This window comes from Spinacia oleracea, chromosome 3 (genome assembly GCF_020520425.1).
Source record: "Spinacia oleracea cultivar Varoflay chromosome 3, BTI_SOV_V1, whole genome shotgun sequence".
In the NCBI taxonomy this organism is placed as follows: domain Eukaryota; kingdom Viridiplantae; phylum Streptophyta; class Magnoliopsida; order Caryophyllales; family Amaranthaceae; genus Spinacia; species Spinacia oleracea.
In genome coordinates, this window is record NC_079489.1 from 137,916,745 (window position 1) to 138,060,923 (window position 144,179).

At 38.1% G+C, this 144,179-nt stretch overlaps 7 protein-coding genes and 1 long non-coding RNA gene across 15 annotated transcripts; 2 read left to right on the forward strand and 6 right to left on the reverse strand.

Moving 5' to 3' along the window:
• Positions 1–25,722: 25,722 nt before the first annotated feature.
• Positions 25,723–26,744, forward strand: LOC130469436 (uncharacterized). Its single transcript, XR_008929972.1, has 3 exons — positions 25,723–25,765; positions 25,915–26,016; positions 26,126–26,744. It is a non-coding gene; the product is annotated as an uncharacterized lncRNA (long non-coding RNA).
• Positions 26,745–36,743: 9,999 nt separating this feature from the next.
• Positions 36,744–41,066, reverse strand: LOC110778057 (L-ascorbate oxidase homolog). 2 transcript variants are annotated; one of them, XM_021982617.2, is made up of 8 exons: positions 40,732–41,066; positions 40,265–40,447; positions 40,042–40,151; positions 39,666–39,936; positions 38,420–38,874; positions 37,579–37,944; positions 37,308–37,386; positions 36,744–37,109 (listed from the first exon to the last, which is right to left on the reverse strand). In XM_021982617.2, the coding sequence occupies exons 2-8, from the start codon at positions 40,409–40,411 to the stop codon at positions 36,915–36,917; spliced, it is 1,623 nt and encodes a 540-aa protein (XP_021838309.1). In that variant the 5' UTR covers positions 40,412–40,447; positions 40,732–41,066; the 3' UTR covers positions 36,744–36,914. The 2 variants fall into 2 exon arrangements, with proteins under 2 accessions (XP_021838309.1, XP_021838308.1); XM_021982616.2 differs by having other exon boundaries at positions 40,265–40,452.
• Positions 41,067–56,415: 15,349 nt separating this feature from the next.
• Positions 56,416–92,753, forward strand: LOC110778055 (uncharacterized). Its single transcript, XM_056839707.1, has 4 exons — positions 56,416–57,444; positions 57,489–57,853; positions 92,483–92,574; positions 92,683–92,753. Exons 1-4 carry the CDS (start codon positions 56,416–56,418, stop codon positions 92,751–92,753), a joined length of 1,557 nt encoding a protein of 518 aa, XP_056695685.1.
• A 1,136-nt stretch (positions 92,754–93,889) lies between these two features.
• Positions 93,890–98,526, reverse strand: LOC110793977 (L-ascorbate oxidase homolog). Its single transcript, XM_021998924.2, has 9 exons — positions 98,371–98,526; positions 98,114–98,289; positions 97,860–97,969; positions 96,643–96,913; positions 96,231–96,327; positions 95,794–96,139; positions 94,805–95,170; positions 94,633–94,711; positions 93,890–94,304 (listed from the first exon to the last, which is right to left on the reverse strand). The coding sequence occupies exons 2-9, from the start codon at positions 98,258–98,260 to the stop codon at positions 94,101–94,103; spliced, it is 1,620 nt and encodes a 539-aa protein (XP_021854616.1). The 5' UTR covers positions 98,261–98,289; positions 98,371–98,526; the 3' UTR covers positions 93,890–94,100.
• A 6,149-nt stretch (positions 98,527–104,675) lies between these two features.
• Positions 104,676–109,496, reverse strand: LOC110793975 (mitochondrial import inner membrane translocase subunit TIM14-1-like). Of its 4 annotated transcripts, none has more exons than XM_021998920.2 (3): positions 109,334–109,485; positions 105,961–106,133; positions 104,676–105,229 (listed from the first exon to the last, which is right to left on the reverse strand). In XM_021998920.2, exons 1-3 carry the CDS (start codon positions 109,334–109,336, stop codon positions 105,073–105,075), a joined length of 333 nt encoding a protein of 110 aa, XP_021854612.1. In that variant the 5' UTR covers positions 109,337–109,485; the 3' UTR covers positions 104,676–105,072. The 4 variants fall into 4 exon arrangements, with proteins under 4 accessions (XP_021854612.1, XP_021854613.1, XP_056696819.1 ...); XM_021998921.2 differs by lacking the exon at positions 109,334–109,485 and adding an exon at positions 107,749–108,135; XM_056840841.1 differs by lacking the exons at positions 104,676–105,229; positions 105,961–106,133 and adding exons at positions 107,749–108,005; positions 108,549–108,607 and having other exon boundaries at positions 109,334–109,496.
• An 8,943-nt stretch (positions 109,497–118,439) lies between these two features.
• LOC130470116 (uncharacterized) lies at positions 118,440–119,144 on the reverse strand. The gene is made up of 2 exons (XM_056839708.1): positions 119,085–119,144; positions 118,440–118,823 (listed from the first exon to the last, which is right to left on the reverse strand). Exons 1-2 carry the CDS (start codon positions 119,142–119,144, stop codon positions 118,440–118,442), a joined length of 444 nt encoding a protein of 147 aa, XP_056695686.1.
• Positions 119,145–129,779: 10,635 nt separating this feature from the next.
• Positions 129,780–136,318, reverse strand: LOC110793974 (bifunctional riboflavin biosynthesis protein RIBA 1, chloroplastic). 4 transcript variants are annotated; one of them, XM_021998914.2, is made up of 8 exons: positions 136,179–136,318; positions 133,768–134,018; positions 133,106–133,273; positions 132,292–132,611; positions 131,795–131,924; positions 131,405–131,485; positions 130,565–130,778; positions 129,780–130,163 (listed from the first exon to the last, which is right to left on the reverse strand). In XM_021998914.2, the coding sequence occupies exons 2-8, from the start codon at positions 133,945–133,947 to the stop codon at positions 130,156–130,158; spliced, it is 1,101 nt and encodes a 366-aa protein (XP_021854606.1). In that variant the 5' UTR covers positions 133,948–134,018; positions 136,179–136,318; the 3' UTR covers positions 129,780–130,155. The 4 variants fall into 4 exon arrangements, with proteins under 4 accessions (XP_021854606.1, XP_021854603.1, XP_021854605.1 ...); XM_021998911.2 differs by having other exon boundaries at positions 129,782–130,163; positions 131,405–131,701; XM_021998913.2 differs by having other exon boundaries at positions 129,783–130,163; positions 130,625–130,778; positions 131,405–131,701.
• A 187-nt stretch (positions 136,319–136,505) lies between these two features.
• Positions 136,506–138,659, reverse strand: LOC110793973 (pentatricopeptide repeat-containing protein At4g37170-like). Its single transcript, XM_021998910.2, has one exon. It carries the CDS (start codon positions 138,567–138,569, stop codon positions 136,506–136,508), a length of 2,064 nt encoding a protein of 687 aa, XP_021854602.1. The 5' UTR covers positions 138,570–138,659.
• Positions 138,660–144,179: the final 5,520 nt, after the last annotated feature.

Consider the following 144,179-nt stretch of genomic DNA (forward strand, 5'->3'; position numbering starts at 1 on the left):
AAAGTGTAATTGGGCCTGGCCAAGCCCAATCACGAGGTAAAAATGTTTTTAAAGATTCTCATTTTCAGGGCTAGCTAAACGAGAAAACCCCCTTGTTTTTATGGGACGTAAAACGAAGGAAAATCCAGCACATCGCTCTTTTTTTGGAAAAAACGGAAAACCAATCCTTTTAATTTTTGGAAAAGGGAAAACCAGAAAAAGTTATCGCTGCAGCGACGAAGGACCTGCACGGTTAGTGATGCAGACCCCGCCGGCTAAAGATGGCGAGCCTGTCCGCTAAGGGTGGACACCCCGTCCGATAGAAGTGGACGAATCTGTTTTTGAAATTTGAAAATAAGGACCTACGCGGCTTGTGACGTAGACCCCGCCGGCTAAGGGTGGGCGAACATGTCCGCTAAGGGTGGACACCCCGTCCGATAGAAGTGGACGAATCTATTTTGAAATTTGTTTGTGTTTTTTGAAAATAAGGACCTACGTGGTTTGCGACGTAGACCCCGCCGGCTGAAGATGGCGAACCTATTTTTTGTTTTAAAGATTTTATTTTTCGAAAACTGAGGACCTGCGCGGCTAGTGACGCAGACCCCGTCCGCTGAAGGTGGGCGAGCCCTGTCCGCTAAGGGTGGACGCCCCGCTCGCTGGAGGTGAGCGAACCTGAATTCGTCTTTTTTTATTTGGGATTCGCGTGCCGCGGTCTAGCCAACTGAAGATGGGCAAGTTCATATTTCTTTGGTTTTTTGTTATTTCTTTTGAGAATTTCTTTTTATCCATTCTTGCAAGAGCGAATTCTTTCGAGGGATGCTCGAATTTAGTTGTAACCTGAACGTGGGCTAACAACGTGTTCAGACGGACCTTTGTCTTGCGACCGTCTGGTTTCGTGGTTTGAGCTAGTCTTTTCGGCTCAATTTTGCCACTACTTGGTCTTTGATCAGAGGACTGTTCACAAGTGTCAATGACGACCTTTCCTGAGGTCGAACCTGTTTTTTTTTTTGAGATATCCAAACATGATATGGTGTATGGCGCAGTCCGAGAATGTGATTTCGATTGTGCGCTCCTTGTTGGAGTCTATTTTCCGCGAGCCCCCAAGCACTGGGGCTCGTCGGTCGTTTTTCGCATCTTGTAATCATGTTTGGGGTCATGCTCGTATGTGCGAGCGACCTTTTATAGTAGTGTGCTACTTTAGCGAAGCCGTGGAGTGCGACTTTAGTTTTCGGGCGACATCCAATTTTAGCTTGGCCCGGATTAATCCTTTGACAGACAATCATTTTTATTTGGAAAACCAATGACTTAACGATATACATTTTTGGTGTTTCGAAGAATGACCATGATATTTAACTTGTTTTTTTTTTTAAAAGTGTACATAAGCATTTTCTGAGACGAGTCTAAGTTTCGACCAAGTTTTAATGTTATATTTTTGTTTGCTTATTTGGGAGCTAAAGGTGCTTTGGGCTTGATCCTACTTGCAATAGAACCTCGTGTTTAACAACACGGTCTTAAGTCCTTTCCTGTTCCGTGTTTTGTGAAATCTGGGCCTTGGGCTGCATTTTCAGCGCCCAAGGCCAGGCGTTAAACATTTCGGCGCCCAGCCGTGGGCGCTGAAAGTCTTTTCCTGGTGATATTTGACTTTCGGATTTCCTAACACGTCTCTGAATGGGATCAGGATGTTACTGGGTGCGTCCAGCTATATATAGGGGCTAGATACGTCCCTATTTTCCACCACTCTCAAATTCTTTCTCTCTTTTTGCTGCGTTTTAATTACTCATTGCTTTTGCCATGTCGACCCCTATTTTCTCACTCCAACAGACTGTTAGGTGTTGGCTACGAGCCCTTACTCCCACAGAAAAGGCATTGTTAAAAGAATACCACGTACAGACACTTTTAGGCTTACAACAAATTAATATTGATTATAACTTTCTGCATGCTGCCCTAAACTTTTGGGACTCCGATCATCATGTTTTGGCCTTTCGGGGCAACGAAATATGTCCTTCGCCCGATGAATTTGCTGCGATCCTTGGTTATCCTACCAATGCTACTCCTGTTACCCCTGGCACTATTGAAGAGGGTAAAACAACCATAAGGGCTTTCCTAGGACTAGATGATAACATGTTTGATGAAATTGTTGTAGATGATAATGTTAACTTGGCAAAACTTGTAAAACATCACTTTAGGCCTAGTAAGAATATGACCGAACAGAAATTGAATATCCGAGCCCTTGTATTTTGCTTGTTGAATCATTATTTGCTGTCGAATAACAATGGTGAGTTCGGTGACATAAGGTTGATCCCCTTGATTAGCCAGATGGAAAGTTGCTATTCTATTATGCCGTTGGTTGTTGCCGAGACTTTGCTGAGTGCGGATGAGCTGAAGAAGGATGCCAAATCTGAACATTTTAAGGGAAGCCCCCTATTACTGCAGGTAATCGATTTTTCCTTGCGCACGTATACGTCCCTTTTGCATATATATTTTTTTGCCTGGGGCTGAGTTTCAGCGCCCAGGGCTGGGCGCTGGAATTTTCGGCGCCTGGTCCGGGGCGTTGAAACTGCGCCCCAGGAGCCTATTTTTTTTCTTTCTTTTCATTCTTTTGATTCGATCGTACCTATTTCTGCAGATTTGGCTTGCGGAACGGCTTAGACCTTTGGAAGCTCCTGCCGATCCTAAACATTATCGCCCTATAGCCTTGGGTAACCGAAAATACTTGCACCAAGTCCAGGACGAGGCCGAATGGACCTCCTTTTTTACTTATGGCATTTGTTCTATTAAGTGGGTGGTACCATGGTGGGGTTTGACTACTATGACAGGGGGTTCGGATGTATCGGTTTATGTTTCTTTGTTGGGGCTATCTCGTCCCATTTATATTTTCCCTTACCGAGTCATGCGTCAATATGGTTTAAGGCAGACTATCCCTTTTTCTGATACGGTACCACCTAAGGTAGCGGCCTTTTCACAAACACGGGTTCTAGCGTGGGCTAAGTATTATGATGGTCTCCCGCGTTGGGCCGTAGCTACAAATGGTTTTGTGGGTCTTTCTGAAAACTACAAGTTGTGGATGAGCTCCGATGATAAAGATGTGAGGGCCGAGGCTCGTAATGGGGAGCCAGCTGAGCTTTTGATACCTCGTATTCGTGTTAAGTATGAGGATCCTGATTCTGCCAGACCTCGTACCTATAGTATTAAGACTGTGAAAGCTCGTCCTGATCGAAAGCAAAAGGAAGTTCCTCCCTGTTCCAGTTTTAGGCCTAAAAAGATGCCTAACATGAAGGGGCCTGCTGTTGTTAAAAGAAATGCAAGCTCTCGCGGAGATCGTCGCCGGAACAATGTATGGGTCAGGAAGGCTCAGCCGCCTGTAGAAACAGTGGCTAGTCTAGCTGATGATAATAATCCTTCTCCCACCATTGTCTGTGCCCTTGAGGCTGAGCGGGCTATAACTGAGAATGTTTCTGAAGCCTTGGCATCTTTGGAAGTTAGTGTCCAGGAGCCGGTTCTTATGGAGATTGATATTGGGGCAGCGCAAAAGACTGTGGGGGTGGATCCTGCGAACATTGCCCTCTACAAGACTTTATTTGATGATCCGGAAGAACTAGAGTAGTGTAGTTCTTGCTAGGGTGTAGGTGCCCTTTATTTATTTCAGTTGTGTTTGTTTTTATTACTAGCACTTTGTTTTCCTTCTTATTATTTCTCAATAAAGGCGTATTTTTCATTTTCATTTTCATTTATTTTTGTTTCTCCTCTTTTTTATGTATTTTATATGTCTAACACTTTTTGCACAAAGAATATTTGTGTTTTTATTGGACCGAATCCTTGGTAAGGATTGCCTACGTATCTTGTCAGAATCAGGTCGCGCGTAGTTCTAGCTTTAGAATAAGTTCTAGTATGCCGGATTTCGGTAGATATGCCCTGAGGTGGAAACATATTACTTAATCGGTCAAATGAGTGAAATATTATCATTATTTTCATCTGCCTTTTCATCTGCCTTTTTTTTGCCATAAGTTGCGTAAAATATGAAATTCAAAATTCGACTAATTTGTATGGCTATATTCTTGGTTGGTAAGCTTATTTGGATACGTACTGTACCCCCCAAGTGTTCGTTATTTTTTCGTTGTGTGCGGATAAAATGACGAGCACTTTCTGAAAAGAAAATTTTTGTCAGGCAGAGAGTTTCAACGCCCAGGCTGGGGCGTCAGAAATTTCGGCGCCCAGCCCTGGGCGCTGAAAATGACTTAGGCGGTCAATTTTTGACGCTTTGCTTCACATGTTCTTGCATTTATTTCTTTTTTGTGCCTTGATATTTTGCTCGTATTTGAAGCCAATTTTGAGGCTATTTTGGAGGCTTTTTTTACTGTTAGCGTGAAATGTGTTTTTGTCCGGATTAATTTTTTCTATTCGTGACTCGAAACAGTTTTGAAAATGGGGTTAGGGTACAGAAGTTATGAAGATCTTTGTGTAGGCTTTTGAGGTGGGTTGAAGTGCGTGTTGTTAGTGAAGGGTATGATGGAATCTATGTTTTATGAATCTGTTTTTTCGGCAACATTTGCATTGTTTTGGATTTTGATTTCCTTTGATTCTGGGTTGCATGGATTGACTCTCATGATGACACTGGTTTGGCTTTTTAGGTTTTGTGGATATGAATGGGATAGTGTGGTTTATTTTGGGTTTCGGGAATTGGTTCCCATGGCACTATTTCAAAACCGAGTTGGCTTTGTTTGTTGGGCCTGGAGTGGGCCGCCTCTTTATTTTTGTATTTTGCAAGTACATTTGGTGTTTATTTAGTGTTAGAATAAAAATTTTAGGAGAAATATTACGCCTTTATTGATTCGGAAAGTAAGGAAAACACACTGAAATAAAACTAACCCATATTCTAAGGGGCCTTAGGTCCATCTAAAGTCTCTATTATTATTTTTTTTATCAATCTAAAGAACTATTAGGCGCTTTTTACTAATGGTGCTCTATGTGGCTCAAGCCTGGGGTTTAGTCTCATAAAACTTTTGTCTTTCACCGGTACTCATCTTGAATTCCATTCCTTTTGCATTGACCCACTGATATGTCTTCACCCATCCGTTCTCGACCTCTTCTAGTGTTGATGCAGGAGAGATTAACCGGGTTGGATCGAAACCTTCATCTTGTAAAGCTAGGGTAGTCATCACAGTCTCGTTCTCCATAGGCCTCGATTCGTTAAACAATGTCCATAGGGCCTGGTTGTCCAATATTTCAGCTGTTTTAGTCTTGGTGAGGTGGGGTGCCTCATCCAAGGTGTGGCAGTCATGGAAAATTTCAAATCCGGGTTTTAGCAAGTCATCCTGAACGAAGGGTTCAGGGAAATCACAGCATGGGTGTTCTTCTCCTTCCCGAACGAACATCCCGTTAAGGGTCCTTTAATACGGGGGAAGGAGGGTGGTTTGTTTGGCTTTGTTAAGGCGTAGCCTAGACAGGCGGTCAGCAATATCTTCCTCCGTTGGTTCATAGCCTAAGCCAAAGGGAGTAGATTTGTCGCGAAAAGGATGGAATGTGTATTCCTTCTTCCTTATGCCCAATGGGGTTCCTAGGAAATAACCTTGAGCTAACAGCATTCTAGGGATGACTCGGGATGCATGCGGGTCTAGGAATGCTGGATCATAATCTTCGATGAACTGGATTGCTTCTTCCATTTGAAACCCATAAAGGTCGTCCGCAGTTTCGGCCGTTCCAACCATAGTACAACTGACGTCGAGGGGAGGGGCGCGGATTTCTAGTATTACCCCATTATGGTTAAGTTTAACCATTTGGTGCAAGGTAGAAGCCACACCTCCTAAGTCATGGAGCCAAGGTCGCCCCAAGAGGAGGTTGAAAGTGGGCTTGATGTCGATTATTTGAAACTCCGTGGTGCGTGCCACAGGCCCGGTTTGTATGGTAAGGTTGATTTTTCCCAATACAGGCCTTCGGGAGTTATCATAAGCTCGTATCCCTTGCGTGGAGGTTTGGAAGTCATCGTTTCCTAGCCCCAAGCAATGGGCGGTTCGCAATGAGCAGACATTAACCGCCGAACCATTATCTACGAGCGCTAGGGGGATGTTTTGTCCTTTGCATCCAACCACTAGGTAAAGGGCTTTATTATGAGCACCCCCCTCTTTGGGTAAGTCTTTATCAGTGAAAACTATGGCCTTTTCTCCGGCATCTCTCGTGACATGGCTAACCAATGAGTCAGGTGTGATATCTGTAGGTACTGAGATGAGGTCAAGTGAGCGAATAAGCTTTTCGCGATGTTCCTTTGAAGTACACATGAGATCCCAGATGGTAATCTCGGCCTTGGTTCTTTTTAGTTGTTTCAGGAGAGGATTTTCAATGACTTCTGCGACGGTGGCGTGCCGTCCATTCTCAGGAGTTTGCCTAACCGGGATGTCGTCCATAGGAGGCGGGTGAATATCCGGTTGGTATATTCTTCCGGATCGGGTGAGGTTGTCGACCTCGGGCTCCTGAAGGGTGGTGTCAATGAGAGTATACCCGGGCCAAGTTTCAGTGAAGAGGTCCTGGTCCGAAACTTGAGATAGGTAAATATCTTCAGCATCATCATTCCACACACCGCACACTTCTCTCTCGATTCGATCCATAGGGACCACAGCGAGTGGTACACCTTGAGGTGTAATATACACCGTGGGGTCGAAATTCTCTGGTTGGTCGAGAGAGATGTGACAAGATCCGAGTGGGCTCTTGTTGTTATTGGGTTTGCCAACGTTAGGGAGAGGTATCACTTCATCCTCTATCATGTCCTGGATCGTATGTTTTAGATTCTAGCAGTTTTCAGTGTCATGCCCATTTCCTTGATGGAAATTGCAGTAAGTACCTTCGACCCAATATTTTCTTTTGACAGGAGGGTCACGGGTGGGGCCTATGGGTCTCAACTTTCCTTGATTGGTTAGTCATTCAAAGGCTTGTACTAAAGTCGACCCGAGTGGGGCAAACTTTCGGTCTCGGACCCATCTTCCAGGGCTTCTTCGGGCGGGAGTCTCTTCTACAACATGGACTTCTTGGGCTTGGGATGTGTTACCCCGATTATAGGTGTTGTTCTTATATGTGGGTTTGCTTTGTATGGTTTTGGCGAGGTCGTCCTCGATCTTTATTCCCACATCATAAACTCTTTTGAAAGTGTCAAGTCCCAGGTACCTAAGGTGTTGTCTGTAAGCCGGGTCCAGGTTGTCAATGAATTTTTGGACCAATTCTGTTTCGGGAGGCCTATTGATTAGCTGGGCCGCCTGGTCCCTCCATCTAGCAAAGTAGGTCGTGAAACCCTCATTTTTCTTTTGGAAGAGAACTTCCAGCTCGCGCATGGTGACTTGGAAATCCATGTTCGACGAGTATTGCTTGATGAAGACATTGACCAAGTCTTCCCAAGTGGGGAAGAGCTTAGGGTCCTGGTGATAGTACCATTTGAGCGGCACGGGTTCCAAGGACAAAGGAAAGGCAGGTAAATACATGGATTTGTCCACGCCTTTCAAGTTCATGGCATTCACAAAGCTCAGTAGATGATCACGGGGGTTGTCCGTGGCCTTGAACTTTGGTAAGTCAGACGACCTGAACTTGTCTGGTAGTTTGCCAAGAAAAGGTTCAGGATCGAGGGAGAAGTATTTGCTCCCCATGGTTTTCTGTAGGACCATTTTTTCAATCCTCTTCTCGTTATCGAGGTCATTTTTGGCTTGCGCAGCCGCTAAAGCTTCATTTTCCATTTTCAATTGGCCCATAAGTTGGGTCATTTGGACCATCTGGTCTCGCAAATCTTCGATGGACATGTTTGAAGGTGCGAATCGAGGTTGGGGAAGCGGAGATCCTTCAAATGAGGGACGACGGACGGAGCTTGGAGTCACTAAACCTGCTGTTGGTGATGTATCTTCGAGACGCACTAACCGTTGATTCCCTGATCGGCACCAAGTGGCAGGACCAGTCCTAGGCATAAGATAAGCTAAAGTTTAGGTTCCCAAAGTTTCAAGCATTACTTAGTCTAGACTTCGACTCTCTAAATTGGTTTTTCACTCTTTCTTTTGTCGGTACACTTTTTGGTTTTTTTTATTTTGGTCATTCTTTGGATTTTCGAAACACTTGCCCGTGTGACATTCATGGTTATTAGCATGTTCGGTTTTGGTGCCGAGAATTTTCGTCGTAGGAGGCCTAACAACGACACAAAGAGTTATTAATTTTTTCACGAGTCGCTTTTGAAATCGAGTGCTTTTCTTACGCCCTCGTAGCAATTCTTTTTATGGGAATTTTTTTTGCGCTACGTATTTTCCTTTCGCGCGGGCACCGAGGCTGTTGCGCCTGACCAGAAGGCCAAGCAGCAACTTCAGCGCCCAGCGAGGGGCGTGAGAAATTCTGGCGCCCAGCCAGGGGCGTTGAAAATGCGTCCCTGGCTGGTTCTCGTTTTCCGTCTGCGACTTCGATTTGCGTGCTTGCCTAATAACGTCCTTTACGCGTAGCAGCGTTTGTGGGATTTGTTACAGGCCATCCCGAGCGTCGCTTATTTTTGTGGCGATCATTCGGGTTTGCGGAACACGTGTTTCGGTATAACTCTTTGGCAAATTAGTCTATGAATGTTTGGCCAATTTTTTTAAGGTCGTTGGTTTTCTAGGATAGTTTGTCACACACAATCACATATTTCGCTACACATAACTACATTACAAACATGGATTTGAAAATTAAATATGTCACGTAGTTTATGATAGGCTTCTATGGGTAGTTTATTTGCGCCTGGCTTGGTACCGCTTCTATCGTAGATCCAACACATGCCCCGTTCGAGGTAGTGTCTTCAACAGACGAATTTCGCTTAAGAGGCCAACCCGCAAGTGCAAGCTAAGGGGGCATGCAGGCGAGAGGGACCTAATGAGCGAGCGATTGGGTTCGGGATAGGTGTACTACCTGCACAAGTACCGAGTGGGCAACATGCGCGGCGTATGCACCCCCCTATTGGCGGAAAAAGGTATCCTTAGTCCCAACTCCTGAGGGAGCCGAGATTCGTTATGCGGTTCTGCCCGTTCACATTAATATGCTGATTTTCAGGTCGTCCCAAGTTGATGGGGAAATAAACGCGGGGTAGGATCGTTTCACCCTTCGGCTATTTTGATTACCTACAAGCACGAGTATTTCCTTCACTATCCCCAGTGGAGTCGCCACTGTGAGGGGGTCGAAAAAGCACGAGGCTAATGCGTGACCTCGTCCCTTGTGGGTGTGACGATTCTTTTATTCAATCAAGTGTAATTGGATTTCCTGTGAGTATACACCCAATTGACTAGTAATATAGGAGTCGCCATTCAGTTTTTAACGACAATGAGAAAAACTGACAAAACCCGATTATCGTGACATAAAGGGAGTGCAATTATGTTTGACCACGACGGCTGTAGGTTCCCTTGTGATCCCTGGTGTGGGGATCTCTCAACATACACCCGCAAGGTAGAGATTGAGGGTTCGGGGGACTGTAACTACCGAGAGGACTACTTCGCTCGTTGATAACTCCAGAGGCAGGATATCCTTACTAGCTCAGCATAAATAATTGAAGGGACATGCGTTAACTATTAAACTAATCTGAGTTGATTTTAGCAATATGCAACATATAATACTAGATCGATCGTGATTATCTGATTTAGATTGCATTAAGGGACCTAGCATGATAATCCAATTTCCCAAAAATATCATATTTGTTAGGTGTGATAGAACAATCGGATTTAGTTAGTTTAACAGTTCATAAAAAGGGCGTGGAAAGAAATTAAATCATCAAGAAGGGGCACATTACGACGCACCGTTGAGAGGTGCGTCACGGTTCTCAGAAAACTAACCACTTTGACTTTGCTATTTCTCCTTTTTATTTAACGAATCTCAAATTATGGGACAGGATACGTTCTGTTCGATTTATGGATCGATTGCGACAGAACGCGTGAACAATTTCGCAGCGTGAGGCTTAGGCTAAGGGTTGGAGTCAATACTCAGAATATAATTGTGTTGTGTGTGTTCTTTTCACATCGAATTTAGGGCTGTATTTATAGGGAAGAGTTCGTGGAAAGATAGAATTGCAGAGTTCTAATCCATAAAGAATTAGGAAAAAAACATGTACCCAGGTACTTTCAGCGCCCAGGCCTGGGCGCCGAAGATTTCGGCGCCCAGAGCCAGTCGTTGAAAATAGGGTCTGGGCTGTTTTCTTAGTCAGATTCGGATTCCTGAAATCCGTAGAGTTTGAGACTTAATCGAGTCTTTTAGTGCGTATTAATCTTGTGACGGGATGCGTCTGGGCCCGTTACGAACTCTAGGCTCGTTAGGATTTTAATTAACACGTAACTCTTATTTCCGAATCATATTAGGAATAGGATTCTCGCAGTTTTCTATCTCATTTAGGATTTACGTTGGAATGCAACACCTAATTCTGACAGGTTTCTATCCTTTATGATTTGCCACTTTTAGAAGCTACCTTTTACGACAGTTACTATTTTTAGCAGGTTTCCATAAATATCAGTTTTCTATAAATATCAGGTTTCGGGTGAAATGAAAAGGGGAATTGAGATTCGTTTATTTTATAGGAGATGCGTTGTCAAGTGGAGATTTTATGCTTTCATCATCGAACCTTTCCCTTTCGGGAATGGGGGACAAAAGTAGGTGTCTACAATTACCATCATTCCTCCTTTGATTTCCCTGGTAACTTTGGTTAGGCTTCTTTGCTCCTCCTTGGCTTTGGTTATCATTTCTCCTTTTATACCCAACATTCTTCGCTTCTCGAAGTAGTACCACTCGCTCTACATTAGCTGCAATATCAACCATACCCTGGTATGAAGTAAACCTCTGAGTGGACAACCTATCCTGGTACTTAAGGTGCAGACCTCGCTCAAAACAGTTCATCCTGGACTGCTCTGTCGACACCAAGTTTGGTGCAAACCTTGACAACTCCATAAACTTATTTGCGTATTCCAACACGCTCATTGTTCCTTGTTGCAAGTGTAGAAATTCATCTTCTTTTTGTTTCCTCAAGGATGGTGGATAAAACTTGTCTCTCATTAACTTCTGTAGTTCGTTCCAACCAAATCCAGGCCCATTCTTTCGTTCCTTGTTAACTTTCCACCATAATCCTGCTTGACCCGACAAGTAAAACACTGCGAAGTCAACTCTCCATCTCTCAGGGAATTGCAGGGTTTCAAACAACTGATCAATGCGACTTATCCAATCCTCGAACTCAACTGGATCGGGCTTGCCATCATAGGATGGTGGGTTGAGTGACGAAAAGTTCTTGAACATCGTTGCGCTCTCGTTCCCACTAACATCTTTCTTTTTCCGAGAATCATGGACTAATTCGGCCAACATTGCACTCACATTTTCCAATCGTTCCATCCTTTCCTCGTGGCCATTAACATGGACATACTCTTCATGAGTGATGTCGTTATCATCGTGAACATGATGCTCGTTGCGAGCTCCGTTGGTAACATCGTTGATAGCATCGATGGTCGACATTCTGCATAACATATCTTATCAAGTTGAAGTGAAATAATAATATTAAATAAACCCTTTGATCCCGTTCCTACACTCACACTCATATTCATTTTAACTTAGCAAGATTTTAGAACATTCTTTTTAACTCATTCCTTAAAATTCTTTACTTAAAGCCTAATGAATTCTATTCGTGCGAAAACCCGTAAGGTTTAGCACTTATGGTCCAGAACCTTTGCTCTTGATACCAAACTGTAACACCCCGACCTCTAATTCAATTATTAAAGCATAATTAGCAGCGGAATTAACCTAATTGGTCGGGACATTACCTGTCGTAACTTCCTTTTTGGAAATTACAAGGCAAACATCAATCATAAGCTATTAATTACTCCAAAAAGTATATATATATAATCCTTTATAATACCAAAATTAAAGTACATAACTTACTAAAAGTCTTTAAATTAAAACTATTAAACTATTAAAACTGTAAGCATAAACTAGGTGGATAATATTAAAGTGAAATTCCTCGCCACTACTCGCGTCCATCGTCCCCATCAGTACCTAAAACAGAAAACAAAAACGGTGAGCCGAAGACTCAGTGACGAACTATTCTAGCAACGTAAATTCATTTCAATTCATTTTATTTAATAAGACAGGGAGAATAGAATATAGTAAAACATTTTATAAAGTCCTTTATTTAATTCATTCATAACTTTAGGGTGCACATGCTAGCCGTGGCAAGTATGACATGGTGGAACGTCTTCCACGATGGACCGCTGTCCATAAAACATGGGGCTTTGGCCCGAAAACATGAGAGCCTTGGCTCAATGGGCGGATGCCCCGTGGGTACATGCATGACCGAGAATAGTAACCTGTGAGCATATACTGCCAAACGGACTAGGTCTTTCACTTTCATTTATCATGTTTCGTTTAATTTTACATTTTAGTCTTTTTACTTCGATTGAAGTAACATATTTCCTTTAGATCATGAGATCATAATAAAACATCCTTTCTTTCATGGTTTCTTATAAACATTATTTTATAAGAATTTCAATCAATCATATTATAAGAAATAATTCCATCAAATCATATTATAATAAATAATTCAATCAAATCACATTTCATTTCCCGCAATTCATAAAACATGTTAAAACATTCAGTTCATAAATCAATCATAATGTTGTGATTTCATAATCGCATTTATAAGGGAATTGCGGGTACTAGCAATAGCCGTTACCTAACTCCGCGATTTGCTAGGGATTTGCCTGGGTTCGTTCGTCCTGAGCTCCGAGTCCAATTTCTTTCAAAATATTAAATCATTGAATTAGTATTAAACGATAAATTATCTAAAATTGATATTTTATAATAAATAAATTTTATAAGTAACGAATTTATAAATAACGGATTTTTAATAAAATATAATTTCGAAATTTAATGAAAATATTATTAATCGAATTTCAATCGAAATATATATTTATATTCATAAACCGATTTTCATGAAAATATTATTTAAATTCTGTTTTTAATAAATAAAGTTAGTAACTTTATTTTATGAAAATCGATAATTAAACCTGAAAAATAAATACAATTTTATTAGTCAATAATTATATCACAAAAATACCATAGAAATTCTGAAATCTTAAATATGACTTACCAAAGCCCAATAATTAGAGTTGGGCCATATGGGTTTGGGAAAATAAATCCAAGTTTTAAAATTAAAACTGAATATTTGTTCTCTTTGGTTTCTGGGAAAAGGGGACGCGAGAAGGACAAAGGGAGGAGGCACGAGAAGCAGGGCACGAAGAAGAGGGAGGCGATTGGGCTGGGTTCGGTGGCGACGGGTGTTGACGGTGAAGGCGAAGGTGGTGGTGGTTTGTGCGGTGGTGGTACAGGCGAGAGAAGGAGGAGGGAGTGCGAAGGAGGCGAGAAAACAGGGGAGTTTGGGAGTGGGTTTTTCGATCGGGATTTTGGGAAGGGGAAGGGTGGTTCGCCGGAGTTTTAGTGGCGGAGGTTGGTTGGAGAGATGATGAGGGTGGCTGGAGGTGGTGGTGGTTGTGGGAGGTGGTGCGACGAGAGAAAGAGAGAACGAGACAGGGGAGGCGAGAAGAGAGGAGGGAGCAGGGGAAGAAGGTTGTGCGTGCGGTGGTGCTGTAGGGTGACGGTGGTCTGGGTGGCTAGGGATGTTGCGACTGGTGGTAGGTGATGGTGGTGAGGGTGGGAGGTGTGTGTGGCGTGGGTTGTGCAGCGTGGCAGAGAGGGGAAGGGAGACAGGGGAACGGGGCAGGGAAGGTGAGGCACAGTGGAGTGGTGGTGCTCGGTGGTGAGTGTGGTTAGGTGGTGTTTGGTGATGGTGAGAATGGTGGTGGACGGTGGTGGCTGCAGTGGTGGCAGACGGTGGTTGATGGTGGTTGGTTGGATTGAATCACAGAAAATAAGGAGTGAGATTGAAATTGAAATTGTGTTTTGTTGTTGAAATTCCATCCAAAATTCTGAATTTGTACATGAGAAGTGTGATGAACAAGGAATTGTGCTTGGGGTCCAAGTATCTGCACTTGGACTGAATTTTGGGAAGGAAGGAAGTTTTTGACTTCCTGGTTTGAGCGTGGGGAGCAAGGAAATAAAGCAGAAAAAATGAATTTTCCTTTTTTTAAAAAAAAAATTAATTCACAATTTTGGCAAAATTCAGTAATTGTTTGTAATTTTCAGAAATTGCTAAAAATAGAAATGTTCGAAAAATAAATAATTTCAGTTTATAATTTATCGTTTAAAATAAATTGTAAAAACGATCAAAATAACGAAATTCGATTATTCGTAATTTATTTAAAACGAAATCAAGTTAATAAATATTTTTAATTTTAATAAATCGAATTTAAAATTTCGTGGTATTACACGACCGCATTCTGTTTTACTGTAAAGGGTGGTAACGCGGAATCGTCTTTTAGGATAATGGGTGCCCACGATGCAACAATAGTTCATCAATCAGATAAGGTTGTTCTGATTTGGTATTATCGTAACAATCTAAAAGACGATTATTATGGCTTCGAATTCGAAATTCTTGATTCCTGATATGTCTAAGTTAGAACCTCTTGATGACAAGAATTATAAACATTGGGCTGTTAGGATGTAATTTTATTTGAAATAATATCTTATGTGATTGGTGATGTTGTGAAACCTATTGATGAAACCAAATTGCATGATTTTGAGTTGAAATTTACTAAGGATGATAGGACATGTAAGAGGATGTTGTTGCATCATATATCGAATGCATTGCTTGATATCTATATAGGTTATGGTCATGCTAGAAATATTTGGGATGCATCAGATAGGAAGTATGGATCTGATGATGTTGGTACTAAAACGCTATTGGGGTTAAACATTCATGATGAGGATGATAAACCGATTATATATCAGATTCATGCTTATGAAAATATGTGCACTGCTATGGCTTCCGAAGGGCTTTCACTAGTGGAAAAAACCCCTGTTGTAGCCCCCTTGTTGAGGGGGGCATACATAAGCGCGCCTCAATATCCCCTTAGTCAACGCGGGTCAAATATTTTACTAACAGGTTGGGGCGGGCTTTTGTGGTGTTCGCTTCTACAGAAGCTGTTGAAGGGGGCTTTTATTGCTCGCCTCAATAGGCAGAATCTGTTGAAGGGGGCTTTTAAAAGCCCGCCTCAATAGACCATAGCTGTTGAAGGGGGCTTTTAATTGCCCGCCTCAATAGGCACATTAAATTTTAAAACAATTAAAACACCGCCAAACAATTAAGATCTCTCTATCCTCACCGACAATCCCTTCACATCGTCTCTGCGAGTCCGCACCTATCCTCACCGCGTGGCTCCACCATCACCACCACCACCTTCCTCACCGCGCGGCTCCACCACCACCATCTGAAGGCGAGTTGCCCCCGACCGTCGTCTTTCCTACCTCCGCGTGACTCTGTTTCACACAATCGATCTGTCAAGCTAGGTTAGTTTGATTTCCCTTGTTCATCGATCTGTCAATATTATTTATTGCTAAAATTAGGTCTTTCAATTGTAAACTGTAAAAGAGGATTGAATTATTTATCGGGTCATTGTAATCGAGTTTAGTGTTTATTCAGTTTTTTTGGTTGATGTTGTATGACAGAAATGGTTGCGACATTTTGAGTCTCATAAACAAGATTGCCTTTCCATTAAGCAGCCTTCTGTGAGGAAGGGTTTCCTGTTATTGAGGTAATTTCAATTTTCACCTACCACCATTTTTATCCTAAATCTTGTTAACTTGTATGATTTTGTTCCTCTTAATTTCTTTAATTTGGGGTTATTGTTTTTGTTGCAAAATTGACTGTGAATCTCCTATTGAAATTTATTTTAATAATTTTTTTGTTATAACCGACTTTTTCACGCCAGTTCAAACGATTAATTTGCTGTATTTTATTTGATTTATTTCCGTGTAAAAATTACTTGAGCAGATTGTAATGTTTGGGTTTTTCTTTGTAATGTAAGGGTTTTGTCAGTGGAATAGATGATCATTTTCGATGTATATTTTAATCTGTTTGCCTTTTATTTTTGGTCCTATGCTGTTGAAGTTATTGAGCAGATTTTTTTCGTGGGTATGCTGCCTGTTGGGACTATACTCTGGCCGATTTTATTTCTTTCATTACACTAATGTGCAAATGGGTTTATTTACACTGAATGCGGATTTCGTAACTAATTTAAAACCTAAACATGAGCATCGCTGGGATCTATTGATTGAGTTCTGGAGGATGGTTTTTACAGATATTTTATCTTTGGATAAGATTGCATCATTAGAGAACAAAGATCTTATGCCAAGCTAGTTTATACTTAAATCGAATTTAGTTTATTCCTATGAAATCTTATGTGAAGCTAATAAATGTTAATGTTGACACATATTCCTGTTTTGTTTGTTTTTAAAATTGAGATGAGGTCTTACCATTTTTCTGATGTATTGTTCTTGTGTCAAAATTAAGAATTTGTGGCTTAATTTATTTAATTTTGTGTAAAACCTTGTGTTATTAGAAATGAGTCGTCGTTGGATGTACGGTGACCATACTACGGTAGAATACTTGAGTGGGGTTGAGGAGTTCCTTAGATGTGCTTTAGCACACCAACGGAGTACGAAAGCCGCAAAGATCTATTGTCCTTGCCGTGATTGTAACAATGTAAGGCGGTTAGCTGATATTGATGAAATTGAGGATCACTTATTTCGTCGTGGGTTTAAGAAAGATTACCATGTCTGGTTTTGGCATGGTGAGAAAATACTTGATCGTCCAAGTTCTAGTGTGAATGAATTTGATGTTCTGGCAGAGAGTGATGAGAGTGATGAGAGTGATTCTGATATTTCTGAGAATAATGAGATGGATGATGATGAGCAAGAAGATAATGAAATAAATGAAATGATGGATGCGATGAAAGATCACTTGAATGAACGACCTCACATACTCGAGCAGGTATTAAAGGCTGCTGAGACGCCTTTGTACCCTGGGTGTACAAAATTCAAATTGTTAGAATGTGTGGCATCACTTTCCAACTTGAAAGCGGAGAGTGGTTGGACCGAAGAAAGTTTCACGAAATTATTGAAACGACTAGGTCTTTGGTTTCCCGATGGCAATGACATTCCCACCTCTGCCTATTATGCCAACAAATTGACGAATCCCTTAGGCTTAGAGGCCGTCAAGATAGATGCTTGCCCAAATGATTGTATTCTTTACAGAAAAGAGTATGAAAATTTGGATAAGTGTCCAACGTGTTCTATGTCGCGTTACAAGCGTAAAGGGGCCAATTCAGCTAAGAAGGGACCGCCCGCCAAGGTATTGTGGTATCTTCCGATCGTACCTAGGTTTGAGCGCTTGTTCTCCGTAAAGAAGAATGCTAAGTATCTGAGGTGGCATGCGGAAGAGAGGAAGAAAGATGAATTCCTTAGACATCCGGCTGATTCTCCTCAATGGAGAACTATTGATAAGAAGTATCCTGAATTTGGCAAGGAGGTTAGAAATCTGAGACTTGCTCTATGTACAGATGGGATGAATCCATACGGCTCTCTAAGTAGCCAGCATAGCACTTGGCCGGTTCTTCTTGCAATTTACAATCTTCCTCCATGGTTGTGTATGAAACGCAAGTATATCATGTTGTCACTCCTCATCTCAGGGCCTAAGCAGCCAGGACATGACATAGATGTGTATCTCGCTCCACTCATAGATGATTTGAAATTGTTGTGGAATGAAGGTGTTCCAATGTTCGATGCTTACACCAACTCAAACTTTACATTGCGGGCAATGGTTTTCTGTACCATAAATGATTTTCCGGCCTATGGAAACTTGTCTGGGTACAAAACCGAAGGACAACAAGCATGCCCTATATGTGAAGAGGACATGAAGCCCACACGGTTGGATCATTTCAGGAAAAATATCTACCCAGATTTCAGGAAGCACCTTAGTCGATATCATCCTTATCGTAAGAAGAAGAAGGAATTCAATGGGTTCACCGAGGAAGGAGTAGCTCGTACACCTTTGACAGGATCACAAGTTTATGAACGTATCAAAAATATTGAAACCAAATACGGTAAGTGCTTCAAGTCCAAGTCTATAAAGGGTGTTTTATGGAAGAAAGTGTCTCCATTATGGGATCTTCCCTACTGGAAAGATTTGTCGGTTAGGCATTGTCTCGATGTAATGCACATTGAGAAAAATGTGTGCGATGCTATCATCGGGACTTTGCTAAACATACCAGGAAAGACCAAGGACAATGAGAATGTGCGGAAAGATATGAAAAAGAAGAATATTCGACCAGATTTGTGGCCTGTTAAAAAAAAGGATGGTACAAAGACCTTTCTGCCTCCAACGTGTTACACAATGTCGAGAAAGGAGAAGAAGAAGTTTTGTGAGTGCTTACATGGCATTAAGGTTCCCTCGGGATATTCGTCGAATGTTAAGCGCCTAGTGTCTCTCTCGGACCTTAGGTTGATTGGTATGAAGTCTCATGATTGTCATGCACTGATTAATGTATTTTTGCCGATTGCACTTCGTGGGATATTGCCGAAACACGTGAGACATGTTATAACAAAACTTTGTTTGTTTTTCAATTCCATATGTGCTAAGGTGATTGATCCGGAGACTTTGGATGCTTTGCAAAATGATGTTGTTGAAACTCTATGTCGATTTGAAATGTATTTTCCGCCTTCTTTCTTTGATATAATGGTGCATTTGATTGTCCATTTAGTTCGCGAAGTCAAGTTATGTGGTCCGGTGTTCTTAAGATGGATGTATCCTTTTGAGAGATTTTTTAAGACTTTAAAGGACAAAGCAAGGAATCCGGCTAATCCAGAGGGTAGTATCATTCGGGGAGTCCTTAAAGAAGAGATTTCTGGATATCTAGCTGAGTTTTTGTCAAGGCTTGAACCAATAGGACTTCCAAAATCTCGACATATTGGTAGGCTCGCAGGGGAGGGAGTAATTGGTAAAAATGTGATATCTCCTCCATCGGAGAGGAAGAAGAAGGCACATCTTTGTGTGTTGCAGCATCTTACAGAGGTTCATCCTTATTTAGAAAAACATCTGCTTGAATTGCAACATTGTAATCCTAAGTTGAAGGATGCGGGAACATAATCGCACATTTGTTGAATGGTTTAAGAAAGAAGTTGGCAAGAAACAAGACCATGATGTTTCTGATACGATCAAGTGGTTATCTCGAGGTCCTCGACTATGTGTTCGATCTTTTGAAGGATATGATATCAATGGGTTCACATTCCACACTAGAAGGCAAGATTAAAAGAGTGTAGTGCAAAATAGTGGAGTAAAGGTTGTTGCATCATCTAGGGTCTATGCAAGCGCTAAGGATAAAAGGCCGGTTGATTCAACACAATCATATTATGGTGTTATCGACGAAATATGGGAGCTTGATTATACCTATTTTGTGATCCCTGTTTTTCGGTGTCAGTGGGCTAACAACCACAATGGTGTGAAGCAAGATGAAATTTTCCCGGGTTTAACCTTGGTGAACTTTGATCGACTAAGTGACAATGACGAGCCATTCATTCTAGCATCACTAGCTAAGCAAGTTTTTTATGTGGTTGACAATATTGATCCTAGATGGCGTGTTGTTGCCCAAGGAAAAAGACATATTTTGGGTATTGATGATGTTGTAGATGAAGATGCGTATGATGAGTATGATGACACACCTCCGTTACCAATGGTTGTTCAACCATTGCCAGAAGAGGAGGATGCAAATAATACTAATCATATGCGTACAGATCATACGGAAGGAATATGGGTTACAAATCGTAATTGAAACATACATGTGTAAGTTCGGGCTTCACTTCTGATGCATTGTTGAAGTTTTCGACTTTGTTCTTTCTATTCATAGCTGACAGCCTGTGCGCCTTGGAATTTGATTTGAACTCTAGTTGTTCTTTGATTTCATATTGTTTTGGTAAATTGGTCTTTTTTTGGCAAATAAAAACTGTTATTAGGATAAACATTACAAACAAACAACATTGTCATTGGATAACAAAATCTAGTATGCTATTTCTTTTGCCCTCACATATGGATACATGGTAGGTGTCAGTTATATGTCAGATTATGATTTCACTCCCAACTGACAATAAATTCTGTCATATGATGCAGATCCTGCAGAACTTTCCACTACTGTTTTAGGGATTGGTAATAACTATTAGTTGGGACAAGTTTTCTTCTTCACACTCAAGTTGTGCTTTCTTCGCAAACCTGGAGGACTATACAGTGTAAATAAATCTGTTACCCCACCTTTTACACAAGGTAATCCTTCTTTTACTTTTACCTATTATAGTGTGATCACTTTTACTGAATCATGGGTGCAGTGACATTTGATGTGGATTTTGGATATGGATTTGTTGTTACTTCTGTGAAAGCATTTTTTTTATTATATGATTTAATTGCTGTTAGTATTTAGGTTGCGAAACCCCCACCTCAAAGATAAATGAAACAACATTACTCCGTATTATGTTTTTTAGCAATAATTTTTCAGATACATTCTGAAAACTTTGATTTGAAACCATTTACTCTATACAAATATATCGTCTTTTCCTGAATTCCAAGGTAAAGAAATTTGATAGTGTTTAATATGGCCTGCAGTTTTGCTTTGCTTTGAGAAATCTTCTTGATTGAAGCAAAGTGTTTTCATGAATACAGAGTATTTCTTAAGCTGATAGCCGTATCGCCTTCATAGTAGCTTGATCAAGCTTCAGAGTAACTCTTAGTCCTTTATCTTCTTTTCTTTTGAGTAAGGATGGGTTTAAATATTTAAATACCACGATAAACACAGAGTAGCAACGGTAATGAATTAACTCGTATGTGATTTATAAACAAAGTATCATGCCACTGTCTATGATCATGATCATGGTAGTATTAGTTAGTTACTTAGTTGGTGTTATTCATTGAACTTTTAAGCTCAAACAAGCTGTAATCTGTTAGTTTGTATAACTATTATTTCAGTACTAACAATGCTTTAATTTCTGTTAGATAATTTAGTGGCTGATGGTAACAAAGTGATAGTGGCAGATGGTTCAGTACTAACATACGCCATACCATCTGCCACTATCTGTCAGCGTATTGCTGTATGGCGTGTTCAGTCTTACTTTAGACCAACTTCTTTTGCTTGTTGCCATTAGGTACTGGTAGTGTCTGGAGTTGCGTCTATCATTTGGCCTAGAGAATAGTTTGTGATAGATCGTTTCTGTTTGGTCGCATTTAAAATGCCCTAGTCTAAGGATGGAATGCAGCTTTTGCAACCTAGAAGTTGGAAAAAATCCTATTAAGTTCTTCAGATAGTCATGATTTCCATTACTTGAAGTTGATCTCAAGATGTATTAGCTATTCCAAAAATGGCCAAGTTGGAAATGCTGGTTCCCTTGGTATGGGGAAGGGAAGGAGTTGGCTGAATTTGATGAATATGGCTCTCTTAGGAAAATATAATGTTTTCAAGTCTCAACTCTGGAGGTTTTCCTGTCAGTGGAGGCAATCCTTTCTTCATTCTGTGGAGCTATCATATGAGATTAATACCTCATAATTTTGTCATGGGTTCATGGTTGTAGTTGATATTCATGTTGTAATAGAAATCACCTGCTCGGGATAAATCAATTGTAGTTAGGCTCAGCTGGGATTTTGGGGGCAATTGACCTAAATCAAATCAAATACTTGTAAGGCAATTGGTACTAGTCTACAACAGCTTGAGGTAGCTGCTTGGATCTCAGCTGCTTGGAACGTATGTTTTACTTACGAGTTACAATTACAACTACTACCTGAAATTTTGAGTTCTTCTCTGAAACCCTATTTTATTTTTTGGAAATAGTTCTAACTACTTTAGCAGTGTTAAGTTCTGTTACTTGATATTCAGCTCCCGTTTTTCATGAGGAGACCAGCGAGATAGATTGTGGCAATCTTGTTTGATCTTTAAAAAGTACAAATAGCTATAAGTACTTCTGTTATTTTATTTTGAATTATCTGTTACTAGAGAATGGAAGCAGTTGAGTTGGGTTAGAGCTTTTGTTTCTTTTACCTCCTTTCTCACTTATCCTCTGAGGTATATAAATGGGTAGTGAACCAGTTTGCTGCAGGGTCAGGTGTTCAGGCTGGGGCTGTTGTTTTTAAAAGTCCAAATCATGGATTACTAGTTGTTGTTTTCCTAACCAACCAGTGGGTTATGCTTATATGAAGTTGACTAGCTGGCAATAATAACACTGAGAACACAGCATTTGCTTACTTCTAATCAGTTCTGTGCACTAAACTCGATTACTTTTCAACGGAGCTGTGCAGATCAGTGCGCAGAACTGGTCTGTTCTGATCAGTTCTGTGCACTGATCTGCACAGCTCAGATCAGTTCTGTGCATATAGTGCACAGTTTTGTTTTATTAAAACTGAAAACTGATTTCAGTTTTGATTTTATTTTTTAAAAAAATGTTTCACTTTTACGTACAGTCGTACACTCTATCCATATGGAGAGTCTTAAGCTCTATAAGTTGTAATCATGCATTAAATTTCTACTAAGTATTGTTCCCTTTACTAAGTATTGCTCTCTTTTCTTTGTTGCAGGACCGTAGCTAGCATGGATGATCATCGTGATAATGAAATACAGGGAATTGATGGAGCTAGTCATCCTACGGGGGAATCACAAGGTACCAACACTAGTAAAAAGACCAAATTCCGTGGTCCGTCAAAAGGAGTTCAAGCCAAAAAGCCTATGCATCTTCAGTATAATCAATATGGAATCCCCGATGGAGAATGGTCAGGAGAATACGGGAAGCAAGTTGGGTCTTGTGCTGCTAGAATTAACATTAATGTGAAAGAATATTCAACGTTAGATGAACACACAACGAAGGGGTTTTGGGAGGAGACCAAGGTAAACATTGAATAAAAACTTGATTTGTATTCTCCTAGATTATCTATTTGTGTAGCATACGTTTCTAACAATCTCTTATCCATAAAATTAACAGCTTATGTTCCACATTATTGATGACCCGGCTAAAAGGAGAGAAAAATATTTTCATATGTGTGTGGCGAAACGCTTTGGAGCTTTCAAGTCCAAGTTAACGCGGCGTTGGATAACTAAGAAAGAAAAAATGCCGAAACATCAGACAAATGACATGCCTTGGGACATCTACCATCAAATCACATAGGATGATTGGAAAACATTTGTGATGGAACGAAACAAGCCGGAGATGTTGGTAATAATGAATTTACTTTGCTAGATATTTTTTTTTATAATTATATGATTAGTTTGTTGTTGCCATCTTTAAATGTTCGACATGTTCTTTATGTGTTTTTTGACAGGTTCGTAGAGAAAAAGCAAGTAAAAGTGCATTACAAAACAAGCACCCACATCGCACAGGCCAAAAGGGTTATGTTAGAAAGAGACCAGAGTGGATAAATGATGGGCGACTACCGCCAGAGGCAGCTTTAACCCTCTCAAGTGGCTCCTCCTCAGTGACCTCATCACTCACCACAGCGCCAGATAGATTTAAGAAGTTTAGATCAGTAGAGTGGATCTTGGCTCATCAAGTTAAAAACAAAGAGGGAAAGTGGGAAGTTGACCCGAATGATAAGGAAGCCGTAAATATTGCTAAGATGGCTGTAAGTGCATATGAAATTTTACGTTCTATATCCTTTTCTTTGCTTCTCCTTTCCATCATGTATACCATCTAATTTTTACTTTCCTAATTCTTATAGTTGGAGTACATAGAAGAAGAGGGAAAAGGAAATATTTCTTTCACCCAGGGAGAAGATGCCCTCACCAAGGCTATGGGAAAAAAGGATCACCGTGGGCGTGTCAAGGCAACAGGTGGAGTTAATGTCGGTTACAAAGTTGCTTTCGGTCCAATAGACCGAAGTAGTAGATGTGGCCATATTGAACCATCACCGGAGGCTATCGAATCAATCAGAGCTTCGGTGAGAAGGGAGTTTGAAGATCAATTAGAGAGAAAGGTGGCGGAGGCCCTCCAAAACCAACTAGCCACATTGAAAGCAACCGGTCAACTAAACACCCTCTCTACCCCCGCACTTGATTCTGCTCTTGTAAGTGATGAGTTTGATGTTAACCGTGCACTCGTAACCTGTTGTCCGAGTTCATGGCAGCAACCACGCGAGCTGAAGGTATATATTCTCTATAGTGCATACACTCAAAACACCCCTAGCTAGGTTTTTAATATTGTACTTTGTAGTGATTTCTGAAATTTTGTAAATTTATTTGTGAAGGCCATGACTCCATGTCGTCTTGCCCTTGAGGATAAAGTTTTGGGTAACAAAGTGATAGTGGCAGATGGTATGGCGTACCCATTGGATGGTTCGTTGCACCAACACTTTAGATCGATGAAGCCTAGTCATTATAAGGTCCAAGTTGATTGTATTTACGACGGACATGATGATGACACTCTTCCGGTACCTACTGGAGATGGATTCAATAACTTAGGCAGGGCTCTTGCTAGTTTTGTGCAATGGCCAATTCACTTGGTGATTTTCGAAGATGACGAGGTACAAATTTTTTATTATTAATTGTCATTCATTGCGTTATGCATCTTTTTATTTATTATTGCTATTTGCCTACCTCTGTTTAGAATTAGATTTAGAGCCTTGAACTCCTTTGGTTTCTACCTCTGTTTAGGACTCTACTCCACGCCCAACAAAGAAGTCCAGGAGTCAAATTTGTGAAGAGGTGGTTGGTAGCTCCAAAGAGAAGAAAAACGAATTAATTGTCAAAGAGAAGACAACAGAATTAGTTGTCAAAGATAAGACAACAACATTAGCGGCCAAAGAGAAGGCAACACTTGATTTAGGGTCCAAAGAGAAGACAACACTGAAGTTAACGGCCAAGGTAAACCGTATGCTTCCCTCTCCCCTGTGCTTCAACACTGAAATTTTCATGCTAGCTTAACATTATTAATTGTTACAGGAAAATTCATGCTCAAATAAGTTGGAGTCGAAATCGAAGTCTAAGAACTCTAAGAAATCCAAAGAGATGGTAGGTAGTTGTGATCGTAAAACTGAAGAATCGGCGGCCAAAAGTAAGAAGCAAACTTTGGCAGACGACACAATTCAAGGTCTTGGCCCATCATGCAATTATTTGAAGTTTATCATCACTACGGCGCCCGGTGATGTATATAAAAATACTTCAATCTCATTGCCCGCTTCGGTTTGGCATTATGACGAAGATCGACAAACTTATGTACATGAGGTTGACGTTGAAGAGTTCCTTAGAGGGGCCTGTCTCAACATTTCAGTGATCCAAGTCTATATGATGTAAACTTTTCCGTCGACCTTTTTATTTTTGGTTTTGTCAACTATAATAGTTTTTGAAATTTTTGCATTATACATTTACTTTGTAGGTGTTTACTCCACGAGCACACCTTTGCATTTGACAACTCTCAGATTGGGTTTGTTTGTCCCGAGGCGATGTCAAACTCCAGATGCAAGGCCAACCCTCATGCTGTATCAATGTATTTGAAAGTAGTTTTCGATGCTGAAATTGAAAAGGAGAAGAAGGGTGATTCTAACATTACCAAGTGGTTTTTGATCCCATACCATCAAGAGTAAGTGTTAGAGATTGATCGATATTTGGTAAATAGCTATGTTATTGTTATTTTCATGCGTAAGGTTGCAATAACATTTATATATGATGCAGAAATCATTGGATTTTGTACGTGTTAGACCTACGTAGAGGTTGTGCATATATTTTCGACTCTGCGAAAGGTTCCAAACAAGAAAATAATGCATGGGGAATCTTGTGTTTGTAAGTTACTTTCATTTCTTTTTAAGTTATTTCTTTTCGTGCCGAATCAGATTCATGAAGTTTTACTCAACTTCCAGGGCATACCAAGTGTACAAGTTTAATAATGGAATTTGTCCGAATAGAACGACTACGCAGGGGTTGAAAGGCTACCCTATAAAGGTATCATGCTTACTAATTAGCTTTACTTTTTTTTGGGTAACTACTTGGATATATAATTTATGATTTGTTTCCAAATCAGTGTGCTCAACAAGTCGGCGCCCGCGAGTGTGGCTATTACGTTATGAAGTTCATGCATGAAATAGTCACGTTACACCATAACTCTGATGAGCGGTTAGATAATGTTCGTTCTTTTACCATATGTTAGTTGAACTACTAATACTAGTACTTGTACGTAGTAGAATTCTTAATTTACAAGTAGCATTACTTATCATGTTACTTAATTATTTCAGGCTTACACTCCAAGAAATGCGCCTTATACCGATGAGGAAATAGATGTGGTTCGTGAGCAATGGGCTAAGTTTTTTACAACCGAGTATTTATTTACTTAGGTTGTTTAGACACAAAGATGGAAGCGTTTATATCTTCATGGATTTGGTAAAGTTCTTTAATTTTTCCATAATTACAAGTCTGCTGGATTTGCTAATTTATTGCTTTGAATACTAATATGCTGGTCTTGCTGCTGCTGTGAATCTATTGATGTGTATGAATATTATGCTATTAATGACTGCTGCAATTCTGCTTGCTGCTGTGTGTTTCTCCTATGTTTGCTTCTGTTGCTGCTCTGTATGTAATCATTTGGCCTATTTGGGAAATTCTTCAAAGCTTGAACCAGTTTGCTGCTGCCCGTTTTAACAACTATGTTATCCACCTGATGTTGCCTAGCATAAGTTAAGCCCTTCAATACTGCTAATGCCTCAGTTTGCAGTTTACTATGAGTGTAAATACATTCACTTCCTTCATGGGTGGTCCCTTGTTCACGAACAAGAAGCCAACCAACAGCAGCTCTATCATTCTTTATTCTCTTGCTTGCTTTCCATGCACCATCAACTAGAAGTATATCTGATTGTATATTGCTTTGACCTGTCAAACAGACTCGTTGATTTCCCACTCTATGATTCTGGTCTTCTTGTCTTGTGCTGCTTCCCTGTGTATACTTTTTCCTTACAGTATTATCTGCATATAGTTTGCTATCCTGAGTTGTTCACCAATTAATGATTTGGTCTTGAAGTTACTAAAGAAAGAAAAGAAGCAACAACTGAACAAATGACCTGAATCTATATTGTATAAAGCAGTTCAGTTCATGTGTACCTGTAGGTTCAAAATTCGCAGAAGCAACAACTGAACAAATGACCTGTATACCTGTAGGTTCAAAATTCGCAAAGCTGAACAAATGATCCTGAATCTATATTGTATAAAGCTAGATTACTTAGACTGTATACATGTAGCTTCAAAATATCTTTCATTGCCTACTCCAACTCCATCTTAAACAAAATCCTCATACAAACTGATGATAAAGATAGTGCTAATAGAAGTGGAGAAAATTAATGTGTGTCCTGGTTAATATTTGGAATTGTTTCACTTAAACGTCTGTCACTTTCTAGGAATCAGCAGATCGACAATATGTTTATTTAACCTGGCGGTGTTAGTTCCTGAGACATGGATGATTATCAGGAATTTCCATGAAATCCAAGCATACATCTGTGCATCTAAAAATATAGACACTTATTCTGATTTTAGCATTAAGAACTAAGTGAAAGAACACAATTTAGAGCTAAAATGACATTTTCGCTCCCAACTTTGAACTAAACAACCTAAGGATTCATTTGATTCTTATTACATGACTAATATGCATTATTTTAACTTTCTAAAACTCATTCGAATCTATTTATGCACATTTAAGGCTCATTGGGTCGTTATAGGTCATGTTTAGAGCTAAAATGACATTTCCGCTCTCAACTTTGAAGTAAAGAACCTAAGGACTCATTTGATTCTTATTACATGACTAATATGCATATTGTTAACTTTCTAAAACTCATTCTAATCTACGTATGCACATTTAAGGCTCATTGGGTCGTTATAAGTCATATTTAGAGCTAAAATGACATTTCCGCTCCCAACTTTGAACTAAAGAACCTAAGGACTCATTTGATTCTTATTACATGACTAATTTGCATAGTTTTAACTTTCTAAAACTCATTCGAATCTATTTATGCACATTTAAGGCTCATTAGGTCGTTATAGGTCATGTTTAGAGCTAAAATGACATTTCCGCTCCCAACTTTGAACTAAAGAACCTAAGGACTCATTTGATTCTTATTACATGACTAATATGCATAGTTTTAACTTTCTAAAACTCATTCGAATCTATTTATGCACATTTAAGGCTCATTAGGTCGTTATAGGTCATGTTTAGAGCTAAAATGACATTTCCGCTCTCAACTTTGAACTAAAGAACCTAAGGACTCATTTGATTCTTATTACATGACTAATATTCATATTGTTAACTTTCTAAAACTCATTCTAATCTACGTATGCACATTTAAGGCTCATTGGGTCGTTATAGGTCATATTTAGAGCTAAAATGACATTTCCGCTCCCAACTTTGAACTAAAGAACCTAAGGACTCATTTGATTCTTATTACATGACTAATATGCATAGTTTTAACTTTCTAAAACTCATTCAAATCTATTTATACACATTTAAGGCTCATTGGGTCGTTATAGGTCATGTTTAGAGCTAAAATGACATTTCCGCTCTCAACTTTGAACTAAAGAACCTAAGGACTCATTTGATTGTTATTACATGACTAATATGCATATTGTTAACTTTCTAAAACTCATTCTAATCTACGTATGCACATTTAAGGCTCATTGGGTCGTTATAGGTCATATTTAGAGCTAAAATGACATTTCCGCTCCCAACTTTGAACTAAAGAACCTAAGGATTCATATGATTCTTATTACATGACTAATATGCATTATTTTAACTTTCTAAAACTCATTCGAATCTATTTATGCACATTTAAGACTCATTAGGTCGTTATAGGTCATGTTTATAACTAAAGAACCTAAGGACTCATTTGATTCTTATTACATGATTAATATGCATTAGATCTGTCTAAATTAGAGTTGTTTCACCAACTAATCTTGGTTTGACAGGCATCAGCTTTCCCGGACACTTGAATGCTCACAGAGCAATTAGAATTACACGTTTATTTGCATGGTTCTCAACAACGTACTTAATTATCTCTATAGTCTGCAACTATATCTTTTAATTTTATGCTTCAATGGAATGTAAAGACAATATCGTGAGTGTAAACTTTGGTACTCATATATATTTTCCTTCCATGCAACTTGCAGGCTAGGGATCGAGTCGATTGGAAGAAATTCAACACGACCTTAATTAAGGTTTGTAATGCATGATCTAAAGGGACCTAAGTGGCTGGATTAGAGACATTTGTTAGATTAGCTCTCTAGCCTTTTGTCTTTAGTTGTTAATATTAGTTGTAATTTGTTAGACTAGCTAGGTGTTCAAAAATTGTAAACGTACGTACTATATATACGCTTTGCTCTGTTGGGTTAATATAAATGAAGTTAATGTAATGATTTATTTATCAAAGATAAGCAGATTCATACCTTTGCTATTTTGGTGTTGATTGGGTACAGGTTTCAATACTCAATGGAGTATATATCTAGTTGTGGTTATTGCCGCCTATTTTATATTTTAAAAGAATTTGGAAAAAAAAAATTAATGTTGTTGAAGGGGGCTTTTAATGTACGCCTCAACAACATATGAATTTATGGCGCCAATGTACAGGTATTGGCGCAAAAATACAGGTCTTTTGAGGGGGGCATTTAAGAAGTGAGCCTCAACAGAGGAGGCTGTTGAGGCGGGCTTCTGTAAAGCCCCCCACAACAGGTCCTTATTTTTCGCTTATCTATAGAGGTTGTTGAGGCGGGCTTTTGAAAGCCCCCCACAACAGATCACCTGTTGAGGCGAACAAAGCCCGCCTCAACAGATCACTGAGCTGTTGAAGCTACGTCTGTCGCAGCGGGCCTTGTTCGCCTCAATAAACCCAAAATGCCCCCCTCAACAGGTATTTTTTCCACTAGTGTAATTTGCATCTATGATATTACTCTTGCTATTGTGTTAATTGATTGAGAAACTTCTCCCTTTAGGGAAAGATTTTCGTAATCAGTTAATGCAAAAAAAGAAAGACCTTAGCTTAGAAGAGCTTGTAGGTCACCTGAAAATTGAGGAGGAGAACCGTATTAAGGATAACGGTCAATCTATGTTTTATGGTTCCGCTAAGGCTAACCTTGTAGAATCCAAGCATTATACCAATTTTGATTAGTTTAAGGGAAAGGGTAACCCTTTCAAGCCTCAAAGGAAAATTCAGAAGTATAAGTTTAAGGGGAATTGTTTTGAATGTGGGAAGGCTGGTCGCAAACAAGTCTAAGGTGCAGGTCCAAGAAGAAGTCGGATCAGAATCAAGCTAATCTTGCTGAAGCTACTAGTGCTTCTGATCCTAACCATTTTGTTGCTATTGTTTCATAAGCTAACTTGACAGGTAATGTTGTTGAATGGATCGTTGAGACATAGGTAAGTGTAACAGCCCAGATTTTTAAGCAACTCTTAATATGATATTAAGAGTAATTATCGTCTTAAACATGTTATTAGAAGTATTCTTAAACCTAATTTGATATTAAGATATTTAAATAATTGGTGAATAAATTTGAATTTTTAATGTTATCTCTTAAGTTAGTTTTCAAGTTTACTTGAAGATAAATTTTGGAACTTGACTCGTTTAAAGATCTGAAATTTTGTTATTCTCAGGAAAATGGTTGAACTCCGAGGATTATTTATGAAATTTAAGTTCTTTGACAATTCAAATATTTTTCTTAAATTGTTTTTTTCCTAATATTTAAAAATTAGTTTGATAAGGAAACTTATTTAAATAATTAAAATTATTTATATTCAAGCTAATATACTTTCTAGCTTAATTATTGTTAATTTTGTTTCTAAATATGATTATTGTTAATAAATTCCAATTTTCTCATTTCTACATTTGCCAAGTGTCCCACATAAGTTCCCTTAGTGTTAAAATACCTAGAAGCTTCCATTTTCTTTTGACTAAGAAACAATACTCATAAATTAAGAGGAACCCCCCCCCCCAAGCTTTCTCTCTCCTCCTCATTCACGATCCCCCTCTCTCTTTCCACCTTCCCTCTACTTGTTCCTCTGCTCTACAATGCCGCACCACCACTGTACCACGTCACTGCTCCCCTACCTCCTATTCTCGTCGGTCAGCGCTAATACGGTTGTTGTCGGTGATTTGTGGTGTTGATTCGCGACTGTTCTTCCCTCTCGTCTCCTTCCCTCTCTCGTCCAAGCTGCGTGACGCCGCCGCCGGTGGTAGCTGCAAAAACCACCCATCTTGATTCTCTCTTCAATTTGTAAATATAGTTGAACTCTTTTGTCAATTGTATTTAATTAAAACCCCCAAATTGAAGAAATCCTAACCCTCTTCTTTGATTTTTCCTCTCTTATTGTGGCGCATCGGCCCTTCTACCGCCGCCTTCCCTTCGCTGCAGCGTGCGGCGACTCTGCTCCCCAGCCGCCGTTGCTGCTGTTGTTGTTGTTGTTCCCGATCTTGTTTTTGCTGAATTCCTTTCTGGCTCTTCCATTTAAATTTAAGGCTATACTTCAACTCCTTTCTGGTTTATTTTAGTTTAGCCCAATTAGATTGAAATGGTTATTGAAAATCAATTTGTCATTAGTTAATTATTTTGATTTTATGAAAATAATTTCAGTAGTTTAATTAAGTGATTTCGATTATGTAATTGATCAATTCAAGATATTATTTTGATGTTGAAAGGGTTCTCTAAATCCTAACACTTATAAAGCTTCACACTTTAATTACTATTCACACAATAGTGAATTACCTGTATTGCCCCCAATTTCCTTCATATTTTTTTTTGTCTTTTCCTTAATAATAGTGTACTTACGTTTATAACCTTTGGCTTATTGATGTTGACACGTTTTCTCTTTCTTTGGGATGACTAGATGAGATATTCACCTCCTCAACCCCTTTCATTTTTGAACCAAGCCCTCATCTATTGCATTTCACAAATTATATTTTTTTTTTAATTCTAGGGGTAACAACATAAATTGTGTTTATTATATTTGACTTTTCTAAAATGTGTTAAGACTTTTAGAAAACATGATTATAAAGTGTGGATACGATTTGCAGGCCTGATTCTTTGTTTGGCTCAGGTCTCGGGATATGTTTATGGCATGGACTTGTTATCAAATTTCAGAAAACATGGGCATTGTTTTTCTCGCGCTTATGCTCTGTATTACAATGATATTTTCATAAAATGATTCAGGAGTTTTTTTTTTTATTCAATGATGGTTAATGTTTGGGACATAGAAATAAATGATAACTGATGTGGAATAAAATACAGTGTGTATACAATATCAAGGTAATGTGAACACATTTGCCAAAAAAAAAAGGTAATGTGAACACTATTCAAATTACTTTTCCATTGATTGTTAAAACTTTGTTAATATTTAGGTTTCTTGACCAAAATATTTTAGCAGAAGGTAGCATTAGCACAATCTGTGGATGGCAGCAAGATTCAAATGCAATCCTTGGATTTTGAGATTGCTGATGCCCGTGAAGAAAATAATTCCCATGCTAAAGCAAGACCATGGACCTCTTCTCAAAGGCATGCTCGTACAAACAATGGTGTTTTACCTCCATCTTCTCAGAGCTATAGTATTTCCACTTCCTTTTGAGAAATGGTAGACGCTTAAATTTTGGTATACCACACTCAAGGACGCGACCTTATTACTATAATCACATGCTTTTTCGACTTATTGTTAGTTTTCATTTGACCAGTTGTAAAATTTATGGCCTTTCTCATTGAATAGTTTGATTAACACAATGTACTCATAAATTTTTCCTTAGAAACACGTTGCTAATGTTTATTGTAAACATATTATGATTTTGTATTATCAATTATATGCAAATCGAACTTTTTTTATTTTGAATTTACCATAATTTTTTAAATATCGATCTTTTACGCAATATTTCTACAAAATAATTTTGTATACCTTGGGGGATCGTGCGCGCTAGCGCACGGTCCAACAACTAGTAGAAAACAAAATTAAGAACTCCAATATTGATTTATGATTTAAACAAACATTTTAATTATGATTTCAAACACTTACTATGTTAGGAAATCCATCCAATTTTATTAAAAGAAAATCAAGTTTTATGGATAATTTTAAAATGAATTTCAAAATATCATTAAAAATAATTCTCAAAGAATTGAATTAGGTTTAGTGTTATTTGAAGTGAAATAAGAAGGATTTATTTGAAAAAGTTCCAAGAAGGGTTCAAAACTTCAAATTAGTCATAATTCGATTTAAGTGAATGTTTTATTGATTAATGTCTTTATTATCGAGGCCAATTATTGGAAGATGAATAAGGAGAATAGAGTTAAGAAGTCTAAGTGGAGATCAATGATAGAATATGTATCTCTTGCCGTTTATATGTGCTAGTCATTCAAGGTACACATTGTCCAACTTTTTTCAATGTTTGAAATTATATTTTGTGTTTAATTTCTATATGTATATGTATGAATTCTAAATTGTGATTTGAAAATTGAATCGTTTTTTGCAAACTGAATTTTGTTTTCCGAATTGAATGGTGCTTGCAAATTTAAATCTTTCTTTGAAAATGAATTGTAATGCTAATAAGAATCTTGATTTGATTAAATGAATGTTAATAGCATTTTCTAAATTCAAGTGAGAAATAGTTTGAGTTTGAAATATTTAGAAGAGAGCTAAGAATGTTGGTTCTAGGTATTGAATCTATCAAGAGTACTTTGGGTTGAATAATGGAAATAGATAACGACAAGGTTAATCATGAAGTATGAAAATGAGTTAAAATTGTCTAAGAAGAGGTATGTAAATAAGAGGATTATAAATGAGTATGCTAGTGGTAATTCATCAAGAGGTCACGAGGTTGCATCGAGTATTAATAATGAATAAATCAAAAGGTTAGAACTAAGGAATTAAACTATATTGAGTATGTAACTAGAAAGCGTGTTTTAACTTATTTCTTAAAGGCGATATTTCTTTTAGAAGATATTTTACAAATTCTTTATAAAACCACTTCTAATTGAGTTTTCTAAAAAGTCAAACATATTTTTTAAATCGTGAATTACAAATTAAGAATAGTTTTAAATGTCGATAAGGATCTCTAAAGAGCATATTTATTTGAACAACGATTATTAAAATGTATCTTAGCGTGATCATTTTTTATTAAATGATAATGATTTTATAAAGAAAAATAGTTTTTCAATTAAGTTTCACAAAAGGATTTTGATTTAAAGAATGACGGAATAATTTTTACGAATTTAAATAATTTGAAAATGTGTCTAAATTAAGGTGTATTTGAAACTAGTAATTTTAAAAGAAACCTATAGTTATTTCCTTATACAACAAAGATTTTTTTGATATAAAGAATTGTTCAAATGTTTTCTAAAATACATTTCAGGCACACTAAGTTATAAAAGAATGAATTCGGATTTGAGAAAAGTATAAGCTATTAATAACTTTAGGTCTTAAATGAATGTCACTCACTAACAGTCAATTGTCAGCCAATGGTTTAAGAGTATGTCCAAGGATGAAGAGTGACATATGCTAAGTTAATGAGAATAGTTGAGAAGAGTTTTCATGTCTTAACTAGATCATTACGGTTTGAGTAAGTATAAGTGCAAAGTGTCAAACAAGTCGTGAGTTTGATATTAAAATTGGGTTAAGAAGTCATATGAGAAAGAATTTGAGTTGAACTATAATGAGGAAGAAGCTAATACATGAATAAGGGAATGCGAATAAGTTTTTCAACGAATTAAAATAAATTTGGTAATAAAATGCCTAAGTAGGGGAAAGTAGCTGTGTATGTGTTGCGTGGTGCTCACATTCATCAGTGATAAACAACATTTGAATCGAGCGTGGTGCCCTTAGGACGCGTCCTGAAAGTCTTGCAAGTATATGGTAAACAAGAGGGTGACGACCCCCACCGTATAGAGACAGTTGGTTATGGTGACCCCTCTCTATTTGTGTTCACTTTCCCCAAATGCTAAAACTATATTGCTGAGATTGAATTGTATATTTTTTGCATTGAATTATGAATTTTCCTATGAATATCTATATTTTCATTTTGAATCATGTTAAAGAGAATTTTATGAAGAAAATTATATGTCTTTGGCAATGTTGTGTCAATGAGTTTTCCATTGAGTTATGAAATTATGTCGAATATGCATTGTGAGTTTGAATTGTGTTATGAGAATTTTATGTAGAAAGTTATAAGACTTTGGCATATTGAGTTGTGAAAATATATATAACGAGTTTCAACTTGTGGCATCAATTACGGTTTGGGGGAAGTTACATTTGGAAAAAAATATTGGGTTATGGTTAAGAGTAGTTGTTGAATAAGGTTATGATTAAAAGTGACTAAGAGTATGAGAATACTTAGATGAATCTAAGTTGTGAGCTTAATTATTGGTATTATGGTGAATTTAGAAACTTCGTGTGGCGGTAAGTAAAGTATGAAGCTTTTGCGAGTAATGTTATTGTATTGTTTTCCAAATTTTTGTTTGAATAATAAGGATTCGTGGAATAAATTTCAAAGAAGTTGTAACGTTTTATCAAGTAATTCTTTCCAAGTGTGTTTAATAAGTTAAATTGAATTTCAAACTAAAACATTAAAACTAAAACCTAAAACTATTTTGAGCCACCTATCAAATGCATTTCAGGTTAGATGTGTGTACTCAGATTTCCGCTAATTTTGTTCTATGAACCTGTCCCGGTGGGGGCAAAGTTAAAATGTTTTGCAGGTAGCAAGAGTCGAGTCTCAGTTTAGGTTCCAGGTTCATAGAGTCCTCCGATCCAGGGGCCTTACATGTCCAAGGTTGGATTATGGATTCGCCAAATGCAATTAAGTTTTCTAGAGTTTATTAATGGGATGTATAATTTCTTCTTAAAGCTTTGGGTTTATAATTTGTACGTGGATTGTGTATCCGTATTAGAGTTGTAGTTAAGTTAAGTTGTTTGGGTTAAGTTTAAGTGTGCTTAGAAGTAGCTCATTAAGTGTGAGGTGTTACAGTGACACCCTAGTGATGTTTTGGGAAATGTTATATGTTGGAATGATGTAATTGAAGCAGGTGAAAGAAAATCTGACGTAATTTCCTAAACTATATTTTTAGGTTGTCCATATTAAGGGGAAGTGTTGCCGAAATTTTTAATAACTTAATTGGTGTCGTTAAGATAGGCTAAGCCTGTGGTTAAAACTTTAAAGTTGTTTGAGGAGTTAAGTTTGTTTAGCAGGGTTAATTGTATTTTGCAAGCAGCTCGTTAAGGGCGGGTTGTTACAGTAAGAGTTATTCATAATACAAGTTCAAAGTGGCGTCGCACAAAAGGAGGCTTCAGAGAGAGCTGAAGTTGGCGAAGAGACATGCCCTAGGCTTCTTAAAGCTCTTGAACTAAGCCGATGCCTTTTTTTGAAGTATGCCCCCTTTTTTGTGTGTGTGTGTGTGTTTAGACATAGATTGTAGTGTTGGAAGCATAAATTTTATGCACTAAATTTTCAATTCATTTAATTCCTTCAAAAGTCTGCTTATGGCAACTTTAAAATGTTCAAATATCAAGGGTGGAGAGAGAGTTTGTCTAGGCTACTGTATCTATTGTATCTATTCTGGACTTAGATGATTTTCCGTGTAATAAGACTGAATATGCCCTATCAAGCAGGATATAATATGTAGAGACTATAACATGATTATGGAATTATGTTAGCACCTGCAAATCCTTTATTCTATGTAATGAAATTTTGATTTTTCGTTGTGATATATTAGTTGTAACACAATTTTAAGTTTTTTAATAATTTTGCACGCATTAATTGCTTGCATATAAAACTAGTAATACTATGTAATATGATATAGCTTTGTGGCAAAAACTTCAATTTTTAAACTTGGGGTCGTATGAGGTTAGAGAGTGACACGTAACACATAAGTGTGCTTATGAACGTTTTTTAAGATATAGTATAGATAGATGTTGTGACATTTTAACAATGGTGCAATCAGTCTATGGAGTTCCCCAAGGATTAACACTATATATGGTTATATTCTAGCTTAATTTAAGAGTGATACAAAAACTAAAAATAAAAACTAAATAGCAGCGTTCCCACATTTGAGAGCATTTGGAGGGATGTCATACTCTGTGGTGAGGCTGGTTTCATCATTCCACACCCTCAGATAAACTTGCTGCCCTAAGTACTGTCTATGCCATATTGCTGATCTCAAATTCCACATTCCCTTGTTATCAAGTGATCCTAACACTGCTGTCCATGAGTTTCTAAACACCTGGTGTCGCGGTTAATCAAATAAAATCAAGTCATTTGAAATTCAGAGTAACATATACAAATCAGAAATAACAATATTTTACATGATAACATTTTGGTGAAGTATATAATAGTGAGAATTTACTGTTAAATTTTCATACTTTGGACACATATTCCAAGGCGTAAAGAACTTTCAGAAAACGGAGGTAGTATATTTTACCTGGACGGTACTTCTTGAGACAGCGTCAACCAAATTGTATTCTGATCTTCTTTTCGGAGTCCATTCACTTGATCCAAACCTGAAAGATTTGTATTAGACTCATGCTATGCAGAGTTTAGAGTTTAGGTCATGTTCTGTTGAGCTGAATTTTACTGAACTAAACTAAACTGAAAAGTCTTGAAATTCACCAAAAAGAACAAGACTTATATCCCATGAGTTGTAGTGAGATCTTGTACCAAATTGTTAAGAACAGAGAGATATAGTAGCTTACCCGACCACAAAAACGTTATAGCCATCAAGATGCCAAGATTGGGTGGTGGCCTCGTTGTTTTGGAAGATGATTTCTACAAAATCATGAAGAGCCAAGCCATAAACTATGGTGCCTTGGGTCATAGGACCAGGTGTGGGTTTATCCCTACTCGTGTTAAGGTCGAACACACCAGGAATGTTATAATAGTCTGCAAGCTTCAATGGTGTGGTTGGGTTCACGTACGAAACATTGTTTACTCCGTACTGCAACTTTCCATTGATCTTCTCAGCTGAATTTCCCAAAACAAGTGTTCTTGTTATGTTTATTTCCCCATATCGGAATGATCCCTGGGGGTTCGGCCTTGCAGCATTGGCGGTAAGATTCCTTCTGTTAAGTTAGGAAAAAAATCATGGTTAGTTTATATTGTACTTCATACGTGGTCCGGTCTGGTCTGATATTTTCTGTGATTACTTTTTTGTTTTTTCTGGTCTAGTCTAATGTGACCTGATTTTTCTTGTCTAATCTAATACTAACTCCGTTTTAAAATGATCTTTACGGTTACTATTTGCACAAATATTAAGATACAATAGTAAAAGTGTGCAAAAATATGGGTGGATATAATAAAATATGAAAAAAGTATGCTATATGGGTAAAAATGTGGGTGAGTGTAAAGAAAAAATAAATAAAGTATGGCGTTATAGGGTTAAAATAGTAAATTTTCATGTCCAAAAATAGAATAAAGCAAAGTGTACATAACATTATAAAACGGACTAAAACTGAAAGTACAAAAATCATTTTGAAACGGAGATAGTAAGTCATAAAAATAAGAATAAGGTGAAGAAAACAAAGTAGTACGTGATACCTGAAAGTTCTAGCTTGTTTCATGGAGCCGTGCACCTCAAAAGCAGGGGCGCTAGGCAAAGGACCGGTAGCAGTAATAATCGAACCATCATAATGGAGGGTTGCAGTGGTACTGAGAATTGGCCTCGTGAAACGAGTGGATGCAACAATGTAATAGTCTTTGATTACACCATTAAGAGTTACCAAGAAAGTTAAGGATTGGCCTGGATGAACATCAAGTGATTCGTATGTTTCTTGTAGGACATGAGAACCCTCAACCTCGACAAGCTTCATTGTATGATCCTGAATCCTAACGTTGATTGAAGTCATGATCCCTACATTCGCAACACGAAACAAGTAGGTTTTTCCTGCTTGACCAGTGTAGACTCTATCAGTACTGAAGTTTTGTAGGCCGTTAATAAGTAGGCCATCAGGCATTGGCATTCCATATCCATTGTCTAGCCTCTTTTGGAGTACCTGTGTGATAAGTGATAACATTCAAATAAGTATTCGTTCTATTCGACTTATTTTATCTGAACTTATATAAGTACTTATCTAAATTGGGAAAAAATTATTTGAAACAAAGTTATTTGTAAAGATGACCGTGGGCCGGGCCGGGTCGTGCTTCGGGTCGTGGGCCTAACCGGGCCGGGGCCACGCCAGGCCCACGTTGTTTCGTGTCATGCCGTGCCGGGCCGGGCCGAAAGGTTAAAAAAAGGGCCCGGCCCAAGCCCACGGGCTTTCGTGCCGTGTCGGGTCGGCCCGTCGTGCCTAAGACTAATTTTGCTAAATTTAGCGTGCTTTGTCGAGTTGTGTCGTGCTTTTTCCAAAAAATTAAGACCCATGACCCACGACTTCGTGCCCGTGTCGGACCGTGCTTTTTTCATGGCCGGTCGGGTCGGACTTCGGGCCGGCCCGGCCCACAGCCATCTTTAGTTATTTGTTTGTGAAAATATAGTAAAAAAAATTGTCTAAAGTAACTTATTTGTGTGTAAAAATGTATGAAAAATCTTATTTTTTTTGAAATTATCATTAACTTAACTTAACTTATCTGAACTTATAAGTCAAACAGAATAGAGGCCTAAATAAATTAGGGTCGGTTTGTTTCAAAGGAAAATGATTTTCCGTAGAAAAGATGGAAAAAAAGTTTTCGTTTGTTTGTTTCCTTACGAGAAAAGTTGTAAAGAAAAATATCATAGGCAGATCTTAATGTTGCACATTTTAGATTTGGGAGTTTGGGATGGTTCAAAAAAATTTAGGAATCGAACCTTGTGGTCAGTTTTGTACCAGTCTCCAATAAGTAGAGTGTGTTCACCAGCTGGTTCAGGATAAGGAAGAGCAATGACAGATCTTCTGTAAACATTGATGGAACCAAAACCACCGGAAACACGGTGCATCAATGTGAAAGGAAAGTACATGTATGTACCAATTTGATCCTTGACTTGCATCGTGTACGTGTAGTTACTCCTTGGAGGAATAGGACAGTTGGTTCCGAGTACCCCATCTTGCCACGAGTTCTTCCTCTGCCAAATTCCGTTCCTATAGATTGAATAAATAACATAATACATAATTGATTTTTAGAGTCGGGTGATTGGATAAATAATGTATGTACGTACTAAAAGAAATTAAGGGAATTAAACTAACCATGTCATTAGAAATGGGTCGTCCAAATCATTAATAATAGTGATGATGAGATTGTCATTGGTGTTGACACCAATTGTTGGACCCGGAAATTGCCCATTTATAAGAATTCCCTGCAATGAAGGCAAAGAAGGAGACAAATATTAATATATATTTTGCATACGTATAGTTGTAAACGCGTATAAATGAAATTGGAGGTGCGTGTATGTTATTTAAGCAACCGTACCCTTTGAGGAGGGAAATTCCCCGGATATATTGTTGCGTATGTAATTCTCCAAGTGAGATATACATACGGACTTTCTGCTTGAATTCCGAAAATACTCGACAAAGCTAAACTTCCGAGGAATAAAGACAGGACCGATACATGTCCCATTTGATGAGGCGGGATTGATCAATTGTTCTAATAAATCTAAGCTAGTAAGAACAAGAAGAAGCAAACAATTAATCAAGAATTGTATTAGAAATAATCAAGTAACAACATTCATGTCTAAAAGTGTGTTGAAATAAGCATCAAATGCAATGTACATTGTCGTCCTGACAACTATAGTACTTTGTACACACTTACACGAAGCCATGCCTAGTCTATGTGACATGTTTACACCGCCAAAACTCTTATATCTTAATGTAACATGTACATTAATATGATAGTAATGACTACTTAACTAAAATGTAAAAGCATAAGTAGTTAAGTACCTTATTATTATAGGAGAATAGTTGGATCAATCTCCTTGTTTGTAAAGGAGGGAGGAGATTATATATGGGAATACAAATGAAGATACAAGTATGTAGTTACCGGGAACTCTCCTAGACAAATTTAATGGCCAGCAATCCATAGAGTCGATCAAAAGCCGTACTTCATGGTTTTGATAAAGTCGGCAATGCTTAAAAAATTATAAAAACTTTGTTGCTTGTAGTGTTGTTTACTCACTAAAAATATGTGCGCATCGATCAACTTGGGTTAAAGTCGTAGTTTGAAGCTTGCCAAATTTACATTTTTTTAACATTTGTTGTGGCTTTGTGCGAAGCGAGAGCAGCGGATCGAGTTGAGGACGGATCTTTAAAGAAATTAAAACCCATATATATCAATCCTTTATTTTATATCTCAGCAGCATTAATGTCTCACATGGTAGTCGTCAACTATAGAGAAAGGACGCAGGAAAGAATGGAAGGCAATTGGGTTGAGTATTTTTTGTGCTAGATTCATTGGAGGTGTGATGGTTAGTTGGTTACTGATAGAGATTGCCAACGAGGCGGATTGGGTGGGTCGTGCGTCGGAGATAGTTGACACACGACCCGCCTCAGTGAAAGTTGGGATGGGTCAAGTCGTGGGTTGTTTCGAGAAAAATTGAACACAATACGTGATGGGTTGGGGGGCGTGCGAGCCAAGTGTGTCCGATAGGTTTGGTGGGTTATGACAAGTTTAGTGGCATGATGCGAGCTTTAGGAGCTGGTGTGGGTCAGGTACGTTTGGACGATTATTTAAGCGTTAAAAATTTACAAATTTAAATGAACTTAAATTAATTTTATGTTATTGACGTACTCACATGTAGCTAATGCATATTTAAACAATAAAATTAACATTTGTTAGCTTTTTAGATATACAAAATATTTTAATTAGGATGGCGATTCATGGTGGGTCACAAGGCTAGATTGGTTGGGTTCGTGTGTAGGGTGGTTGTGTTTTGTGGGTTGGGTTGGGTTGAGTGGATCGGGTGTACCGTGGTGGGTTTTTTCGGATCAAGTGGGTGGATCGGAATGGTCTGTGTTTGAAAAACTTGATCCACGACACATCAAAAAGATATACGAAGCGTGAATTAGGAGGTTTGTGTCATGTGTCATAAGTGGGTCTGACCCACTATAGGTTGTGTCAGGGTGGGTTGGATCAGACCTTGCCCAATGGCCATCTGCCCATCTCTAGTTATTGAGATATCAAGCCTTTTTTTGGGGATGTCATACCCCGGCCCTACATATATTGACACAAAGAATATGAACATGCAACGATTTTAGGGGATGACAGGTGGATACAATCGTAAAGTTCGCATATTTCATATTGCATCCATTTTATTTTGAGCGTGCATGGTGTATATACCTACTTTTGTCCCCATTCCCGGAAGGGAAGGTTCGATGATGAAAGCATAAATCTCCACTTGACAACGCATCTCCTATAAAATAACGAATCTCAATTCCCCTTTTCATTTCACCCGAAACCTGCTATTTATAGAAACCTGCTATTTATGGAAACCTGCTAAAAATAGTAACTGCGTAATGGGTAGTTGTTAAAAGTGGCAAGTCATAAAAGATAGAAACCTGTCAGAATTAGGTGTTGCACTCCAACATAAATCCTAAATGAGATAGAAATTGCGAGAGAATCCTATTCCTAATATGATTCGAAAGTAAGAGTTACGTATTAATTAAAATCCTAACGAGCCAAGAGTTTGTAACGGGCCCAGACGCATCCCGTCACAAGGTTAATACGCACTAAAAGACTCAATTAAATCTCAAATACTCTGGATTCTAGGAATCCGAATCTGACTAAGAAAACAGCCCAGATCCTATTTTCAACGCCTGGTTCTGGGCGCCGAAATCTTCGGCGCCCAGGCCTGGGCGCTGAAAATACCTGGTACGTGTTTTTTCCTAATTTCTCGTGGATTAGAGTTCTACAATTCTATCTTTCCAAGAACTCTTTTCTATAAATAGGGCCTTAAGTTCGACGTGAAAAGGACACAACACATAATTATTATTCTGAGTATTGACTCTAAACCCCTAAGCCTAAGCCTCACGCTGCAAAACTGATCACGCGTTCTGTCGCAATCGATCCATAAATCGAACAGAACGTATCTTGTCCCATAATTTGAGATTCGTTAAATAAAAGGAGAAATAGCAAAGTCAAAGTGGTTAGTTGTCTGAGAACCGTGACGCACCTCTCAAGGGTGCGTCGTAATGTGTCCCTTTTCTATGCTTTCCTCGCCCTTTTATGAACTGTTAAACTAACTAAATCTGATTGTTCGATCACGCCTAATAAATATGATATTCTTGGGAAATTGGATTATCATGCTAGGTCCCTTAAAACAATCTAAATCAGATAATCGCGTTCGATCTAGTACTATATGTTGCATATTGTTAAAATCGACTCAGATTAGTTTAATAGTTAACGCATGTCCCTTCAATTATTTATGCTGAGCTAGTAAGGATATCCTGCCTCTGGAGTTATCGAAGACCGAGTACTCCTCTCGGTAGTTACAGTCCCCCGAACCCTGAATCTCTACCCTGCGGGTGTACGTTGAGCAATCCCCACCACCAGGGATCACAAGGGAACCTACGGCCATCGTGGTCAAACATAATTGCACTCCCTTTATGTCACGATAACCGGGTTTTGTCAGTTTTTCTCATTGTCGTTAAAAACTGAATGGCGACTCCTATATTACTAGTCAATTGGGTGTAAACTCACAGGAAATCCAATTACACTTGATTTGACAAAAAGAAGCGTCACACCCACGAGGGACGAGGTCACGCATTAGCCTCGTGCTTTTTCGACCCCCTCACAGTGGCGACTCCACTGGGGATAGTGAAGGAAATACTCGTGCTTGTAGGTAATCAAAATAGCCGAAGGGTGAAACGATCCTACCCCGCGTTTATTTCCCCATCAAGTTGGGACGAACTGAAAATCAGCATATTAATGTGAACGGACAGAACCGCATAACGAATCTTGGCTCCCTTGGTGTTTCATCTCGGGAGTTGGGACTAAGGATACCCATCGCCAACCGGGGGGTGCATACGCTTCGAATGCTGTCCACTCGGCACTTTCGCTAGTAGTACACCCGTCCCAAACCCAATCGCTCGCCCACTAGGTCCCTCTCGCCTGCATGCCCCCTTGGCTTGCACTTGCGGGTTGGCCTTCTGGGACGAAATTCGTCTCTTGAAAGCACTACCCCGACCGGGGCATGTGGTGGATATGCGATAGAAGCGGTACCAAGCCAGGCGCAAATAACTACCCATAGAAGCCTATCATAAACTACATGACATATTACTATTGCCTCATGATGGAATGTTAGTTATGTGTCGCAAAATATATGATTGCGTGTGAGAAACTATCCTAGAAAAACCAACGAGCTTAAAAATTGCCCAAACATTCATAAACCAATTTGCCAAAGAGTTATACCGAAATACGTGTTCCGCAAACCCGAACGATCGCCACAAAAATAAGCGACGCTCGGGATGGCCTGTAACGAATCCCACAAACGCTGCACAACGCGTAAAGGACGTTATTAGGCAAGCACGCAAAATCAAAGTCGCATAAAAAAGTAGACGCAAACAGAAAACGAGAACCGGCCAGGGACGCATTTTCAACGCCCCTGGCTGGGCGCCAGAATTTCTCACGCCCTACGCTGGGCGCTGAAGTTGCTGCTTGGCCTTCTGGTCAAGCGCAGCAGCCTCGGTGCCCGCGCAAAAGGAAAATACGTAGCAAAAAAAAAACGTTCGTAAAAAAAAATTGCTGCGAGGGCGTAAGAAAAGCACTCGATTCTAAAAGCGACTCATAAAAAAGAATAACTCTTTGCGTCGTTATTAGGCCTCCTACGACGACAAATGCTCGGCACCAAAACCGAACATGCTAATAATTATGAATGTCACACGGGCAAGTGTTTCGAAAATCCAAAGAATGACCAAAAGAAAGAACCAAAAAGTGTACCAACAAAAGAAAGAGTGAAAAACCAATAGAGAGAGTCGGAGTCTAGACTAAGTAATACTTGAAACTTTGGGACCTAAACTTTAGCTTATCTTATGCATAGGACTGGTCCTGCCACTTGGTGCCGATCAGGAAATCAACGGTTAGTGCGCCTCGAAGATACATCGCCAACACCAGGTTTAGTGACTCCAAGCTCCGTCCGTCGTCCCTCATTTCAAGAATCTCCGCTTCCCCAACCTCGATTCGCACCCTCAAACATGTCCATCGAAGAATTGCGAGACCAGATGGCTCAAATGACCCAACTCATGGGCCAACTGAAAATGAAAACGAAGCCTTAGCGGCTGCACAAGCCAAAAATGACCTCAATAACGAAAAGAGGATTGAAAAAATGGTCCTACAGCAAACCATGGGGAGCAAGTACTTCTCCCTCGATCCTGAACCTTTTCCTGGCAAACTACCAGAAAAGTTTAGTTCATCTGACTTACCAAAGTTTAAAGCCACGGACAATCCCTGTGATCATCTATTGAGCTTTGTGAATGCCATGAACTTGAAAGGCGTGGACAAGTCCATGTATTTACCTGCCTTTCCTTTGTCCTTGGAACCTGTGCCGCTCAAATGGTACTATCACCAGGACCCTAAGCTCTTCCCCACTTGGGAAGACTTTGTCAATGTCTTCATCAAGCAATACTCGTCGAACATGGATTTTCAAGTCACCATGCGCGAGCTGGAAGTTCTCTTCCAAAAGAAAAATGAGGGTTTCACAACCTACTTTGCTAGATGGAGGGACCAGGCGGCCCAACTAATCAATAGGCCTCCCGAAACAGATTGGTCCAAAAATTCATTGACAACCTAGATCCGGCTTACAGACAACACCTTAGGTACCTGGGACTTGACACTTTCAAAAGAGTTTATGATGTGGGAATAAAGATCGAGGATGATCTCGCAAAAACAATACAAAGTAAACCCGCATATAAAAGCAATACTTATAACAGGGGCAACACATCCCAAGCCCAAGAAGTCCATGCCGTAGAGGAGACTCCCGCCCGAAGAAGCCCTGGAAGATGAGTCCGAGACCGAAAGTTTGCCCCACTCGGGTCGACTTTGGTACAAGCCTTCGAAAGACTAACCAATCAAGGAAAGTTGAGACCTATAGGCCCCACCCGTGACCCTCCTGTCAAGAGAAAATATTGGGTCGAAGGTACTTATTGCAAATTCCATCAAGGAAATGGACATGACACTGAACACTGCTGGAACCTAAAAAATACAATCCAGGACATGATAGAGGATGAAGTGATACCTCTCCCTAACGTTGGCAAACCCAACAACAACAAGAGCCCACTCGGCTCTTGTCACATCTCTCTCGACCAACCAGAAAATGAGAACTTCGACCCTACGGTGTATATTACACCTCAAGGTGCACCACTCGCTGTGGTCCCTATGGATCGAATCGAGAGAGAAGTGTGCGGTGTGTGGGATGATGATGCTGAAGATATCTACCTATCTCAAGTATCGGGTCAGGACCTCTTTACTGAAACTTGGCCCGGGTATGCTCTCATTGACACCACCCCTCAGGAACCCGAAGTCGACAATCTCACCCGATCCGGAAGGATATACCAACCAGATATTCGCCCACCTCCTATGGACGGTATCCCAGTCAGACAAACTCCTGAGAATGGACGGCACACCACCGTCGCGGAAGCCATTGAAAATCCTCTCTTGAAGTAACTAAAAAGAACCAAAGCCGAAATTACCATCTGGGATCTCATGTGTACTTCAAATGAACATCGCAAAAAGCTTATTCGCTCATTCGACCTCATCTCAGTACCTACGGATATCACACCTGACTCATTGGTTAACCACGTCACGAGAGATGCCGGAGAAAAGGCCATAGTTTTCACTGACCAAGACTTGCCCAAAGAGGGGGGCGCTCACAATAAAGCCCTCTATCTAGTAGTTGGATGCACAGGACAAAACATCCCCCTAGCGCTCGTAGATAACGGTTCGGCGGTTAATGTTTGCCCATTGCGAACCGCCCATTGCTTGGGGCTAGGAAACGATGACTTCCAAACCTCCACGCAAGGGGTACGAGCTTATGATAACTCCCGAAGGCCTGTATTGGGAAAAATCAACCTTACCATACAAACCGGGCCTGTGGCACGCACCACGGAGTTTCAAATAATCGACATCAAGCCCACTTTCAACCTCCTTTTGGGGCGACCTTGGCTCCATGACTTAGGAGGTGTGGCTTCTACCTTGCACCAAATGGTTAAACTTAACCATAACGGGGTAATACTAGAAATCCGCGCCCCTCCTCTCGACGTCAGTTGTACTATGGTTGGAACGGCCGAAACTGCAGACGACCTTTACGGGTTTCAAATGGAAGAAACAATCCAGTTCATCGAAGATTATGATCCAGCATTCCGAGACCCGCACGCATCCCGAGTCATCCCTAGAATGCTGTTAGCTCAAGGTTATTTCCCTGGAACCCCATTGGGCATAAGGAAGAAGGAATGCACATTCCATCCTTTACCCAACAAATCTACTCCCTTTGGCTTAGGCTATGAATCAACGGAGGAAGATATTGCTGACCGCCTGTCTGGGCTACGCCTTAACAAGGCTAAACAAACCACCCTCCTTCCCCCATATCAAAGAACCCTTAACGGGATGTTCGTTCGGGAAGGAGAAGGACACCCATGTTATGATTTCCCTGAACCCTTCGTTCAGGATGGCTTGCTAAAACCAGGATTTGAAATCTTCCATGACCGCCACACCTTGGATGAGGCACCCCACCTCACCAAGACTAAAACAGCTGAAATATTGGACGACCAGGCTCTATGGACATTGTTTAACGAATCGAGGCCTATGGAGGACGAGACTGTGATGACTACCCTAGCTTTACAAGATGAAGGTTTCGATCCAACCCGGTTAATCGCTCCTGCATCAACGCTAGAAGAGATCGAGAATGGATGGGTGAAGAGATATCAGTGGGTCAATGCAAAAGGAATAGAATTCAAGATGAGTACCGGTGAAAGACCAAAGTTTTACGACACTAAACCCAAGGCTTGAGCCACATAGAGCACCTTAATAAAAAGCGCCTAGTAGTTCTTTAGATTGGTTGAAAAATAATAAAGACTTTAAATGGTCCTAAGACCCCTTAGAATATAGGTCAAGTTTATTTCAGTGTGTTTTCCTTACTTTCCAAATTAATAAAGGCGTAATATTTCTCCTAAAATTTTATTCCAACACTAAGTAAGCACCAAATGTACTTGCAAAATACAAAAATAAAGAGGCGGCCCACTCTAGGCCCAACAAACGAGGCCCACTCGGTCTTGAAATAGTGCCATGGGAACCAATTCCCGAAACCCACAAAATAAACCGCACCATCCCCTTCATATCCCCAAAACCTAAAAAGTCAACCAGTGTCATCATAAAAGTCAATCCATGCAACCCAAAGAAATCAAAGGAAATCAAAATCCAAAACAAATGCAAATGTTGCTTAAAAACGGAATTAATAAAATGTAATCCCATCATATCCTTCAAAAGCGACACGCACCTTAACCCACCCAAAAGCCTACACAAAGATCTTCATATCTTCCACACCCTAACTCCATTTTCAAAGCCGTTTCGTGTCACGGATAGAAAAAATTAATCCGGACAAAAATGCATCTCACGCTAACAGTCAAAAAAGCCTCCGAAATAGCCTCAAAATTAATTTTAAATACGAGCAAAAATCAAAGCACTAAAACGAAAAAAAAAGAGAAGAAAAAAGAAATGCAAGAACACGTGAAGCAAAGCGTCAAAAACGACCGCCCAAATCATTTTCAGCGCCCAGGGCTGGGCGCCAAAATCTTTGACGCCCCAGCCTGGGCGTTGAAACTCTCTGCCTGCCAAATTTTTAGAAGTGCTCGTCATTTTATCCGCACATAACGGAAAAATAACGAACACTTGGGGGGTACAGCACGTATCCAAACAGGCTTACCAAAAAAATATAGCCATACAAAAATAGTCGAATTTCGTTTTTACGTAATACTTACGGCAAAAACAACGGCCAAAACGGTAGACGAGGCGAAAATAATGATATACTTCACTCATTTGACCAATTAAGTAATATGCTACCACCTCAGGGCATATCTATTAAAATCCGGTATCCTAGAACTTATTCTAGCTAGAACTATGCGCGACCTGATTCTGACAAGATACGTAGGCAATCCTTACCAAGGATTCGGTCCAATAAAAAAAACATATATAAATTGTGCAAAAAGTGTTAGACATATAAAAATATAAAAAAAGAGGAGAAACAAAAAAATGAAAAATAAAATATGCCTTTATTGAAAAATAATAAGAAGGAAAACAAAGTGCTAAGGAATGAAAAACAAACACAACTGAAATAAATAAAGGGCACCTACACCCTAGCAAGAACTACACTACTCTAGTTCTTCCGGATCATCAAATAAAGTCTTGTAGAGGGCAATGTTCGCAGGATCCACCCCCACAGTCTTCTGCGCTGCCCCTATATCAATCTCCATATGAACCGGCTCCTGGACACTAACTTCCAAAGATGCCAAGGCTTCAAAAACATTCTCAGTTATAGCCCGCTCAGCCTCAAGGGCACAGACAATGGTGGGAGAAGGATTATTATCATCAACTGGACTAGTCACTGTTTCTACAGGCGGCTGAGCCTTCCTAACCCATACATTGTTCCGGCGACGATCTCCGCGAGTGCTTGCATTTCTTTTAACAACAGCAGGCCCCTTCATGTTAGGCATCTTTTTAGGCCTGGAACTGGAACGGGGAGGAACTTCATTTCGCTTTCGATCATGACGAGCTTTCACAGTCTTAATACCATGGGTACGAGGTTTGGCAGAATCAGGACCCTCATACTTAACACAAATACGAGGTATCAAAAGCTCATCCGGCTCCCCATTTCGAGCCTCGATCCTCACAGCTTTATCATCGGAGCTCATCCACAACTTGTAGTTTTCAGAAAGACCCACAAAGCCATTTGTAGCTACGGCCCAACGCGGGAGACCATCATAATACTTAGCCCACGCTAGAACCCGTGCTTGTGAAAAGGCCGCTACTTTAGGTGGTACCGTATCAGAAAAGGGGATAGTCTGCCTTAAACCGTATTGACGCATGACTCGGTAAGGGAAAATATAAGTGGGCCGAGATAGCCCCGACAAAGAAACATAAACCGATACATCAGAACCCCCCGTCATAGTAGTCAAACCCCACCATGGTACCACCCACTTAATAGAACAGATGCCATAAGTAAAAAAGGAGGCCCATTCGGTCTCGTCCTGGCCTCGGTGCAAATATTTTCGGTTACCCAAGGCTATAGGGCGATAACGTTTAGGATCGGCAGGAGCTTCCAAGAGCCTAAGCCGTTCCACGAGCCAAATCTGCAAAAAACGGGTACGATCAAAAAATAATAATAAAAAGGAAACGGTTCCTGGGGCGCAGTTTCAACGCCCAGGACCAAGCGCCGAAAATACCAGCGCCCAGCCTGGGCGCTGAAACTCAGCCCCAAGGTAAGACGAATAAAAAATATATATGCGAAAAAAAACGTATACGTGCGCAAAAAAAATCGATTACCTGCAGTAATAGGGGGCTTCCCTTAAAATATTCAGATTTGGCATCCTTCTTCAGCTCATCCGCACTCAGCAAAGTCTCGGCAACCACCAACGGCATAATAGAATAGCAACTTTCCATCTGGCTAATCAAGGGAATCAACCTTATGTCACCGAACTCACCATTGTTATTCGACAACAAATAATGATTCAACAAGCAAAATACAAGGGCTCGAATATTCAATTTCTGTTCGGTCATATTCTTACTAGGCCTAAAGTGATGTTTTACAAGTTTTGCCAAATTAAACTCATCACCTACAACAATTTCAGCAAGCATGTTAGCATCTAGTCCTAGGAAAGCCCCTATGGTTGTTTTACTCTCTTCAATAGTGCCAGGAGTGGCAGGGGTAGCATTAGTAGGATAACCAAGGATCGCAGCAAATTCATCTGGCAAAGGACATATTTCATTGCCCCGAAAGACAAAAACATGATGATCGGAATCCCAAAAGCTTAGGGCTGCATGCAGAAAATTATAGTCAATGTTAATCTGTTGTAAGCCTAAAACTGCCTCTAAGTGGTATTCTTTTAACAAAGCCTTTTCTGTAGGAGTAAGGGCCCGTAGCCAACGCCTAACAGCCCGTTGGAGTGAGAAAGTAGGAATCGACATGACGAAAGCAAGGAGTAATTAAAACATAGCAAAGAAAAAAGGAAATTGAGAGTGATGGAAAATAGGGACGTATCTAGCCCCTATATATAGCTGAACCCATCAAGTGACATCCTGATCCCATTCGGAAACGCGTTAAGAAATCCGAAAGTCAAAATTCGCCAGGAAAGGACTTTCAGCGCCCGAAGCTGGGCGCCGAAATAATTAACGCCCAGCCTTGGGCGCCGAAAATGCAGCCCAAGGCCCAGATTTCACAAAACGCGGAGCAGGAAAAGACTTAAAACCGTGTTGATAGACACGAGGCCCTATTCCAATTAAGATCAAGCCCAAAAGCACCTTTAAGCTCCCAAATAGCAAAAATGGTAAAACTTGGTCGAAACTTAGACTTGTCTCAAGGAACATATATGTACACTTTTCAAAACAAATGTGAAATATCAAGGTCATTCTTCGAAACACCAAAAAATGTTGTTAAATCATTGGTTTCTCAAATAAAAAATGTTTGTCTGTCAAAAGATTAATCCAGGCCAAGATAAACCGGATGATATTAAACCTTGTCGCCCAAAGACTGAAGTTGCACCACACAACTTCGCCAAAATAGCACACCACTATGAAAGGTCGCTCGCACATACGAGCACGACCCCAAACATGATTAAAAGACGTTATGAAGTATGCGAAAAATGACTAACAAAGCCCAAGTGCTTGGGGGCTCGCGGAAAGTATACTCCAACAAAAGCGCGCAATCGAAATCACATTCCCGGACTGCGCTATACGCCGTCCCATGTTTGGATGATCTCAAAAGAACAGGTTCGACCGCAGAAAAGGGTCGTCACGGACACTTGTACATGGTCCTCTGATCAAAGACCAAGTGGTGGCAAAAATCGAGCCGTAAAGACTAGCTCAAAACCACGAAAGCAGACGGTCGCAAGACAAAGGTCCGTCTAAATCCGTTGTCAACCCAAGTTCAGGTTACAACCAAATCCGAGCATCCCTTGGAAGAATTCGCTCCTACGAAGAATGGATAAAGAGGAAATCTCAAAAGAAATCACAATGAACAAAAAATAGAGACTTTCCCACCTCGATCAGGCAAGATCGCGCCACGAACCATGCAAGTTCCAAATCAAGAAAAAATGAATTCAGGGATGTCCACCCTTAGCGGACAGGGCTCGCCCACCTTCAGCGGGCGGGGTCTACGTCACTAGCCGCGCAGATCCTCAGTTTTCGAAAAATAGAATCTTCAAAAAACAAAATGAAACAGGCTCGCCATCTTCAGCCGGCGGGGTCTACGGCGTAAACCACATAGGTTCTTATTTTCAAAAAAATGAACACAAAAAAAATTTCAAAATAGATTCATCCACTTATATCGGATGGGGTATCCACCCTTAGCGGAAAGGTTCGCCATCTTTAGCCAGCGGGGACTACGTCACAAACCACGTAGGTCCTTATTTTCAAATTTCAAAAATAGATTCGTCCACTTCTGGATTTTCCTTCGTTTTACGTCCCATAAAAACAAGGGGGTTTTCTCGTTTAGCTAACCCTGAAAATGAGAATCTTTAAAAACATTTTTTACCTCGTGATTGGGCTTGGCCAGGCCCAATTACACTTTATAGCTTTGATTTCGAAAACATCTGTAGCTACTCCCAATGACAAAGTTAGGGAGTTTCTGCGCAACTTTAGATCCTTCCAATGACAAAGTGAGGAAGTTTCTATACTATCCGTTGACAAATCCCAATGACACGTGAGGGATATGTCGACACTTCAAGTGATGACCCTTAAGTCAAATGTTATCACTCGGGGGCTCGTGAGACCCTCGCCAAAATAGGTCACCATGGCTTGTGCGACGCACTCCGTCTAATACTTTGATCATCGTCTTACTCCAAGACTCAGTCAAAGTGGGGGCTAACTGTAGACACCTACTTTTGTCCCCATTCCCGGAAGGGAAGGTTCGATGATGAAAGCATAAATCTCCACTTGACAACGCATCTCCTATAAAATAACGAATCTCAATTCCCCTTTTCATTTGACACGAAACCTGCTATTTATAGAAACCTGCTATTTATGGAAACCTGCTAAAAATAGTAACTGCGTAATGGGTAGTTGTTAAAAGTGGCAAGTCATAAAAGATAGAAACCTGTCAGAATTAGGTGTTGCACTCCAACATAAATCCTAAATGAGATAGAAATTGCGAGAGAATCTTATTCCTAATATGATTCGAAAGTAAGAGTTACGTATTAATTAAAATCCTAACGAGCCTAGTGTTCGTAACGAGCCCAGACGCATCCCGTCACAAGGTTAATACGCACTAAAAGACTCAATTAAATCTCAAATACTCCGGAATCTAGGAATCCGAATCTGACTAAGAAAACAGCCCAGATCCTATTTTCAACGCCTGGTTCTGGGCGCTGAAAATACCTGGTACGTGTTTTTTCCTAATTCCTCGTGGATTAGAGTTCTACAATTCTATCTTTCCACGAACTCTTTTCTATAAATAGGGCCTTAAGTTCGGCGTGAAAAGGACACAACACATAATTATTATTCTGAGTATTGACTCTAAACCCCTAAGCCTAAGCCTCACGCTGCAAAACTGATCACGCGTTCTGTCGTAATCGATCCATAAATCGAACAGAACGTATCCTGTCCCATAATTTGAGATTCGTTAAATAAAAGGAGAAATAGCAAAGTCAAAGTGGTTAGTTTTCTGAGAACCGTGACGCACCTCTCAAGGGTGCGTCGTAATGTGTCCCTTTTCTATGATTTAATTGCTTTCCTCGCCCTTTTATGAACTGTTAAACTAACTAAATCTGATTGTTCGATCACGCCTAATAAATATGATATTCTTGGGAAATTGGATTATCATGCTAGGTCCCTTAAAACAATCTAAATCAGATAATCGCGTTCGATCTAGTACTATATGTTGCATATTGTTAAAATCGACTCAGATTAGTTTAATAGTTAACGCATGTCCCTTCAATTATTTATGCTGAGCTAGTAAGGATATCCTGCCTCTGGAGTTATCGAAGAGCGAGTACTCCTCTCGGTAGTTACAGTCCCCCGAACCCTCAATCTCTACCCTGCGGGTGTACGTTGCGCGATCCCCACCACCAGGGATCACAAGGGAACCTACGGCCGTCGTGGTCAAACATAATTGCACTCCCTTTATGTCACGATAATCGGGTTTTGTCAGTTTTTCTCATCGTCGTTAAAAACTGAATGGCGACTCCTATATTACTAGTCAATTGGGTGTAAACTCACAGGAAATCCAATTACACTTGATTTGAGAAAAAGAAGCGTCACACCCACGAGGGATGAGGTCACGCATTAGCCTCGTGCTTTTTCGACCCCCTCACACATGGTACTACGTTCGCCCCTAAAAGAATTGTCCATTGTAATTTTTGGGCCAAACTTTGAAAATGTTGACCATGAATTTGCCTATAAGAAATAATATAGTCAAGTGACATCTTGTTAGATTCTTTCAATATATATTTTTGAAATATCATTTTTTTTGTAATATTTACGCGTGTTGAATTAGAGATATTTACGTTTTAAGTCGTTTTTCGGAGACCGTAAAAAGTCAAATAAGTCAACCTTTGGGAGACAAAGGGATTATGAGTTCGTTGGGCACTGAGCACTGACTACTAAGGGGCCGTTTGGTTCAACAAAATGAACTGGAATGGATTGTAAACCCATACCATAGAGGTATGGATTGACCAGGTCCGGCTATTAGGGAGTCCAACAGGTGCTATAGAACAGGGGCCCCATTTTTGGGCCCAAAAAATTAAATTTGCTGGAAATTAAAATTTAAAAAAAATAAAGAAAAGTAAATGCGTGCTTCTTCTTCACTGTGAGTTCGTGGCTTGTATTGTTATTGGAACATGCAAAGAAAACCTCTTTAATTTCTCTCTCTTCCCCATAATTTGATTCCCCAAAAATTAATTCTCTTAATTTTCTCTCCTAATACACTCTAATTAACTGAATTTATTCATTCTTCCCCTATTTTTCTACAATTATGAAAAAATACTTTTCATCTCCTCTTTCAAATCTATCTATCATTTTAATTCCTTTTTCTTAAACAAACAACCTAAAACTAAGGTGTTCAACCATCGGAATTCAAGATCTATCAAGTATCAAATACCCCTAGTTTCGAATTTTTTTCCAAAGGGGGAAAACGGGTTCAAGATCTGAAGTTCATCTGTATTTTTGGGGTTTGACGGGTTCAATCAACATCCAAGTTATGTCCATGTAACATTTTTATTTTTGATGATTTTTAATTCAAGTTATGTCTATCTTACATTTTTATTTTAATGATTTTATGTAATTGTTGTTTGATTTATCAATTTTTGTCAGATTGAAAGTGTATTCTTCTACATTTTGTTCGGTTAATTGTCTTTTGCAAAAAAAGAATTAGGGCCCTCGTAGGGCTTCGATTTTAAAGTTAGCACAGGGCCACCAAATTGTCGGAGCCGGCCCTGGGATTGACATTCCCATTCCTAAGTAGTTGTGTTTGGTTCGCTTGGGAATGGATTCTATAATCCTATATCCATTGTTTGGTTCACTTTAGGAATGGATTATGTATGATTTACTACTATTTTATAATACATCAATTTACATGCTATGTACTTATTATTTTATTCATTTTATTTTCAAAAGAAAATTGAATTATCTTCTCTCCAATTAATTTCATCTTAGAAAAACAAAATTATTTTATTCTAGAAAACTTCAAAAATAAAAATAAATAACAATATTGAAAGGATGAAGCCGGAAAAAAGGAAGGTCATGGTGTATGTCCAGTGATGAATATCATATTGCAAATTTGGAATTGTCCGCATCGTATGTCCAATGCCATCACAATCAACCGCACATCGTAAGATTTTAAGGCAGAAATATTCTGCAATTCTATTTTTTAACTGATGAAAGAAGCATGATCAAAAGAGCAAAACAGATCAGCAAATGACATCAGTCATTAGATATTTTGTTAAGATATTTTTACCTTTGTCCTAGACTTATTTTCAGCATTTTATTCCTAGTTTTTCTGTCTTTTCACAGCTGGTAGGTAATCTTCCTAGAAGTTGCTGATCATTGTCTTGTAGTGTGTGTCATCACATTCTGTGATGTCACCACATGTGAAGGAAATGAGCTGTTAGGGTTGAGGTAATAGGCTAGCTATATATATAAGTACAAGGATGAGAAAGAGCTGTAATTTTTAGCGGACAACACTAATCAATGAAATAAGCAGCTTGGTTTTTCAAACAATATTGCTACTTTTTTACTCTTCATGGTATCAGAGCAAGGTTCGAAAAATCTGAACTTTATTTGAGCAAATTACTTAGATTAATCAAGCTGATAAGTTCATTTATTTTTCTGTTGAAATCTGTTCTTTTTCAAGTCTTATTCTTCTGATTTTTTTCTCCCTATTTCTGCTTCAGTTATGTAGATCTGATTTCATAGTGTGATACAAAATCAGTATGGCTAGATTGATAGATATTCAGAACCCTCTTTATTTGCATCCATCAGACAGTCAGGCTGTTGTAAGCAGCATTGACAAACTGATTGGTTCTGGCAATTATAGAGAATGGAGGAGATCATTGGAGATTGTCTTGTCATCCAAGAGAAAGCTTGGGTTTGTAGATGGGTCTCTTGAAAGGGATTCAACAGATGCTACCAAGGGTGAGCAGTGGGACACATGCAACAGCATGGTGGTTGCATGGATCCTAGCCTGTGTGTCTGATTCCATCAAAAAGTCCATACTTTTTATGAACTCGCCCTCTGCAATTTGGAAACAACTTAAAACCAGATTCACACAGTCAAGTGGATCAAGGAAATACAGATTGAATAGGGATGTGTATAAACTCAAGCAGAAAGGAAAATCTGTGAGTGAATACTACACTTCCCTACAGACACTCAGGGAAGAGATTGACTCTTTGAACATCCTCCCATCATTGTCGCGTATGAATGTTGAAGTCACGGCCTTTGTGAAGGCTTTGAACACACGGAAGGAAGAACAACATCTATTCCAATTCTTGAATGGATTGGATGAGGATTACAATGCTCAAAGGAGTCAAATCCTCATTATGGCCACTATGCCTAGTGTGGAGCAAGCTTGCGGTATGATCCAACAAGAAGAGGCTCAAAGAGATCTTCTGAGGCATGTCAAGGAAGACTATGAGGTCACTGCCATGATGAGTAGTGAAGGTGGTTGCACTGCATATGGTGGAAAAGTTCACAATGCTGGAAGGTCAATGGATACCCCAAGTGGCATCCACAGTATAAGAGACAACAACAGATTAAAGCCAAAGAAGGTGGAAACAAATGGATTAAGGGAAAATCATTTCAGGGTCAAGGTCAAAAATTTGCAGCAAAAGCTCAGGGTCAAGGGTTTTCACCACTTACAGCATATCAAGTGGAACAATTACTCAAGTTGTTGCCATCAAGTTCAGGTACAACTCAGAAATCCGGCTATGAGACTGAAGAAGAAATTGACACTGCATTTGCAGGTATGATTTCTTGCAACAATGCTATGTACTCTGATAAAAACTAGATTGTTGACTCGGGTGCATCTGACCATATGACTTCCAGATTTGATCAATTGATTGACCCTAATATTGCTCAAAATTATCCCAGAATTAAGTTGCCAAACGGAAAGACTGCTGAAATATCTCATGTAGGCAGTGTTTGCATAAACGGCAAATTAAAACTGAACAATGTATTGTTTGTGCCTGATTTCAAGAATAATTTGTTGTCTGTCAGTAAACTGATACAAAGTGAGAAGTGTAAAGTGAGCTTCCTTCCCGAGTCTTGTGTGATCCAGGACAGTGTCACAGGGGAGATAAAAGCAACTGGGAAGGCTCACAAAGGTCTATATTTTCTGACGGACCAAGTCCATGCTATATCTGAATACGTGCTGTACCCCCCTAAGTGTTCGTTATTTTTCCGTGTATGTGTGGATAAAATGACGAGCACTTCTGGGCAAAATTTGGCAAGTAGAGAGTTTCAGCGCCCAGGCTGGGGCGTTAAAGATTTCGGCGCCCAGCTCTGGGCGCTGAAAATTATTTCTGGGCAGCTTTCTCGGCGCATTGCTTCACATGTTCTTGCATTTAATTCTTTTTCTTTATTCCATTTTACTTTTTATTCGTCATGAATCAATTTTGACGCAATTTCCGAAGCCTTTTGGACTGTTAGTGTTAGACGCATTTTCGTCCGGATTAATTTTTTCTATTCGTGATTCGAAACGGCTTTGAAGATGGAGTTAGGGTGCGGAAGATATGAAGATCTTTGCGTAGGCTTTTTGGGTGGGTCGAGGTGCGTGTTGCTAATGATGTGGATAATGGGGTTATGTTTTTTTTTTTTGAGCAACATTTGCATTGTTTGGATTAGATTTCTTTTGGGTTTCTTTGGGTCGCACGGGCTTGACCCTTACGTCTTGGAAATATGGAGGGGGTGGTATGGTTTATTTTGTGGATTTCGGGAATTGGTTTCGATGTCACGATTCAAGACCGAGTGGGCCTTGCTATTGGGCCTAAAGTGGGCCGCTTTATTTGTTAGGTTATGATACATATGAATAAACATAAATCATGCGGAAAAACCATAAAGCCAGGAAACATATTATTTACACATAATCATATAGCATCATTTAGGTGCATACACTTTGTAGCGTGCCCTCCCTAGTTGCGCCCGAACCGAACAAGAACAAGTCTTTAGGACTCCAAGTGTCGTCCCTCCGTAGATAATCCACAGCACGTCCGGATCCGCCTTAAGATTGACCAACTAGAATCGCCCTTAAGGTACTATAATTTTCGGCAATTATGGGCAAGAATGTGACTGAATTTTTGGTCTCAAAAATCACTTTGAATACTTGAAAAACTCGTTATAAATTGTGAACCTAGGCCACATATTTATAGGGGTATGGAAAGAGAATTGGAATCCTACTAGGATACGAATTAATTAAATTAGAATCCTAGTAGAACTCTTATTTAATTAATTTATCTTTTAGGATTAGGAATTTAATCATTAAACGAATCCTATATGCTTTAGGTTTCGTATGTGAACACAAACACACACGCACGCACAGCAGCCCATGAGGGGCGCCATGCGCGCCCGCGCACATCCCGAGCAACGCAGCCCAACTACTACGGAGCCCACGATTGCCGCAGCCTTGGGCGCGCGCTGGGCCTGCCTTGCGGTGTGCCTGGCGCAGCCTTGGCTGTTCGTGTGGCGCGCTGGCTTGTTGGGCGATGGCCCGACTTCCTGCTGGGCCTTCGTCTGGAAGGCCTCGTCCGATGCTAATTCGTACGATATGCTTCCGATTAAATTCCCGATTCCGGAATTTATTTCCGATACGAACAATATTTAATATTTTCAATTCCGGAATTAATTTCCGTTTCGAACAAATATTTAATATTTCCGTTTCCGGAATTATTTTCCGATTCCGATAATATTTCCGATTCAGACAATATTTCCGTTTTCGGCAATATTTCCGATTCCGGCAATATTTCCATTTCCATTAATATTTTCCGATACGTACCATGTTTCCGTTTCCGGCAACATCTACGACTTGGATAATATTTATATTTCCGATACGATCCATATTTCCGTTTCCGGCAATATCATCGTTTCCGGAGTATTCATTTCTTGCTTGTGACGATCTCAACTCCCACTGAAACCAAGATCCGTCGATTCCGAATATCCATAGATGGAGTATTTAATGCCATTAAATACTTGATCCATTTACGTACTATTTGTGTGACCCTACGGGTTCAGTCAAGAGTAAGCTGTGGATTAATATAATTAATTCCACTTGAACTGAAGCGGCCTCTAGCTAGACATTCAGCTCACTTGATCTCACTGAATTATTAACTTGTTAATTAATACTGAACCGCTTTTATTAGACTTAATATTATATGCATACTTGGACCAAGGGCACTATTTCCTTCAGCCTCCCACTTGTCCTTAGGGACAAGTGTGCATTTCCTAATTCCTTTGTCGCTCGATGCTTGCTCTTGAACATAAGGTAAGAGTTGTCATCCTTATTATGTCCAGAGGTGTTTCTCGGTTTCAGAGTTCAACTGATCAAATAAACAGATAATCATAGCCTATGATTTATCCGAGCACGGCCATGCATTTTACAGTTTCTAGCTCTCCGAGTGGCCTTGTACAACTTTTAAGCATCTCATCCCGATTTATGGGAGGACAATCCCAATCTTGCGATCATGAGATTAGACTTCGTTTGATAGGTGATTACCTGAGCGTTGCCTTTATAGCCTCCTTTTACGGTGCGACGGTTGGTCAATGTCAAAGTAACCAGTTCTCAGACAAGTAATCTCAAATCACTCAGGTATTGAGGATTTAGTGTCTAATAATTTTAATGAAATTTACTTATGACAGATTTTCATCTCTTACAGTAAAGTTTCATAGGTCTGTCCGATACTAGTCTTCCAAAAGTAAGTATCTATGCAAATGGTTATGACATTGTCATGTCCACATAGTTCAAGAAACAAAACTACTAGTCATCTTGCATTCTAGTCGTCTAACGTTTTCTATGCGTCCAATGTTATAGAAAACTCCGACCAGGGACCATTTTCAACTTTTGACATTCAAGTTCACTTGATAGACATTTCTTAGTCACAGGACTGGTCCTGACAGTCTATCTTGAATATTTCGTCAAATTGAAGGGATTCATCATTTAATACTAAACCAAGATTAAATGGAATATGATAATACATTTCATATATGATAAATGTTCAACCCCAATGTTTTACAACCATGGACCTCAAACCCATCTTTAAAACAACTAGTGGAATTCAAAACTATGCTTTGATTTCCAGTGCCACAATGTGAGTGTTGTTTCTCACTTGTTGCATAGGTTTAGTTATCATGCTTTGCCAATCTTAATATCCTTTTCATCGAATGTTCTTCGAGATATGATGATAAGATCTTTTGAGTTTGTTTATTATGAGATCTAGTCTTTCTTACTTCGATAGTGGTTCTACGCATTTTACAATGAAGAACCATCAAGTTAGTAGACATGTGATCCACCCCAGTTCAGTGAAGAACTCTTTAACTTAAACAACCCTGTTTCATTGCTTCTTAGGCAATAATTACTTTTACTTCAACTGTTTAGGTTGCTAGTGATGCTTTGTTTGGATTTACTTATCCAAGCCGTTCACATATTTGTGGAAGAGTTTCCAGCTGTATCTTAGAACATAAAAATTAATATTTAATTTCCCATGCAACAACTCATGGTCTCCGATCCATGTTGCCATTTCAAAACACGATGCTCTATAGCTCGTCCTTGCCAATGGTTAACTCCAAAGGGATCTTGCTTGATCCTTTACCGGTGTTTATGCGTGTAGCATCAATATTTAGCATATCTTTATTTCCTTGAATCAAGAACTATTCCTATGTACCTTTTCAAGTACCATAAGTATTCTTGATCTCAATCTAGTTGATCTTCACTTAGATCAATAGAGATTGGTATATGTTCGTCATGCCTAAAGTCATACGATACATTTTTGGCGATCCTCATATTATATCATACATGATAAATTCTTTTGCAGAATAATTCCCAATTGAATTCTATTCATGTAACTTTAGCTCATCTAGTTTCAGTAGATACTAAATCCAGCTAAATTCTTTGACATATAATATAGGTTAAGAATCTTACTTAGATCCTTTGATGTTTAACTTAGTAAACGCTTATACATAGTTCAAACATCTTTTACTTAGATTTATTCATATGGGTCGAATATCTCCAATGGAGTCTTTCGTGTTTGATTTAGTAAATGCCATTACTTAATCCAGAACAATATTATAAGATCTTTGTGAATGGATCTTAATACCTAGTATGCACTAAGTTTCGCCTTGGTCCGTCATTGATGAATAATTTTCAAATCTAAGTCATTAGCATTCGAATGTTATTTCATAATAGAGAGATATGTGTATGACACACATAGGACCAATTAAGTTTTATGTACTCCCACAAAAATTCTTATATATCTATAAGAATCATGTACATTTTATGAAACTAAAATACTTATTAGCTTCACTAAAATACAATTCCAATTCCCAATTGCTTGCTTAAATCTGTACTTAGATTTCATAAGCTAGCATTCATTTCAAGCATTATTTGGATCCACAAATCCTATGACATGCCATTTACATAGTTTTCTTCCAACATTTGATTGAGGAATACGTTTTGTCATCCAATTGCCATATGTACCAATATGCAATCATTGCTTGAATTATAGACTTGAGCATTACGATTATGCATGAGGTTTCAACACAATCCACACCGTGAATTTGCTTGTAAACTTTAGCAACTAATCTAGCTTTGTGTGTGAACACAATTCCATGTTTGATGGTTTTTATCCTTAAAACCAATTTGCAACCAATAGGTGTTTACCATCAACAAATTTTCAATTTTTGTCATCAAAACAATGGTTATGTTTTATGGCCTTTAACCATCTAAAACATTTGAGTCTATATATGGCCTTTAACCATTTTAGGGAATCTAGGTTTCGTCATAGCTTTCTTACAAGTCACAAACTCATTAATCTACATGATAATAGTTTGACTGCAAGTTGTAGGTTTCTTCACTATAGAAGAATCTCATAGTGTCATTGACCCGAACTCTATGCCTACATGGGTTTAGAACATCAAACAATAGAATATCAATAGCCACTTGAAAGTCCTTTGAATATTTTGTTCTCCTTGAAGCACTTGTAAAGTCTTCTAAGAGATGTCTATTCTTTAAAGCCACTTCTAAAGTCCTTAAAGAATACGTGTTCGGATTTTCTGAAGAACTTCGAAAAGCCTCTGGAATGTCTGTTTATGTTTGTTGTTTGCCTCGAAGACCTTTCGAGGTCTATTTATTCCCACTTGTAATTTTGGAAACGAATCTCCAAAAGGACATCATTTCGAGCAAAAAAACATTATGTTCTCAAAAATTCGTGGTAGAAACAATACCCTTGTGTCTCATTTGAATAAATCACAATGAAACATATATCTATACTTGGTTCTAGTTTGTTGAATAACAAACACTAAGCTCCCACTGAGTTTAGGAACTCTTTAGATATATTATGAAAAGATATTCTGAAATTACTTTTCAATAGCTTTGACGAATTTGGTTTAGTTTGGTGGTAGTTGAGCATTTTGTTTAGAAATTATAGGAAAAGTCTTTATGATCCATCATTGATCGAATCAAGTACTAATCGACTTCGATCATTCTAACTTAAGTAATCATCAACTTGATCTAACCTAGATCTTTATGATTTCTTGCCAAGTGGATTTTATACTTCTGAATCTTTGAACTAGCCAAACAGATTCAAACTTATATCACATTGAGTAAATAAACCTATATTCACTCAAGTCCATGTGAAATAATAAAGTCATAAAATCTTTCTTTAGCTGTGAACTCTATTGTCTAGGCGTTCTAACAATAGTTCATATCTTTTGTTACTTTCAACAAGTAAGACTAGCTTGTCTTGAATTGATCTAGAAATCAACCAACTTTCAAAAGTCCATCAAAATAGAGCTTTTGAACGTTAACTTGTTGACATGGTCTAAGCAACAATGCCAAAGATTAGTGGAACTCAAATCAAGGGGTTGATTTGAACCTAGTAAAGTTTTAATTGTTAAAGAGTTGTTTGTTTTAATCAAGCATATTGACTCAACCCGTAAATGACCATTTCACTCAAATAAATAAACAAACAAACATTGTTTTTGTTCTTCTGAATGTGAGTCTTTCTGTATTTGAAAATAGAAATTAAGGTATGCTGATTGTGGAACAAAATAGCCATTAAGTTCCAGCCTTAAAAGGACTTAAAACAAACCAGATGACCCTACAACTAATGTAGCATTGCCATGCTTTATTTCCCACTTGTAGGTCATTAGTGTAGCCTAGCTTCCATTGTTTGAGTTATTACCGAAGTAAGAACCTCAAGCGGTATATGATACCAAGAAAGTTTGATTGCTAGGTCACTTCTCTTTAAACATAAACTTATAGGTAGAAACGGAATTGTAAATTCCTTTCATTTGTTCCTTGTTTTCCTATTTCTTGTACCCTTTCTTATAGTCTTAAGAATTGAATTCTCTAGTGTTGACTTTTATACTTTGTTAGACATGTCCAATGTTACTTCAACAAGGTTCTTACCATTTAATTTATGTTGAATATTTTGTTTCAACTAGATGATCTTACCAGAAGCTTCTAAAGTTCTCTAAGCATCGATCTATTCGAATTTCTAGGGACTAGACTCATTCGAGAATTAAATGTACAAAGATATTAGGTTGTTAACCATTGGTAAGGCTGAGCGTTTAAACTCAATGCTTTATGATCTCAAAACTACATTGTATTTTGAATTCACAAGCACCAATCGGTTCGCCATTCGACTTTGATACTCGAAAAAAACCATAAAAGTCGCTAAAAGAAACGTACATTTTAAATTGCTCATTTTCTCTCATTTCCGTGAATCGTTCTTGGATTCACTACCAATCAAGGAAATTTACTGTTATCTTTCTAAAAGGATTTATTGCAGTGCAAGATATTTAATTATAAACAATAATTAAAACATACATTGAAGCATGCAAAGTCTAAACATTTATCATGAATAATAACTTGAAATTAAAGCAATCATGCAATTCAAACAAGTTATTAGCATTTTATTCGATTTTATTGATCCGGCGGGTGTGAATAAAATGATTCCAAGACCCTAAAATCATTGAAGAATTAAGCACATTATGTATTTAGACTTCATTCTAAAATATTTTAGGTAAGCAAAAGCCTTTTGCTAATAGTCTATAAACTACTCTTGGTTGATTGGTACGTCTAAGAACTTATTAGGTAAACCTATCGATTTTGCCACGATATAAAAGGACTCCTTACTTATATCGTTGAGTTTCACCAAAACTAACATGTACTCACAATTATTTGTGTACCTTACCCCTTTAGTATCGATAAGTAACACCTCGCTATGGCGGAAAACTATTACTAAGATCGATGAAAAAAGGATATCCAAGTAAGTGTTATTTTGGCATGGCACCTTTTAACTCAATTTTTAAGTTTGGAACTTAAGGCTCTTACTATGTTGGTTAGATTTTAAGTGAACTAAAATCCTTAATCATGCAACATAGTCAAGCCACAATCTCATGCATATTTAAAACATATTTAAAGGCAATAAATAACTTAAAACATGCATAAGATAAATGTGATCTAGTATGGCCCGACTTCATCTTGAAGCTTCAACTTCAAAGTCCGTCTTGAAAATTTTGGTGGGAGGCGCCATTTTCTTCAAATAGGATAAGCTATAATTAAACTAATTACAACTATTTGATGGTACGCAGACCATATTTGAATTGAAAAACAAATTTGGTGCCTTAGACCAATTACATTCAAATTAATGGTATGCAGACCATATTTTCTATCCTATTTGGGCCATACTAGTCACTTCATAACCTGCAAAATAGTACATATACAATACATACCATTCACCCATTCATTATCACGAACGGCCCACATAATTGGTTAGTAAACACGTTATGCATCACATAAATATTTGCTGCAATTAATCAAGGGCACCAATAATCTACCAATTATTCAGTCCTTATTAATTCTAATCAAGTTGTTTAACCTTAAAGGATTTGTAAACCTAATCAAGAGTTTATGACTAAAACTGCTCCCACTTAAACCAATAAATTCATATGCTTTACTAATTTTAAACATAAAATTGTATTTCTAGTCTAAACGGAAACATACAAATTTAATTAAAATTTAAAACTCATATAAATTTATAATTGAATCCACATATTTAATTTATTTTTCAGTTGGATTTAAATTAAATCAAGGTTTTTAATTTTAGTAAAATAATTAGAATAAATTTAAATTTAAAATAATTATAATATTCAATATTAAAATCCAAGAAAACAATTTAAATTATTAATTTTAAAATTAATTAAAATTACATGAACTGAAAATCACAAATTAAAATTTAAAACGCGACAATCGTAACATGACGAGCACTTAGGCTTGCGCCCAAGCCCCGTCGAGTGCACGACCAATCGCTGGCCCATGGCACACCGCAGCAGCAGCCACGCGCAAACGCAGCAAGCCAAGCCACGCTTGCGCGCAGCCTGCTTGCCCGCATGCATCGCAGCAGCTACGGTAGGAGCGCTAGCTCGCTCGCGCGCAAGCAAGCCCTCGAGGCCACGCGTATTGGTGCGCGGAGCAGCGATCGCTGGGCGACCCAGCTCTCGCCCTCGCGCGCGCGCCTTTCCTCGTGCCACGCCATCGCCCTTCGCCCATCGCCCATAGCACACAGCACACACGCACAGGCTCCCTTGCCTCGTGCGCGCGCCATGCGCTAGGTTGCTCGCTGCATTCGTACCGCACGGGCGACGAGCTCCCTTGCTCGTCGTCGCGTGCCTGCACTATACAACACCCCTTAAGGCACGTAGCTTCCATTGCTTTGTGAAGGAAATAATGCCCTTGGTCCAAGTCTGCATTCAATGTTAAGTCTAATAAATGCGGTTCAGTATTAATTAACAAGTTAATAATTCAGTGAGATCAAGTGAGCTGAATGCCTAGCTAGAGGCCGCTTCAGTTCAAGTGGAATTAATGATATTAATCCACAGCTTACTCTTGACTGAACCCGTAGGGTCACACAAATAGTACGTAAACGGATCAAGTATTTAATGGCATTAAATACTCCATCTATGGATATTCGGAATCGACGGATCTTGGTTTCAGTGGGAGCTGAGATCGTCACAGGCAAGTAATGAATACTCCGGAAACGATGATATTGCCGGAAACGGAAATATGGATCGTATCGGAAATATAAATATTATCCAAGTCGTAGATGTTGCCGGAAACGGAAACATGGTACGTATCGGAAAATATTATCGGAAATGGAAATATTGCCGGAATCGGAAATATTGCCGGAAACGGAAATATTGTCAGAATCGGAAATATTATCGGAATCGGAAAATAATTCCGGAAACGGAAATATTAAATATTTGTTCGAAACGGAAATTAATTCCGGAATCGGAAATATTAAATATTGTTCGTATCGGAAATGAATTCCGGAATCGAGAATTTAATCGGAAGCGCATCGTACGAATTAGCATCGGACGAGGCCTGCCAGACGAAGGCCCAGCACAAAGCCGGGGCCATCGCCCAGCAAGCCAAGCGCAACAACCACACGCCAAGCATGCGACCAGGCCCAGCGCAAAAGCCAGGCCCAGCAGAAGCTTGGGCGCGCGCGCGGGGCTGCGACGAGTGGGCTGGCGCTGTGCGTGGGCCGCAAGGCCTGCGTGCGGTGCTAGCGTATTACTCGAAGTGTGTTACTCGAATGCTAAAGCGTATAGAGTTCGTTTAATGATTAAATTCCTAATCCTAAAAGATAAATTAATTAAATAAGAGTTCCACTAGGATTCTAATTTAATTAATTCGTATCCTAGTAGGATTCCAATTCTCTTTCCATACCCCTATAAATATGTGGCCTGGGTTCACAATTTATAACGAGTTTTTCAAGTATTCAAAGTGAGTTTTTGAGAGAAAAATTCAGTCACATACCTTGCCTAAAAGTGCCGAAATTATTAGTACCTTAAGGGCGATTCTAGTTGGTCAATCTTAAGGCGGATCCGGACGTGCTGTGGACTATCTACGGAGGGACGACACTTGGAGTCCTAAAGACTTGTTCTTGTTCGGTTCGGGCGCAGCTAGGGAAGGCACGCAACAAAGAGTATGCTTCTAAACTATGCTATATGATTATGTGTAAATAATATGTATTCCTGGCTTAATGGTTGTTTCCGCATGATTTATGAATTGTCATATGTATCATAACCTAACAGTGGTATCAGAGCCTCTTATTATTTTCATAATCTAAATTGCATGAACATGGTTAAATATTACAAATTTGCAAGAATTAAAAGGGGTGATTAATTTTCGTAATTGTTAATTAATTGCAAATTGCGTTTATTTAATTATACGTACGCAGTTTTTCGGCAGTTTCTTCGATACTCATCCAAATCGAGTGATTTTTGTGTCAATTCCGCATGTAAAAGGCATTCTAAAATTTTGTCAAAATAGTGTTTTTCGGCCGAACCCAGAATTCTCAAATTCGAAGCCTAACTATGACTTTTCGAAGGTTTTAGTTTTTCGAATGCAAAATTTCGTAAATTTAAGATGTTAAATTAAATATTTGCAATTCTTGTTGGTAAATCTTGAATTTTTGATTGACCTACTGTATATGTTTAACAAGTTTGAATGCCTAGCCTTGTTAATTATGCAATCTAATTTGTAATTATGATTAATTTGTTGAAAATTAGAATAATTTAGAATTAATTTGATTTTCATAATTAATTATAATTTAATTAGATACCTATGATTAAAAACCACCATAAAAATTGTAAATTTATGATAAATTTTAAATTTTTATGACCTAGACTTGAATCCATGTAAATCGGAAATCAATTGAATAATAAATTTTCGATTTTTCGCCCTAAAATTATGAAATTAATATTATTTATTAATTTGTCATTAATTTTAAGTATAAATTTTTAAATTTTATGCAATTCGTTCATATAACTTGCACGCACAAAGCAATGGACGCTAAGTGTTACCCTTAAGGGGTGTTGTATAGTGCGGGCATGTGACGACGAGCAAGGGAGCTCGTCGCCCATGCGGCACGAATGCAATGAGCAAGGGCATGGTGCACGAGCACAAGGCAGCAGCCCTGCCTTGTGTCGTGGGCTATGAGCAATGGAAGAATGGGCATGGGCGAAGGCAAGGCACGGCAGTCGCGTGTGGGCAGCAAGCGAGCTGCGCCACAACGCGCACTGCCTCGCGCAAGCGCGCGCAGCCTCGCGCGCAGCGAGCGCAAGCTCGCGTGCCACGAGTGCTGCGCCCAGCGTCGATGCCGCGCGCAGCAAGCGCTGGCTCGCACCAAGCGAGCGCTAGCGAGCGCGCACAGCATGCGCTGGCGAGTGCACGAAGCGAGCGCTGGCCCGCATGCAGCGAGCGCTAGCGAGCGAACGCAGCGAGCGATGGCTCGCGTGCATCGAGCGCTGGCGCGCGCGCAGCGAGCACATGCTCGCGTGCATCGAGCGCTGGCGCGCGCGCATCGAGCACCAGCTCGCGCGATGGCTTGCGAAGGTTAGAAGCAGCAGCTATGCGACGCAGCGTATGGGCTGCGCGCTCATGGCCAGCGATGGCTGTGTGCGTGTGGCCCATGGGCGTGTGATGCGTGGGGTGTTTGCGTTGCGATTAGATCGTTTTGAAATTTTCAGTTTATGTAATTTTAATTAATTTTTAAATTAATAATTTAAATTATTTTCTTGGATTTTAATTTTGAATATTATAATTATAATAAATTTTATTTATTCTAATTATTTTACTAAAATTAAAATCATGAATTAATTTAAATACGACTGAAATTAAATTAAATTTTTTTTTTGGATTCAATTATAAATTTATTTAAGCTTTAAATTTTAATTAAATTTGTATGTTTCCGGTTAGACTAGAAATACATTTTTATGTTTAAAATTAGTAAAGCATATGAATTTATTGGTTTAAGTGGGAGCGCTAGTCATAAACTCTTGATTAGGTCTACAAATCCTTAAGGTTAAAACAACTTGATTAGAATTAATAAGGACTTAATAATTGGTAGATTATTGGTGCCCTTGATTAATTGCTGCAAATGTTTACGTGATGCATAATGTGTTTTACTAACCAACTATGTGGGTCATTCATGATAATGAATGGGTGAATGGTATATATTGTATATGTACTGTTTTGCAGGTTATGAAGTGACTAGTATGGCCCAAATAGGATAGAAAATATGGTCTGCGTACCATTAATTTGAATGTAATTGGTCTAAAGTACCAAAGTCGTTTTTCAATTCAAATATGGTCTGCGTACCATCAAATAGTTGTAATTAGTTTTAATTATAGCTTATCCTATTTGAAGAAAATGGTGCCTCCCACGGAGATTTTCGAGACGGACTTTGAAGTTGAAGCTTCAAGATGAAGTCGGGCCATACTAGATCACATTTATCTTATGCATGCTTTAAGTTATTTATTGCTTTAAATATGTCTTAATTATGCATGAGATTGTGGCTTGATTATGTTGCATGATTAAGGATTTTAGTTCACTTAAAATCTAACCAACATAGTAAGAGCCTTAAGTTCCAAACTTAAAAAAATTGAGTTATAAGGTGCCATGCCAAAATATACACTTGCTTGGATATCCTTTACATCAATCTAGTAATAGTTTTCGCTCAGCGAGGTGTTACTTATTGGTCCTAAAGGGGCAAGGTACACAAATAATTGTGAGTACATGTTAGTTTTGGTGAAACTCAACGATATAAGTAAGGAGTCCTTTTATGTCGTGGCAAAATCGATAGGTTTACCTAATAAGTTCTTAGACGTACCTATCAACCAAGAATAGTGTCTAGACTATTAGCAAAAGGCTTTTGCTTACCTAAGATGTTTTAGGATTAAGTCGACAAACTGTGCTTAGTTCTTCAATGATTTTAGGATCTTGGAATCATTTTATTCACACCTGCCGGAACACATAACTTGAATAAAATGCTTAATAAACATTGAATTATGCATGTATGCTAGAATTTAAGTTTATTAAGAGAAACTGTGAATGGTTATTTATTTGTTTATTCTTTTCAATTGTAGTTTTAAATATGGCAAACAACAATTCATTCAACATTCGATCAATTCTCGAAAAGGAGAAGTTGAACGGGAAGAACTTCCTTGACTGGCAAAGGAACTTGCAAATAGTTCTTATGCAGGAAGAAAAGGAGTATGTCCTAGAAGAGGCGATGCCCGAAGCCGCAGGCGACGGGGTCACTCAGGCAGCCCTCAATCGTTGGATTGATCCCAACAAGGATGTGAAATGTCTAATGCTCGCCACCATGAGTGCGGATCTACAGAAAACGTTCATCAACTCAGATGCTTTCACAATCATCAGTGAGTTGAAGAACATGTTCCAAGATCTGGCTCGAGTCGAAAGATTCGAGACTCATAGGCAAATTCTTGAGACCAAGCTTAAGAAAGGCGAGCCCGTAAGTCCACATGTTCTCAAAATGATTGGACTCATTGAGAATATGAGTCGGCTGGATCAGCAATTTTCTCAGGAAATGGCTATAGACACCATCCTCCATTCTCTTCATAGCGGGTATGATCAGTTCAAACTGAACTACACTATGAATAGTCTGGACAAAACGCTCACTGAGCTTCACGGTATGCTGAAGACCGCTGAAAAGACGCTCAAAAGTGATAAGCAGGATGTGCTTATGGTGCGTGGGGGCAAGTTCAAGAAATCTGGAAAGAAGAGGAATGCTAAGAAAGGTGGCAACAAGGCCAGCCCAACTAAGAAAACTGGCGCCAAATCTGTAAAGAGGAAGGTCAGTCAACCCACTTCTGAATCCGAATGCTTCTACTGCAAGAAGAATCCGAATGCTTCTACTGCAAGAAGAAGGGGCATTGGAAGAGAGATTGCTTGAAGCTAAAGGAAGATCAGAAGAACGGAACAGTCGTTCCATCTTCAGGTATTTTCGTTATAGACTGTATACTTGCTAATTCAACTTCTTGGGTATTAGATACAGGTTGTGGCTCACACTTATGTTCCAATCCACAGGGACTAAGAAGAAGTAGAAAGTTAAGCAAGGGTGAAGTCGACCTACGAGTGGGAAATGGAGCACGGATTGCTGCATTAGCTGTAGGAACTTACTATTTGTCGTTGCCCTCCGGGCTAGTTTTGGAACTGGAAGAATGTTTCCATGTTCCAAGTCTTACTAAAAACATCATTTCAGTTTCTTGCTTAGATGCTAAGGGATTTTCCTTTTTAATAAAAGACAATAGTTGTTCGTTTTATTTTAAAGAGATGTTTTATGGATTTGCTAGATTAGTCAATGGACTTTATTTATTAGATCACGACAAACAAGTATATAACATAAATACCAAAAAGGCCAAAAAGGATGATTCAGATCTCACCTATCTGTGGCATTGTCGATTAGGCCATATAAACTTGAAACGCTTAGAAAGACTTCAAAAGGAAGGAATTCTAGAACCATTTGACTTATAGGATTATGGTAAATGCGAATCATGTTTACTTGGCAAAATGACAAAGCAACCTTTCTCTAAAGTTGGAGAAAGAGCAAATGAACTATTGGGTTTAATCCATACAGATGTATGTGGACCAATGAGTACAAATGCTAGAGGTGGTTTCAGCTACTTTATCACTTTCACTGATGACTTCAGTAGGTATGGTTATGTCTACCTAATGAAGCATAAGTCTGAATCCTTTGACAAATTCAAGGAATTTCAGAGTGAAGTAGAGAATCAATTAGGCAAGAAGATTAAGGCACTGCGGTCTGATAGAGGCGGTGAATATCTGAGCTATGAATTTGATGACCATCTGAAAGAATGTGGAATTCTATCAGAATTGACTCCTCCTGGAACACCACAATGGAACGGTGTGTCGGAACGGAGGAACAGAACCTTGCTAGACATGGTCAGGTCAATGATGGGTCAGGCCAAACTTCCATTAGAATTTTGGGGACATGCACTAAATACAGCTGCACTCACTATAAATAGAGCTCCGTCTAAAGCTGTCGAAAAGACTCTATACGAATTATGGTTTGGAAAGCCTCCAAATGTGTCTTTTCTGAAGATTTGGGGATGTGAAGCATACGTCAAACGATTGATTTCAGACAAACTTCATCCAAAATCTGACAAATGTATCCTTGTGGGCTATCCAAAGGAAACAAAGGGGTATTACTTCTAAAATACATCTGAGAACAAGGTGTTTGTTGCTCGAGATGGTGTCTTTTTGGAGAAAGATCACATTTCCAAAATGACAAGTGGGAGAAAAGTAGACCTCGAAGAAATTCGAGTCGAACAACAAACTCTAGAGAATGCTCAAGATGACATTCAGGATGAAACTCAGAGATCTTTAGAAGAATCTGGTGAGAATCATGGTCAATCTAGAAATGTTACCCCGCGTAGATCGCAAAGATATAGATCTCAACCGGAAAGGTACTTAGGTATTTTGACGAACGAGAGCTATGACGTTCTATTACTTGAAAGTGATGAACCTGCGACTTACAAACAAGCTATGACGAGCCCTAGCTCCAAGCAATGGCAAGAAGCCATGCAATCTGAATTAGACTCCATGTCTGAAAACCAAGTATGGGATTTGGTCGATTTGCCAGATGGCTACCAAGCCATTGGAAGCAAATGGGTTTTCAAACTGAAAAAGGACAAGGATGGGAAACTTGAAGTTTTCAAAGCTAGATTGGTTGCAAAAGGTTATAGGCAAGTCCACGGTGTGGATTACGATGAAACCTTTTCACCAGTTGCAATGCTAAAGTCTATTCGGATAATGTTAGCAATCGCTGCATATTACGATTACGAAATATGGCAGATGGATGTCAAAACTGCTTTCTTAAACGGCGTTTTAACAGAAACTGTGTTTATGACACAGCCTGAAGGTTTTGAGGATCCAAAGAATGCTAAAAAGGTATGCAAGCTAAAGAAGTCAATCTACGGATTGAAGCAGGCATCCAGGAGCTGGAATATACGTTTTGATGAAGCAGTCAGTGACTTTGGTTTCATCAAGAACGCAGACGAATCTTGTGTATACAAGAAGGTCAGTGGGAGCAAGATTGCTTTCCTAGTATTATATGTCGACGACATATTACTTATCAGAAATGACATTCCTATGTTGAACTCTGTCAAGATTTGGCTTGGGAAATGTTTTTCGATGAAAGATCTAGGAGAAGCACAGTACATATTGGGCATCAAGATTTACAGAGATAGATCTAAAAGGATGATTGGACTTAGTCAAAGCACTTATATCAATAAGGTGCTTGATAGGTTCAAGATGGAGGACTCCAAGCGAGGCTACCTACCCATGTCCCATGGAATGACTCTAAGCAAGACTCAGTGCCCAAAAACACTTGATGAGCGTAGACGAATGAATGGGATTCCATATGCATCATTGATTGGTTCAATAATGTATGCTATGATATGTACACGCCCGGATGTTGCGTACGCAGTCAGTGCTACGAGCAGATACCAGTCAGACCCAGGAGAGGCGCATTGGACTGCTGCCAAGAATATTCTGAAGTACATGAAAAGGCACAAAGATGACTTCCTGGTCTATGGTGGAGATGATGAATTAATTGTTAAAGGCTATACGGACGCAAGTTTCCAAACCGACAAAGATGATTTCAGATCACAGTCTGGGTTTGTCTTCTGCCTCAACGGAGGAGCAGTAAGCTGGAAAAGTGCTAAGCAAAGCACCATTGCGGATTCTACAACTGAAGCGGAGTACATTGCTGCACATGAAGCAACAAAGGAAGCTATATGGCTAAGGAAGTTCATAGGTGAACTTGGTGTAGTCCCCTCCATTAAAGGACCAATAGCCCTGTATTGTGATAATAACGGAGCTATTGCACAGGCAAAGGAGCCTAGACACCACCAGAGAGTCAAGCATGTACTTCGTAGATTTCACCTTCTACGAGAGTTCGTTGAAAGAAAAGAAGTCGAGATAAGCAAAATTGGAACTGATGACAACATATCAGATCCATTGACTAAACCTCTGCCGCAGGCGAAGCACAACTCGCACACTGCAGCTATGGGAATCAAGCATATTGGAGAATGGCTTTAATGTCTCTGTTTAATGTTTTAAAGTTTTAGAGTTTAAATCTTTGTAAAACATTATTGGTTAATCATTCACAATAAATGAAAGGAATTCATTTTTCCATTTAATTTGTGGTTTATTAAATGATGAGTCCCTTCAATTTGACGATATATTCAAGATAGACTGTCAGGACCAGTCCTGTGACTAAGGAATGTCTATCAAGTGAACTTGAATGTCAAAGGTTGAAAATGGTCCCTAGTCGGAGTTTTCTATAAAATTGGACGCATAGAAAACGTTAGACGACTAGAATGCAAGATGACTAGTAGTTCTGTTTCTTGAACTATGTGGACATGGCAATGTCATAATCATTTGCATAGATACTTACTTTGGGAAGACTAGTATCGGACAAGACCTATGAAACTTTACTGTAAGAGATGAAAATCTGTCATAAGTAAATTTCATTAAAATTATTAGACACTAAATCCTCAATACCTGAGTGATTTGAGATTACTTGTTTGAGAACTGGTTGCTTTGACGTTGACCAACCGTCGCACCGTAAAAGGAGGCTATAAAGGCAACGCTCAGGTAATCACCTATCAAACGAAGTCTAATCTCAAGATCGCAAGATTGGGATTGTCCTCCCATAAATCGGGATGAGATGCTTAAAAGTTGTACAAGGCCACTCGGAGAGCTAGAAACTGTGAAATGCATGGCCGTGCTCGGATGAATCATAGGCTATGATTATCTGTTTATTTGATCAGTTGAACTCTGAAACCGAGGAACACCTCTGGACATAATAAGGATGACAACTCTTACCTTATGTTCAAGAGCAAGCATCGAGCGACAAAGGAATTAGGAAATGCACACTTGTCCCTAAGGACAAGTGGGAGACTGAAGGAAATAATGCCCTTGGTCCAAGTCTGCATTCAATGTTAAGTCTAATAAATGCGGTTCAGTATTAATTAACAAGTTAATAATTCAGTGAGATCAAGTGAGCTGAATGCCTAGCTAGAGGCCGCTTCAGTTCAAGTGGAATTAATGATATTAATCCACAGCTTACTCTTGACTGAACCCGTAGGGTCACACAAATAGTACGTAAACGGATCAAGTATTTAATGGCATTAAATACTCCATCTATGGATATTCGGAATCGACGGATCTTGGTTTCAGTGGGAGCTGAGATCGTCACAGGCAAGTAATGAATACTCCGGAAACGATGATATTGCCGGAAACGGAAATATGGATCGTATCGGAAATATAAATATTATCCAAGTCGTAGATGTTGCCGGAAACGGAAACATGGTACGTATCGGAAAATATTATCGGAAATGGAAATATTGCCGGAATTGGAAATATTGCCGGAAACGGAAATATTGTCAGAATCGGAAATATTATCGGAATTGGAAAATAATTCCGGAAACGGAAATATTAAATATTTGTTCGAAACGGAAATTAATTCCGGAATCGGAAATATTAAATATTGTTCGTATCGGAAATGAATTCCGGAATCGAGAATTTAATCGGAAGCGCATCGTACGAATTAGCATCGGACGAGGCCTGCCAGACGAAGGCCCAGCACAAAGCCGGGGCCATCGCCCAGCAAGCCAAGCGCAACAACCACACGCCAAGCATGCGACCAGGCCCAGCGCAAAAGCCAGGCCCAGCCGAAGCTTGGGCGCGCGCGCAGGGTTGCGACGAGTGGGCTGGCGCTGTGCGTGGGCCGCAAGGCCTGCGTGCGGTGCTAGCGTATTACTCGAAGTGTGTTACTCGAATCCTAAAGCGTATAGAGTTCGTTTAATGATTAAATTCCTAATCCTAAAAGATAAATTAATTAAATAAGAGTTCCACTAGGATTCTAATTTAATTAATTCGTATCCTAGTAGGATTCCAATTCTCTTTCCATACCCCTATAAATATGTGGCCTGGGTTCACAATTTATAACGAGTTTTTCAAGTATTCAAAGTGAGTTTTTGAGAGAAAAATTCAGTCACATACCTTGCCTAAAAGTGCCGAAATTATTAGTACCTTAAGGGCGATTCTAGTTGGTCAATCTTAAGGCGGATCCGGACGTGCTGTGGACTATCTACGGAGGGACGACACTTGGAGTCCTAAAGACTTGTTCTTGTTCGGTTCGGGCGCAGCTAGGGAAGGCACGCAACAAAGAGTATGCTTCTAAACTATGCTATATGATTATTTGTAAATAATATGTATTCCTGGCTTAATGGTTGTTTCCGCATGATTTATGAATTGTCATATGTATCATAACCTAACACTTTGTGCGTGCAACATTCATGAGCGTTTTCATAAAAATTTAAAATTTTTAATTCAAAATTAATGACAAATTAATAAAACATATTAATTTCATAATTTTAGGGCGAAAAATCGAAAATTTATTAATTAATTAATTTCCGATTAACATGGATTCAAATCTAGGTCATAAAAATTAAAACTTTAACATAAATTAACAATTTTTATGGTGGATTTTAATCATTGGTACCTAATTAAATTATTAATTAATCATGAAAATCAAATCAATTCTAAATTATTCGAATTTCAACAAATTAATCATAATTACAAATTAGGTTGTATAATTAACAAGTCTAGGCATTCATAATTGTTAAACATATACAGAAGGTCAATCAAAAACTCAAGATTTATCAACAAGAATCGCAAATACTTAATTTAACATCTTAAATTTACAAACTTTTGCGTTCGAAAAACTAAAACCTCCGAAAAGTCATAGTTAGGCTTCGAATTTGGGAATTCTGGGTTCGGCCAAAAAATAATGTTTTTGTCAAAATTTTAGAATGCCTTTTACATGCGGAATTGACACAAAAATCACTCGATTTGGATGAGTAACGAAGAAACTGCCAAAAAACTGCGTACATATAATTAAATAAACGCAATTTGCAATTAATTACGAAAATTAATCACCCCTTTAATTCTTTGCAAATTTGTAAAATTTAACCATGTTCATGCAATTTAGATTATGAAAATAATAAGAGGCTCGTGATACCACTGTTAGGTTATGATACATATGAATAAACATAAATCATGCGGAAAAACCATAAAGTCGGGAAACATATTATTTACACATAATCATATAGCATAATTTAGGTGCATACACTTTGTAGCGTACCCTCCCTAGCTGCGCCCGAACCGAACAAGAACAAGTCTTTAGGACTCCAAGTGTCGTCCCTCCGTAGATAGTCCACAGCACTTCCGGATCCACCTTAAGATTGACCAACTAGAATCGCCCTTAAGGTACTATAATTTTCGGCAATTATGGGCAAGAAAGTGACTGAATTTTTGCTCTCAAAAATCACTTTGAATACTTGAAAAACTCGTTATAAATTGTGAACCTAGGCCACATATTTATAGGGGTATGGAAAGAAAATTGGAATCCTACTAGGATACGAATTAACTAAATTAGAATCCTAGTAGAACTCTTATTTAATTAATTTGTCTTTTAGGATTAGGAATTTAATCATTAAACGAATCCTATACGCTTTAGGTTTCGTATGTGAACACAAACACACACGCACGCACAGCAGCCCACGAGGGGCGCCATGCACGCGCGCGCACAGCCCGAGCAACGCAGCCCAATTGCTACGGAGCCCACGACTGCCGCAGGCTTGGGCGCGCGCTGGGCCTGCCTTGCGGTGGGCCTGGCGCAGCCTTGGCTGTTCGTGTGGCGCGCTGGCTTGCTGGGCGATGGCCAGGCTTCGTGTTGGGCCTTCGTCTGGCAGGCCTCGTCCGATGCTAATTCGTACGATACGCTTCCGATTAAATTCCCGATTCCGGAATTTATTTCCGATACGAACAATATTTAATATTTTCGATTCCGGAATTAATTTCCGTTTCGAACAAACACTACAAGAAAAATGACCTTTTACAACAGGACTACATTTGTTGGTAAAACCCAATTATTTGTTGGTAAAAGCCTTTACCAACAGATAAAAAAGTGTTGGCAGACTGTTGGTAAAAACTCCGTTGCTAAAACTATTACCAACAGATAATCAAGATCTGTTGGTATTTGATCATTTATACCAACAATAATTCATTGTTGTAACTTGTGTTGGTAATACTTATACCAACAGTTAATTAAATATTGGCATAGGTTTCACCAACACATATAATTACCATTGGGAAAACTTTCACCAACACACTTTTGTCCGTTGGTATTGATTATTATCAACCTACTATTTATCTCAAATCGACTTTTACTATAAAAATAAATAAATAAATAAATAAATATATATATATATATATATATATATATATATATATATATATATATATATATATATATATATATATATATATATATATTTTATAACTCATAACAGTTTCAAAAAGGAAAAATTACTTTAAATAATCCAACCTTTCGACGATTTTCCGTTAATAATCCAACTTTTGGATTATTATCTAATAATCCAACCTTTATACCCCATTAACTTTTATTGAACCCAGGTGACTTGAAACCGGCTAAGAAGGTCAACTTTTATTTACTTTTTAATTTTTTTTCAAGCATCTTATTTCCTCCTCCTTCTTCTTCGATTATATACCTGAAGTTCTACCATATTAGCAAAATCACCAATCAATTTCAAATCAACCAATCTTAATCTCCATCATCAACAACATTCAACAATGGCGTAATTTATAGAACTAGAAACACAAGGAGTTTGAATACCATTCCACGTCGTAGCCCAAAACAAGAATCATCCAACAAGACCCGCCTACTGAAATACACATTTATAATTGACAATTTGTCTTCTCCTCCCATCTTTCTCTCTCCCCCATTCATCTCCATCAAATCTTAGCTTGAAGCTTCAACGATGGCGGTACCCTCGGATGAATTCACCCAACATCAAACGACAACATTAGAGCCGACAATCCGCAGGAAAATGGCAACATTGAACTACTAACGACGTCGTTGTAGCCATAATAATCCAACAGAATATGGGCGTCTAACACCATCTAATTTTACCCACATCAATTGCCATAATCAAAAAATAACATCAACAATATAAGAATAATAATCTTATCTCACTAATTAAATTAAGCTCAGTCCCGTAATTCTCATCAATTTGGTTCTGTCGCCAATTTACATTCCGAAAGAAAATAACTTTATTCCTTAAAAATTGAGTTTACCTCTGCAACTACCTCGAATTTGATTAATTTGTCGATCCTTTGATCCACCGCCGTTGTAGAAAATGAAATCGTAAGTTTTGTTATCAAAATTGTACTTGAGCGGAGAGTTAGTTTGCAGGGCAGCAATACTAGGCGTTGTGTTGTTCGACGTTTAGAAGCAGGTTGGAGGACGATGGTGGTCGTCCGTAGAGACTGCTGCCATTGAGGGATTGGGGTGTGGTGTTGTGGAGGAGAGAGAACAGAAGTCATGGTTGAACAGAAGAAATGGAGAACAAGAGGAAATAAGGAGAAGGGGAAAATGGGATAAGTTAAAAGAAAATTAAAAAAAAAAAAAAGCTAACGAATGGTTGCTTAACACGTGGGATAGGTTACCTGCTGATCCGACTTCTTTACCGGTTGGGTACAATAAAAGTTAATAGGGTATAAAGGTTGGATTATTAGATAATAATCCAAAGGTTGGATTATTAACGGAAAATCGTTGAAAGGTTGGATTATTTAAAGTAATTTTTCCTTTCAAAAATCATATTATTATATATATACTTCTTCAACATACATATTGTCCAAAAGACTCTACGCCACAACTTCAAAGATTACTCCAAATATTACAAAGTAGATACTTTTTCTTACAAGCACAATATTAATACGTAACCAAACAAATGTATGTACATGTGAGGCTTAGGAAGGATTACCACATCAACCAACAAACCCAAACCAAAAAATTAGAGTCCTACAAAACCAAACTCAGCCAAAAACAAACCATAAGAACTACAATCGGTTGTAAGCCTTATCTTATAGCTACTGGTATTCTTCCTCACCTACACCATTGGCCATTAGACATTTTCTTATTCGTTTCCTCGTCGTACCTACCTTCATTAATTTTTCTCGTCTTCATTTGATGCTTCTGGCATACCCTACAAGTTTCATAAATCAATTAAATTTTAAGTAGGTTTACAAAATCTTAAAACAAGCTAATAACATGTAGTCTATCACTAACCTTATTCTTATTTCTATACAAAGTAGATAAAAAAAACATTGAAGATTATAGAGGAAGTGTGTGAACAACTATTACCTAATTACTTTACAAAACTATTAGAAGTATTCCAATCAGATTTCTGAAGCATTTATAGGCTTTGGCTCACAATACAATCCAAGTCATCAGTATTTCCCTTAAAACATCAATAAAACCTTTTTTCCTGATCAACCAATCGAATAGAAATCTAATAACATTAAGAAATTCACAAACCCTAAAATCAAAAGGGGGGGGGTGAGAAATTAAAGTACCATTAAAGAAACGAGTACAAGAAATTATTTGGGCAAATTATAGATCACTTATTTGAAAATTGCCAATGAATCCGGTCAAATTATGGATCAGTTCTTTGAAGATTTTTAAGAAGTTGCATGCATAGCTTTTTTTATTTATTTACTTGTCTTGTAACACTTTAGTGTTTATTTGATCTTCTTCCGCCTTCCTCTTTCACATCAAATTAAAGTACTCTACAAAATGACAAATCATAAAAGCTTGACTTAGTAAGAGACTCGATTATGAGCAATTTATTTTTTAAGGAATGAGCAAATAATAATTAAAGAGTCTTAAGAAACTGGTTTGGCAAATAATAATGCGTACCTGGTAGCATATATCTGATCACAACTATAGTTTTTTTTTTAATTATTTTAGTGTCAAGTATACAAAAGACTTTTGTTATTCAATATTCCGTACTGAGTTCCAACTACTGCAACTTAATGTCTTCTTGTAGATAGTCTGGTAGTGATATCTATTTTAAAAATCCTTAAAAATGACAATAAGTTTATGAATTTCAAATCTTTCCATTCCGAAAATGCAGCTACACCTATCCGTTTCAAACTAGAGATGTAGTATTTAACATAGAGGACAAAACATAAGTCGATAAAAATTGATAACAGAAGCCGTACAAAAACACTTGATCAAGTAGTCTACAAACACCATTATGAGGATTAATAGCAACAAGTGTAGCTCCAACTATACATGTAAGTTATGTGACAAAAAACAAAATAATACCACATATTAAACTCCAGAGGGGAAATGAAATTGAGAACAAAGACAAGTATAAAATACAATTGAATCAAACTCATAACACTATAACTATGTATAATAATTAACAAAAGCAATTTTAAATTACTATTTTCAAATACCTCCATCATCAAGTTTTTCAGCAGACTTCTCGATCATCTTAATGTTCTCAATTTAAATCTCGTCTTCCAGTCACTCAATGAGTCCATGTCCAAAATCTCTACTTCGGTTACTTAAGATCTCTTCTAGAAAAACCTAAGACTGATTTCTCCAGAACTTCTGCAAATGAATTACCAGAATAAGATCTCGTAGAAAGTATAGTTAGAAGCACATATCAACATAAGTAATACTGGATCTTAGTTTAGATGATGAGACAAGAAACAAAGGAGACTATATGGTCAACATGCATGGGAAAAAAATCCACACATACATGAAAACCCAGAGGTCTAACTATACAAAGATCATTTCCTGTATAAATTGGTCTATCATAGCCACACATACATGAAACCCAGAGGTCTTTGAAAATCAATCTAATAGCCTTGGCAAGAACAAAAGGGACAAAATCACCAAAATTTTAGATGGACAAATATAGATTTTTATGATTAAGAACCACATATGCTTAATTTGGGAGGGGGGAAAATATAGGAATAGTAGATATACCTTAAAAACTGATGAGACCTGGATAGTTCAGTTTTATCAGTCAAAGAAGAGGCATATAAATTCACAGCTGCATGGAGCAATATGTTCGTTTTTTTCCAAATAAACCAGAATACGTTTGTATCCACCTTTATTTTGAACTGATTCAATCAGACTTGCACAAGTTTCAGCTAAAGGATGCATGAATTTACCCGAATCAGCCACAACCAGCTAAAGGATATATCATCATTAAAGTTGGAATAGAGCGGTGACTTCCCCACCCCCCCCATATTTTACATGTTCTGGAATGGATAGGAGTGCATCACGGTCATGTAGGAAAAAACATTGCAAATACAAAGGTTGTTCTCAAAAGAAGTTTCAAATCTAAAGAAGTTTCTCAAAGCTAGTTAGAGATTTTTTTAATTGACAAGTTTGTACAAGAAATTGATAGCTTTAACTAAATGTTCTTGCTAGAGTAATCAACCATGGCTCCTTGAGAAACTATCATGCTTAAATAAATGATAAAAAAATAAGAAAGACGGGTTTTCTAATTACGTTGGTTTTGTTATCTATGTTAATAAGTTGCCTATCCCCTGTTCTCAAATTCCCTTGTCTTCTTTTTTTTGTTAATACTTCAAAGATTTTAAGGGAAAAATGAAACCAGCATGTGTATTATATAGGTACTTTTTGGCTATATGTGTAGTATATGTCAGTAAATAAGAAAAAGGCACATGGATTTTTGTTATATGAGGATATATGAGCCAAACACAGAACATTACAACCTTAAGTAAAAAAAAATTCAAGTGTACACATCTATATATCACCAATGGTCAAGCTTTAAATTTTTTATTGATTGGTAAACACACTATTTTTCACAATCAGAAATCTGGATTTCTTTATTATACCACATTTACTACCCATAGCCACTAATGAAATTGCATTAAAATGGTTTGTCCTCAATTTCTAGTTTAGAACATTTACTATAATTAATCCCCTCTCCTTAACATTAGACACATAAGGTTGTCAAAATTATAAGAATAAGCATACACGTCTCATACTCTACCAAACATATATTGTGCCATATATAATATCATTGTTAACAAAAAAATAACACAAGAACAAGCTCTAGCTAAGCTAGCACAAGAATCATGATAGCGGAAGTGCAACTCAAACTCGAATCATCTCAGTCAAACAACAATGGAATAAAAGAGGATGATTTTCCAAGTAGAGTACCATAAATAACTCATTAAAATGAAAATAGTAGCAAGGCGACATGAATTTAGATTAGAGATTTGAAATCACTCAAAATTCGGAAAGGAGTTGTAACTACAGTTTTACACTAGCACCAAAACTATATTAATAATAGTGAGACCAAAACACAAACTTACACAGGACTGAAGCAGATTCGTTTAAAAATGCATAATTATAAAAACTAAAACAAATCAGCCCTTTGATCTAAATACTAAACAATAAAATTCCAATCCTATCACACTCCAGATACAGAAGAATCGTCATCTACGTACACAAAGTCAATATTTATTAAAGAATGAAAAAAGAAAACTTGTCACTTAAAGATGCAATTACAAATAAGTTGATGCAATTCCAAAAATTATAAACTAGAAAAATACCAATTTGAATTGGAAGAGTGTAAGGGAAGAAGTGGTTTCGAGAATCAAGTCAAGAACACCGCCGCTAGACTAATACAAGTAGTCGAATAGAAGCCAAGAACACCGTCGCTAAACTCAGTAGTCGAATAGAAGCCAAGAACACCGTCGCTAAACTGCAACAAGAAACAAAATACAAGAATCAGTTGTTGAAAAGTTCTACAACCGAAGAAAAAAAGACCACAAAGAAAAATCAATTGAATTAGGGTTTGTTGAGAAATTGGGTTTCGATGAGAATTAGGGTTTCGTTTATCAATCAAAGTAGAAGAAAGAACGTGAAACCAAGCCTTCCTTCAGAAATCATTGTCATACATTGAACGATGTCGATGAACCGAAGGATTCAATGTAGAAACCTTTCTCATGGAGGTCGGCTGGGGGAAGAGAAATGAGAATTGAAGACTGTTTTTTTTTGTTTTCCAGAAAAAAAAAAGAACGGTTCTTTTTGTTTAGGGGTTGAGAAGATAGTTCTGGATGTTTAGAATTACAACTTTAATTTTTATTTTGTATTTTTTAATTCTCATTTCAAATTGGAAATTGTTGAAAAATGGTGCTGAAGCGGGAAATAGAAAATAGTGGGCGGGGTGGTGAAATATGTTACCAACAATAGTGAAAGTTGGTGAAAATATTGTTGGTAAAAAAAACTATTACCAACAGATTAAATGTTTTCGTTGGCATTATAAGGTGTTTTTTGGGACACCATTGCTTATAACCAACAGACCATATATCTGTTGGTAATACTCACTATTACCAACAAATTATCTATTTGTTGGTAGATTTCTGTTGTTATAAGTCAATTTTCTTGTAGTGAAATATTTAATATTTCCGTTTCCGGAATTATTTTCCTATTCCGATAATATTTCCGATTCAGACAATATTTCCGTTTCCGGCAATATTTCCGATTCCGGCAATATTTCCATTTCCATTAATATTTTCCGATACGTATCATGTTTCCGTTTCCGGCAACATCTACGACTTGGATAATATTTATATTTCCGATACGATCCATATTTCCGTTTCCGGCAATATCATCGTTTCCGGAGTATTCATTTCTTTCTTGTGACGATCTCAGCTCCCACTGAAACCAAGATCCGTCGATTCCGAATATCCATAGATGGAGTATTTAATGCCATTAAATACTTGATCCGTTTACGTACTATTTGTGTGACCCTACGGGTTCAGTCAAGAGTAAGTTGTGGATTAATATAATTAATTCCACTTGAACTGAAGCGGCCTCTAGCTAGACATTCAGCTCACTTGATCTCACTGAATTATTAACTTGTTAATTAATACTGAACCGCTTTTATTAGACTTAATATTATATGCATATTTGGACCAAGGGCACTATTTCCTTCATTATTTTCTATTTTTGCAAGTATGATTAGTGCTTTTTTAGTGTTAGATTAATATTTTAGGATAAATTTTACGCCTTTATTAATTTTGAAAGTAAGGAAAACACACTGAAATAAATGAACCAATATTCTAAGGGTTCCTAGGACCATATCTAAAGTTTTATTCTTTCTATCATCTAAAGAACTACTAGGCGTTTTGCTAAAGTGCTCTCTACGGCTCAAGCCTTGGGTTTAGTCTTGTAGAACCTTGGTCCTTCGCTTGTACTCATCTTGAACTCTATTCCCTTTGCGTTGACCCACTGACATGTCTTCACCCATCCGTTCTCGGCCTCTTCAAGTGTAGGAGCGATTAACCGAATTGGATCGAAACTTTCATCTTGTAGGGCTAGGGTAGTCATTACAGTCTCGTCTTCCACAGGCCTCGATTCGTTAAACAATGTCCATAGAGCTTGGTTGTCCAATATTTCAGCTGTTTCAGTCTTGGTGAGGTGGGGTGCCTCATCCAAAGTATGACAATCATGGAAAATTTCAAATCCGGGTTTTAGCAGGCCATCCTGAACGAAGGGTTCAGGGAAGTCACAACATGGGTGTTCTTCTCCTTCCCGGACAAACATACCGTTGAGGGTTCTTTGATATGGGGGAAGGAGGGTGGTTTGTTTTGTCTTGGCTGGCTTAAGGCGTAGCCTAGACAAGTGGTCAGCAATATCTTCCTCCGTGGGCTCATAGCCTAGGCCAAAGGGAGTAGATTTGTTGGGTAGGGGATGGAACACGTAGTTCTTCTTCCTTATGCCCAATGGAGTTCCCGGGAAATAGCCTTGAGCTAGCAATATTTTAGGGATGACCCGGGATGCACGTGGATCTAGAAATGCTAAATTATAGTCCTCAATGACTTGGATGGCTTCATCCACTTGAAAACCGTAAAGGTCTTCTGCAGTTTCGGCCGTTCCAACCATAGTACAACTGACGTCGAGAGGAGGGGCGCGTATTTCTAGAATTACTCTGTTATGGTTAAGTTTAACCATTTGGTGCAAGGTAGAAGCCACACCTCCTAAGTCGTGGAGCCAAGGGCGTCCTAAGAGGAGGTTGAAAGTGAGCTTGATGTCGATTATTTGAAACTCCGTGGTACGTGTCATAGGCCCAGATTGTATTGTGTGGTTGATTTTTCCCAACACAGGCCTTCGAGAGTTATCATAAGCTCGTGCCCCTTGTGTGGAGGTTTGGAAGTCATCGCTTCCTAGCCCTAAGCAATGGGCGGTTCGCAATGGGCAAACGTTTACCGCTGAACCGTTATCTACGAGTGCTAGGGGGATGTTTTGTCCTTTTCATCCAACCACTAGATAGAGGGCCTTGTTGTGGGCGCCTCCTTCTTTAGGTAAGTCTTTGTCAGTAAAAACTATTGCTTTTTCTTCAACATCTCTTGTGACGTGGTTAACCAACGAGTCAGGTGTGATATCCGTAGGGACTGAGATGAGGTCAAGTGAGCGAATAAGTTTTTCACGATGTTCCTTTGAAGTGCACATGAGATCCCAGATGGTAATCCCAGCTTTAGTTCTTTTTAGTTGCTTCAAGAGAGGATTTTTGATGACTTCTGCGACGGTGGTGTGCCGTACGTTTTCAGGAATCTGTCTGACTGGGATGTCGTCCCCGGGAGGTGGGCGAATATCCTGTTGGTATACCCTTCCGGACCGAGTGAGGTTGTCAACTTCGGGCTCTTGAGGGGTGGTGTCAATGGGAGCATGCCCGGGCCAAGTTTCAGTAAAGAGGTCCTGGTCCGATACTTGAGACAGGTAGACATCTTCCGCATCATCATCCCACACGCCGCACACTTCTCTCTCGATTTGATCCATAGGGACCATGGCGAGTGGTGCACCTTGAGGCGTAATGTACACCGTAGGGTCAAAGTTTTTATTTTCTGGTTGATCGAGAGAGATGTGACAAGAATCGAGTGGGCTCTTGTTGTTGTTGGGTTTGCCAACGTTAGGGAGAGGTATTCCTTCATCCTCTATCATATCTTGGATCGTGTTTTTTAGATTCCAGCAGTTTTCAGTATCGTGCCCATTTCCTTGATGGAATTTGCAATAGGTGCCCTCGACCCAATATTTGTTTTTGAATGGAGGGTCGGGTGTGGGGCCTATGGGCCTTAGCTTTCCTTGATTGGTTAGTCTTTGGAAGGCTTGTACCAGAGTCGACCCGAGTGGGGCAAACTTTCAATCTCGGGTCCACCTTCCAGGGCTCCTTCGGGTTGGGGTTTCCTCTACGGCGTGGACCTCTTGGGCTTAAGGAGTGTGGCCCCTGTTGTAGGTGTTATTTTTTTATGCAGGCTTGCTTTGTACTGTTTTCGCAAGGTCATCCTCAATCTTTATTCCTACGTCATAAACCCTTTTGAAGGTATCAAGGCCTAAGTACCTAAGGTGTTGTTTATAAGCTGGCTCTAGGTTGTCAATGAATTTTTGGACCAATTCAGTTTCAGGAGGTCGCCTATTGATTAGTTGGGCCGCTTGGTCTCTCCATCTAGCAAAGTAGGTCGTGAAACCTTCATTTTTCTTTTGGAAGAGGACTTCCAGCTCGCGCATGGTGACTTGAAAATCCATGTTTGACGTGAAGGAAATAATGCCCTTGGTCCAAGTATGCATTCAATGTTAAGTCTAATAAATGCGGTTCAGTATTAATTAACAAGTTAATAATTCAGCGAGATCAAGTGAGCTGAATGCCTAGCTAGAGGCCGCTTCAGTTCAAGTGGAATTAATGATATTAATCCACAGCTTACTCTTGACTAAACCCGTAGGGTCACACAAATAGTACGTAAACGGATCAAGTATTTAATGGCATTAAATACTCTATCTATGGATATTCGGAATCGACGGATCTTGGTTTCAATGGGAGCTGAGATCGTCACAAGCAAGAAATGAATACTCCGGAAACGATGATATTGCCGGAAACGGAAATATGGATCGTATCGGAAATATAAATATTATCCAAGTCGTAGATGTTACCGGAAACGGAAACATGGTACGTATCGGAAAATATTATCGAAAATGGAAATATTGACGCAAACCAACGCCCAGCCCAAGGCAACGCCAGGCCCACCGCAAGACAGGCCCAGCGCGCCAAGGCAAGGCTGCCCAGCGTGGGCTGCGTGGGCCGAGCGCACGCGTGCGGGCGCCCTCGTGGCTCCGTGCGTGTGTGTTTGTGTCCTTGCACAATTCCTAAATCTATTAGGATTTGGTGTATGATTAAACTCCTATTCCTATTAGGATTATTTAATTAATTAGAATCCTTGTAGGATTCTAAGTTTAATTAAATCGTATCCTACTAGGATTCCAATTCCCTTTCCAAACCTCTATAAATAAGGGCCTAGGGTCATAATTTATAAACACGATTGAAGTATTCAAAAGGGTAAGTTTTGAAAGAAAATTCAGCCACACTCTTGCACAATAATAGCCGAAAATTCCTAAGCACCTTAAGGGCGATTCTAGTTGGTCAATCTTGAGGCGGATCCGGACGTACTGTGGACTATCTACGGAGGGACGACACTTGGAGTCCTAAAGACTTGTTCTTGTTCGGTTCGGGCGCAGCTAGGGAGGGCACGCTACAAAGTGTATGCATCTATACTATGCTAAATGATTATGTGTAAATAATATGCTTTCCTGGCTTTATGGTTTTTCCGCATGATTTATGTATTGTCATATGTATCATAACCTAACATGACGAGTATTGCTTGACGAAGACATTGACAAAGTCCTCCCAAGTGGGGATGAGCTTATGGTCCTGGTGGTAATATCATTTGAGTGGCACAGTATCCAAGGACAGAGGAAAGGCAGGAAAATACATGGACTTGTCCACACCTTTCAAGTTCATGGCATTCACGAAGCTCAAGAGATGATCACGGGGATTGTCCGTGGCTTTGAACTTTGGTAAGTCAGATGAACTGAACTTTTCCGGTAGTTTTCCGGGAAAAGGTTTAGGGTCGAGGGAGAAATACTTGCTCCCCATGGTTTGCTGCAGAACCATTTTTTCGATCTTCTTCTCGTTATCGAGGTCATTTTTGGCTTGCGCAGCTGCTAAGGATTCGTTTTCCATTTTCAGTTGATTCATAAGTTGGGTCATTTGGACCATTTGGTCTCGTAATTCTTCCATGGACGTGTTTGAGGGTGCGAACCGAGGTTGAGGGAGTGGAGATCCTTGAAAGGGGGAATGACGGATGGAGCTTGGAGTTACTAGACCTTGTGTTGGTGATGTAGCTTCGAGACGCACTAACCTTTGATTTTCAGATCGACGCCAAGTGGCAGAACCAGCCCTATGCATAAGACAAGCTAAAGTTTAGGCCCAAATTTAAGCATTACTTAGTCTAGACTCCTGACTCTTCCTATTGGTTTTCTATTCTCGCTTTTGTTGGTACACTTTGGCTCTTCTTTTGGTCATTCTTTGGATTTTCGAAACATTTGCCCGTGTGACATTCAAGGTTATTTTAATTAGCATGCTCGGTTTTGGTGCCGAACATTGTCGTCACAGGAGGCCTAATGACGACACAAGGAGTTATTTATTTTATAAGTCGTTCTTAGAATCGAGTGCCTTTTTTCATACGTCCTCGTAGCCAATTTGTTACGAATTTTTTATTGCTACGTATATTTCATGCGCGGGTGCCGAGGCTGTTGTGCCTGACCAAAAGGCCAGGCATCAACTTCAGCGCCCAGCGCTGGGCGTTGAAAATGATTGGCGCCCAGCCAGGGGCGCTGAAAATGCGTCCCTGACTGGTACTCGTATTCTGTTCGCGTATCCTTTTTCGTATATACGACTTAATTTTGCGTGCTTTCCTAATAACGTCCTTTACGCGTTGTGCGGCGTTGTGGAATCCGTTACAGGCCATCCTGGGCGTCGCTTATTTTTGTGGCGATCGCCCGGGGTTGCGGAACACGTATGTTGGTATAACTCTTTGGCCAATTGGTGTTTATGAATGTTTGGGCAATTTTTAGGGTCGTTGGTTTTCTAGTATTATTTGTCACACACAATCACATAATTCGTTACACATAACTAACATTACAACATGAAGCAAAATAATATGTCACGTAGTTTATGATAGGCTTCTATGGGTAATATTTGCGCCGGCTTGGTACCGCTTCTATCGTAGATCCAACACATGCCCCGGTCGAGGTAGTGCATTCAACAGACGAATTTCGTCCCAAGAGGCCAATCACGATGTAAGCCAAGGGGGCATGCACCAATGAGAGGGACCTAGTGGGCAAGCGATTGGGTTTGGGACAGGTGTACTACTAGCGAAAGTGCCGAGTGGACAACATTCGAAGCGTATGCACCCCCGAGTGGCGATGGGTATCCTTAGTCCCAACTCCCGAGATGAAACACACCAAGGGAGCCAAGATTCGTTATGCGGTTCTGCCCGTTCACATTAATATGCTGATTTTCAGGTCGTCCCAACTTGATAAGGAAATAAACGTGGAGTAGGATCGTTTCACCCTTCGGCTATTTTGATTACCTACGAGCACGAGTATTTCATTAACGTTCCCCAGTGGAGTCGCCACTGTGAGGGGGTCGAAAAAGCACGAGGCTAATGCATGACCTCGTCCCTCGTGGGCGTGACGTCGTCAGATCAAGTGTAGTTAGATTTCCTGTGAGTTTACACCCAATCTACTAGTAATATAGGAGTCGTCATTCAGTTTTTAACGACAATGAGAAAAACTGACAAAACCCGGTTATCGTGACATAAAGGGAGTGCAATTATGTTCGACCACGACGGCCATAGGTTCCCTTGTGATCCCTGGTGTGGGGATCGCTCAACGTACACCCGCAGGGAAGAGATTGAGAGTTCGGGGAACTGTAGCTACCGAGAGGAGTGCTCATCGATAATACTCCAGAGGCAGGTTATCCTTACTAGCTCAGCATAAATAATTGAAGGGACATGCGTTAAACTATTAAACTATTCTGTATTGATTTTAGTAATATGCAACACATAATACTAAATCGATCGTCATTATCTTATTTAGATTGATTTAAGGTACCTAGCATGATAATTCAATTGTCCAAGGTATTAACTTATTAGGCGTGATAGATCAATCAATTTAATAGTTTGAAAATTTTATAAAAGGGTGATGAAAGCGATTAAATCATACAAGGGACACATTAAAACGCACCCTTGAGAGGTGTGTTGTGGTTCTCAGAAAACTAACCACTTGACTTTGCTATTTCTCCTTTTATTTAACGAATCTCGGGTTTCTAAGCAATGTTCCAGTATTTAGGCTTAATTCATCAAGCTACAAGGGGCAGGATGCGTTCTGTTCGACTTTTGGGTCGATTGCGACAGAACGCTAGATCAATTTCGCAGCGTGAGGCTTAGGCTTAAGGCTAGAGTCAATACTCAGGTTTATGCAATTGTGTGTTATTTTCACGTCGGTTTTAGGCTGTATTTATAGGAAAAGAGTGTGGAAAGATAGATTTTAAGATACGAATCCAAAAATAATCCGGAGATAAAACGGCCCCAGGCATTTTCAGCGCCCAGGGCTGGGCGTTGAAAATGGATCTGGGCCGAGTTCTTGTCAGATTTGGACTCTTAGAACACGGAGCTTTTTGGGAGATTTATCCGAGTCTTTTAGTGCGTATTAACTTTATGACGGAATGCGTCTGGGCCCGTTACGAACTCTAGGTTCGTTAGGAATTTAGTTAATACGTAACTCTTATTTTCGAATTATACCAGGAATGCAAATTCTATCTCTTTTAGGATTTATGTTGGAGTGCAACACCTAATTCTGACAGGTTTCTATCTTTTATGACTTTGCCACTTTTAACAACTACCTTTTACGGCAGTTATTATTCTTAGCAGGTTTCTATAAATAGTAGCTTTGGCTGAAATGAAAGGGTGATTGAGATTCGTTATTTTATAGGAGATGTGTTGCCAAGTGGAGATTTATGTTCTCATCATCGAACCTTCCCTTTCGGGAATGGGGACAAAAGTAGGTGACTACAGGTTTCTCAAACAATATTGCTACTTTTTTACTCTTCATTAACTGTACATCGGAGATCAAGATGTATGATGGTGAGGAGTTTCATCAGTGGCACCAGTCGGTATATCGAAGGTCGTCGGATATTGAAGGTTGACGGTGAAGGTCCCCTTGAAGGTATGCGGTGACGGTCATCTTGAACCTTGAAGGTCCACGGTGACGGTCGTCGCCTCGACAGATGGTGGGCGGATGCTCTATATTTCTCCTCCCTCTTTTGTAAGTTAGGGTTAGTATCTTGGGTGGAATGGATTATGAATCTTAGGGTAAGAGGTGGGTATGGGATTCCATGGGTATAGGGTGGAGATAGAACCCCCTTGGTATGAAACTCCATTCCAAAAAGGCCCAACCAAACAACAAAATAAATTGAATGGGTTCTAACTCCATTCCAATCCATTCCAAAATGGCCAACCAAACGACCCCTGAGTTAATGTAGGTATCAAAAATACTTGTCATGTGTAGTAGTGGCCTAGTGGGTAGGTAGTGGTCTAGTGGATTCAGATGCAACATCTAATTTGTGATTTGTGCAGTCGAATGCCCATTTTTTTACGGAAGAACAAAAGGGTAAACGAAATAACACAAAAGGAAAAATACAAAGAACATAGTTACGGATACATTTTTCTTAAATTTTCGTTACTCTTCCTATTCTCTCTGTTCATTTTGAAAATTTTAAAATTCGAACCGTAAATTAAAATCATAATTTTCATAAAATCATTAAGAAAACCTTCATCAACACTAACTTAAAAAAAAACAAATTGAGAAACCACGAATGAAAACAAAGAATTAGTAACCTTGACGAAATTTTTAAGACCATCTGGACCGTGGTGCACATAGAGCATGGTGCACCAAAAGAACATATGTGTATAAGCAAAAGAACACGACACTACGGCAAAAGAACATGCAATATAATATTTTACTTTTTTGTTATAAAAATAATATATTATTTTATTATTTATTAGAAACCTAAATAAAAAAATACTCATGTTCTTTTCTCGTAACCAGATATTCTTTCAATTATATATACTAGTGCTCTTAAGGTGCACCATGCTCTATGTGCACCATGATCCACTAGTTAGGGGTCATAGGGCATTCAAATATTCAAATCCAAACCGCATAATTTTGGTGAAGTCGTGATTGAATCTTGATGACGGCCTTTACGGGATTTAGGAAAATGTGGGCCGTGGCAGTCAATTACGGAGTATGAATTATGGACAGATGACATAATTTCTGTCACCCCTTTTTTTAAGGGTTTGTTTCCATACGGCCCAGAGTGCCACCAATGATAAACAATTACAATTTACACACCACCGAATTTCTTATTCTACAAACATCAAACATGATAATTCTGATTCTTAAACAACAGTTAAAGAGTAAGATCAATGTGATTAGAGAAATTAATCAGATTGGTGCTAATTACTGCTGACAAAAATACTAATTAAGAAACTTTGATTTCCTTTCTAATTAAAGAAATAAATTAATCAATATACATATTACAAGAGGGGGAAGGCCCGAGAATGCAAAATAAGAATATTTCCCGCTTCATCTTTGATCTTTCTAACTCACAGTCAAACTCTGATGACTGATCAATAAACCTATAGTAGTAAGTATTATGATGATTAACTAGAATGATCATCTATATGTGTTGTTTAAGGATGACGTCCAACTGCTTTTCCACAAAGAAGAACATTTGTAGGGGGATTGTACTCGTTTGCAAGGCTCTGAACAGTGTTCCACACCCTCAGATAGAGTTGTTGTCCACCATATTGCCGCGGCCACATTGCAGATCTCAGGTTCCACATACCTTGGTTATCCAACGAGACCAATATCGCTGTCCAAGAATTCGGATATACCTGTAAATGTATCCAATCATGCAGGAAAGTCGCCAAATTGGTCACAATCTAATTTTCCAAAGGGGGAAACAAACAACAGTAGACTTTATATTTAATTATCTACTAATCATGTGTTCTATTCACCTGATTTTGACTTATTTTTTATCAACTTATCTTATCAAAACTTATTTTAGTTATAAATTGTACTTGGTCAACCCTTATTTTTCCTCAACTTTTTCCTGAAATAAGTGGAAATAAGGTGAACAGAACATAGCGGAAGTAAATAATCAAATTTCCCACGTTATTGATTTTACGAGCATGGATTAAGAACACAGCAAGGATGCAGTACCTGAGTGGTATGTCTGGTGAGAGCATCTATTAGATTGTAACTCTTCCGACTCCCTTGATTCCATTTACCAGCACCAAAACTGCAGTAATTTCAAGTCAAAAAGTGAGAAAGCCTGAAAAAAATCTCATGGTAAAGGTAAATAAGAGAGTATAACAATGTAAAAAAAACTTACCCAACGACCCAGAAATCATAACCATCAAGATGCCAAGACTGCATGGCATTCTCGTCATTTTGGAAGACAACCTCAATGAAGTCATGGTGAGAAACACCCAAAACAGAAGTGCCAAGCCTTGCAGCACCGCCAGATGGGTTACTTTGGATGGAATTCAAGCTGAAAACTCCAGGAATGTTGAAGTAATCGGCGAGCTTCAGAGGGGTATCAGGATTGATAAAAGACACCTGATTAACAGCATAACGCTGCTTTCCGTTGATAACAGGTGCTGAGTTGGCTAACACAAAGGTTTTTGAAATTGGGATTGTTCCATAGTGGAAAGATCCCTGAGGGTTGGGTCTAGCTGCATTTGCTGTCAGATTCCATCTACAATGAAAAAAATGGGCATAAAAGGTTAGCCATACATTTACCGACAATTATTGGTGTGACCAGACACTAAATCTTTTCTGTTAAAGCATTCAAACTAACAAATCCAAGGTCATAATAACACAAAGCTTCTTTCAGGGCTTGGTTTTATCATTGAATTAAGAGCAAGATACGAAAAGCCCTTAATCAAGGTTTTCACTGCACCAAATATACTACTACCTCCGTTTCAAAATGATCTTTACACTTTCCGTTTTAGTCCGTCTCATAATGTTCTTTACAGTTTGATTTATTCTATTTTTTGACATGTAAATTTACTACTTTACCCTTCTTACTCCACAATATTTACAATTTTTCACTCACTTTCTCCTATTTTATTCTTTTTTTTTTCTTATACCACCCACATTTTTTCCACATTTCTCCTACTTTATCCATATTTTATTATATTCAAACAATTTTTCTACTTTTGTCTTAATATTTGTGTAAACAGTAACCATAAAGATCTTTATGAAACAGAGGTAGTATATGGCAACACCAACAACATTACAAGTTTACAACAACAATGACACCATTGACATCAAAGATAAACCCAATATACGTTCAACACAAAAAAATGAATTCCGTACCTGAAGGTTCTGGCCTGTTGCATGGACCAATGGAATTCCCCAGCAGGGGCAGAAGGCAAAGGTCCTGATACTTGCGCTTGAGAGTTCGAGTAGTGGAGAGCTCCAGTGGCAGTAAGAACTATTTTTGTGAAACGTGTGGATGCAACTATGTAGTAATCTTTGGGTGCCTGATCTAAGGTCACAAGGATCGACAGAGACTGACCCACGTGCACGTCTATAGAATCATACAGAGTTTGAATAACATGAGATCCTTCAACTTCTACCACCTTCAATTTGTGACCTTGGATCCTGAAGTTGAATGACGTCGATAATCCCACATTTGAGACTCTAAACTTGTATGTTTTCCCTGAAATTCGACAAGATATTAGTATTAAGATAAACAAAGCATAATATGTCAAAGTTAGAGCAGTATGTACGATTCAGTTCATGAAGTTAACCTTGTTCTCCTGTGAAGGAACTCCGAGTCTGGCCATTTATAAGCAAGCCATCAGGGAATGGAAGAGCCTTTCCTGCATCCAGGCCTTGTTGTAGGGTCTGCCGAAAACAATATTTGACATAACGATTAGATTTCAGGAAGACTGCTTGAAGTATTGAGTTCCAAGTTCAACCACTAGAACTCAATGCTTCAAGATAACTGATTCAACTGAAGATTCGAATGATAATGGTAAATCTTAGTGGTAAAACAGTAACACTAACAATATGGTAGGTTTTCTCATTCTTGTGAAAAAATGTCAAAAGCAAAAAAGTTCATAAGCATTAAAAATCAGCAATATATGAAACACTCGAGTAAGTAACAGCAACGATGTTCATGCATCAAATTTCAGATAATATACACCCAAAATTCAGTACCTTGTAGTTGGTTTTGAACCAATCACCAATAAGCAAACTGAAGTCACCAGCAGGGTTGGCATAAGGGATGGGGATCCGAGGCCTAGACTGGACATTAAGGGCTCCAAATCCACCAGCAGCGCGATGCAACCCAGTTGATGGGAAATAAGTGTAAGAACCAATCTGATCCTTAGGCTGGAAGATGTATGTGAAGTTTTTGTTTGGAGGGATTGGGCAGTTGGTTCCCAATACACCGTCTTGCCATGAGTTCTTTCTTTGCTTAATTCCATTCCTACAGTTCATAAAAGTTCAAATCAAAATTACTTCTTAAGCCGTATTTTGGAATAGCCGGTGTTGTATACACGAGTATAGATTATATCACAAGTATTAGCCAAGCTAAAAAGAATTCTATAAGTAGAAGCTATAGAACTACTCCGTAGTATTTTCTTAAATCTCACTGAGTATGAGCCTAAAGCAACACATAATCATTTTCGTTTTGACTTATTTTAACCGAACTATATTGTCAATAAAGGATTGGATACTCTATTTACAGTGATCTTGTACTTATAAGTCTTGGGTTTTATTCTTTTACTTTGTAGTCTAATACGAAGCATAAGATTTTCAAGTAGTGGCAGTATTGTGCATAGCTCAATTAGCAATTTCGAAAAAATTGGTACTCCCCTTGCACAATTCATATACTAGCTTTGACTTTATCTTTTACTAATATATACGGAGTACAAAATTAAATGTTACTCCGTATTATGGAATATTTTGTTGGATTAGTCACAATATTATATTCTCGTTATATATCAATTGCCTTTTAGTTCAGTGGTGATTAGGGAGTAACTCGTGTTCGATCACCGCAACAACCATTGGAAGGGGACTGGAACCTATCCACCCAAAACTCGCCCCGAATCCGGATTAGCCTTAAGCGTGAACCGGATGCTAACACCAAAATAAATATTCTGGTCAAAATTGTGCATTGGTCCGCATTGGTCAAGGTGTCGGTCAAAGTGATGCATTTACCCAGAAACGGAGTGAGTGCAATCTAAGTTCAAATTAAATCTTTTTAAAAAAAAATGTACAAATTCAATCCAATCTACACCAATTATACTTCAAAACAACCAAAAATTGATTTGTTAAATATCCTAAAACGCAACAAATTACCTTGCCTCAATGGTAACATAAAGCGAAGAACAAATCAAAAAACAAAGTGTAGGAAAAAAAAAAAAGCATACCAAGTGAGAAGGAAGGGTTCATTCAATTTATTGATGACATTGAGGACAATGTTGTCATTTGTAACACAATCAAGCTTAGGTCCAGGAAATTGACCATTGATGAGAATGACCTAACCAAAAAAAATAGAGAAAATATCATAAATTAGATCTAAAATGTTGGAAATACTCCAACAAAATGCACCAAAAATAGAGCATTTAAGTATTTAGTGTTCTACTTGAAGAAATTAAACCCCAAAATATAAAGAAAAACAGACCTGTTGAGGAACACCCAATGGAGCAATATTTCCATAAGTTACTGTCCAGGTGAAAAATTTATAAGGGTCATCTGCTTTTGTAATGGATATACTCAACAATGCCACTATCACAAATAATACCAACTTTATCAAACTTGTTTCCTCCATTGTCTTCTCTACCAAGGGTTTATTGCCTCCTGTAAATACCCCAGAAATTAGAGAAGAATAAAAAAATATATAGTTGATTGCGAAAAGAGAAAATGAAATGAGAGTATTACCTTAAAGGGTTGATTGTGGCAAAGATTTAGTTGGAGATCTTGCAGAGGGAGGGACTGACAATGAGAGAGAGTGAAGCAGAAGATAGAAGATGTGGTTTATATGTATTAACTTCTGGAAAGGGAAAGCAGTTTTCCTGCTCTTAATTATTTCAAATTTCTTTGTTTTTTTCCTTCTTTTGTGTACTCAAAGAGCTGGCAATGGCATTCGGTGCTACTTTCACGCGGTTTCGCTTTCGCGTGATAATCATCAACTTCTACCAAATTCCAATGATAGATACCTTTTCAGAGCATCTCCAATGACAAGCTAATTTGACTACGTCGTATAAAATTTCAAGCTATTTCATAGCTAATTTGTGTTTAAATGTTATTCAAATTGGTCCTACATTTCAATTAACTATTTGACAACTTTTGAGAGCTACTCCCTCCATCCCAAAATATTATTTACGTATTCAATTTCGGGTGTCCCATAATGTTCTTTATATTTCCTTTTATATTATCACATGCATTGTTGGTAGAATCACGATCCGGATCGTGCGATCCTACGATCCTTTTTTACAAAACGATTCAGATCGCAAGCAGAATCGCGGGGATGGTGGGATCGTAGCAGGATCAGTAGGATCGTATAGGATCTGTGGGATCGTAATATGATCGTAAGATCCTGCTTTTCACTTAGATTGGTGCAGGATCGGAGCAGGATCATATAGGATCGTACAGGATCGTGCAGGATAGGTAGATCCTATTTTTTACTTATTAAAATGATCCCTAAAGCAACTAACTTTCTCGTTAAGCTTAAAAATTGATAACCCAATTTCATAAACGAATATATTTCTCTTCTCTAATCTTTATAACTATTACAAAACCATATTGCCTTTAAAATATCAATATTATGTGAGAAAAAAAACATGTATTTAGCATCCTTATTATTTGTAAGATATGTATTTATTCATTTAGCAACATTTTTCTTACTCTTTTTTACAATTTTGTAAGAACTTACGATCCTACGATCCGATTCTACCGATTCAATCCTATCCGATTCTACCGATTCAATCCTACCCCATTCACCGATCCAAGTTGGGATCCTGATCTGATCACAAAAATGCTTTAATGTTCTATTAAACTTTGGGTCAAGGATTATTTTAACCAATTAAATTCACTGGGTATTTAATCTCTCACACTTTTCCATTATAACATTGGATCTTTTTCATTTTTTCAATGTCAGATTTTTCTTTTTTATAAAGGTCGAAAATATTATAAATACACGTAATTTGTCTTGTTTAAATAAAAAAAATAGATGAATCTTAATGCACATTAATTAATCGTTAAACGCGTGCGAAATACCAAATGTAAATAATGTTTTGGGACGGAGGGGGTAGTTGTCAATCAAATTAGCTTGTTTAAACTAATTTTCTTGGCCAAGCTAATTTATTATTTTCACTCCAATGGTCTAACTATTAGCTTGAAACTTTTATAAATTTCAAGTTATTCCCTAACTACAACCATTGTAGATGCTCCTATTTTTTTAATTTTGGTATTATGCATGCATGCATACAAATAAATAATTACTATGGATGATATTTCTTTTTTTGTTGTACTTAGATAATACTCCCTCCGTCCCAAAATGTTCTTTACGTTTGATATTTTGCACGCGATTTAACGGCTAATTAATGTTCATTGATATTCCTCTATTTTTTTATTTAAATAAGGGAAATTACGTTTATTTATAATGTTTTAAATTTTATCAGAAATATGACATTGGAAAATTGGAAAAGATTTAATGCCCCAATGAAAAAGTGTGAGAAATTAAATACCCCAATGAATTTAATTGGTTAAAATAATCTTTGACACTAAGTTTGATAGAATATTAAAGCATTTTAAATGTTGTTTACGTATTTCTTTTTGGGTGTCCCAAAATATTCTTTACATTGGGGAATCTTAAATACCTTAATAGTCTAGTAATATTTGTGCCCAATGATTTATTTTAACCAATTAAATTCATTAGGGCCTTTAATCTCTCACACTTTGTTATTGGGGCATTAAATCTTTTCCATTTCCCCAATGTCAGAGTTTTGATTAAAGTGAAAACATTATAAATAAACGCAATTTTCCTTATTTAAATAAAAAAAATAGAAGAATCTTAATGCAAATTAATTATTCGTTAAATCGCGTGCATAATACCAAACGTACAGAACAAAAAAGGGACAACATGAGTACAATATAAAAAGAAAATATTTCCAATGTATAAATTAAAATGGGACACCCAAAATGGAATATGTGATAGCAAATATTAAACTCGATTGAATTCAATATGTGTTAAACTTATAAATTTGTGATCATGAATCACATATTTATAGGGAGGAATATAGAAGTTTTTTCCTACTAGGATTAGATTTAACTAAACCCATTAGGATTCTAGTTAAACATAACCACTTAGTATTCTAGGAATAATCAAACACTAATTAAGTATTAGATTTATCCTATAATTCTAATAAACATAGGATTAGGAAAAACTCTAGCTTGAGGCCCAAGCTACTTGCCGCGCAAGTAGACTTGGCGCCCAAGCCTATTTGTCGCACAAGCAAGCAAAGCAGGCGGGTTGGGCTTCGCTGCAACACGCGTGGCTTGAAGCCCACGCTGCTGCTCGTTGCTTATCGCCCACGCAATGGCTCGCAGACCCATTGCTGCTGCTTAAATCTTGGTAGGAGCTTTTAATTCAAGTCTATACCATGGTAGGAGACTAGGAGCTTAAAATAATCCGTAAGTCTATACCATGGACAAAGCTCAAAAATCATAAGTTTGTACCATGGTACAAGCTTAAAATTCATAAGTTTGTGTCATGGTACAAGCTTAAAATGCATAAGTCTGTGAATTTTTTCCAGACAAAAATAAATTGTTCTGATGTCGTCAAGGTTCCGTTTGTAGACTCTCACATGTAACAATATGCGGTGGCCGGAGGTGGTGGCGGTCATAAATATGGTGGGAAGGTTAGAGGTGAAATAAGGTAAACGAGGAAGGTGCATATAAGTAAATAAATAGGGCGGTTTTGAGTAATGTGGGGCGGTAAATAGCAAGTCCCATTATTTATTGTAGTACAAAGAAGATGTGAGTAAATGTGGGAACCATAAGAGGGAGAGAAAGATTAATATAATTGGAAGTGGAGACCATGACATGCCATAAATATATAGTTTATCTTTTAATTAAATACGGCATATTATGAGAAGTTTATCTTTTAAATTATTGTCAACTATCCGACTTGCATCATTAAATATGTTGAGGACCCTTGCTTCCCCTATCTCTCCCTCTTTTCTCTCTCTTTTTAGAGTTTACAAAATTTAGGGTTTTATAGGGAGAAATATGCAATTTTCTTTTGAAATTTGGTTATTTTCGCCCCTTTTCTTCAATTCTGTTTTTTTATCGTTAGATCTCAATAAAACTACATAGTTTCAGTGTAGTAAGTACCCCTATGGTCGGTTTGATTCTAGTTAAATTTTGTGTGTTTAGTTTAGTTCAGATTGTTTCTTTGGTAAAGATTTGTGCGGGATCGAAGAAGAGGTCATCTTTCGACTACAATCAAACGAATCAGACGGAAATCAAATTTGTCACGGCTACAACAGATCTATAGACTCACTCGCCGAGGAATGCTGTAAATCACAACGATATAAAAGAGGGTATACAAAATGTTTGATATACTACGATCGTAGCTATGGTAAAATGAAGTTTTTATTTGATTCGGTTGTTATGTATTTGTTAGATTCAAATCTTTATGTAGATATCGTATGACTTTTTATCAATAAATTAATTTGATTATAAAAAAAAAAACCAACTTACATCATTATTATATCAAATTCAACTACTCCCTCCGTCCTTTAATACTCGATCTGTTTTGACCGGACACGCTTGCCAATTTACAACTTTGACCACCAATTTATTAATAACAACTTATAAAAATATTAATATTTTGAAAATATATATTAAAATGAAGCCAACAATATATTATATATTAACATTTGTTTTCACATACTAGAAATAAAATAGGGTCAAAATGAATTATATAAATAGTACAAAAAGTCAAACTGGATCGAGTATTAAGGGACGAAAAGAGTACTTCGTATGTTCTTTTAATACTTATTATGCGGTTAACATGTGACTACTAAGAAAATAGGGAGGGAACAATGCACTACATGTATTGTGAGTGTGTGAGTGTGTGAGCAAACTCACACTCACCAACCGAGGTTGTTTTTCCGCATATCAGATATGTGTGAAAATACACATATCAGCTAAAAGACAAATAGCTAAAAGACAAAATAGGAAATACCATTCTGTAAAAAAAAGTACCATTATGTGAAAAATAGTACCATTCTGTACAAAAAAGTACTATTTTTGTTTTAAAAAGTACCATTTATTTTCTTTTTTGTCTTTTTTCTTATTTTATCTGTTGCTATAATGTGTATTTGCAAGCACATATTTGATATCCGGAAATACTTCCTCCTCACCAACCACCCGAATTAAATAAATGGAAACAAAGATACTAGCACAGGATTCCTTCAATCTCGGGCCTCCCGCCCTCCAGGTTGGACTCAAGCCAACTTCCTATTCGCTTCCTTAGGTAGAAAATGTAGTCTGATATTCCGTCGTATTTTTTTTTTTAATACTAGTAGCTCTGAAATTTATAAAAGTTTCAAGCTAATAGTTAGATCATTGGAGTGAAAACAATAAATTAGCTTGGCCAAGAAAATTAGTTTAAACAAGTTAATTTGATTGACAACTACTTCCTCTGTCCCAAAACATTATTTACATTTGGTATTTCGCACGCGTTTAACGATTAATTAATGTGCATTGAGATTCCTCTATTTTTTATTTAAATAAGGGAAATTACGTTTATTTATAGGAAAATTTGGTAATATTAATCCAACCTTTGACCGATTTTCTTTTATTAAGCCCACCTACGACATATTTTTTAATAATCCCACCTTTATTACCCAACAACTTTTATTGGGCCCAACAGGTCATAAAACTGTTGTAAGCGGCATTATTTCTCTACATGGCAGTACTCTCTCTCGATATATTCAGTCATCATCATCAATTCATCACCATCTCGTTGACTTTTTCACCGATTACCGGCCACTTAAGCCCAATAAAAGTCGTCGGGTAGTAAAGGTGGGATTATTAAAAAATATGTCGTAGGTGGGATTAATAAAAGAAAATCGGCCAAAGGTTGGATTAATATTACCAAATTTTCCTTATTTATAATGTTTTAAATTTTATCAGAAATATGACATTGGAAAATTGGAAAAGATTTAATGCTCCAATGAAAAAGTGTGAGAAATTAAATACCCTAATGAATTTAATTGGTTAAAATAATCTTTGACACTAAATTTCAAAAAATGGTACTTTTTAAAAAAGAAATTATACTTTTTTTTCAAAAATTGTACTTTTGTTTTACAAAAATGGTACTTTGCCATGTTTCCTATTTTGTCGTTTTGTGGGGTTATAACATATTCATTGTGATAATGTCAAAATCCACATTATGTTCTTGCATCAAGGGTTGAATTTTACTAAAAACTTTAATGGCTGTGTTTGACATTACATATTAGATTAGTTAAAATTCAACCCTAGATGCAAGAACATATGTATATTAGGTATTCCATATGTTCTTGCATCTAGGGTCGAATTTTACTAAAAAATAAAAATAGGAGGTAGTACATATGTTGTTAAAATCTTTTAACTAATCTAATATATAATGTCAAATGTGGAATTTGACATTATCACAGTGAATATGTTATCTATAACCTGCAAAATAAATTTATAGATGCAAGAACATATGGAATATATAATCTAATATGTATGTATACATATATATATAAAGAAGGCATATTTGCTGAAATATTAGAGAGCCACCTATGATTACTGGTTTCTAATTTATTTTTGAATTAAAAAAATCGAGTGCCACGTAGATATTTTAATTAATTAATTACTCTTATATACAGCTTCAACCAAAATCTAACACTCAAATAATCAAAAAGTAAATTTAAAATAAAATTCATCCAAAATCAAACACCAATATAAAATGAAATTCAATCCAAAATCAAACACTAATCCAATATATAACTTTATCCAAAATCAAACACTCTAATAATAAAAAAATAAATCCAATCCAAAATCAAAATTTAATCTAATCTATTGTATAAATATAGCAGTTGGTATGTATAGGAGTGTTATTTTAACCTAACGAATTAATGAAATCCGTGCATCGCACGGGCTAAAATCTAGTTTTATTGATAATTTAAAACAGCATAAAATAAAATAAGTACGTAGAGCATTCTAAATATTTTAGTTGTATTTTAAACTTGTCAAACGTTGGCTTTATTTACATGCTACGTTCATGGAAACCTCGGGAGTACAAGTTGAAAATTCCCTAAGGCTTATATTCCAAATACAAGTAGCTTAAAATAACAGTAACATGACAAGACAAAAGTGTCATTTAAATCCAATAGCTTTGGTGTTTATAGTCTTATACCAATCAAATAGTGTAGACGTTCTAAAATTGCAGCCAACTGAAACCTGTGTATACTCAATCACCTTTCCTTATCTAAAGAGAAGGGCATCTGAGTTCCTTAGTTCACTTTAAACATAAAGGGATAGGCATTTAACCATGGTTTTGGTGAAGAGGAACAGACAATAATCTTTTATATCTCCTCCGCGACATTAGAAGGCAGAGCTGCTGTCTTTGGGCTTACCGACCATCATGTCCTTAGCTTCATTGATTTTAGAGGCAAGATAATGGCTTCCACCTGCATCCGGATGGTTTGCAATCATTACCCTTCTATGAGCTTCCTTCACCTTCTCTGCAACCGCACTCTCCCTGCCATTGTAAGGTTCATACAAATATGTTGAACATTAACACTTATAAAGAAATAATGAAAAAGATAAACATGACAAAAAGCCTTATAAAATGAATACGGAGTAAGAAATTTTAATTCATCTTTGGGACATTGCAAATTTCAGCTACCCATAGTCTCTGCGAGACTGAGATTGCACACAAGTTCGGTAGGTTCAAATATAAGAAACCGTTCCCTGCCTAAAGTAAAACAAGAATTTGACCAAAAAAAGGCCAACATTAACAAGGACAAGAAAAATAATCACATGAAAGTAGTAGTATTTTCTACACATTGATAAAAATTTCTTCCAGATCAACATGATGAGAACTGATGAAATATAATTCACTATGTCGTAGAATTCAGTAAAATGAAGTGAAACAATGACATAGCTAGATTCAAGAGATAAAAAAGCTTGAATTAAGCTCTACTAGATTAAGCTAGCTTCAAATCAATTTATTATTCTGGTTGTGCCCTTCATTTTAGGTTAGTTCACCTTTTAAGACAACTTTTATAATAACCTAGCTTACAGGTACCTTTTTGTCTTTACTCTTTAGTAGTTAATTTTTAACTTATACTAGTTCTCCAGGTAATTAGCCGTGCACAGACATTAGGACGTTTGCTTGGTCAAGAATTATGATATAGAGAAACTTCTTGGCATACCAGCAAACCTTCAAATGCACAAGAATTGAGAAGTTATCATACGACTCATAACTACCTTACGCCAAGGATAAGAGCCGCTTCCCTCTTGGTCATATTGGGTTGAAAGCCACCTACAAAAAACTTTTTAGGTCTAGGCGGACGTGCCTTGAATGCTTGCCAAGCTTGTATTCCATATCTACCAGCAAGAGCAGCAGCAGCAACAGTAATCCCAGCAAATAATGGTGTTGCCTGGATGATAATTTAAATATTTAATTCCAAGTTTCAACATTCACATGTCATAATATGAGTTCTTCACCGGGATGATAAATTCAAATCACAAACAATCAAATGCGGGAAAGGTCCACATTACAATGCAAGTATCAAGATCCAAGAGAGCACAACCGGTTAGTCCAAAACTGGCAAATAAATCCTAACCCACATAGACGCTCAGCAAGTATCTTTAAACTGTTCAAACTTCAAAACATACATAAAATACAGCAAATTTGGTGCATCCTTGGACTCTTCACATATGAGGGTAAAAATTTGAATCAAAATGCTAATAACATAATTAAAGAACAAAAAAGGGAAACATTACATGTGAAAACTGATATAACTAGATTATAGATCAAAACAATCCTTACTTCCATCTAGCAGTGAAAACTGTTATATTTTAGGATCACTTAAACAATATAATCAACACTCTATTTCGTAGACATGGTTTTCAAGTAAAAATTATCATTTCCATCACAAGATAAGAAATTTAACACAAAGATGTTTCGCAATCATAGACTGATAACAATATGTGATCAAGTACCAACAATAAACAACTTTATCCAAAAGCACTTCATGCGATATATACTTCGAGATCAAAGTTTTTGGTTTCTTTACAATGAACCGATCGCCTCAAAATGTACTCGGCTACTCAAAACAAGCACAGGGTTGCTCCCAAAGACGAATTAAAATGGAAAAAAAGCCGCTGCATTCGGAAAAGCCAACTACCTCTATTGCCTTACAGAAGACATGCCCTCTCTCTTTTTCTCTCCCACGTATTTTTAGGGATTGGCTATAGACTTATAGGTATAGTTGTATCAACGTATGTGGGACATTCAAAGGCCAATCTGAGCCCATAACCCACTAATGGCTGTATCCCCCACCAAGCCACCCTTACAGAAGGATGCCCGAGCCGATTGTGGCACACCCCTCACTACCATATGGTAGTGGTGAGGCGGAGATTGTGCTTTTCTGTTTGATGCTATTGAGCAGACAGTCACAAGTCACCTCAAATTTGAACCAGTTCAACAAGAAATTCCCAGTTTATAGATTTAGCTTATTATTCATAATACTGAAATAAACGTAGCAATCACATAATTTTCTCATGAAATTAAACATGAATTGCAGACAAACAACTCATTAATCCGAATTGAACACATAATGGGAAGGGAAATTCATCATTTGGCGAAAAACAGATCAAATTAACACCGATTGAATCCTCTAAAGAAAACACCGATTTAATCCCTAACAGATATATCAAAAACAAGAAAATAAAAATAGACAAGTTTAATATTTTCTGTAGTTTTAAACAAATAAATCACTCAAACCCTAATCTCCCCCAAATAAAATTAAAAACATCCTAGACAAAAACCCGATTAAACGAAGCAACTAAAGATTAAAATTTACCCAAATCTTCTACAGAAGCTGAAATCACGAAATTTTCATAACTTTTAATGCAATATCACAACAATTAAGCAAACATTTGCAATATTATCAATCATAATTCAAAAAAATTGAGAACAATTCAAAGTGTGACAAAAACAAGAACAAAATTAAAACCAAAAGAAGGGGTGAACGAAGAGGGGAAACTGACCATTTTTATGAAGAATTTATGACAAAGAAATTCAGCTTTGGATTTGTCTTCAGAGTTAGCTTGAAATGATGTTCTTTGTTTCCGTCGTGAAGTTTCGAGTATTTGCTAGAAAGTTCAATGAAAACACTTTGATGGCCAATTATCGGAAACCCTTCAGAAATCTCTTTCTGGGTCATTTCCATATACCCGCAGAATCCTTCCAAACCCCTTTTGGGATATCGTGTCCAACAAGGCAATAACCTAAGCTTTGCGTTGGGCTGGCCAAACCGGAAATCCGACCCAGTCCAATGTTATTTCCCAAATCCCAATCCAAATAGTTCGGATATCCATTTTCAGACATTGTTTGAAGAGCTCAATTAAATTTATAGTCAAATTGTTTTTTACCGCCTAAAAAATTTGAAAAATTATTACCACCTAAAAATTAAAACTTGTATTTTACCACCTAAAAAAATACGCTTAGTATTTTAAATATACACAGGATGATAAAATATATTTTCGAGAGGGGAAATGCCTTCCTAACTATCAGATGTAACATAAGTAATTAAAAGGTCATCTGATTAACATGAAGCATAATCATATAACTAAAGATAATCTAAATATTCCACACATGAAACTGGTAAGTCCCAAATTCAAGCCCCTTTCTAAAACGGTATACTAATCAAAGAATCAAGATCCCCAACAAACGGTTTCATAATCTTTCAAATAGTATACATAATCCATATAAATTAGTATTTACTCATTAGTCATCGCTCCATTTCAGTCCTGCATAAAAATGTAAAGAGACCTCATGATACACTCACCTCTTCATTCAAGAGACCACCAACTACAGAAACCAAGTAGCACATCTGGCTTGACCTACCTAATTGAAAATTAAGGGTTTGAAATCAACATATCTTGAGGATGCATATGAAGAACTACCCCTAATACAACAACAACAACAACAACAACAACAACAACAACAACAACAACAACAACAACAAAGCCTTAATACGCAGGCTAACATGAACCGTCATAGGAGATCGTCATTGTGACCAAGTCATTGTCACCAAATCAAACCAAGGAAGAGGAAGAAAGTGGAATTAATGAAGGTAAGGATGAAAGTAAGAATAACAACTACCCCTAATATGTTTATAAACTTTATAACATCTACACAGCAAAAATCTCACTTTTCAAATACCCTAGACAATACCATCGACCAGTAAACGGAGCTAGCATATCACCTATAAGGCATATTCAACCCCTCTACTTTCACAATACAGAAGAATTTCGTTCAAAATCTAAATTAATCATACAAAATGTAATTATTAAGATAAATTACATCAATGCTCGATTCTGAACAAATGATTCTACAGACATCATATATCACTATTCGCAAATTCAGAGAAATTCTATGAGCAAAAACTAAACCTTAACAAGAAAATCAAAAAGGAAAAAGGCAAGTTGAAGTTAAAAATTGCAGCAGATAAATTCGCAGAAAAAGAAAACAGATTAATAGATATCAAATCCCAATAACGCGAATGAAATTAAGAACAAATCAGTGCGGAGAAAGACGAGAGAGAAAGAGAGAGAGAGCTTAGTAGCTTACCATGGTGGTTGAAAGGCGGAGAACTGGAAAGAAGGGAAATGCCGAAGTTGCGCAGTTGTGTAGCTAAAACCCGGAGAGAGTAAGGGTTGATAAACTGTGAACATTCTATTGTTTGGGCTTCTAGTAGTGGTGTAACTGGTGTTATCATTTTGGGCTACATTCGAGATATTGCTAACCGGGGAAGCAGAGAAGAAAATTTAGGCATTGATACGTGCGAATGGGTACGTGTGAAGTCACTGTTCATAAGGAACAGTACAGAACCCCAACTTTTTAAAGGTTAGAGATAGGTATCATTTGTCATTTTAATTCGTATTTAAAATGTTAAGAAATACGGAGTACTTTTTTATATTATTTTAGATGACATAATTTAATTTTTACAAACTTTTCTATAAGACGGTTTTACACAAAAGACTATCTTGGTATCATATAAGTTAAGCAAAGGAACCAATTAGTTAAGCACTTGAACTAATTAGTTAATCACTGAAACCAATTAGTTAAGCAAAGGAATTAATTACTTAAGCAATTGAATCAATTAATTAAGCAATGTAACCAATTAGTTAAGAAATTGAACCAATTAGTTAAACAATCAAAGTAGTCTTTTCGTTAAGGCGGTCTTATACAAAAGTTGCTGTTTAATTTTTCACACTATTCATATGATCTATTATGATTATTAATTGTGATTTATATTTAAGAAAAATATAGTTATATGAGGTCTTATTATAATCATCTCTTTGTATAGAATTTATAATATTAACTTTTTACGACTTTTACCCATTAATAATAAAAGATATTAATGATTTAAATAATGTGATAGAAATATTTTATCATCAAAAAAAGAACGGAGGAAATATTATACTTCATATTAGTATAAATGTTTATGAGGACCATAATTTTACTTTCATATAAAATGCATTTGGTCTTATCATTTTTGTCTCTTCTCAATTTAACTCAATCAGCTTTTAATGAAGCACTAGTGTGTGGCTCGGGCGATGCTCCGATTGCTACATTGAATAGTTAAAATTTTAGATTTTTCTTGAGCAAAATATTTAATAAGATACATGTAAAGCATTAAGTGAAAGCATTCATCAAGTTCGTCAACTACACAAACACACTAAGTCATTTATCATGAGAAATCATTTTTCAATTGCATCATCTTACAATTTGTATAATTTGTTTTCTAGTGGAAATATAAGTGATTCAAAATTAACAAATACCAAATTAGATACATGCAGCCATGCAAGGCATTTCTGTAGTTGATGCTTAATTATGAGACTTATGACATCATGGTTATTCATGGTTGTCCTAATTCTTTAGTTATTATTTTTTTCCAAAATAGTCAATAGAAAATAAAAAGTCACATAAAAGTTTAGTTGTTGTAAACTTCATGTTAACATTCATTTATAAATTAATGTGAAAAGAAAAACCACAAATGGTTGTTGGTTAAGATGGTAATGAGAGTTATCCTCCACACTTGAGGTCTGGAGTTCGAACCTCATTGTATGTATTAATTTTTTGTTGTCCATGATATGACATATCATTTGGTGAGTGGATGATGTGGCGCAAAGGGAAGAGTACTACGTGCCACATAGACATTTTTCTCAACGCATTTTAATATATTATTAGTTTTTGGGCCCGGGTGATGCCCCGGGTTATTACATTAAAAACATTCACATTTTAATTATGTATATATCTTTTGCAATGATAACATGAACACGTATAATAGCCTAGTGGTAAAGGCTTTATTGTTCAAACTCAAGGTCAAGGGTTCAATGCTCAAACCATGTTTGATATTTTTTTAATGTATATGAATATTACATGGAGCGAATGATCAATAAGAAGAGTGCCACGTGTCACATAAACTTTTTTATAAACGCCTTTTAATATATAGTATAGACTAGTGTGTAGCTTGGGCGATGCCCCGGTTGCTACTTTGAATAATTAAAATTCAATTGTTTTTTCAACTCAATATTTGACTAAGATACGTGTAGACCATAAAAGTGAAAAGATTCATTAAGTTCAACAACTACACATGTACATTACCTGCACCATGCAAAGTATCCTAATGTTTTAATTGTTTAATTCACGGTTTTCCTAATATTGTAACGGTTATTTTTATTCTAATATAGTCCATAAGAAATAAGAAGTAACATAAAAATTTAGTTGTTTTAGACTTCATGTTAACATGTATTATAAATTAACGTGCATGAATAAACAATAATTAGTGGTTGGTTAAGATGGTAATGAGAGTTATTCTCCAAACTTGAGGTCTTGTGTTCGAACCTTATTGTATTGATTTTTGGTTGTCAATAACATCGCATAACCTTGGTGAGTGGATGATGTGGCGTAAACAGGAGAGTTCTATGTGACACATAAATATTTTGCGCAACGCCTTTTAATATATTAGTATAGATTATAGATTTTCGGTACTTGAAGCAAACAATTAGAAACAAATGAAGTATTGAGTATCTATACAACCACGCTTTTTTTTTTTTCTTGATGTAATTGAAGAAGAACTCCAAGAAAGAAAAAAGTAAAAAATAAAAAAATACTCCACTAATATGTTAAGGAGGAATGAGCTGTAGCAGCTTGATTGTTCTCATCTAAAATACTTTATATGACTAGGAGTTAAAAGAATATCCTCCGAGGTACATACAACCGGTTGTAATTTACACAACCAATACTGTTTTTTTCTCCATATAGTCACATGCACAAAAAATAATTTTGTTTGTACCAGCTCTATGTACAACCATTTGTAAATAGGAATTTGTATCCAAAATCTAAATTTTCCATGAAAATGAATTAAAATTATACAAGTGGTTTATAGAAAAGGTTTTTCATACTCATGAGTTTCACTAACAAGATTAACTTTCGTGAGCCATCTATCTATATAATATACTAAAAGAGAGGAAATCAATGTGGTGATGACAAATGTCACTCATTGATTGGCCTCTCTTTTAATTTTAAAAAATAATTATTAGTCTAAATTTATTTTGTCTTATTGAGGAAGAATCAGAGAGGATATTATTGATTGCCATTATAAAACTTAAAAGATTTTTTGAATTTCCGTTCTTAAAGATTCATATATTATGCTAAATAATCTTTCCTAAACCTAAAAAAACTGACTATATTGTTACTTAGTTAAAAAATATTAATGTCATTATATTATTTTGACTTAGCTATGTAAAATATATATATGGACATATATTTATGCACGTAATCAGAAGCTTAAGTAATTATTGCACGAATGTTTCGATTATCTACGCTATTATATACCACGTAATAAATTATGAAAATTAACTTGCAAAGAATAAAATGCTATATGTTACTTGGTTACTTAAGCTGTGAAATTGGAAATTACAATATTGGCGAACAATTTTTTTATTAATGTCGTTTATCATATATAATAAGATAATACAATGGTCTCCAATATAATTAATATAAGTGATACGTGTGCAGTAATCGAATTATGTCATAGTCATATATACATAGTAGATTTTTGGTGTAGTATTCGTATATGGTGAATTATGATCAATGTTAATCATCTACTATTAACCATCTAAACATGCATATTTAGGGCATTTATATGCGTAAATTTGCAATCATGACATACATTGCAATAGTATGTGTAACTAAGATTTTTTTTTTACATAAGCTAAGTGTGTAATTAATATCAAATTATATAAAAAGTAAAATATTTCCTAAAATGATAATTCATATTGCCGTGAATAATCATGATCATCTTAAAGTATTCGCACGACTATTTTCTAAAATTTGCTTAGCTTGCCCATATGACTATCTAAAGATATTTGAATTACCAAATACTACTTAGCTTTGTATCTACACCATTTACCAATATCACCAAATATTGACCTCTAGTATTCTATAAGGGAAGATGAGATGATTTGGTGTCCATGTAAAAAGATTAAAATGCACCCATTAAGTTACTAATTAAACTACGTTACCTCTATTATAAATAAGAAAATGACTTAAATTAAGTAAAAAAATAAGTATGTCGACAATATAAAGAGGAAAATAATCAATAATACTTACAAAAACACCCCATAAAAAAATTAGAGTAATATCAAATGTTGAAATTAAATTCTTTCATTGATTTTGTCATTTTGTATACCATACATTAAAGCATAGAATACGCCATTAAAATCTTAGCTCAAAAAGCAATGTACAGTCAAAAATCAACACAAATTCATGAAAAACAACACAAAATAAGGGCATAAGAATAATTTTCATTTTTTTATTCCTTTCAAATTCTACTAAATTTTTTTATGTATTTAATTTAATTCAAACTTCTTTTATTTCATCTCAATTTTCACTTATTAATTTGTTAACAAAAGTTGATAAAACTGATGTGGCCTAAAAGAATGCCACCTGACTGCACTATCAAAGCCCAGAAGAAAGAGCCCAAAATCTTGCCTACGGACATTTTTCAAACTTCACAGGGCCCAGGCCCAAGCGATTAAGAAGTCCACATTGGGCCTAAACAAGCCTCCAGAACCAATGCAGGACACGTGTCCCAATCTTGCGTAAACACTCAATCATGCAGGACCAGTTCCCGAGAAACCCTAGCACTATAAATAGTGCAGATCCCTAGGTAAAAGGGCAATCAATTCATTCCCACCAACCTAAGAACTATCTTTGCTCTGCCTTCTCTCTACAAATTACTTATCTCTCTAGCTTATACTTACTTAAGCATCGGAGGGAATATTCCTACGGGAATATTCTTGTTTTGCAGGTTGCCAGAAGTTCGTGCCAGGTCATACTTGATACCTCCGAGGAACGCGTGCCACATCAGCACTGTAAAAGATCCCACAACATTTGGCGCCGTCTGTGGGGAGGTACAGTGTCATGCCGAACTACACCCTGACAGAGAGCATGCTGGTGAAGAAGAGAGACGGCACATTGAAGAGACTAATCGAATTGCAAATGCAGGGAACACACCAGGACGAATGCAAGCTGAGGTGGTGGTGGAAGAAGAACCAATAACCGAGGCGTCTCCGCCAGGCGGCCATCTAAGCCCTAGCGTCCGAGACGTCGTGTTGGATGAGAATCTAGATTTGCCAGTATCAGTGGGCTCCCTACGCGAGATTTTAACAGGATTCCAACAGCAAATGAATCAGACCTTCCGACAACAGATGAGCACTACCCTGCAAGATGAAATTCGGAAGAACATGTTGATCTACTGCGTTGAGAGGACTGCTCCGCAGAGGCCCCTCAGTCTAGGCGTCAATCGGATAATCAGAATGCCGCTCAGGTCCAAAGTCTGGAGAGTTGGAGAAGGTTCTCGTCCACAAGCAATCAGGGGAGTTAGCCCTGTGCCTGAGCACTCAGAATATGGCCGTGACCCACCCACCTTCTTACCTTGAAGGGACCCGGTCATACGACCATCATCTAGGGGAAGTCCCCCAGCTGTCTTGCGACCAGCTGCAAGGCGTCAAGAGCACTATGAGGCTGAATCTGAACTATCAGATACCGGGTCCACCCCTGTGATGGAAGACCAGCCATTTTATCCCTCTACACGTGGACCAACCCAGATGACGCCCCATAGGGTAAGCATGCGCCCCCGCCTGCTATCAAGCCGCCGTGAACCAACCTATCATATTCAGCAAGGATTCAACAACCTGACGTTAAGGCACATGAGTACCCCTTTTTCTGACGAGATTATGAACGCCCCGAAGGAACCTAAAGTAAAAACCCCTACCATTGAAGCTTATGACGGGACCACTGATCCCGACATGCATCTTGTCGCATACCGCCACCACATGTACGTACAGGGAACCAATGAAGCCACTTGGTGCAAGTACTTCCCAGCCACGCTTAAGGGAGTAGCGTCTAAATGGTTTGAACGGCTGCCTCCAGGATCAATTGCCTCTTTTAGCGAATTACAGACTTTGTTCTCTACAAGGTTCATGGCACACAAGGAAGAAAGAAAAACTAGCATGCATTTGGGACGGATCCAGCAAGGGAAGGACGAGTCCCTAAGAAGCTACGTGAAGCGTTTCAATCTGGAGGCGGGACAGATCCCAGACTTGCCCGATGGTGTCTCTTTTGATAATTTTATCAGGGGATTGAAGAAGGGCTCCTTCAAGTTTGACCTAGTTAAGAAGAGTGTAAGGACTATGGCAGAGGTCCTAGACGAGGCTGAAGCATTTATCCATGCAACGGAAATATGCAGCGCGTCAAAGGAAGGGAGGATTGGAGAAACAACAGACTCCTCCGGGAAGAAGGATAAGGTGGACCGAAAACCTCCACGGGTAAATGGCACATGGGCTCTCTCTAAAGAGCATGATACCAACTTTCCGGGGCACAAGAGAGAACGACCGCAAGAACGGGAATATTTCGAGTACAACACAGACCTTCTCACCATACTAAAAGACGTGGGGGCAAAGTACGACCTTGATCGACCCTTCCCCATGAAGTCCCCTGCTGAGACTCGAGATCCCAAATTATATTGCCAGTTCCATGAAGATATAGGACATGAAACCAAGAATTGTAGAAGCTTGAAGAGGGCTTTAGATGGTCTAGCCTCCAAAGGACACCTGAAGAACTACTTACGGAAGAATGCTCATGGCTTTGGAAAAAACCAATACAAAAGGAACAAGTCCCCTGCCTCGCCGACTAAGGGACAACACAGCGACGGAGGATTTGTAGCCGTCATATCTGGAGGACCAGCCGCTGGAGGACCTACCATGAGAGGACAGAAGGATAATGCTCGCCGCTTAGGGCAAGTGCTGCTGTCAGCCAAAGCGCCCATGGATCCATTCCAAAAGATTGAAATATGTGAGTCAGACGGTGGACGGATAGCCACGCCGCACGATGATCCACTTGTGGTTGAATTCAAGATAGCTAACATGAGTGTTAAGCGCATACTAATAGGCACGGGAAGCTCGTCCGACATAATGAGTCTGGAATGCCTCAATCGTCTAGCACACGATCCCAAAGACATCGAAAGAATTCACTATCCCATCATTGGTTTTGGAGGGAGTATCATTCATCCTGTTGGCGTTATCACTCTGCCAGTTCGAATTGGAGATAGGCAGAATGGGCGGAAAATGGAGGTTGACTTCTTAATCGTCAAAGACCTGACGGCATACAATGTCATATTGGGACGACCCACCTTAAACAAAATCAAGGTTGTAGTCGTCACCCATCTGATGCTTCTGAAGTTCGTGTGCGATGATGGAGTTATAGGCACCATACATGGAGATCAACAACAGGCTAGGGATTGTTACCTGACGATCCTCAATCCGTCAGCATGGAAGCAAGATTCTGCTGAAGTCAGAGGAAAACGAAAGCATGAAGATGAACCCCAGGTTACAAAAGAAATTGAACCCGTCCAAATAGAAGCGGTCAAAATTGAAAAAGGCGGCTAAGAGTAGAACATCATTAGGGTAACCATTGTACTCAGAGCCTACAAAATGGCCTAGCTATTGTACTCAGAGCCCACAAAACGGCCTGTAAATACCCGTCTAAGACGCGGTGAATGTAGCAAGCAATTTAGTAAATTAACACTTATCTGACGAATACAAGTCTCTGTTGAAAGAAACTCACCAGAAAACAGTTCCTAAACTGGCGTCCCTATCCGCTAAATAAACAATACCCAGTGCTAATAAACACAAAGGGTTTGGATGTACCCCGTGCTAATAAACACGAAGGGTTTAGACATCCAGCATGACGCCTTTTCTTTGAAAAGCGCCTAAAAAGACTCAAACAAAGAGCAAAACAATCAGACTTAAGACCTCCTCCTTGGATGGCGTCTAAAAAGGCTAATCGTCTAACGGCCTAAGAAGTGGCCTAGATTAGCGCCTCAAAATAGGCTCGCGAAACATTCAGACATAAGACCTCCTCCTTGGATGCCGTCTAAAAAGACTAATCGTTTGACGGCCTGAGAAGTGGCCTAGATTAGCGCCTCAAATTAGGCTGATCACCTAAAACACTGAGGTTTCTGTCCAACAATTGGACCCAAAGAAAAATTTTAAGAAATCAGTACCGAACTGATAGAATTAAAATACAGTGCACAACGGCACAGACTGTTTATACATAGCGCCCAAAGCGCAAACAAACCAAATCAAATAAATGCCCGAAGGCACCACAGTTATTACAAACGCCCACGGCGTCATCTAAACCAACTACAAGAAAAACCGCTCAAGGATGAGGGGCAATAGAACTCCCGTCCTGGACGTCTTGGCCTTCAGGGGAGTTCACCTCGTCTTCCTCTATGTCCTCCTCCCCGTCACTGATGAACTCAGGGGGATCTAAGCCTAGGCGCCTAGCCGTCGAGACGGCTATCTGGTGGGAGATACGGCGTTTGAACCAGGAAAAGTCCTTCCCGTCCATAGACTGATCCCACGCCTTTTGGGCACTCTCCAAGATGGACTCCTCGCCCAACTTAAAGGAGCTTGCAGCCTCCTTGCGCACGGCCTCAATCTTCCCCTGCATGGCCTTGAGCTGACCTTCCAGAACGATCACCTTGGAAGAAAAATCAGTCACCCGCTCCAAGACGGAAGAGTACTCCTTTCTCAGCACGGCAAGCCGCCCCTCATGTTCCAGCAGCTTCTCTTCATATTTCTCAGCGTCCATCTCGGCCTTCTTCAGTTCTTCTGTCTTTAGAGCAATCTTCTTATCCGCGTCCAAGTTGATCAACTTGGCCGTCTTCTCAGCATATTGCTCATGATTCTCGATCTGGTCCTTGTGCTTGAGCATCTCATTGTGCAAAAGCGGTAGTTCCTACTCTCAGCACAGCGAATGAAAAGCTGCCAAAAGACAATATAGAATTAAAAATGGCGTACACATATAATCATAACCACAGAAATACAGGGGTAAGTATCTCACATCAAGGACGAGAGACTAAATGGACCCAAAGAATCCCAAGTCAATCCCTGGGAGTGACCTCACGTACTCCTCAGGGATGGCCGCATACACATCGGCAAGGATTTTATCCTTCGCCTCTGAGCTAAAACCAGCAGAAGGAGGGATGCTCGCCACCTCGGCCCGGCGCATCCGCTTGAACATCTCAACTGAACCAAACACCAAGATTAATAAATATCGTGCAAATCCCAACCTGATATCACAAATTTAAAGTACAGAGACGCTAACCAATTGGCGAAGCGGCAGGAGGAGTAGAGGCATTATCACTAGAAGGAGCTTCAGTCTCCTTGCCTTTACCCTTGTCCTCTCTGGACAAGGCGGGGGCGTCAGCCGCCGCAGTCTGATCGACTGCTGCCTCGTCAACAGCTGCTCCGACAGTACCATCCATTTCGGTGTCCACCTGGGAAGGAACCTCCCTTTGCTCAGGAGGAGGAATGGGCGTCTGGATAGGAGGAACCTCCCCCTCAGCCGGGGGAGCAAACGATTTTGGTACCGACGGCTTGGTGACAGCGTCGGCCGGACTCATCTTCTTAAAGAAGGGCCGTTTTGGCTTAGGAGCCTCCGTCGAAGATGCTGGACGCTTCTTAGTAGCCGGCAAGGTGGGTTCCTAAAAGAAAAAGATATCAGCGACCAAATCATGACCAGAAATGAACAGAGGCAAAATATATATATATATATATATATATATATATATATATATATATATATATATATATATATATATATATATATATATATATATATATATATATATATATATATATATATATATTACCTTGGCGACGTCGCCAGAGGCACCCTCACTGGACTTCTTGGAGGAGTCCTTTTTCTTGGCCTCCACGGCCTTGGGAATGTCCTCGGTATATACTTCAGACAGCCAAGCGGGTACTTCCACTACACCCTTGTCTTCGGGAGATAAGCGATCCATGGCAGAACCTACAAAGCCAAGGGTTAGTAAAAAAAAAAAAAAAAAAAAGAGATGGAAGAAAAATGTCTGAAAATCTACTGGGGAACTACCTCTACTCAAATAAGAACAAAGACCAACGGCCGAAAGAAAGACTATATTGGTGAACTGGCCGACATGGGGAAGCCAAGCATTAGGCACCCATGCATGGCTTTTTGACGACAACCGATACATCTCAGCCTGGAACAAGGGCTTCACTAGTCCCCACTCCCTGGACGAGAGGCGAGGGTAGGCGTCAGCTTTAGACAAATAACGAGGCCGACGGTTCCAACGAGAAAGACGTCTGGAAAGAGAGAGGTCTTCCATTCGGACAACAGACCACTTCTTCCTCCACCAAACCCAACTAGAGGTCTTACCCACCACCGTCTTATATCCCCGACGGTTGTAAAGGGTAAACCACCCCTGGGGAGAACGAGAAGAAGGGGCAATAACTACGAGACGAAGGAAAGCAGGAAAGGAAGGGGTGACGCCGCTCAAAACACACTTGGCAATAAAACCAAAAACATTTGCCCATGAGTTAGGCGTCAATTGAGCAAGGCCAATGTCATACCCCTCTAAAACGTCCATCACAAAGGGGTGCAATGGAAATCTAAGGCCCAACCTAAAGGCAGCAGTATAAACGGCTACCTCTCCTTGGGAGAGTTGGTCCACGGAGTCATGAGGTCGAGGGCTCCTAAGGCTAAAACCTGGGGGCAAGAGCAGAAAACGCTCAAAGTCACGTCCCTGCTCCCTCAGGTACCGCAGCCATTTCATGCTGGGAAAGATATCCGATGGAAAAAGATTGACGTCTTCCTTCCCCCGGACCATAGGAGGAAGATTTTTTTCAAACTCCTCGTCTGAGGAGCTAGAGGAGTCATCTTCAAAATCCTCACGTGGAACGCGGGGGCGGAAAGCCACATTCTTCCTTCTCCTAGGAGAATGTGCTGTTATAATGGCCCCGTCTCCTGTATCATGGGAAGAATGAACTCCACTCCTACTTCCTTGGGACGGGTTCGAAAAAGGAACCCTATCGTCCCCCTCTCGCGGTGCAGCCCATGCACGCACGTTAGCTGTCTGTCTAATTCGAGCCATACCGTCCTGCATAAGGGACAGGACGTCTGACTTTAGCAAAGAATGAAAGGGATAGGTGTCATAACCCCAAGACGCCTCCGCAGAATACTATAAACAATAAATGAGAGAGGTCCCACAAGCATACAAACAACAAGGTGTTGATAGAAAACTTACCAGAAAATGATCAAACCGATGAGAAGTCTTGGCAAATCCTCTAAACCCTCAAGAACACTGGACAACAAATCCAAGAACACTCAAGCGCACGCACCAGCAGATTTTTGGCAGAACGAAATTTACTTTCTCTCTCTAAAGAAAAAATCGCTCTGAAGTAACAAAAGAAAAATGAAGGAGGAATTGAAGCTTTTAAAGGAAAATCTAAGCTATGAAAAGCCCTCACACGTGGCATTCCTTCCGATCAAGCAGCCTACCCCACAGTGACAAGGGGCATCCTCCTTGAGGGGCAAATGATGTGGCCTATAAGAATGCCACCTGACTGCACTATCAAAGCCCAGAAGAAAGAGCCCAAAAGCTTGCCTACGGGCATTTTTCAAACTTCATAGGGCCCAGGCCCAAGCGATTAAGAAGTCCACATTGGGCCTAAACAAGCCTCCAGAACCAATGCAGGACACGTGTCCCAATCTTGCGTAAACACTCAATCATGTAGGACCAGTTCCCGAGAAACCCTAGCACTATAAATAGTGCAGATCCCTAGGTAAAAGGGCAATCAATTCATTCCCACCAACCTAAGAACTATCTTTGCTCTGCCTTCTCTCTACAAATTACTTATCTCTCTACCTTATACTTACTTAAGCATCGGAGGGAATATTCCTACGGGAATATTCTTGTTTTGCAGGTTGCCATAAGTTCGTGCCAGGTCATACTTGATACCTCCGAGGAACGCGTGCCACATCAGCACTGTAAAAGATCCCACAACAAAAACTAATACGTATTACATTTTTTTTAATTCAAAAATATGGTAAAACTAATTATCTAAGAGTCAAAATTACAGTGTAAATAATTAAGGGAATAAAGTACTTAGTTTATCCCTCAAATTCTGCAATTTAGAACCAACAATAAATTTCAAAGGACATGCATTTTGTCACAAAACCAAAAATGCAAGAACCTAACATGTATGGAATCAAGTAAACTTTGAATTGACTATTAATTGTAATTGAATATGAATGAAACTAATTAAGAAAATAGTTGATTATAAATTTTATTCAATAAAATTTCAATTTCAAACAAAATCATATTGTTAAGAAGTAATTATTTATTTAAGTAATAGACTTAAATTAAGCAAAGTAAATAAGTTTAAATGAAAATTTAGAAAAATAAGAAATTAAGGAAATCAAGAAAAACAACTTATGATAAAATTTTCTAAAAAAAAAAAATAGATTAAAATTAATGTTGAGATTCCTCTCAAACCAAAACAATTAGTCAAATTGTGAGGCTGACAAAAAATGATGGTAGTATTATAATAAAATTATTATATTATTAATAAGTTTGCACTACATAAATATTTTGAATACGTTATGTAAAGGATTGCAATATTTTATGCATGCATCACACTTTATGATCGGGCGAGTTTGGTTTTAGGTTGGCCGACGACGAAGATAGACATAGATGATTGGCTAATATTGACTAATAATTAAATAGAGATTTTGTGTTAATGAGCGGGTTTGAGGATATCATCTACCCACCTTGGAGATGGTGTGAGTTTAAATTTATTGGATTTGAATACACTCACTAAATCCTAACCATGTATATATGTCACTTTTTAAATAATTTTATCAACACAATCAATTTTAATACCCCTTAATAACCTTATGTCAATATATTCAAAAGTTAGCTGAAAAATAAAGTAAATTATCTACCGAATATAGGGATGTAGATTGTTTGCGGGGCGGGTTCTTTTGGAGACCCTCCCGCGGATTCATCTCATGGCCGAGCAGGGATGGAGGAAAGTTTGATGGGTGATGTGGTTAAAAAATGTATGATTCAACGCGGGTGATGAAGCGGTGATGGATTTTAGATTAGACCTGCCTTCCTTGATTATCCTTCATCTAATTCTTTATAAATATATCAACATTTTTTTACACTCCTTTTATTCCAATTTAATCGTCACACTTTCTTTTTTCGACAGTCAATTTAATTTTCATACTTCTTTTATCTCACTAATATATTACATCTCTCTTCTCACTATCAAACTTTAAGGTCTCACTTATTCTCTCATTCACTTCAACTACTTTTGTGCTTAAATATAATAGATAAGCCAAAATCTACTTATCATATAAAACTCCGTGAAAACTTAATGTGACGATTTAATTGGGAGGGATATGATACTATCCTACACATTATGTAGTATAACGTTTTGTTTATTTACTCAATTACTCTAATTAATCAGATAACCGAATTGTCGAATTCTCTAGAAAAAAGATTTAAAATTCAAAACACTCTTACCGAAAAAATAGATAAGTCTAGGGGAGGGTTTGAGGTGGATGGGGATACACGGGTGGGCGGTGGAGCAGAGAGGGAATTTTTTTTTACCCCTCGAGACGAGGATGGGGAGGGGTGGCTATCGTTCCTATCACTGGTGGTGGCGGGTATGGGGATGAAATTTTTTAGACGGGTACGATGTAAAGGTCGCGCCCCGTCTCAACGTCATCTCTAGATAAATAAAGTAAATGGTGGGGTTATATGTTAAGTGGTCGGATAATGAGGCAGATGGGACGAGTATTAAGGTAACTATCGAAGGGAATGGTGGATAAAAATAAATTTAATTTTGATAGAGGTGATGAATGATGATGAATATAAGTTTGTCCATGTACCCTTTTTTGTTTTATTTTTTTAAAAATAAGACGACAGATAGGTTAACACCAAAATTATCCATCATTAATTTTAATTAGCAGAATATCTATGACCTCTATTATGATGATTATTATCTACCACTATTGTTTAAATTTCATATAAATTTATATTTAGATTACAAACCGTGCATCGCACGGGTACTATACTAGTTAGTATTCTGATGTATAATCCAATTTTTAAATAATGTCCACGTAAAATATCAATAATACATTTATCTCTAATATTTAAATTGTTAAAATCTATACTATATATTAAAAGGCGTTTCTAAAGAAGTTTACGTCACAATTGGCGCTGTTCTTATTAATCATTCACTTTATGCGATTTTCACATACATGAAAAAAATGTGAAATATGGTTTGCATAAGGTTCGAACCCTCAACCTTGAGTTTAAACATTTAAGCCTCTACCGCTAAGACATGAATTGTTTCATGTTATTATTGTGAAAATAAAAATAAATAAATGCAAATGTTATTAATGTATTAACCCGGGGCATCGCCCGGGCCCAAAAACTAGTTACTTCCTCCATTCTTTATTAAATGACACAATTTTTTGTCACGTTTGCCAATGCAATATTTCAACCATTAATACCTTTTATTATCAATGGTTAAAAATTATAAAAGTTTGATATTATAAATCTATAGGATGAGACGATTATAACAAGACCCCACATGACTATATTTTTGTTAAGTACTTCGTATAAATCACAATTGATGGTCAAAGTATATTATATGAATAGTGCCAAAAGTACAATTGTGTCATTTAATAAAGAATGGAGGAAGTATTTATTAATGGTTGATAAATTGATTCATATATAGCTTTTGAAATGACACATAATGCTAGTAGTGCTATATATGCATGGTTACCCATGAATGATGAATATCAACTAATATAATTTGTTCTGGTGGTAACCAAAATATAGATCGAACCTCCTCTAAATACGTTACTGTTTCTTACTTCATATTACTCCCCAAGTCCCCATATAGACAGACCTATAAGAAAAATATTTTTTGAAATACCTAGGGTCAACTGGGAAACTTTTGACCTATATGAAACTCCATAATAAAAGGATGACAATTAACCGATGTACTCCTTTGTCTCTTTTTGTTTTTTATGTTTTTTTTTGGGTGTCCTAAAATATTATTTACATTTACTTTTATATTATCTCATAAATGTTTTAATATTCTATCAAAATTTGTGTCTAATGATTACTTTAACCAATTAAATTTATTGGGTTATTTGATCTGGAACCGGGATGGAAGCTCTAACCAACTTAGCTATCCATCACTCTCAAATTTTGATAATAGTGAAAACATTATAAATAAACGTAATTTGCCCTGTTTAAATAAAAAAAATAGAGGAATCTTAATGCACATTAATTAGTCGTTAAAATGCGTGTACAATATCAACGTAAAACACAAAAAGAGACGTAGGGAGTAGCTTTGTACATGCACATCAATAAAAAGGGAATAAGGGGCCAATTACTCCACAATTAGTGGCTAAAACAATAAAACATAACAACATTCAGAAGTTACTGGTAGTGGTAATAGATAAAGATAGATAAGGCTACAATTCTACAACAATAGGTCTTGCGCGCACAAGGTGTACAATCAATTTATTGTACACCAAGATAACTTTAACCATTTTTTTTATAACTTTAACCTAATTTTGATTAACTTTTATATTAGTAAAAAAAATTGATAGATAAATATTTTGAAAGGTTAAATGATTGATTTTATACATTATTGAAGAAATAAGTTTTACTAAAATGAAAAAAATTATTACTTAAAAATAGATAACTTTTACATATATAAGCTTAACTTTTAAGCATTTTGTGTTAACTTTTACTTCGGTGTACAATATTTATTGTACACTCATTGTAAATAAGAATTTGTGATTCTACAAAGTCAAAGGTGGGACTACGGGAGGCTTTGCATGCAGTGCAAGCAATGTCGTTTAATTACAAAATCTTAAAATATAATCTAGTGTACTGCAAATTAAATCGTTGTTTGTTAAAATCGTGTAAATCTTAAAATATGATGGAAGCTCACATGGGTAGTCTTTGGGATGTTGTGAACTTGTGATGGTGTATAAATAAGGTGGGCCCACACGTTTTGAGTACCCATACATAAGTCCACTACCATCAAATGACCATCGTCGGTTCATATTCAAACTTCAAAGGCATCAATTAAGGTTTTAAGGAATTAAGGGTTACCAACCTATACCTAATGGCATCACCTAATTGTATGTGGATTTTTAATCTATAAAGAGAAAAATAAACGAGTTATGAAAGGGTATAAAGCTCATCTTGTTTGTGATGACAAGTTGTAAGAAAAGGAGTTGGTTGTGATTGAGACTTTTACCTTGGTTATTAAACAATGTCGGGCTTGATAATGGTTCGAAAATGGTCAATAATTCATCAATTTGATGTTTAAAATGCATTCTTTTATGGTGATTTAAAAGAGACATTGTATATGTGTGAATCTTCATGGTTTGTTGATCTTTGTGCTCCTAATCGTGTTTACTTAATTCGCAAGGAATTATATGATCTCAAACAATACCTCGTACTTGGTATCAAAGGTTTGTTAAAGTTTTTTCTATTATAGATGGATAATGTCTATCACCAAAAGTGTTACTTCCTTGTTCACATTTAACAAGGGTGATTATTATATGGCTTTCCTACTACTTTACGTTGATGATACTATGTATTATTTTGGAAACTTTGCCTGGTGATTTGCCTGATTGTATGATTACTTGGTTCAGAATTGAGTTTCTTATGTTTAATTTAGGGCACTTAATTATTTTGTAGGTGTGATGTCATTTTCACTCTGTGATTTATGCTTCTTTTCTCCGCATAGGTATCAGGTATGCACATAAAATTTTAGAATGTACATGTATAAGAAATTGTAAGGCGACATGCCGACATATACTCTTGTGAACACTTAGTCCAAACCGGGTGTTCATTCAAGTCTTACATTTTCGGAACCTACTAAGTATCCCAACTTAGCAGGTGATCTTCGGTACCTTACATTTACTTGCCCTGATATAACTTATGCGGTATAATAAGTGTGATTTTTTATGCGTGATCCCACAGATCCACATTCTGGTGCATAAAACATATTTTACTATATGCCCAGGTCATTGTTGATCACAAATTACATTTATATCGATCTTATTGGTTCTATTCAATTTATTACTTTTACTGGTTTAGGGGTGGGTGTCCAGACACTCGTTGTTGTACTTCAGAATATTTTTGTTTCTTAGGCAAAAATCTCATTTCTTAGTCCTCCAAACATTAACACACCTTTTCCGGGTCAATTGAAGACGCAGAATATCAAAACGTCACAAATGTTGTTGCTGAGGCATGTTGGCCTCGTAATATCTTATTGGAGCTATATTGCCCTCTTCAAAAGGCTAATATTGTATATTGCGATGATAACTATGCAATATGTTTTATTCACAACTCAGTACAACACCAATATAATGTGCTAAACACGTCGAGACAAACATCCATTTCGTTCGAGAAATGGTTGTGTTGGGCCAAGTACAAGAGATCCATGTTCCTACCAATATCAGTATGCATAAATTTGTACGAGAACGTCCACGATAATTATTTCTGGATTTTAGAAACTGGCTTAGGCTCTTAGCGCACAACCTCCCCCCTGCCAGGCTGCCATGCCTGCGTGGTTGTGAATCATGTGATAGAGAATATAATTCACTTAGGATATATATATTTTTTATATTACTCTTTCCGTCACTTTTTGTTCTTTACGTTTTCCTTTTTGGGTATCCCAAAATGTTCTTTACATTTTCTTTTATATTATCACATAAATGCTTTAATATTCTATCAAAATTTGTGTCCAATGATTATATGGGTCATTTAATCTATCACACTTTTCCATTAGGACATTAAATTTTTCTCATTTTCCCAATATCAAAATTTTGATAAAAGTGAAAACATTATAAATAAACGTAATTTGCCTTGTTTAAATAAAAAAAACAGAAGAACCTCAATGCACATTAATTAGTCGTTAAAACACGAGCAAAATACCAAACAAAAAGAGACGAATGAGTATAATTTTAGTCACATTTTATTTTCTAAATCAACCAGGATCGGTGGGTTGTATATACATTTTTTTGGTTCTGCTACGAGGAATTTCCACAGCCTTCAATGAGTGGAATAATTTCCCGCGAGAATTTACATGAGTATCTTGATGGGCAACATCCTCAACGGGCAGCATCTTTTCAATTTTAGGAGTTTCACAACCTGATCACTAATTAAGTACTCCCTCTGTATTTATTTAAGGGATACACTTGCCTTTTCCGGCCGTATTTATTTAAGAGATACACTTGTCATTGTTAGTAACTTATCAACCCCACCATCTAATTAAATAATCTATTTAATATATCATATGTCCCACCATCATATTAAACAAATTTCACACACCCCACATCTCTATGATGATATGGTCCCCACTTGTTTTACTTATTAAAATATCTATCCCAACCACACTTGTTTTATTACGAGGTACTTTATTTCATTCAATTTTTCTTATTAATATTCGTATCCGGACAAGTGAGTTCATGCAATTAAATAAATACAAAAGGAGTAATTATGTGTTCATACTTCATAGTTTTCAAAAAAAATAGGAGTAATTAATTATGAGTTCATGCATCGGCATAGGGTCCTAGGCCTCCTAGCTCGTGCAAGCCAGATTGCGTCGGACCTAGAATTTTAAACTGGATGCACAAGTACTCCGTAATACGGAGTAATTTATCTATTTCAATTTAATTGTTACATTTTTTAATTTATGATTGTCTCGGTTTGATTGTCACATTTCTTTTTATGGCGTGAATTCACTAATATTTTATTACTTCTCTCTTTTCACTACCAAAAATCATAATCCCACAACCTCTCACATTCAATTAAAATATTTTTCACTATCTCCACTTAACCTACTTTTCTATTAAACTATAACAGATAAACCAACAATAACTTATCGCATAAAGTGTGAAAAGATTAGTGCGACGATTAAATTGGACCGAAGGGAGTATGAAAGTAAACTGGACATGCTTTGGCGCAACAGTAACACGTTTGACTCCCGATCAACGGGTTGCATGATTGAATCACGTCGGGTTTAAAACCCCAAACTTCATACTCTGTTACATCATCTTCTACTAACTTTTTTTTATTATTCAGATTTACACAAAGATATTTGTAAACCATAAAAATTCACACCTGAAAAATAAATTTAAAGAGGCAAAAGAATATGGAATATATAATTTTATTGATTTTTGAGATTATAATTCTCGTAACTCTCTTGATTCTTCTCTTCTAGGGTTTGTAATAGTACTGCATACCTACAATTTGATATTAGGAGGTGATGGGGTCTTTGTGACTTATTCCATCTGAGCCTGACTAAACCCTAATATTAGAAATTCATTATGTAGGAAAGTTGAGAGTCCTTCTAGGTTAAAATTCCCTAAATCTTTGAAATATTATCTTTTTATTGAGATATAATTGACACCACAAATTTACCAAAATTTCGGTGTCTACAGATGCCAAATTTGTAAACACAAATTTAAGAGTCTGCAAATTAATGAACTCAAAATAAGTGAACAAAATAATTTGTATTGATTTTTGTATTTGGGTACAATCTCTAATGTGTTTATCCACTGATTCGATCTCTACAACCGTAAGAACTTGTTTTGTTGGACGTATTGAGCGAGGGCCACCGGGCTTGATCTCTTTCAATGACGTAGTATGGAGGTAGAACGGCGTTTGTGCTTGTTGTTCTTCTTCCACCGAGATTTGATGTCGACTTGTATGCTTGGAAGCAGTCTTCGGGTTTTCTGGAGAGTAGTAGGTTTTTGTATACTACGTTCAGTGTCTGCCAAATTACTTGGAGAGAACTTTTTATATCCTCCTCTTAGGTTTAGGGTTTTCCTTTTGATAAATGGGCCTCCTTTCTTCAACCCATTTAAATAACCCACTTTTATTAAATAAACGTCACTTGAATAATATGGGCCTATTTGATATATATAACCCAAATTAAACAAATTCTCTGTCATTTAATAATAGAAGTCAACATTTGACTTTTTCGGGACAAAAAATGATGATGTGTATTCTTCATATTTTTAATGCCTACAATATTCATATTTTTACATATTATCCCCAGTCTCATCTCCGACTCACCTAAAAAATCATCAAAAGATATTACGTACTTCCTCCTCCGTTTTTACTCGCAATGGCGGTCACTTTCACGCATGTCAGTGTACAAATTTAATCATTTGTATTTAATTCTTATTAAGAAAAAATTATAAAAAGTTGATATTTTGAAAATACACATTGAGACGAATCTAACAATATCTCGCATGACTATGTTTTATGTTACATATAAATCACCAAAACTAGTCAAAGTAAAAAGTGTAAAATATTAAGTATTAAAACAGGGGGGAAGTATGAAAAATGTGATAATATAGCTTGACTTGATTTGGTTGGAGAAAAAAATGGTTGCATGTCCATGTGATCGTCAACAATAATAGAGTCTTGATTGGAACTTTGGATTTTAATTGACATTTTCCTAAGAGTCTAGATATAAGACTTCACTCCAAAGTCCAAACTATGGATAAAATCACCCTTGGATCGTAGAGCAGATGTAACAAATGAAATTTCAGAATCTTAGAAGAGCGTAGCTGGTTGCCTGGTTGGGCTTTCTCTAACCCCTTTCAAATTGAATGTGAAAATCTTTTAAGAAAATATGAACTCAGAAACTCAAAAATGAACCAGTCGCTATTTCTATTACAGAAGCCAGGGAAGAATAAATGTATTCATACAGCACATACATACATACATACAGTAGTATATCAAGAAAAAGATGATACAAAAGGCAAATTTTAGCTTTGCACATATTTGAAGCAAAATTCTGGAGATCCTCAAGAAAAATGCTGGTCCACTATAATCAAAACAAGCCGTTTCGTATGCAATGTCCAAGAAAAGAAGGAACCACTGCATTCCAGTACTCTGGTAGAGCCAACGATATCGTTTTTAGGCAACGAAGCTAACAACCTGAATCAAAAAATGCAATGTCAAATTACTTGTACTTTCCGAAGTGGAGTTCAGAGAAAAAAAGAGAATTCATTCTTAGATGGCAACCCAGAAACTTAACATTAGGCTTTAGTGTGTGCATGGCCATGAAAAAGCTAATTTTTCTAATAGCTCAGAAATGTTCAGGAGCTAAGGCTGTATTTGGTTGAGGGACATAGATGTACAGTTGTGAACATTAACATGACTCTTTATAGAAACTCATTATCATCAACTCCATTTATTAAGCCATACCAAACGAGCCTCTAGAGTGCCAGAAAACTCTTCGGACCAATGATATATTCCATAAAAGAATAATTAAGCAACAAAGCATGATTAACAAACAGAGAACAGAATAGAAGAGGGGAATCGGGAGCAGGAAATACCACTACCATTGATAATGTTACTCATACAGCTATCACCAAACACATGGTTCATCTTAGCACCTTTTGTTTCCAGATATCTCTCGTTCTCCTTTGTAATTGTAGCGACAACTGGTATTCTGTCAATAACAGCAAGACCGTAGCTTCTGAGTTCAACACATTTCACAGGATTGTTTGTCAACAGTCTCACAGATTGAACTCCCAGATGCCTCAGTATCTGCAAACTTACAGAAGCACGATCAGCGTACAAGCAAGAAGATTATTCAATTTATTTTTCTTCCATCAGAACAAAGAAAAACCCAGTAACAAAACACTCACCCAAAGGTTTGAACGCCAAAATATCTCATAATCCTTAGGCTCCGTTTGTTTTGACAGGAAACACTTCCCGGAAAATAATTTTCCCATTTTCCTTTGTGTTTTGTTATGGATGGAAAACAATTTTCCCAAAGGTGGAAAGCAACTTTCTCTAGGGGAAAACCAACTTTCCCTTTTTAAAGAAGGAATGCAACATTTTCCACTTTAATCCCTCACATTTCCTTTTCTCTCCTCTCATTTCCAATCTAATGTTCTTTTTCTTTATAATTTTTCTTGTGAGGAAACAAACAAAGGAAAACTATTTTCCCTTTATGTTTTTCCTTTGAAAATGTTTTCCGTCAAAACAAACGGAACCTAAATATAAATATGTTTTCAGACATGCACATGGTTATATTTGGCTTTCACAAGGGGAGAAGCAGGGAGAACAAGAGCTTTGTGATGTAAAATGTCTGAAATCTATGAATATGAAATGTTAATGTATAATGGCCATTTCATGATATGTAAATCAAGCACATAACCTTTCAATACCTGTGCACTAATGTGATACTCGCGTGAGTCCACAGGCAAACCAAGCTCTATATTAGCATCAACAGTGTCCAGTCCAGCATCCTGTAAAACATAAGCACGAAGTTTATTTCCCAAACCAATGCCCCTTCCTTCATGCCCACGGTTGTAGACCAATACACCTCTGCCAGTTCTCTCAATCAGCTGCATCGCAAGTGCAAGTTGATTCCCACAGTCGCATCTGGCTGAGCCAAATATGTCGCCTGTTAGACACTCTGAATGTACCCTCACAAGGACATCATGCCCTTCTCCTATTTTACCCTGTTTCGACAATAATCTTTTCAAGTCGTAAAATGTGATATAAAGGACTACAACAAGGAATAAAACTACCTACAAAAAACTAAAGTTGCACACCTTGACCATTGCAATATGCTCAATTCCATCCGTGATTGATTGGTAACAGTAGGCTGTAAACGTCCCCCACGTAGTAGGGATTTTTACACTAGCAGTAAGCTCAATCAATTTATCATTTATTCTTCTGTGCCTGTAAGATCATAGTGACTTGGTGAGTATTCAGTCATTAACCTATTTTACAACAGAGTAAAATATTATTGATAATCATGTACGAAAATAACATCACGGCGATCAAAGAACGTGAAAGATGGAATGCTTGAATGAAATCTCCCTACCCATGTCCCTGCTATGAACCTTCAACCTTGTGTCAAATTTCTTACCACCTCACATTCCCTTTAGGATGGACGTACATACGTGTCTAATCTTTCCTATGGTCGGTCATGTTGACAACCTTTAGGCATTATCCAACGATTATGTAAAAAATTCTTTTTTGTTTGAGGGTCAGTAGTCTAACTACTAACTACTAACTATATCATCATTTCAAATTTGAAACTCACCGTATGAGGTCAGTAATAGATATGATCTTCAGGTTCTCTTCGTTGGCAAATTTATGAAGCTTGGTTAGTCTTTCTGTTGAACCATCATCACAAGGAACCTCGCACAAGACCGCAATCGGTTCTAACCCAGCCAGCACAGCAAGATCTCCAGGAGGTTCTCTGTGCCCAGCTCTTTCCAGAATACCTCCCTCTCTATATCTGAGCAGAGAAATAGAACCAGAAGAATAGTACTCAACATTGGACTCTCTTGATGCTAAAGCCAGGATAGTGGTTGCCAGGTCATTAGCTGAGATGCAAGCAGTTGTGCTATGTTCCACATTCTACAGAACACATTATACAACAATGTCAAACAAAATGGAAAGAAACTCTTATGTAAGTAGATACCATCAAGAGAATTAACTTCAAGAAGTCATCCGATGACTAATGTATAGTATGTTCACAGTTCACAATGATCAGAATCATTATCCTCGTGCTGACATATTTATTATGGTTCAAATGCCAGATTACCTCATAAATTCATGTCCTTAGACTGATTTCAATAATTGCAAACTGAAAAGTGTTGGAGCATTCAATCAGAAAAGAACAAGAACAAAATAAAGAACAATAGAATCAGATTCTTATTTCAGATGCATCGACATAGAGTAGAGAAAAAAGAAGATTTATTATCTTTACCTCCCTATTTAAGGGATTTGAATTAAAGTTTTTACAGTCTAGTCATCTAGTTTCGCTTTAGATTTATGCACAGAAAAAATATTCAATACTGGCATATTGTTTATTGTTTATGTAACGAAGTATATCCAGGTTTACTTCTTACCATAAAAGGGGACTGCAGTTTCTCCAAGCCTCCCCCTTCAACTGTCACATAGATGATCCCAGATCCTCGGTTCATTAAAAAGTCTATAGCTTCAGGTGTTATTTGCGAAGCTGCCACCATAATATACCCTTTACTTTCTCTCTTTTCGTCACCTGAAATGACCACCATCTGCAAAGCACAAATTCAGATGAAGAGAATGATTGTCTAAGTTGATCTAATAAATACCTTAAAACAAAAAAAAAAGATTGAATTTAGAGTGGGGACTATTCAATTTTTATTTATTAAGAGAATATTGCCCACTGTTTAGTATTCCAGTCAAATTTACAACTTCATTTCGAGTTATACAGCTTTTCAACTTCATCTTCAGTTCTTCACCAAAACATTGTCTGCAGACTGTATAACTATCATACAAACAGAAGGAAGGTTGTACGAAGTACTAAATTGGAGATGGTGACTTCAAAAGCATTTGCATAACAAAGCATTTGCATAACCACACTTGTAAAACATTTTAAGCGAGATAAAAGAAGTTATAAACTTATAATACTACAAACTACAAGGTGAATTGCAGTCTATCCTCCTCCCCACCTCTCAAATCCCCCAAAAAATAGTATACAAATAGAGAGACAGTAAGATTAGAGAAGAAAATAAAACAAAGAAACAACCTTCCCTTGACGGATATCATCAATGGCATCCAAGATGGAAGCAAAACCTTCTGTAGGACTGCTGAAAGCACATTTACTATTACTCCCAAAATCTGCAGGCCGGAGATCAATATTTACAGCATTAAGGATACTGCAGATATCACCACCTTTAGCAACTGATGCAGCAACTTCGTTTATCATTGCTAAATAAGTTATGATCTTTCGGGGCACTGACAGTGCAATTCTCTGGAAATACAGAAGCTATGAATGCTCTGCATAAGAATGAGGAGAGATTGTAAGAGATTAAGACTTAATGCGACCAGACAAAGAAACGACAAAAAAGTTAGTCAATTTCTTCATGAAAACTTCATGGTTAATAAATATTTTGCCACACATAAAAGTATCTCGGATTAGAACATTGGAGAATTAGAAACTATGGGACAGGATATTAAGCATGTAACAATGCCTCTTTCATAATAGTGTAATAGTCACCCTCAATTAAGATACGACCAAGTACGACATACAGAGTATATTTTTGAGTCACTGAGATACAAAGAAGAGTTATTTAATTAAAATTATATTTCTAAATTAAACTACTATTTTAGAAGTTCGCTTTTAATATTTGTCAAAACACTCAAGAACAAATACCGTCATATTTGTGTTAAGAAAGAAAGCAAGAGGAGACGATTCTCAGATCATTCGCCAGACCGTCACACATTTCAACCATCTTCTATTTATAAATAATATCATGAAAAGGAAAATCCTCTCAATTAAACAATTCCACCAAATGGTTCTTCTTTTACCATAAAGATGCCATTTAATTAATAAGACATTCTACTAAATACTAATTATAATATACTTGCACCGTTTATTAACACAACTTAACGGTATTCATATGTGAACCATAAGCATATTTACCAACTAAACTTTCAAAACAAGTGTTGAAAACTATCTCTTGCAAATTTAAATGCTCCTCATTATAAAGTTTTAGTCAAACACATTGTCTTCATTTAGAATTTTAAAAGAAAACAACTAAAGGGTATTTGTTTCCTGAATAAAATCTTAATTGGTCCTTCAAAAACAGTTCATCATTTTTTTGATCAGCAAAATTCTATAAGAAATTAAAGATTAAAATTTTTGTAAGCGGGTAAAATATGTTATGGAGAAAGTAGGAAAAATAAATTTGTGGCACAAGGTGGCCTCTAGCCAGATTTCAGAGACAGTAGTTATAATACGTAACATGTCTAACAACACAAAAAAAAAATCCACAAACTTATTGTTATTACCACCGGAATAGACCCAAGAAATAAGCCTAAACTGAAAATATAGGCCAAGATAACCCCGTGCAGACATGCATATTCAAGGCATAGCGAACATTTATATCTGACAAATTTGAAAAGAATAAAGAAAAAACAGAAAAAGATAGCAAATGAGCGAGATGCGGGAAGAGGAGAAAAATAATTATGAGCCTGCAATTGAAATTAGGAAGCAACCAACCAAAACCAATTGGAAGGAAGGCATATGATGGTGGAAACAGAGAGAACGATCCAGACTTATAGGTATATTCTGACCAAATATACTGGTAAAGTCAAAGATGTACAGAAAACACAAGTAGTGGGCAACCTCAACAGAATAAGGTGCCATGTCGCTAACCCATTTGAGAAAATTCAATTGCTCATGCACTCAACATGTGCAGTTGATATACTGAACAATGATGAACAACTTGGTAAGATGTAATAAAACTTTCAAAATAAGAGAGCATATTTGATATAATGAAAGAGAACTTGGGGAGGTCGATAGAGAAAAAGGGGTCTCATATAAAAAAGGATCATCAATAACCATTGACCATATGGCATTAGTCAGCAAGCTTAATGTTTAATTCAGCTTACCTTCGATTGAAAAATACATACTAGAAGGTAGTTAGAGTCAGATTGGCGGAACATTATCAAAATAAGATACAGTTAACATCTAGATAGGTTCATTCAGTAACATCGCATCATAGCATTGTTCTGAGCTTTTCTGAAAACAGATTATAACGGTATGATCCAATAAATTCTCTGTTAATAACGATTGCCTACAGCCAAGGAAAACACACTAAAAAAAGTGCAGAAGCATCGACAGTATCATTCTCCTATTGCTTTACACAGAAGCAACAGTCTAAAACAACTCCGTACTAAAAGAATTCAGATAGATAAATCTAAATGTGGGTTAAAAACATTTTAGATTTTATTGGCATAGTTAGTAAAACCTAACCACTGGATTTCACTTAAGACAATCATACGTGAACAAATATTCTAGATAGCCTCTCATCAAACAGCAGTATTCTGCATAGTGAAATGTTAAATACGAAGTACTAACTACTCAAACAATTCCCATCATCATGCAGAAATGCATCTTCCTACTTTCTTTTCTGAAATTGAAATACTATGTACCTGAGGGCTGAGAATAACACTACCAGAAAACCATGAAGATTCCAGAATGCATCTGCTCCGGGATGTTATTGATATAATTCTGCGCAAATCACATTGTAAATCATAAGCTTACTAAGAGACCAGATTTTTTGTTTCTGGGGCTTGTCAGTGATTGGCACTGGTAAAATATAGCAGCTATAATTCTCTGAACGTCCCAAAGGTGCACTACAGGAATAAGCAGCTGACAGTTCTTAAACCTCAACTGAAGCATTGATTATCCAGACTAACGAATCATATGAATGGTGGCAAAGGGTGAGCAAGACCCAGAAATTCACTTAACAAAACATGTCACCAGTAATCACCACAAGAGCAGCTTCCATCCTCAAAAAAGTGGAACCTGTTTGAATCCCTTACAATTATTTTTCTTTTGGTAATCCTAGAAATAAATTTGATTGCAGTATGACAGTCTACACAGGTTCTTAAATTCTTAAAGACCTTGATTGGTGTTCCAGGTGGAGTAGAGACAATTCCGAAAGCAACTGCAAGCTTTTCACTGTGGTAGGATAAATTCTGCTCTTTCTGCTCTTCTTCCACATCATGGAGTACAAAATCAGTGTCTGGAACATAACCTTCTTGCTTCATCTTCTTTGATATCTCTGCCAAGAATGCATGAATTTCATTATAACTGAGATGAGAAGTATCGCCCACAAGAAACCTGTGAACCCGTCGCCTGACCTCAATCCAACTCAGACCTGGCTTCTTGACCACCCCTCTATTATCCATCATCTTTCTGACTTTTGCTACTTCCTCCCACCTACCTGCAGTGGCATATATGTTTGCCAAAGTTGCATAAGTAGCAGCATTTTCAGGCTCTATCTCAAACAAAGCTTTTGCTGCTAATTCTGCTAGTTCCACATTTTTATGAATTCGACAGCCACCAAGAAGAGAAGCCCACAAAAATTTATCAGGCTTCATAGGCATATTCATAATATATTCTTCAGCTTCCTTAAAACGGCCAGCTCGGCTTAGTAGGTCAATCAAGCAAGAATAGTGTTCTACAATTGGTGTTAGTCCATGGCGATCCTTTATTGAATGGAAATATTCAATTCCCTTTTCAACTAACCCTGCATGAGTACAGGCAGAAAGAACTCCAACAAAAGTGACATGATCAGGCTCAGTATCTGATCTGAGCATCAATTCAAAGAGTTCCAGAGATTCCTCAGTATGACCATTCTGCGCAAATCCAACAATAAGTGAAGTCCATGATACTAAATCAGGTGTACATTGCCCTTCAAAAGCATTTTTTGCACTACTGATATTCCCACACTTGGAATACATATGAACAAGTGCACTAGCAGCAAATGAATCCGAATCAACCCCGATCCTGATCATATGCCCATGGGCCTGCTTCCCTACATTCTCCAAAGCTCGATCAGCACAAGCATTCAAAACACCAGCAAATGTAAATTCATTTGGTCTGACTCGAGACCTCAACATATCCGACAACAATCCAAACCCGTCTTTCCACCTCCCATCCTCAAAATATCCATCTATCATTGTCGTCCATGAAACAACATCTCGGTCCACTGTTTTATCAAATATATGCCTAGCTCCTTCAATACAGCCGCATTTTGCATACATATCAGATAGTGCACTCCAAACCGCGGAATCACATTCCAAACCCAGCCTCATAATACGCCCATGGGTTTCTTTCCCAGAAAGTAAACTCGGTAATGAAGCAGAAGCAGCTATCACACTAGAGATGGTAAACTTATTGGAATCCCAACTCCCACAACTCTGCATTTTCCTGTACAAATTCAGTGCCTCCTTTGGCCTCCTATGTTGAACATAACACGATATCATGGCAGTCCAGGAAAACCCATCTCTTTGCGGCATTTCATCGAACAACTTACGAGCAAGTTCTACCTTCCCAGTTTTACCATACCCTTTAATCATAGTGTTCCAAGAACACAAATCTCTCTCAGGCATTTCATCAAACACCTTTTGGGCATCACTCAAACTCCCACATCTCACGTACATATCCATCAAACGATTCGATATAAAAACCCCAGGAACAAAACCAGAAGCTTTGATATGATCATGAACCCTTCTCCCCTCATTAAGGGATCTCTGTTGAAGGCATATCAACAAAAGGGAAGAGTATATAGAAGCAGAGGGATGCTGAATGTGATTTAACAATTGAACAGCTTCTTTGACAAGATTTTTCTCGCATAAGATATCAATGGCTTCTTTGAATCTCCCATTTCTGCATAACTGGTTTATAACTCCATTACTCTGAATTGAGTGATTTAATGAAGTAGAATTCTTCTGCAAAAATGGTTTCTGAGAGAGAGAAGATAATAGTCTCTTTTGAAGGTTGAGAGAGAAAACTCGACTTGTTGTTGCCGCCATTGTTTCTCGGTGTAGAGCTGTGGTCGTCACTGCCGACGAATATGAGTCAATGTGATTGGGTTTAGGCACTGTTCTAAACTGAATTGAACCGTTGAACTGAATTGAACTGAATTGAATTAAACTGAACTGAATGCTCCTGAAGTAAACTGAACTGAACTGAACTTACTTAACTTAATAAATAATTAATAATTAATAATAAAATATAATTAATAATTAATAATTAATAATAAATAATAAATAATTAATAATTAATAATTAATAATTATATTATTATTATTAAGTTGAATTGAATTGAATTAAACTGAACTGAACTGAATGCTCCTGAACTGAATTGAACTAAATTGAATTGAATGCTCATGAACTGAACTGCGAAATAAGTCATAGAACTGAAAATAAGCCAAAAAGAACAGGGCCTTAGGCTTTAAGCATAACTACAAAATAATTTATTTCTCGTCTTTTCTTTTCTTCCTCTAACCCTTTGTTTTTAAAAAAATTACTCATAACATACTCGGTTCATCGGAGCGGAAACACTTAAGCGGCATCAAGCTGCTAACCACTTGAGCCAACTCGATCTATGTTATCCTTATTTAAATTTTTTCTTTCTCTTTTACAATCTTGACACAAAGGTTATTAATGTCTCTTACCCACATTTTTATTTTACACCCACTTCAAAATTTCAAATTCACCTTCCAATACAATATTAATTTTAACAAACTACTCACTCCGTATTTATTTAAGGGATACACTTGCTTTTTCCGGCCGTATTTATTTAAGAGATACACTTACCATTTTTAGTAACTTATCAACCCCACCATCTAATTAAATAATACATCTAATTTACCCTATCACCCACCATCCTATTAAACAAATAATTTCATAAACCCACCCCACCCCCCACCCACCAAAATGACATGGTCCCCACTTGTTTAATTATTAAAATATCTATCCAACCCCACTTGCTTTATTATTTTATTTCATTCAATTCTTCTTCTTAATACCCGTGCCCGGCCAAGTGTATCTGTTAAATAAATAAGGAGGGAGTAATAAATTTGAAATTAAATTAACATATATGGGGGTGTTTGGTTAAAGCGTGGTGTAACCTTGTATTTTGTTGTATTTAGCATGTGCGGTGATGAAAGCAATAAAGCAAATAAAGCAACATCACAATACTAAATAAAGTGCGGAATTAGTAAATACAAGACCCCCTAGAGATGGACTAGGGAGTAGATCCACATTGCCTAGAAATGGACTAGGCAAGTAAAGATGCGGAATTGAAAATGCGGAATTGAAATTGCGGAATTGAAAGTGCGATATTGAAAGTGCGGTATTGAAATTGCGGTATTGAAATTGCGGAATTGAAAGGTGCGATATTGAAATTGCAATATTGAAAGGTGCATAATTGAAACTTGTACTTGGGCACATGAGATTCGAACGCCAAACGGCTCCTTAAAAATAAGTGCGCCCGACACGAATTCAAAGCCAAAAATCTCAACTTGGGAGAGGTTGCTCAACCCAAGTATCCTAGACTTTGCATATTGGACTTGAACTTGAAAGCTTGAATATTGAAATATTGAACTTGAAATACGTGAACTTGAACTTGAACTTGAAATATTGAACTTGTACTTGAAATATTGAAACTTAAGAGACTTGAATCTTAAAGATCGGGCCTTTTAATGTTGAAAAGGTTAGATCTTTGATATGCTCTTACTTGAAAGGATCCTAGTTTAGGGAAGTAGTCATGAGCAACCCTAAACATGGTGGGATCTTGAAATTTGAAAACTTGAACTCGTATATTGAAAAATGGAGTTTTGAATCTCAAAAGACTAAACCTTTAAAAGTTAAAAAAGGTGTCATCTTTGATTACTCCATACTTGAAGGTGATTCTAGTTCAAAGAGGTGATTGCAAGCAACTTTGAACATCCTTGAATCTTGAAAGTTTGCATTTTTGTATTTTGAAAAGTTTGGATTTTGAAAAGATGTATGATTGTTGCATTGTGACATTTTTAATAATAAAAATGCCAACTTGCTAATCATTTTGAAATCAAAGAAACATGATTGAATATGGTGGGATTCGGAATTACCTATTTAGGTTTAGGCAAGAATTCCTTTTAGAGCTCCCAATTGCTTAGAATTAGAAATTTTGCATGTGTTTTTGAAGGGTTTTTGATTTGTATTTTGAGGCGTAATTTCGGTATTACGACGTTGTATTTGTCATGTCCCTCTCTAATGCTGAAAATGAGGGGTATTTATAGGAGGAATGGGTGCAAGACGCCAGCACATGCCAGCGCAGCACGCCGAAGCAGCGCTGGGCGCTGGTGATGTGGCGTGAATGCCGCCAAAGCAAGGACGTGGGCTCCGTCCTTGTTTCGTCTTGTAGTGCTGTACCTTCGTACGAATAGTACGAGTTGGCATTTTGTGTTTGCTTGGAGGTTAAGGCACTATTTTTCATCTAAAAACAAGCCTTTCTCGGGTTTTGAATTCCGGTTTTACGGGACGGGGCCCGGCATGCTCGGTTTTGTGGGTCGGCGCCCGAATTTGACTTGCCTTATATGATTTTGAGTGGAAAAGGCCTAGTAAAACCAATGGAATGGTCTACTAGCTGAGATTGTACTTGGATTTTGAAATTGGTTTTTTGAAAGTTGTATTTTGTACCGAGAACCAGAAGGGGAACGGCCTCGGGAATTGGATTTTGGATCTTGAATTTTGGAAATGTTCTTAGCAATTGGGATTTCCGCCTGGAGTTATTCCAACCGCCTAGTAAGGATAATGGTATCGTCATCATCCCAGAGGGGAGACACAAATTAGGTGTCTACAGAAGCCCCCACTTTGACTGAGCGTCCGGTTAGGAAAGCGCAACTCAAAGTATTTCGAAAGGGACGGAGAATGATCAAGATGTTCTGCAATCGAGACCACTCTTTGTACGCTGGTACCTGCATAAAACAGGCGTTAGAAAAAAGGATAGAGTCTACCTCGGTGCGGTTGTGACGACTCCGATTTGTATTTGTACTTATCCGCCTTCAGTTCAGGACGGAGCTTGGCATCAAAAATTTTGAATCTTGAATTTTTGAATCTTGAATTTTTGAATTTGAACACCCAGAGTTGATCCGTTGGGGATGTGCTTTGCTGGGGATAAGAGCTTTTTACTGGCCCTTAGAATTTTGAAATTTCGACTGACTTTCCCGGAGCCTTGATCCATTGGGAGTTGAACGCCTGAGTCGTTGTATTTTTTGGACTTTGTATTCTTGAAATATTCATCTGTTTGTACTTGGAGATACAGGTGTATACCCGTATTTTTTATGGATGGCCTGATGCGACGTTTGATGCTTGGTGCGGAAGACCGTAGCAGCAAAGGACGTGCAATCAGCATGAAAGACCGCGCGCGCTGAAGATTCGCGCATGCAGCAGGCAGCGCTGGGCGCTGGGCCGGCGTACGACCCGAGGATGCGCTATATAAGCGCCCCTTGCCGTGCCATTTGAGGAGCAATCTCTTGCTTCCTTGCTCTCTTTTCCTCTCAAAGGTCGAATTGTCTTCCCTTGATCCCGTTCTTGCCTTATCCATGTAAGTATTTCATGTTTTGCTTATGAAATAACTCTAGGATTGCATGTAGTTTTGACTTTCTCGTACTTTGAAATGATGCTTATATGCTTAAGCTTCTTGAATCTTGTAGAAAACTGTTTGATAGCCACTCGAGCTTGAACTGTTGGGACTTGTAGTTTTGAAATTATTTGAAAATTTTCTCGAATGTCGTACCTGGTATTTGTAGATAGCAGTCTCACTGGTGACCTAGCGGGGTCTCAGGTAGAGAAATAGGCTAGGATGCCTTGATGTTGTTTTGTAGAGTTTTGAAATGATGGCTTCGGCATGGGTAGCCTAGGCGTTGATGTTGAATATGTATACCTGCTTCGGCGTGGGTAGCCTAGGCGTTGGTGTTAAACTTGTATACCTGCTTTGGCGTGGGTAGCCTAGGCGTTGGTGTTGAACTTATATACCTGCTTCGGCGTGGGTAGCCTAGGCGTTGGTGTTAAACTTGTACTTTGAACTAGAGGTCCACTGGGGATTTGTTTTGAATTTTTTGACTTTGTATAGGCTAGTATAGGATAGCCCCCAATTTAGAATTTTGACACTTTGTACGCCACTTGATTTAGTATGCCTCGTCACACTCGGAGGAAGCTCGCCGAATCGTCGGTGGTTCGAGCTGCTGAGGAGGATGCTTCGGATGATGAAGCAGCTGCGATAAACGCGCCGGATTGGGGTATGGTTCCCCGGGAGGCGCCCACTTTTACTGGTACTGGTTGGAGCCCTTCCGACCTGGTGTTTCGGCCGGAGAGGCACTTGTCTCAGCGGCCTCGCGCTGGCTTGGTGAGTCTTGTACTGTGTTTTGAGTTTGTATTTTGTACTTGTATAGGTTTTAAACTGACCCGTTCACCTGTAGGCCGATGGAAAGCCGTTTCGCACTTTCTGGTCCTTGGTGGAGGTTCAGAAGGCCTTTAAAGCTCTTCGTGCTGATGAGGAGGCCATGGAGATTTGGTCACAGACGGGCCTGGCTGATTTTTGGCGTGCCATGGGAGGTACTTCGGGGAGAACGGGGATCAAACCCCGGCTGTGGACTTTGTTAGAGCGGTGGTGGGATACTACCAACACTTTCCACATGGCATGGGGGGAGATCACCATTACCCCCTTTGAGTTTGCTATGATTATGGGTCTTCCTTTTTCAGAGAGGAATGTGACCTTTAATTGATCCGTAGCTGACGTGGCGCTCGGCCGCTTCCAGGGCCTTGCTTGGCCCTGTTGTTGACTTGTCAGAGGACGACACCCATGCTTCCGTGACGGTGATTATGGAGGCTATCTGCGGAGCAGAGGGTTAGGCTCTTCCTCCTAGCTTTGGTGAGCAGAGTGATGGCCCCGAGCAGGAACAGTCGGGTGCACATTAGATTCTTGTCCATTCTGCGGGACTTGAGGGTTGTTTCGAGCTACAATTGGGGTGGTTTGGCATATAGCCATCTCTTGTATGAGATGAAGCAGGCCTCCCGGACTGCGCCGGGGAGCGACCTGAGCATGGCTGCTTTGTGGAGTGTGCTGGAGGTATTTAAGACTCCTTGTACTTTGTACGTTGTACTTGTATGTTTGTATTTGAACTTGACTGATGTTTTGCTTGTTTCTTGAAAGATTTGGATATATGAGCACTTTCCGACTTTGGCGCCGGATCGTACTGGAGATGCGGCTTACCCGTATGCTGCCTCTTGGATAGGAGCGGTGCGCAGGAGGGTGCCTCTGGCGGCCTCCCGCAGAGCTTGGAGAGTTCTACCTGCTGATGAGGTAATCTTTTGTACTGTTTTGCTCTCTTGTATTTGTATTTGTGTTGTTGCCTGAGTTGTCTGCTTTGCAGGTGGTATGACGTCCTTTTGCAAACGCGCCTGTACTTGCCTCGGCTGCTCGTGCCCATTTCTTGTCAGGGCGGCGGGTTTTTCTTCCAGGGGTGTACCGCCACATATGGTATCTAGGGGAGCGAGTGTCCCTTCAGCACAATTCGGGGAATAGACTTGTCCCCAAGGACCCACCGGAGTCCATGCTGGCGTCGGATGAAGAGCTTGCCCGGCTCTATGTGGATG

Coding starts and splice junctions, on each gene's coding strand:
- LOC110778055 (XM_056839707.1), top strand. CDS start 56,416: ATGGCTAGATTGATAGATATTCAGAACCCTCTTTATTTGCATCCATCA. Junction 57,854..92,482: donor GCTATATCTGAATACGTGCT/GTACCCCCCTAA, acceptor TCGGAGATCAAG/ATGTATGATGGTGAGGAGTT. Junction 92,575..92,682: donor CGGTGAAGGTCCCCTTGAAG/GTATGCGGTGAC, acceptor TTTGTAAGTTAG/GGTTAGTATCTTGGGTGGAA.
- LOC130470116 (XM_056839708.1), bottom strand. CDS start 119,144: ATGGATCGCTTATCTCCCGAAGACAAGGGTGTAGTGGAAGTACCCGCT. Junction 118,824..119,084: donor TACCCGCTTGGCTGTCTGAA/GTATATACCGAG, acceptor TTTTTCTTTTAG/GAACCCACCTTGCCGGCTAC.
- LOC110793975 (XM_056840841.1), bottom strand. CDS start 109,481: ATGATAACACCAGTTACACCACTACTAGAAGCCCAAACAATAGAATGT. Junction 108,608..109,333: donor TCCGCCTTTCAACCACCATG/GTAAGCTACTAA, acceptor ATTTTCAATTAG/GTAGGTCAAGCCAGATGTGC. Junction 108,006..108,548: donor GTGGTCTCTTGAATGAAGAG/GTGAGTGTATCA, acceptor CGGTTTGGCCAG/CCCAACGCAAAGCTTAGGTT.
- LOC110793977 (XM_021998924.2), bottom strand. CDS start 98,260: ATGGAGGAAACAAGTTTGATAAAGTTGGTATTATTTGTGATAGTGGCA. Junction 96,140..96,230: donor TTCCTTCACAGGAGAACAAG/GTTAACTTCATG, acceptor GTCGAATTTCAG/GGAAAACATACAAGTTTAGA. Junction 94,305..94,632: donor TCACCAGACATACCACTCAG/GTACTGCATCCT, acceptor ATACATTTACAG/GTATATCCGAATTCTTGGAC.
- LOC110793973 (XM_021998910.2), bottom strand. CDS start 138,569: ATGGCGGCAACAACAAGTCGAGTTTTCTCTCTCAACCTTCAAAAGAGA.
- LOC110793974 (XM_021998911.2), bottom strand. CDS start 133,947: ATGATAAACGAAGTTGCTGCATCAGTTGCTAAAGGTGGTGATATCTGC. Junction 131,925..132,291: donor TCTATTACTGACCTCATACG/GTGAGTTTCAAA, acceptor ATGATCTTACAG/GCACAGAAGAATAAATGATA. Junction 130,779..131,404: donor AGTATCACATTAGTGCACAG/GTATTGAAAGGT, acceptor GTAAGTTTGCAG/ATACTGAGGCATCTGGGAGT.
- LOC110778057 (XM_021982617.2), bottom strand. CDS start 40,411: ATGGGACATGTATCGGTCCTGTCTTTATTCCTCGGAAGTTTAGCTTTG. Junction 38,875..39,665: donor GGTACAAAACTGACCACAAG/GTTCGATTCCTA, acceptor CTTATCACACAG/GTACTCCAAAAGAGGCTAGA. Junction 37,110..37,307: donor TCTCAAGAAGTACCGTCCAG/GTAAAATATACT, acceptor CCGCGACACCAG/GTGTTTAGAAACTCATGGAC.